This window comes from Scatophagus argus, chromosome 9, assembly GCF_020382885.2.
Source record: "Scatophagus argus isolate fScaArg1 chromosome 9, fScaArg1.pri, whole genome shotgun sequence".
Lineage (NCBI taxonomy): Eukaryota > Metazoa > Chordata > Actinopteri > Scatophagidae > Scatophagus > Scatophagus argus.
The window spans coordinates 9,895,365-10,000,000 of record NC_058501.1 but is presented as its reverse complement, the minus strand read 5'-3'; the positions used below and the strand labels follow the sequence as shown (position 1 = coordinate 10,000,000).

General features: G+C 39.5%; 3 protein-coding genes and 1 non-coding gene across 6 annotated transcripts; 3 read left to right on the top strand and 1 right to left on the bottom strand.

The window, feature by feature from the left end:
- Nucleotides 1-8,504: 8,504 nt before the first annotated feature.
- On the top strand, nucleotides 8,505-59,009 carry LOC124065338 (A disintegrin and metalloproteinase with thrombospondin motifs 16). The gene is made up of 24 exons (XM_046400627.1): nucleotides 8,505-9,094; nucleotides 9,232-9,322; nucleotides 12,049-12,404; nucleotides 21,587-22,034; nucleotides 24,602-24,804; nucleotides 26,573-26,656; nucleotides 27,379-27,538; nucleotides 29,293-29,398; nucleotides 30,510-30,647; nucleotides 33,237-33,390; nucleotides 35,834-35,929; nucleotides 38,807-38,955; nucleotides 40,467-40,639; nucleotides 41,056-41,186; nucleotides 41,421-41,544; nucleotides 41,787-42,031; nucleotides 42,187-42,322; nucleotides 43,771-43,897; nucleotides 55,292-55,496; nucleotides 56,358-56,552; nucleotides 56,698-56,754; nucleotides 56,996-57,211; nucleotides 57,365-57,512; nucleotides 57,622-59,009. The coding sequence occupies exons 1-24, from the start codon at nucleotides 9,011-9,013 to the stop codon at nucleotides 57,735-57,737; spliced, it is 3,942 nt and encodes a 1,313-aa protein (XP_046256583.1). The 5' UTR covers nucleotides 8,505-9,010; the 3' UTR covers nucleotides 57,738-59,009.
- A 3,625-nt stretch (nucleotides 59,010-62,634) lies between these two features.
- On the bottom strand, nucleotides 62,635-62,706 carry trnae-cuc. Its single transcript has one exon. It is a non-coding gene; the product is annotated as a tRNA-Glu (tRNA).
- Nucleotides 62,707-63,070: 364 nt separating this feature from the next.
- Nucleotides 63,071-73,326, top strand: ice1 (KIAA0947-like (H. sapiens)). 2 transcript variants are annotated; one of them, XM_046400153.1, is made up of 20 exons: nucleotides 63,071-63,398; nucleotides 63,575-63,633; nucleotides 64,409-64,520; nucleotides 64,660-64,736; nucleotides 64,835-64,872; nucleotides 64,968-65,050; nucleotides 65,190-65,266; nucleotides 65,463-65,500; nucleotides 65,584-65,666; nucleotides 65,762-65,798; nucleotides 65,974-66,030; nucleotides 66,156-66,233; nucleotides 66,381-66,751; nucleotides 67,158-69,653; nucleotides 70,113-70,281; nucleotides 70,592-70,752; nucleotides 71,069-71,259; nucleotides 71,420-71,520; nucleotides 71,631-71,729; nucleotides 72,498-73,326. In XM_046400153.1, exons 1-20 carry the CDS (start codon nucleotides 63,309-63,311, stop codon nucleotides 72,677-72,679), a joined length of 4,599 nt encoding a protein of 1,532 aa, XP_046256109.1. In that variant the 5' UTR covers nucleotides 63,071-63,308; the 3' UTR covers nucleotides 72,680-73,326. The 2 variants fall into 2 exon arrangements, with proteins under 2 accessions (XP_046256109.1, XP_046256110.1); XM_046400154.1 differs by lacking the exons at nucleotides 63,071-63,398; nucleotides 63,575-63,633 and adding an exon at nucleotides 63,640-63,789.
- Nucleotides 73,327-74,261: 935 nt separating this feature from the next.
- LOC124065020 (terminal nucleotidyltransferase 4A-like) lies at nucleotides 74,262-84,927 on the top strand. 2 transcript variants are annotated; one of them, XM_046400023.1, is made up of 12 exons: nucleotides 74,262-75,203; nucleotides 75,681-75,804; nucleotides 77,400-77,446; nucleotides 78,774-78,894; nucleotides 79,003-79,110; nucleotides 79,193-79,321; nucleotides 79,658-79,871; nucleotides 81,133-81,259; nucleotides 81,370-81,494; nucleotides 81,626-81,807; nucleotides 81,993-82,130; nucleotides 82,338-84,927. In XM_046400023.1, exons 1-12 carry the CDS (start codon nucleotides 74,506-74,508, stop codon nucleotides 82,782-82,784), a joined length of 2,460 nt encoding a protein of 819 aa, XP_046255979.1. In that variant the 5' UTR covers nucleotides 74,262-74,505; the 3' UTR covers nucleotides 82,785-84,927. The 2 variants fall into 2 exon arrangements, with proteins under 2 accessions (XP_046255979.1, XP_046255980.1); XM_046400024.1 differs by having other exon boundaries at nucleotides 74,263-75,203; nucleotides 81,370-81,473.
- The last annotated feature ends 19,709 nt before the right edge of the window (nucleotides 84,928-104,636 follow it).

The following is a 104,636-nucleotide window of genomic DNA, read 5'->3' as shown; positions in this document are numbered from 1 at the left end:
GAGTCAAAGCGGCACACTTTTAAATTAATGTGGTGATTGTGCTCTAAAATTAACAGCCAGCATTATCAGTGTCTTTAACCTTTCCATTACTGTCAATCTAATCCAACAAGAAAACCAACAAGAAAATAACTAGTTCAAAGAACTAAACATCAAAAGTCAGTGCAGTAAATTACTTGACATCTGTGTGTCGTAATATGTGGTTAAATTTTATAGTAGTTTTTGTCTCAGCCCTTAAAAATGCAGTGATTGAGTATAAAATCTGTCTCACTTGTCATCATAAGATCTCTGTCATGTTTTATCTCTGACCCAGATCGAAGGCAGGAATGTAGTTTGTAAAAGTGGAGACACAGATATGTAAACTCCCTGCACTGTGGGGTCAGAGGGCATGTCACATTTTAAAGGAAGCCCTTTCTGAAGTCATAATAGTGACAGCAGAAAATATATTATATAGACAATTTATTGACAATAGTTGATAGTTTCATTGTCCATTATTATACTGAAAACTCAACTGTTTATGAGTAATTCCAAAAGAGTGACTTCTCAATAGTTTAGTCTGTGCTGAAACAAAACAAACTAACGAATTCAATCATTTTCAAGTGTTTATGAGGTTTGGTGGTTTGGCGTTCGTGGGGGAGTGGAGATATACAGAGTTATGATGTGCACCCTGCTGATTTTAGAAGAAAAAAACAGCAGAGGTTTGAATTTCAAGTAAATGAATTCAGTGCTGCTAATTTAAACTTGGCTGTGAGGAACAAATGACTCAAGCCACACCACCCTTTGATCTGTCCACTAAGCTGAGATGTTTCCAGTTCTGTTCATTCTCCAGCCATAGCTTTCACCTATGGATTTCTCTCAGTTTTTGATGCTTCCGAACAAATATTTTCAGGTTGACTGACAGAGCCACTCAGACAGCCATGACAGCTTCTGTCAACTTGCATCTCAGGACCTTTGAACCTCACAACCAAAATAAAGCTTTGCTCCTGCTACAGATGGTCACCTACTCTGTCACTGACGGGGACACATACTGACAGAGGTGGTGACCTGTGATCGTTGTCTGTTTCATAGAGAATGTTATTGGTGCTGTTGTTAAGAGACTGGCTGATCCACCAACTTAGTGTGTCTTTTCCCATGTTATGTGAATGTGACCAAGTGCACACACGCATTTTTTAATCTGTAGAAAACCAGAGTATGCTCTCTTTTACATACAATCACACTTGGAAGCCATGCAGTGCAGCAGGTGGGGTTAAGTACCTCAGTCAAGAGCACCTTCACTTTTCCTGCCCAAATCTATGGTGCCAGTTTGAGAATCAAACCACTGACCTTCTGGCCATAGAATAGTGAAACCCATGTGAGGCCACTGACCACTCGACAGACGAGTCAGCATCTGCAGACTCAACTAATCCCAGCTTCTGCATCCAAATGAACCTTGTTTCACTGCGCCACTAGCATGTATGTAGTGACAACGTAAGTTCTGTCAGTGGAGCTTTGCTCGAGTTTGTATTTTAGTGACAAACACCCAGTCTGTGTTCACATTTAAAATTACACTGGTAAATGCTCATTTTGAATTCTAAATATTTATACTTCAATCAAATGACAGTGTAGGCCCTAACTGTAATTTAAATTCTACAAAATACATGCACTAAAATCTAAGTTTATCTGCTTGCTAAAGCATTTTCTCATGTTTTAGAGAGCAGTATCAGTAGCAGGGAATTGTATCACCTCTCCTGATATTTAATTTATTTGGACTTCTCTAAAACCCTAATGATCCTTCTTCATGGCCTCATACCTCACTTGCTGGATCTCTTACAGACTCATTCATGGGCACTAATTTATTGCTGTGAGTAAACCTTAGCTTGAATGCCCATTAGTATAATGTTGTTCAGCTTGTCTGCACTTTGAAGAAGCTCAGCATTACTAAAACAACCAAGCAGGCTCTTCATAGGGGAAGGTGGAGAGTTACTGCAACCACACAAAGCATTCCCTTCAATCATGGTGTGGATGGGAGTTCAAAAATATAGGCTTAGCATTCAGATGCAGGATAATTTCATTGTCAATTAGGCCTTTGTGCCACCCACGTATGTGCATGTATAGTGTGTGTGCATGTGTAAAAGTGTGATGAAACTGCCATATTCTCCATCATTACTCTGATATTTTAGTTCTGAGCTTTGGCTTATTGCACGGGAGTTTGTGGAAAAATACAACTTCACATTCAATAGAGCAATCTGCTTCTGTACCCATGCAGCCCCCGTGTATGTGTGTGTGCGTGTGTGTGTGTGTGTGTATTCGTGGGTGGTCTGTGAGATTTCTTTACTCTGATTATCCTGGGGGGTGAGGAGGGTTGTTGGTTTGGTGACTGGTGCTGAATTAAAGTTTGTCAGCATTACGAGCCAATGAAGGAAATTTTAATCCATATCACCAAGTTCATTTGGTGTAGCTTTGAAAAATAATGCTGTGATTGCAACTCATTTGATGTGATTTATAGATCAGTTTCAGGACCCCTCATGCGAAACCAACATCTGCAGCAGTTGAGTAGCTACACTCACTAAATCCTAAAGTGGAGTAGGTGTTTTCTATCAAATGTTTCCCAATTAATGTAAAAGATCATGATTTTCTGCGCTATAGTGACCTACTGTTTCATTTAAAACTTAGTCCTTGGCCCTTTCCATGGTTTGGCTGACCTACACTGGTACCTGGAAATTCCAAGGGTTCTGAGGAAGTTACTGTGGTAGCAACTGCAAGCCCACACACTCTCCATGTCCTCTGTATTACAGTATTTCAGCATAATTTCACTGGGAGGTAAATCACCCGTGAAGCAGTAGTAGAAGTGCACTAAATGTCTGTCAAGTATGTAGAAAGATGGTTATCTGATGCTTATTTGGTTCTTGTGGAGAATCTCTGTTCATTTATCACTCAGAGGGTAGAGTTTGGAGGTCAGTGTCTTGTTTAATGTCTTTATTCTAAGTATAAAATCTTTATGTTGAAAACATAAAGCCCTTTTAATACATTTCATCACATTACAGTACTGAAACTGGTGCATTGACTCTGTTTTTTGTTTGTTTGTTTTATTCTGTGTGATTGAGCAAGAATTTTGTATTATGAGCATTCACAGGGAGACTGCTGCTCTTTTACTCATCTTCCTGTGAGCAGGTCCAGTTCCACACCACACTATGGACACTGTTGAGTTGTGTGGGTAATACACTTGGCCACATCTGTTTCCCACAGAGTGAAACCCACCAGTTTGCAGACGTGCAAATGTTTGAGTGCCCAAAGAGAAACACTTTCCTATGGGTCTGGCAGTGGAAAATAGTGCTACTGTACAGAGCAGTAGGTAAGACTGGCAGTGCCACTGAGACTGGACTGGATGCAAGATTCAAGTTTTTGCACATGACTGAGCCACATTTACTGGACATTTTGCACATTGACATAAAGTTTTTGTTATATCCAGCCATAATTTAAAAATCATTCAAATAGGCTAGTCTTCATCTGGCATCTCTGATAAAAGTTTTACAGGCTTTTGCCAGGCTGAGATGAAGGCAGTTATTAAAACAGGGCTGCTTACTCAACACAGAGGTGGTGAACTTTAGCAGGCTCTCACCCCTGCAGAGTGTCATAAGACTAGCCACTTTGTTTTTAGGTTTCACCCCTCCAGAGATGCTCTTTCTGCCCCAATGATCACATACAGCTGACTCCCAATAATTACTGCAATTCTTCAGCCCTTCATTTTCATCTTTGGCTCTCAAACCCAGAGAGAGAGGAGCTGCCTGTTTAACTTTAATGTAAAGAGAGCACATTTTGCCAAAGAAAGAAAGTGCAAACGAAGAATCTATGTATTGAAGTGGCAGTTATGGGTTTCAGGGGTTTAGCTCTTAAATATAAAGGTAAAATGCAACAAAATTAACTTAATTCCTCACAAAAAAGAACCTGTGACCCAAACCATTAACTATGCCATTGTTAATTAAAGAACTTCATGCACTGAAAGCGTAACTCGTGTTTTGATAGGACACTTGTTTCCGAAAATAACATACAACTGATTGGATTAATAGCCTACACCATTACTTGGACAGCAAAATACAGATCAACATTATGATTACCACTATAAATCACATTAATCAGGAATAAGTCAGCTTCATCCAGTGTCGTGTCCCAGTGTGAACTATCACCGCTCACATGATCAAACAGGGTCAGAACAAGACCTCCCACACTGCACCACTTCTCGAGATGGCTGATGTTGAGCACTGACTTCAGCACAATAACTTCACTAATCAGTGGTTATTATGAAGAATAATGCTTGGGTCGCTCAGACATGTCCAATATATTACCTGGTTCAGTGGAAAAGAGTGCAGCAACATATTCCAAGTTTAACTTTCCATGAGATTGCCAGTGAACCTACAGAACCAACAATCTGCTGTTTTGTGCCAAATAACTGAAACTACCAAGCCTCTGTGATTTTACTGAGCGCTGTTGAAACCCACAAATAGAACTGGCCTAATTTCTAAAATATATTGTTGTAGGGTAACACATCTATACCGATATTGTTTCAGAGGACTTACAATCAACTTTTTTAGGACTTAGAATGGCAGACGATAGGATGAGGCAGACTTTTTTGTATCTCTGCTGAGTCAAAGTTTTAATCACCATTTACAGGCTAATAAATTAACCTCAACAGTATTTTTAGAGTCAGGAAACTTTGTTGCTGACCTGGCACTCCCTGGACACAACCTGTCCCAACTCCTCCTCTCTAGTAGGTGCTGCAGAGGACTGTAACAACCAGACACAAAAACACTTTCTTTTCACCTGCCATCACTCCGATAAACAGCTCAATCAGGCTGCGTTTTTAACCTGTGAATATCATCATCATTGTCAAATATAAACTGAAACATTCTGTATACAGACATTTATCTATGCATAAACTGTACGTCTATCTACTTTACATAGATCATTACATAGTCATGCATTACATTAATTACATTCAGTATTTAGTCCAGCACTCTTTGTTATCCTATCTATACAGATCTATGATTTCACCTTTTTCTTTTTCCCAAACAACATGTATTCTAAGGTTACATTACTTGTAGTCCAAGATGAAAGGAAATAAAATAAATATGAGTCCTCTAAAATATTAAGTAAGATAGATAAATAGATGTGCAAATAATTCGGCAGTGGCTAAAGGCCAGGCTTCAGCATCATCTGCAAATATTTAGGGGAAACAGTTGTTTCACTCTGAGCTGATACATTCAAGGTGTAAGCGATAAGGTCAAGACCATAACAGTAAAGGCATCAGTATTCTTTGACAGCAGTTCAGAATTTCTGCAAAGCCTGACTGAACCTTCAATCATCAAACTGGCTGGCAACCACCTTATCCCCCTGCTACACATTCACCTTCATCTTCCTCTCCCACCTCCCTTCACTCTTGCTCCCTGTCAGCTCCCATCAGCCTCCCCTCTGTGATGCTCAGAGAGGAATTTTACAGCTGCTGTCAGCTTGCTATTCACACACACACACACACACACACACAAAATGACCAAAACACACGTGCATGTACAGCTTCACAATAACGCATGCACATAAATCGCATAAGAGAATATGAACACAAGCAGCCATATGCTTACCACAAGCATACACTCTCATGTATTCTCACACACATGTTGCCTTGATGAATGTTATTGGGAGCTAATTAAATGAAACCATGGAGTGAAAACTACCTGGAGAGACGAAAGCAAAGTGACTTTAACACTGAGACCCTCGCTGTGAGACTTAAAGGAATAGTTCAACATTTCAATCATGCCCTTTCTCTTTCCCGCTGAAAAGTAGTTGAGAGGATTGGTACCACTCTCATATCTTTATGAATTATGAATTATGAATTATGAAGCCACCTTCAGCAGGCAGGTAGCTTTGCTGAACATAAAGATCAGAAACGGCTATCCTGTCTTTCTCGGAGGGTCACAAAATCCACCTCAACAGCACCTCCATAGCTCACTAATTAATATTGGGCATCTTGGTGTGTTCAATCAATAGAAAACTGAATAGTAAACAACATTTTGCCATTTTATGGAGGGGTTGTATGTCAAACTATTTTTTGGCCGAGAGTTGCCAGTTGCCAGGCAGCCAGACTGACTCTGAGAGTTGTCAACAGAGTCAGCTTAGCTGTTTCCCCTGTTTCCAGTCTTTTCTGCTAGACTAAGTTAGCCTGCTGCTGGGTAGGTAAGCATCATATTTCAATCTTGTCATGTAATTCTCAGCCAGAAAACAAACTTTTCCTTTAAAATTCCCTTCTTCTTAGAGCAGCAGGCGGAAACAGCACAGAGATTTGAATTGTTGCAGTTTTCTGTGATAGCTTGCAAATCAAACTCCTCCTGTGAGTGAACAGTATGAATGTTTGCAACTTGTCTAATGTAAAGTGATGCACTGTGTGTGTGTGTGGAAGTGCATGAGAAGGAATGAGCTCTCTTTATGTGCCAGCTCTTTGTCTGTGTACATCCACAGATGATATTGAAGACAAGCAATCAGGCAAATAGCGGGAGCTAAAAGAGAGACAGGCAGGGAGACAAACAAGCAGTCAGACGGGCAGGCAGACTGAGAGGCAATGAGGACCTCAGAGGTTCAGAGGTCAACTCACTCACAGCAGCCAGCTCAGTTTGGACCACAGGAGATTTCTTTATGCTCAACTTCTTCAAACCATACAGTGTTATTTCCCAATCCGCTGTACCTGCCTCCCCCTGACTGCTTTATGGCCAGACAACACAACAATACGAGACTGTTTCAAAGTTTGAAGTCCTGGAAGTTTTCCTATCAGCTGTGTACATTTGCATTTCCTCAACAAATGTAAAGGTTTGACTCATGCAAATATATGTGAGTAGTATGTTCTCATTTGTATGATGACAATGACGTAGGAGCAGAGTGGCTATTATACTGCAAGATGTATGCACACATGCGTGCGACGAAGGAGTGTGTGTGTGTATTAATACAGAGGGAGGAGGAGCAGTAAAACTTGAGCAGCAGCTGACACTGTAAGGATTTCCTGAGTCTCCAAACATGTGGTAAGAATTGTCTTCATGATGGCATTTTATCACTGATTAAATCCAGAACTAGCAAACTTAGGCTTAAATCTGGAAGTAAGTTTTGTATATGTAGCAGTTTTATAGGCTTACAGCATATTACTCTCAGGATGTTCTTACATTTACTTTTGCCCACTTCTTATCTGTGAGGAGTTGCACTTAGGCGAAAGATGGTCACTTGGATTTGATGCTGCAGTCTCATTTATTTCCTTCCTGTCAGAATAAATTAATCCTTCAAGTATGACACTATCGCCAACATGACTCAGACCCTTTGGAAGATGCATCAAATACTTACACCAAACCCAAAGGACAAAGTGCCATTGAGCTGAAGTAATTTTCCGCTTTTAGGAGGAGCCTTTGTTCCAAAAGCATCCATTGTTCAGTGTAGTTTATCATAGAAGGCTTCTTTCTCTAAAATGCTGAAATATGATACTGACCCAGCATTATCTCAAGCTAAATGGCTATCAATTACCAAGTTGAATACCTGGACACAAAACATGATGAACTTTTTGATTAATGTTCAGTCAGTATAGATAAAAAAAGAGGTTACATTTAATTCCATTTAACTTAAGACATAACATTAAAGACATAAAACCCTTGTCTTCTGCCTGCTTCAGGTTTGAAGAACTAAAGGAAGCCAGTGATAAAATATAAATTGCAAACTGACACTTGTGGAGCAGAGACTATATTTTAAAAGAGAGGGTGGAACTTCATTGACCAGCTTGCTTACAATCACCTCTGATTCCTTTCACACTGATATCCTAACTTGGTGCCAAAAAGATCACACCGTAAACCGTGACACATTTATTTCTCCTGCAGCACAGCCGAAAACTCATCTGGTTTTCTTTTGGGGAGGATGAAATGCTCCAGAATATGAAACAAGCGATCCCAATCCTTTGGCTCCCACTCTCCAAGTACTTCCATGAATGATTGTGGGGAGTTTAGAAATGTTGGCATGCTGCCTATCAGTGCAGCTGCGGAATACGGGATGGGAGAATGACAGGCGGATTAAACAGGGTCAGAGGTTAAATTTCAAACCGTAATCCATCACAAATTACTGATTACCTGCTTCAGGCTGTTATCTCAAGATGCCATTTGAGCTGTAAAATGGATTCAAAAACATTTTCCTTCCTACATGAAATGCATCATCATTTAAAAATGACCTGATCTGGAACAAACATAACAAACTAGTGTAATTGCAGTCTTCTTAGAATGCATGTAAGAAGGAAGTGTAATTACTTCATTACCCTGCAAGCATACAGAGCATTTACCTGTTTTCCTCAGTTTGCAACACATGATCTGTTCTACTCACATACATCTTCCTGCAACCTGAGAAAAGGATTCAAAATCTCTTCGCACCGGTGTCAGGTGTGATTGGCTACAGGCTGCACTTACCACCACCCCGCACCCACACCCCCACCTCAAAACACACATACACAGACGCACGCACACACAGTCCTCGGCAGTCTTGTGTTGAGTGCTCCCTCGGCAGGCTCCCGGGGGGGAGACAGACTTGGGCTCAGTGTGACTTTCATGGAAAGCTTTGCTTTGCCAAGACGAGACCGCGGACTATTTAAGACAATCATATGATTTCACTGGGAGTCAAAATGGTCCGCGGGGTTCTCTGGGTAGAGAGAGAGACAGAGTGAGTGTGTGTGCGAGAGAGAGAGAGACGTTGGATACTGGTCGGACTGTCTGAGTGGAATAAGGGAAAATGACTTGCCCGGGAGACAGGACTTGAGTTCAAGCGAGTTATTGCGCCCGCCACTGCGCTTTAAAATGAATGGAAACCAAAGTGGCACAAGTGAAGAAGCCTGAGTCTGAGATCCGTTGATGCTTCATTCACCATAAGTCCTGCAGACTCCTGCTGGACTGGTCTACCGGAGCGCTTGGGAGTGCTGGCAAGTGTCCGTGTGATCGAGTCTTCAGCCTTTGCGTCAAGGTGTCCTTCAGAGATGGCTTTCTTACTGATTTGTGCAGAGCGGAGAAGCAGGACGTTGCTCCTTTTCCACCTCTTTTGCGTTTTCACACTGAGCAAAGTAAGTCAGTTGTATTATCTCCGCCGCGCCTGTACGCACATGCATGAAGTGCTCGTAAAGTTGAAGTTAAACACTTCACGTTATTTTCCATGATATTGCAGGAAACATAAACCAAGTGTACATTTCCTTCCTCGCAGAGCGTGCTTTTGAATTACGCTGTTGACAGAGCAGAATCTTATCAAGAAGCGTCGGCCCTGCTTCGATCTCTCAATTTACCTCAGCATACAGGTATGTTAAGAGTTCCACAAAGAGGTTTTGCAGATTTCATCAGCGATTCTGCCATTGTTGGACATTTTTAGTGCCGGAGAGTCATATTACGCCAGGCATTTTTTTCTGTTTCCGTATAACAGCATTACATATAAAGCCATCTACATTTTCCTCCAAACGTGCAGCATCAAACAGCGCTCACCTGCGCCGTGTGCTGCCTCTCTTCACCGCTTGGGGGAGACCTGCACCCTGACACAGAGCCATCAGTGTGTGCTGCAGCAGTGGAGCTCAAATTAGGTTCCGCAGAAAAATACATGAACCGTTTCTTTTTGCAATAGCTTATTCCACAAGTTACTCTAAATGAATGATTTGTGGAGCCCCGAACAGTAAGCAGATTTGAGAAAGGTGTCTTTATGTGACGATGAAGTGATTCTCTCATGTTTGTACAATACAGTAATTGTGGAGTCACAAAAGTCTCAAGTGAAAGATAGACTGATTCGTGCTATAGCTTCTTTGTCAGCAATTAGTGCAAGCAGTAAGTGCCAGACTTTCATCTGTTCTTTGTTTTGAGGATCTAACCCCATGTGGTGTGCTGAGTCAGCAACTGCTTTGGCTGTGCATTCTCCTTCAGATCCTTAGATTTTTTTGATCATTTTCTTTATAGTTACCAAGTAAAGCGGACTCATAAACGAATAAACAAACATCAAGACTCCTTTCTCTGGACGCATGTGGAGAGGATCTGAAACAGGAGTGAAGGGAAGCCCTTACTTCTATTTCAGATCAGATCTTCTATTTCAACTACTGCTCCTCAGTGTTAATGTGTTTAACATTCATACAGCTATTTTGGACTTGGTGAGGAAACAGTTCACATGTTCAGTCTTTTGTTAAATTTAAGCCAAGGCGTCTATTGTTTAGACCCTGTATCAGCACTAATGGCACTCAGGAGCCACTAAACCAACAAACTACCCACCTCAGGATCTCGTCTCAGTCCATCAGACAAGATATGTGTGTGTGTGTGTGTGTGTGCACTCTGTTCCCGCAGACTCTTTGTTTGTATACTGTCAGACATGGGTCACTGCAGCTGGTTTTTGAGTTAAGGCGGAACAAACACAGTTGACTGGTTGTAACTGTGTGTGTTGGGGGTAGGTGGACAAAATGACAAAGATAGAGAAGACCATTTTCTGCTTCTGCCAAGTGTCTGCACAGAAGAGGCTTGAGACTTGATATATGTGTTTGCCCTTTGCGGTCCTGTAAGTCTGTGGGTTGGTCTCAGTTGTATCACTTCAAGCGTCGGAGGTTTGCTGTGACCACTCGAGCCAAAACATATGCAGTCATAGTAAATCGAGATGCTGTAAATAAATGCATCCACTAATACATATATGTCATGTTGTGGGTAGAAGCTATTAGTCTGCCTCAAGATGCACCAAATAGCAAGTTCAAACCTCAGGTATTCACGCAGCCAATGATGACACACTGTCTGTCGCCCTGCATGTTTCCCCTACTGCCAAAACATGTCTCTGTGCTATATTTACATATTATTTGGACTTGCTAAAGCAGGTCATACTGTACAGTAACTGAGACTGGCTCTTGTTGACTGTAAGTTCAAGGTTACTGTTATTTCTGTGCACTTTAAGCTGATAAAGTGACCACGTATCAGTTTCCCATTGCAACACTGAACGCATTTGCACTGAAGTTAGAGTATACAACGCTGTCACAAAATCAACAATGACACAGTTTTATTTGTTTGCTTGGTGGCTGCTCATACACCCAAAGTCTATCTAATGCATAATGTTTAATGTTGTGTGATGGCTTACAGTACCGGGCTCCCTCTATAATCATAAGATTCCACCAGTAACTATAGTTCAAGAATCAAGAATTTTAATACAGTTTTTGCATCTTTTTGCATACTTTTTATGCATTCAAGAGGCACGGTCTTCAAAACCCTGCAGTGGATTCAAAGCCTTCAGGACAGTGACACATTGCATACTTATACAGGATGCCCTCTTTTAGAAGGTCAGCCCATTCTTACACTGGACAAGAATGGTCTCTACTGTCATGATTTCCTCTGGAAAACCAATTTCAGCGCAGCTCAAGGAGTCAGATAATGTTTTGATATGACCTTTGGAGGAAAGCCCATTACTCCCTGTGACCACAGCACCATTAGACATTTAACTGATCTAGGAGGCCATGCCTGTGACCTGCCACCATCTCCCTTTATGACCTGCCATTATCCAGCCCGAGTTGTAATAAAAACTGTAGTAAAACACTAGGTCAAACATGATTCACTCTCCACTGAAGGGTTTGTTTTGGAATTGTCTAAAACTCTTCCTCTTCTTGTAAGTCTCGATCCTACCAGCAAAAGTATATGAGGGAAGTGAAGGAAAATTTACAGAGGAAGGGAAATGGCTGTAGTTTTTATTCGGTATGTGACACAGCATGCGCTATATCACAGTAAATGGTGTTGACAGATCAAATTAGTAAGGACTGACCACAGTGACCACAAGGACAATGTGTTAAATGTTTGCCAATATAGTCCATGACATCTAGCGTCATCTAGCTGTCTCTTAGCAATCTCTCCTTCTGTTTGATCCCATGATATCTCTACTTATTTTCAATATTCATATCAGAAGAGTAGGTTTTGCCTTTGATTTTCTATCTGTTCCCATTGCAATCAAGTTCAGTGTTACACCCAAAATCTAATTTTCTCTCTCTTCTTCCGTTCCTCTCTTCTTTCAACTTTATTCCAGAATATGAGATTGTATCTCCCTATGAGGTCAACCATCAAGGTGTTTACATCTCTCATGAAGTAGCCCACCATCAGCGCAGAAGACGCAGATCCCTGAGCCCAGATGCAGGCTCATTAAACGCTGACAGCAGCAGTGAAACAGTCCACTTCCGACTGAGTGGCTTGGGGCAGGATTTCCACATGGAGCTGAGGGAGGCCTCAGAGAGCCTGATTGCACCTGGCTTCACCATCCAGGTCCTGGGAAAGAATGGCACCAAAAGCCTGAGGGCCTACCACCAGGACGACCTCTGCTTTTACCAGGGGTCGCTGAGGTCAAAGGTCAACTCCTCTGTGGCACTGTCCACATGTATGGGGATGGTGAGTCTGAACATGCACACAGTCAGAACAGACGGAGGGACTAGACAAGTCAGCTATGGGATGGTGCATTTTTACATTGATGAAAAGTGATTTGAGGGTCAATTTAAAGGCATGTAATTTGGACATTTTTATTCTATATCAATTTTAGTAGCATTTAGCTTAATCTGCCAAGGAAGTACTGTAATTGCACACAGTGACCTAGATAAAATCGTGAGCCTGGGAGCCAGAGTTAAGAAATTTGTCTCATCCTGTGACCCCTGAAAATATAAACACAGTATTAGTGTTCTTGTTATACTAAATCCGATGAGAATGAGAGAAAGGGAGAGGTCCATGACCCATTTTGGATCTCAACTCAGGGTTCAGAAAACATGAAATTAAGGGAAGAAATTAGTGCAGTAGAAGTAAATGACTGAAAGTATAAACACTTGAGATGTGCAGTAATTTTGTGTTAAAATATGTAAGGCAGCAGATGCCAAACAGACAATGAGCTAAAGATAAAGCAAAGAGTGAGAGGGGAACAAAGTATCAAAGGAGGACAAAAAATCAGATTACGGGCAGCCAGTAAATCTTGATAAAACCACACTTTTTCACTGTTAGACACTGCCCTTTTCTTTGACACATACACAGTGATCAAGCAGTCCTTTCAGTATGCTACTGAAGTTCCTTTCACACAGTACTTGAGTCAGTGGATTGTCTGTTTGGTCTGGTCAGAACATTGACTTGTACTTGACTTAAGTTGACTTCAAAACCCACTGGATAAGTTGGCAAGTCATGCACAAGATGTTTGACCAATTAGCCTGGAAAATCCCCAAAACACATGCATGCCAAAACAATGCTTTTGTGGTATTTCATCTTCCTATTCAGTATACCGTTTGGCCAGCTTTCATGAACAACACATAAAGGATATACATATTTATTTAATATTTCTTAACCTCGACTGACGTCTTTTGCATGGATTTTATTAGATTTTCAATTAATATTTGCAAATCCAACACAGTTGGCACCATGAGTAGAGAGCTGACTGTGCGCAAATTACAAAGTAGAGTATATAGGAAATTTTATTGAACTGAATTGTCTTATTAGGAAGGGCGGAGTGCAACTGGGAGCAAACCAGCTTGCAAGTAATGTTCATATTAGCATGACATACAGCATGCTAGAAACTATACAACTTATACACAGATATCTAAATAAAAAACTGAGCAGATTTATTCATGTTAAAATAATCAGTTAATAACAAAAATTCGTGATAGGTTGGGTGGAAGTGTGGGAACCAAAGCCTAGCCCCTTGCTTGTTCTCGTTGTGTTTTGGGGGCAATTTTAGCTTTGTTTCTTTTTTCATGTTCTAAATCCAACCTGTCTCGGATTAAAGTCATTATCTGAAGAGTTAATAGTAATAAGTGTAAAAAATGTGCCCCTGAACTTGTTTGTGTTCCGTGGAGAACGTTGGCTGAAGTTCAGTTTTTGTCTTGGTGGTCCTCCTCTTCTGCATGAGTATAAAGAAAACATTACTGTAAGAATGACATTAAGTAAGCCTAAGTGAAGCAGTTCCACCCCAGTAAGACCCCAAGTGTTGTACTAGCCTTCTAAGCAGACTGGACTAGAGATCTAGTCTAGACAAAGGATTTCATGAACACACACTAATCCTCTCAGTTTGAACTCACATACACAGATATTCATTTAGAACTCAGCAATCACTGGAGTACAATTGTGCATGTAAGTTCTGCATCTTGAGGACATTACCACATTTCACTTCAGCATGACTTTTCATTGTTTTTAATCATAATAAATTACAGGCTTCTCTTTGCTGGTTTTCTGTTTATGTTTTTTGTGCAGAGGACTACTGCTGTGTCTGAGAATTGCCCTCTTAAACTACAGACAGAGAATGGTACATCTCCAGGGATGCTTCTTCTTTCTGTGCGTGTGAGTGTGTGTGTGGTGTGTGTGTGGTGTGTGTGTGTGCGTGCATGTCTGCATTTCAGACCAGATCCCAATAAAAGATTCAGCCAAAAGGTCCTGGGTTGCAGAGACTGTAAATGTGGTTCTCACGACTGAGGCTGGCTAGGATGGACTGGGTCAGTGCATCAATGAGAATTTAACTTTTTCTGATGTGAAATAGGGAACTGCAAATTTAAATTAGCAGACAAAGGTATTTAGACTCCAGGGGAAAACTAAAAATAGTTTTCAAAAAAATGCCAAAATGTCTTATGATGTACTGAGCTGCATATTTTTACCCTTCTATACATTTCCACAATGTGACCTAAATAACAACTATAAGATGTGTTTTCTATATATTCATGTGTGTCGCACACATGCACTCAAGTGCTCATTCTTGGTTTTGTGTGTTCATGTTCCAGACTTTATGCCTGGTCAGAACTTAATAACAAAGTTGACTAGACCTCCTGAGTGCTCATAAGAGACCTTGTACTTTGGTCTGGTTCTTATTTGGCAGGAGACAGGTAAATATTGACCAGGGAGACCCCGATCAATAGCTGTACCACTGAAAGCAAATGGCTTCAACTGCGGTGACTTATTTGATGGAAATAAACCTCATATTCAGAATTTTACCTGACTGATATATAGCTGAATCTGACAGCCCCTTTCAGCTTATTGTTATGATAACTATGGCCTCATACAAATATTGGAGAGAAAAGTTAATGCAACAACAATGTAATGATTCAAATAGAAAGTCTGAAAAGTTTTCATTTTGGTAATATATATTTTTTGTACATTTGACAAGCGGTTGATTGCTTTCATGTTGTAATGAGAGAATTCTTTTTCTCAGCACTGTGAGTCATACATTACCTTCAACTTCATTGGTTGCTGAAAACATGGTAGTTAAAAATGTTTTCATTTGCATATTTTAGTGTAAAGACTGAAATATTTCTACTCATCCCCACTGTGAAGGATTAATCATAATATTGATCTGCTTTTAGACTTATTCAGCCTATTTTTGTGTTTTCTCTGTCTGGATGGTGAAGTTAAAGAGAAAGATCAAAGAAAGATCAGAGTGTAAGCGAGAGAGAGACACAGACAGAAAAGAAGGCTATAAGTATCATTGCTGCCTTTCTGGCAGCCTGAAGTGTTGAAACCCCCTTGTAAGGAGTGTTGCGTTGTAAAACTTGTGTATAAGTTGCCTTTTCAACTCTCCTCCTCTGACAGGCCATATAGTGGTTCGCCCCACTTTGATGACAGTAGGGCGTTCAACCATAAAAATCTCATACTTACAAGCAGGAATTGGTGGAACACGAGAAGCAGGCCAATCCCTGACTGTGTTCACCTGCCAAATGGTTTTAGAATCTGCACGGTGACACACATGGAAGAGGAGACCGTAAAGCAGGTCCTTCTCTATTGACTTTATGCTGCAGCTTAATCCTCTGTGCTCTGGCTTTCATGGGGGTGAGAGAGTTGAGGGGTGAGCAAAATGCTGTGCAGCCACTATTTTTTTCCTCAAATGTATGAGATCTTGTGTGATTTTTAGCCATAGGGCTCGATAGATAGCCTTGTCTGTCCGCTGGTTTAGTCCAGACTGAACTATCTCAGAATCTATTGGATGATCTGGCACATGAAGATGAAGTCTTCTGACTGTGGTGATGCCTTAACTTCTCAATTACTGCAATAAGTTGGTCAAAATTTCAATTTGTCCAGTTGTGTCCATACTAAGGTGGGGAATTTGGAAATTGTATACCTTCTTGACTTCAGCATGTTAGCACTGCCAGAGTGAGTATGTCGATGTCAGCATTGAGCTCAAAAAATTTTCACATAGTCACACAAAGCCATGTGCAAGGCTCTAGATTCTTAATCTTGCTAGCTTGGAGAATAGTCTGTCATGCTACCACAAACTGACAGAACTTTTTTTTCTGTATGACAGAACAGAATGCAGTAACAACCTTGTCCTATATAGCTTAATTGACTTTCCCAAAGGACACCGTCACTGTCAGATTATTTTTAATTTTTGTGCATTGTTCTCATAAAACTGCTTCTGTAAATATTACATAACCACGATCACACTATAATCTAATAAGGATTAAAAAGGGGCCGATTGTAGCTTTGTCACTGTCTTTTCACCTCTAAATGTACTTCACTATCTCTGAGCTTCACATCAATTAGTCATCTGTTTGTCTAATCTAATTTTACTCAGACTTCTAATGCACACCTTTCTTTTGAACCAAAGGGAAACACTAAATGTCCTCCCACTACAAATCACTTGGAGGTCATGTGTTTCCTCTTGTAAAAAGAATGGTGTGTTTCTTGCCTCAGGCCTTGTAGTAGTAGTAATAATAGAATGCTGCACACACGTCCCACCTCTGGGATTTCCAAGCGTGAGTTTCAGGGATGGGTCTATTGATGTGATGAAGCTTTGAAATGGAGGCAGTGTGGTCTGGACATGTTGCTATCATCAACTTTCATCAATCAAATCATCTTAAAGAATTTTTTTTACTAGATTTATCGTTTGCTAACATCACTCATGGTGTTCTCAGAACAGGTTCTGTTGCATGTTCATATGTGAAGTCACTTTGGAACATTTGTTGTTTCCAAATTGATAAACCTCCAGTTGGTGTAATGTGTTCTGGACAACTAGCCAACAGATGACTAAGGTACAGCTTGAAGTGAAATTGCTAATTGATTAACAATGGTGTTTAGGGGTGAAGCACAATATCAGATTATAACCAAAGTTTGAATCCTACTAGAAATGTATCCATCATGAAACAGTTTGCATGGACCGAATAATGTTAAGAATTTGTGATGTCCTTTGGTCTATCAAAAAAAAAAAAAAAAAAGAAAAAGAAAATCAGCAGCTAAAATATAATGCAAGATTGAACCTAAAATCTGAACTCTAAGTAACCATAGCAGTCATTTTTAGTTTCTCTTGGTTTCTAACTTACAAAGAGCTGGACAGAAGGATAGAACAAAGTACTGAACACAGTCAGGTGCACCTTGCAATGTAGTGAACTCTTCCCCTCTCAGTTCCGTTTTTCTATCTTTTTTTCCTGCCCCCTCCCTCCTTCCTGTCGCTGCTTGTCTGGATGCGTCTGACTCCACAGAGTCCAGCTGTTTGCGCCCTCCCAAGTAGTGTTTCAGCATTTTATGACTACTATTTGCACCTCGTAGAGTGCAGTGTGTAATCTGATGACTTTGGCTATTTAGAAGAGGCAGTAGCTGACCTAATCTCCAAACATAGTGGCTTGCATACACACATACACTGAAGAAATAGCTGATGCATTTTTTTTTTATACAAGGCCATGCTTAAACTTAAAGAATGTGCAGAGTTTACAGACTAAAGACATCAAAATAAAATTATCTGTGTGGTTGGCTCTTATTCTAAGGGGAAACAAAGATGATGCACGTTGCTTCGTTTAAGACAAAAACATTTTGAATTCATTACTGTTATTACATATGGTTTTATATACAAGTTCTAGGCTAGTTTATGCCTATAAATGCTTAATCTGCAGACTATATATAATAATTAGCATGCTCTTGAATCTACCACCAGAAGTTAAATAATAAAACATCAACATCTGGAGTGGATATCTTGAGCAAAGGCCAAAAAAAAAAAAACAAACACAAAGACTGTATTCATTAAACAATAAGGGGCATTGATCTATCTTGAGGAGAAACTGTCCAGTCAGTCCAGTGTGACAGCAGACATAGACAAGAAGAAACAAGAGGATGTGTGGAGTGGAGTGACTTGTGCGTCTTATTAAGACAGAGCCTCATACACAAGGACTCAGATTTCATTGCAGTGCACCCTTATGTACATTATGTACTTATGTATGCATTGAGGGACATAGGAATTTTAGACCCGTGAAGATCTCCAGAACCCTACTTAGGGATGACATACGGTATAATAGAGCCAGTCAATCTAGTTTTGCACCAAACGTGATGATGGCAAAAAGCCCAAAAACCTCAGCATCAGTGTTTAAAAGACAGAACAAACTGGATATAGAAACTGTGGAATGTAACGAATGCATGCAGTAAAACAGAAAAGATGGAAGTGACAGAGAGCGAACACTGTCACCATGGCATAATTCATAGCTATCATGATGTTCATGCTTGTTGAGATACCTCAAGTGGAAATGTTAAAAGGGCGAAGGTTGCCCCAGTTTTAAAAGGACTAACTCCGTGTATTTCTACTTTAAAATGTTTTCTGTATGCATGCATAAATATCTGCTCCTCTGAACAGTGAGGTGTCATATGCAGTTACAAACAACGGCGAAAGCAAAGTCACATTTGGAAACTTCTTACTACAAACATTAGATGGAGTTTGCTGTATAAAGAGCTCACTTTAAGTAATACAGCTTTGCATATAGTAAAGTACTAGTAGTAAAGTAGTATTTTTAACACTGAACGTCAGTCAGATGACCATGTCCACTCCAGACCACTCTATACATATCTGAGCATGTCAGTTTCTATAACAACTCTTCGATAAACAGTCCAGTCCTCAAAGCTGCAGGTGTCAGTCCTATGATTGTATCTTTCCATCATGGATTTCCTCCTCTTCATCTCTCCCATCTCTCTTGCCATTGGAATGAGCTGACCAAAAACAACCACCAATGACAAAAACAACCTTAAAAAAGAAATCTCCTTTTTTTTCGGAAAGCTTCAACTCTTTGCTGTTAGGATGCAGATATAAATCAACAGAAACCTTTTTGTTTAAGTTTTACATGGCACCCACTTTCCTCACAGAGTTGCTTTAGCTAATGCTAAAACACCCAGACAGACAGAATAAGAACTTAGCATGAAAGATTTTCAAGGCTGACAGTAGCGCAGTTCAGGTCAGAGGCCTCACCGTGACTAGGAACCAAATTATGGCAATCGCCTGTGATTACACAGCGTCGAGGCGGATGCCATGTGGATGACAGGATCATGCACCGGTTGTCACATGTGATTGTAGCCCATGATCCTGGCTGGGGCTCCCGGCAAGGATTATTTCTTGACCTTTGGAAGGCAATCTACAGTACAAAGGAAGGTGGTAATGCACTAGCAAGCCTCTGTCTCTCTCCTCTATCTTTTTTTCTCTCAATAATTGATCCTCCACCCTTTCCTTCTTTATCCCCCAAAGAAACTGGTGTGTATGTCAGGGTCAGTTGTTAATAGTCAGTCCAACGTTGTCATAAATGGTGAGGAAAACCACCAGCTGTGCTTTTTGGGAGTTTTAACACAGAATTGGAATGACAGTGGTGGTGAGGTGCAGATGCAGATGCAACAAACCATTTGCACTGTCTGAGACTTGTGGACGTAATTATGAAGCATACATTGTTTTTCGTTTGTTTTTTAAGGGGGCCTAAAAGATTGTAATCATCTCAATAAGTACTGGGTCGAACAGTGTGTTTCCGCCTGTAAATATGTCTCCAAATATATTTCTGCGTGGCTGTTTGTGGTTATCTTTTGTCTGTTCAAACACCACTTACTGTACGGTGGGAAATGACCATTATCCAACGCAGAAACACCTGTAAACAAACAACTGCTCTCCGCTGTCTTGTGGTAAGGGCATAAAAGTTAACAGTGGCGTGTGAACAAGAGTTCCCTTACATTTGACAGTAAACTGCAATGAAATCCTTACACTTCAGCAGCCATATAGAAATATTCAGTGTTTAGATGCCTTTGTTCTGTTTTGCTGTTAGATTCTGCAAAGTTTGAGCATTTCTATTTTTGGAACATTTGAGAGACTAAGCCAGTTGGGCTGCTGTCAAGCCAATAATTCACAAATGCAGTATGAAGGCATGATAACTTTCTTTTGCAGCACTGCGTGATGAAAGCTGTAAACTGTACAGTCATTGTGGTCACTGCTTGCACATCTGTGCTGGCTTGTATTCTCAGAGTTCATCATTTTGAAATTCAGTGCTTAATACAGTCACAGTATTTTCCAAGGACTCTGTTTCACTCGTTTCCTGATTTGTGGTTGATAGACTGGCCAAGGCAGAGGCCCAGTTTAGTAAGTGATGATGAAATGGGGAACATCGGTCGGGTTCATCATAGCATCAGACTAATACATAGTAAAAGAGGTCCGCTTCTGCAAGTTGATTAATTACACAATTAACTGAGTGCACACAAATCTGTACACATTCACGCAAGCAGACATTCAGTTTTAAATCAATTGTACTGTGCTCAGATTGTCATACATACTTGCCCCGGGCCAGCCATGGTCGCTCACTACCACTGTGTCAGTCTGTCAGCCAGCAGGTTGGCTACAGTGACACAGGACCTCCGGCTTCACTCTTAGTTAAACCTCAATCAATTAAGTGTATTTTAGGAAAACCACTATTTCTGCCAAGAACAGTTACACTCCAAACACGTGCCAGTTGACTGTCAGCACAGATGTGTTGCGTGTTTGGAGAGACTGAGACAGACAGAGAGTAAAAAGAACGTATTCTCCAAGTGTCTGAATCAGCTGTGTGGATAGATGTTTATTGAAAATGGAGCAAGAAAATTGAAAATGTCTCTGTCACTTTGGGAAAGAGGCAGAAACAGACTGAGATAAAGAGAAAATAAGGTCAACTAAAGAAAAGCTATGCTGAACCTTTAGAGATTCATTATGGGCTTTTCCATAATTTATGGGCTAGAAATCAAAGCATAATACACTAGTGTTGGCTCTAGATCCCTAATGCATGTGAATCTTAAACTAAGGAATGCCTAAAACTTCAGAACGGTAAGCCTATACAGCATTGACATGAGAGATGCCACCTCCTTCCATCCTCACAGCAGTCATTTTGTTTGAAACTCTTTCCATCTGACCGAGACTTAGATAGATTTTGCTGAGATAACGTCTGACCCTGAACAGTGAAACAGATGTTGAACATGAAGAAACACGGCCGGTAACTCAGACACACAAAGGTTTAGGGGGGTCAGGTTCACAATGACCCAAGAGTCAAATTTTGACTAATTGCTGACAGAGACAGATGTGGAACCTAAACGAAAAGCTTTTGCGGTTTTATTTGTTCTTAATATATGACTGTAGTCCTTTAGGCTACATCTTGAGGTGTTAGACATCGACAGCTTCTACTCTAGAGGTCTTTTTTGAATGTTTTATGACACAAGTGTAACTATGTGAAGAAAGGTTGGGCAAGTAGATGGCAAGTAGAAAAATTCAAAGTTAAACTTTACACATTTACAAAATACAATATTGATATTGATTGAAGAGATACTGCTGTGAAGCTAATAAAGACTTGCTGTTTTGCCTCTAGTCAGGTTTGATCAGAACACCGGGTGGAGATTACTTCCTGAGACCTGTGTCCCGCAGTCTCGCTCAGAGAGAGAACTTTACAGCGCCCTCCAGTCACCAGCCGCACATCCTCTACAAGAGTGAGGGGTACCCCCGGACGGAGCATAGACACCACCATCCTCGGGTGCTTCAGAAAAGATCTACAGATTCAGCCCATCACACATCACACAGACACTTTGTCACAGAGAGATCCACAAACTCTAACCAGAACACATTTAGTGAAGATCAACGCAGAGGGCAGAAAAAACAGCCAAGTGACACCTATGGACATCACCATGGCAACAATAAGAACAACAGCCATGGTGACCAGATGGAGCATCATGGCAGTGGCCATCACCGCAACAGCCATCACAGTGACTACAGACATGGGGAGAAGCAGAGGCAACACTTCTGCGGGAGACGGAAGAAATGTATGTAAGGGCATTTTCTCATTCTAATCCACATAAAGCGTTTAGACAGTCTTGTATACCCCCTCTTCAAGTTTACATTATGAAATCCTGCAACTGCTTCTCATGCAACTAAATGGGGGGACAGAGTGCAAGTAACAAACCATTCTTTAGTTTTCTCTTTAAATTCTACAAATCAAAGTAAGAAGCCGGAGGGAAGTAAAAAGAGAAAAACGCTGCATGAACCTTTTCTGCACTGATGATGCAAGATGTGTTTTTAGATATCAAACGCACAACTATATTCTCTCACCTAAAGGTTATTTGCCTTTGGATCTTTTTTTCCTCTCTTTACTTTAGCTCATAAAATTAGATTATGTGACGTGTTTTGTTTCGAAAAGTGTCATGTAGTCGTTTTTGCCCTTTTCAAACCCTCAAATGAAAATATTTAGCCTTTGACCCTTTAATGAGTGTAATGAGCACTGATACATATGTCTCACATTGCACATTTCAGGCACTGTGATAATTTGTTACGTCTCCAGACAAAACTAAATTAATGGTTTGAACTTATGGAAGTTAAACCACATTTTGAGGAATTATCACACTCCAACAAAGGAAATAATAATTCTGTTTGTTGACTCTGTTAGTGGGCAGCCTCCAAAAGTTGTGGTCAGTGTAAGAGGAACAACGAGACACTATCATTAATATGTCCCCATAGTGATGTTATTGCAATTATATATTTACTAAGAGCTGCAAAGTGCTCACATTATTCATGTAGTAAGAACAACACATGGTGCATCCTTTTGTGACAGTACATGGAAAGTAACGCGTTCTGGCTAATATGTGCTTTTGTTGACACATTGTTAGCGTCTCTTGAGTTAAAACAAAATAAGATATGTGTTTTTACAGACTTAACCACAGGGTAATTTAAAGATGTACTCAGACATGCAGCTGTTTTAGAGCTGACAGCATCTTTGACTTCTCAGCTAGTTTTTAACTGGGAAGATGTTGTAACCTTTGAGCACTATAGCAAAAAGACATGTTTGATAAATTTTCTTGAAAAATTATCCTCACAGTAAGAGGTTTTCAGAAGAGGTTTTCATTTGTACTTCACGTGATGACAAATGTTTCCTCTGAAGAATATCATATGAATTTATGTTGACATTTTTGGTGATATTAGTGACATGGCCTTTTCAAAGGTTAACGGAAATGTTTTATATTCACTTTACACCGTGACAAATGTTTGTTTCGCAAGAAATTACCACAAGATCAGTTAACATTGCTGGTGTCACAGGGGTCATTTAAAGGAGACCAGGCAGGGATTGGACTGGTACCACCACCATTACCCTGCAGAACTCCAGCTGTCTATCCCTTGTGAAAACAAACTGATGTTTACATTCCCATAGGATGACATCACTGAACACCTGTGCCATGTTTTAGTCAAAAAGGCACTTTAGTGGCTCACCTGTTGCCCACCTATGTAAGCAAACTTTCTAGCCTTTATAGATTATCGCAGCCAGGCAGTGATGGGTGAACGCTTTGATAACCTGAAAACATAGTGAAGTGAAGATCTGAGGTGATAGTGTCACAAGGTACAACAGTTTTAGGCTGTGCTTTGCTTTGGCTTATATGCACTACTGACCTCATGTCATAATGTAGAAGTGAGTATGGATGTTTGACGTTTTTGCCAACGGTGACCCTACTTCAAAAGGAGAGTTAAGAACAGGGCAGGCATTTGATGTTAAGATTAAGTCTGTGTTTGTCTCAGTTAACAATGCACTGATAGGGTTTCAAAATAAGCTTGTATTGTGAATTCATTGCACTTTACGTCATTGTTTTTATAATACAGCTTTCTCTGAGGGAAGAAAGCTTATCTTATCGATGACACACTCACAGAATTTTGGTCACCATTCAAAATTACCTTCATTAACAAAGTTTGCTACGTGAAATAGCCACTGGTCCATCATTATCAAACACAGCGTTATGTCAGTGGAGTATGAAATGATTCAGGGATTTCTTTGATGACTGCACTGACAGCAAAACAGATTTTCTTTAAGGGTGGAAAGCTTTCATGTTAACTGTTGCATATAGAAAAAATTTGACTTGTTGTTGCTGCTGCTAATGTACAACCTTATACTGCAGTTTCACACTTTATTTAATGGTAGGATAACACCGAGACTGCCAGAGTCAACAACAGAAACGAAAAAGCTCAGTCTGCAGTTTATCCATGACATCAGGTCATGAAAGTAGGAGTAGGAGTTAATCATCCACAATGCTTGTCAGCCACTTGCCAGAATCACTGGTTAACGTTCACAGACGAAGGCTAGTGGCTATAAGTTCATTTTAAATGTTGTGCAACATAATTAGTAATGAGAAGGAAGGGTTGTATATTTTGGGTCAACGTCATAACTGCTATTAAACTGCTATTATATGCACAATTGTTTTTTCTTTCATCAATCACTTATAACCCACTTTACTGTACCACAGTTTCCAGTATGCTTCAGAAAGTTTCTACTTTTGTAGTACAGTTAATTTTTTCCACAGAACAAACATTAGTTACTAAATTTTCATTCCCTTTATCTTTGTTTATTCAGACATGCCCAAACCTCCAGAAGGGGATATCTTTATCCTTCCAGATGAGTACAAGTTCATCCCCAGGAACAAAAGAGCCGTGCTAATGAAGAACCAGCACAATCAGAAGCTCAACGTGGAGATGCTGGTGGTGGTGGACAGGAAGATGATGGACAACCATGGCCATGAGAACATTACCACATATGTTCTTACTGTACTTAATATGGTGAGGGAACTTAATTAAGTATAGTGTAAAATATTGTGCAAGCTAAAATAAAAACAAAAACAGATTGGTGCAGACTTTCACGCCCCCCTCAAGATCAATTGCGGTCACTTTGGGGATGCTTCAACTTTACCTCTAGCGCCACAATCAGATCAAAATTTAGATGTTTCCAGTACATGATTTCATGACAAAATATTTGCAAGATCAGGTACCAGCTGTACTCTGTGTCTGACGTTAATTAGAAAAAATTAGCTCGCTAACACTCAAAACTAAGAAAATTGGAAGTCAAGTACAACTTTAGAGGGAGACATCTTACCAAGTGGATTCAACAACATTAGGCTACAACTAAGCACCGTGTTAGTCAGTACTCATTTTGGCACATTATACACACCTTAGACCTTAAACTGATTTTAAGTTTGCCATAACGTTAGTGACTTGACCCTCCTGTCTTCTTTTCTGACTTATCAGACAGCACATCTTTAAAAATGAAACTGATATCTGGCTGAGATCGCAGTGTCCGTTCTGTCCCTATCAGCTGATCTGCAAGCAAATTCCATCACACTCATTTTGCTACTTAATGACTGACTGACAAATCCACAGACAATCCATCTATTATCAAAACACGGTCCTGTTGAGTAGAAACCAAGTTGGAGCAGTCACAGCCAGCCTTAGAGGACTCACCTAAATAGAGTATGGGGTTGCATAGAAAACAACCAACCCCTTACCCCACCTGCTAGCTCTCATGTGCCTTAGAAAGGTTATTTAGAATTTTCGAAAATTAAATGTGATATGCCATTCCAGCATTTGTGTGGATTTATGTTTTCTTTGCAGCAGAGTGGAAAGACTTCAAAAACGTTTTGTAATTACTGATTTGAAAAAAACACACTCCGCATTATGTATCGCAAACACTGAAGCTCTATGGAAACTGGTGATTGTTTCCTTTATGAGAAAGTGAACACAGTGATTCATTTATCTGTTTAACTGTGCAAAGCTGCCAATTCTGTCAAGCACTGTTGTTCCAGGAGATCTTAGTTTAAGTAAGTTCTTTTGATTGCTTCTTTGACCTCAAAATTTTTGCGCAAATTTGGTAACAAACCACAGCCATGTGTCTTTTTGTGAGTCAGTGCAGAGGAAGACCAAACACCAGGAACATAAGGATTGAATAAGAGTGTTCCTGAAAGGGAAAAAAAAGTCTTAGTGAGTACCTGAGGTATTCACAGGGCCCAAGAGAAAGACAAAGAGTGAACAAGAGCAAAAGTTTAGGAGCCCACTTTCAAAGCCTAAGCTGTTATGATTGATAGTCAGATAGCCCTGTGAGTACAAGATGCTGAATTAGAAACAGCAGCTGTGACTGTTATACCTCACTGATACCATCAACATGGGCATGTATGTTAGTTCTATTGGAATGTCAAGGTGTGTTATCTCATATGTTCGACTCAGATCTCTCTATTGTAAGTGTCTGTAGATCAGAGTATTAATATCAAGGCTTAATGTAGTGCTAGTAAGCTTGCCCCATAGATTAAAATACAATTATCTCATGATTTCACTTTCATATTTACTTTTATATTTATCCAGCAGACACAGAGAAATGGAATTTATTCTTAGGATCATTTATTTAGATCTTCGTATCGAATGAAGGGGCCGATTTGTTTGGAAACAGTGATGAGCTGTTATATTATAAAGGAGTACCTGGGAACTTCTTTGGGACAGTAAGCTTCATGTTTTTTCAAATTCAGAATAAGTACTGTAATAACATTTGTGTGTCCTCTAGGTCTCCAGTCTTTTCAAAGATGGTACGATAGGAGGGAACATCAACATAGTGATAGTGGGCCTCGTGCTTTTGGATGAAGAGCAGGTGAGCACCTCAAAGTCAGAACACACAGTGATTGATGGCTGCACTGCAAAGTGGGAGTGTGAGGTTGCACACAAAACACTTTGTTTGTTTGTTTGTTTTTATGCCTGAAGGTCCTTACCTTTTAGGTTTCTCCGAGCGTTTCCCGGGCCAACCTAACTATTAAGCACTTTTACAGTAGTTAATTATAGGGTATACGTTTCCTCAGATCTTGGCCAGATTTAGAGGATGAGGGGGTGGGGGTTCTGGTCGAGTGCAGGAGATCGAAGGACAGCTTGAGCAGAAGAAAAAAGAGAGAGTGCGATAGAAGCAAAGAGAAACAGGTGGAGTGGGATTCTAGTTCCCATTCCACCTGTGATGTTTGTAGATTTCAGTCTTTCTTAAGAGGCAATTATCAGCAGGAGGAATGCCAGAAATGTCCCAGATGTTTTTTTTCTTCTCAAGAGCAACACTATTTTATTAGTATCCCCTCTCATATCTTCATGTTGCCTTTAAGGTACATATGCCATGTCTGTAATAGATTGTAAAGACCAATCAAAGATTTAGCAATAAATGTAATAGCATTGCCTTTTCTCAGTCCATGAAGTTATGAGGTGGCTTTATTAATATTTGTCTAAGTAACAGGAAGAGGACAGCTTATATCATTTAATTTGAATGAGATGTTTTTTCTTTAAATCCATGACACTTTGTTCTCACAGCTTTCTTTTATCTGCTTTATCTCACAGGATGGCTTGGTGATCAACCACCATGCAGACCACACACTGAACAGCTTCTGCCACTGGCAGTCTACCCTGGGAGGCAGGGAGGGCCGACACCACGACCACGCCATCCTCCTCACGGGACTTGACATCTGCTCTTGGAAGAATGAACCCTGTGACACTCTTGGTACACGTTCAATATTAAGACTCATATATAAAATGCCTAAAAGGGTAATGTAGAACAATATCAGCATCCAAGTACAAAAAGAAATACTGATCCAGAATCCATTCATGACACTAATTCAGTCACATGGATGCGATCTATCACAGTCCGGTGTCCTTGATAGAAATGTGTAATTCTCTTTTGCTATCTCTTCTCTCTCTGGGAAGGTGTCCCTCTCCTCTGTCACACGATGGGACCAAGGGTCACATCGGACAAACCAGATGTTGGAGAAATTTGTAGCTTTCAGATCCCTTTAGCCCCACAGTATCAGACACTATTGTATAGTAATGTGGAAAAGTATGAAATTTACCAGCAGATGAAAAGAAAAAAAAAAATAAAACATTGAGGAAATCAGCATGCAAAACAATTATTAGAAAGGAAAATCTGAAACATATGCATACCTGTGCATAAAATATAGAGCTACAGAAATTAGCACACATTATTGCAAGCTCCAGGAGAACATTAGCGATATAAACTGAGAAAATTAAAAATGTTAATCATGTTTTCACTTTAATTACAGAGAATTTTTAAAAAGTACAGAGCAAGCTTAGCTACGCTACACACACACACACACTCATCATGAGTGTACACCATCTAACAAACTAACAACAGCTTGTTTGTGGTAATGACCATGCCAACATAATGTTGTCTTCCATGCTGTGAGAAAAAACTTCCATTTTGTGTCCCAGAGAAACACACAGTGATGCACACTCAAACACACACACACACACACACACACACACACACACACACACACATGAACAAACACAAACTGTCTTCAAACCCCAGACTTAAATTTTGACTTCAAAGTGTTGAGGCCAGCATTAGCACTAATCGTTGCTATGAAAGCTCAGTTCAAAGGCTTCTGTGTGTGTGTGTGTGTATCTGTGTGTCCACAGTCAAAAAAGTGTTAGTTCTGACTAAGTCCCAAAGGCACAAGCCAAAATGACCAAAAGGGCTACCAGTCAGTATTTAACACAGTTTATTTGCAGTACTGTGAGAGCCATGTCCCTTGTGTTTCCTGCCATATTTCAAAACTAGTAGATAATATAAATTATCCACCTCTTTGCTGACACACAAAAGGAACTAAAATGGCAGTTCTCACAATTAATCTGCCTGCTTATGTTTAATATCATTATTCACATTAGTTATGTACATAAGAACATTACTTTTGGGATTTTTTTACTCCATGGCAAATGACTTAGATCTGTAAAATAACAAAACATAAGGCAAGTTCTCCCTGAGACACTGACACAAAAACATTGAGGGAGGCCCCTGTGGGTATTATCCTTTATGATTCAGAGCCAGTGTGTGCGCAGTGCATAGTAAAAGGGAGTTTAATAGAGAATGAGAGATATGAGAATGAAGTGAAGACAGAGAAAGAATGTTTTAAAGTGAAGGGAGAGGTAGCAGGAGGATCGAGAAATGTTCCCACAGAATCCCATACTTTAACATATGGAGGAGGTTTCACCCAGTTATGGCATGTTTGATGTTTCTTATGCATACAGTCCACAACTAGCTCAGACTAGGGTTTCCTTGTTCCCAACTGGGGCAATCCCCTTGTTTTTGTATTGCAAGTAAAAGGACCAAGGATGAATAAACACAGAGTGATACTGGTTATTTTAACCAATTAATTACAGTTTATGTTGGAACTGACTGAGTTACAACCTATGATATAATTGAACTGAAATGTAAAAAATGCATCACTGAATTTGCAGGTTTTGCTCCAATTAGTGGGATGTGCAGCAAGTACCGAAGCTGTACCATTAATGAGGACACAGGACTGGGTCTGGCATTCACCATTGCCCATGAATCCGGACACAAGTAAGGGCTTCCACACAAACAAGTGATGAAAATCATATGAGGTGGGGGAGTGAAGGCGTCAGCCATTCCCAGTTCATGGCTGTCAAGAGGTCTTTGTTGTTTGTCTATCCCAGTTTCTCTTCTCATTTTGTTGGCTACCCATCAAAAGCATAAAATGTGCTTAAAAAGGAATACAAGAATGTGTTGAGAAATGTATGATATGTTTAGTATGTGCCATAATAAATATTGAACAGAATAACAAAGGCTACATTCTTCCAATCCATATTTGATGTGAGATGTGTGACACGTGGACAACAAAAGATTTTTTCAAGTGTTCTTTATTAACGAAGATAAATAAATACAGATGAGACAGTTAAAATAAGACTAAAAGGGCATGAACAGAGGCAGTAAAGATAATAAAAATGTTCAAACAATTAGGAATTAAAACAGGGATAAAAGCAAAGCAAACATTTCCAAAAGCTTTCACAAAGAGTAAGGTTTTTAGAAGAGATATATAAGGAAGTTAGGAGTTAGTGTCCCTGAGTTCAGTAGGCAGAAAGTTCCAAAGTGTGGGGGGCTCTAACAGCAAAAGCTCTTTCACCTTTTGTCACAAACTGTAGCCTGGAGGTAATCTGCAGAGCTTAACAGTTGAGAGAGCACATACCATGTTAATAAATCTGGAATGCATTTCAGGGATAGGTCATTTAAGGCCTTAAAAATGAGCAGTAAAAGTTTAAAATCAATTCCAAATCTAACAGAGAGCCAGTGTAGGGAGGCAAGCACAGGGATGACGTGCTCAGTGTGTCTTAGTCCCAGCACTAAGTCAGGCAGCAGCATTTTTTTACCAGATAGACACAGTGGAGGAGATCCTGATTAATATTTGAGTAAAATGCATGACAAGAATCAAGTTGAGAATGGATAAAAGCACAGGCATCTTTTTCTGATCAATAATTGATATTACTCAGTTATCTTGAGCTGAAGGAACACGCCTGAACAATATTTTTGACTTGATCATCAACACTGATGTTGGCATCAAATACCCCTGATTCCTAGCAGCATCCTTTACCTTCTAAGCCTGCTTTCTCACCCTTGCTACAAACACATGTGCATGATTCCTTCTTTCATTCCCCAGTTTTGGAATGGTCCATGATGGTGAAGGGAATGTTTGCAAGAAGTCAGAGGGCAACATCATGTCTCCCACATTAGCTGGTCACAATGGTATCTTCTCCTGGTCTGCCTGCAGCCGCCAGTACCTCAGCCGCTTCCTCAAGTAAGCAGCCATATTCACTGCTATGCTTTTGTTGTGGTGAACAATGCAAAAAGACTGAAATGATTTACGAAGCTTTTACTGTTGATAATGACATTTATGGGTATCACTGCTTGAAGTCTTATTAAGTTTTCAGAACATAAGAGCACATCCATATGGCATATTGTTGAATAATGAGCATCCTCATGCCAGCTTTGGCAAAGTGATCATGCAACAAAAACATGAAACACTGTATTATTTTATAAAACAGAATGATTATAGTAAGAGTCTCCCTGGCAATGGCCACTTTTAACATGCATTGTGTTTATATTATTCAACATGTGTTACTGATAGACGAACATGTGTTGTAGAAAAGGCATGTCAGCAGCAGATATATCAGTTACAAATGCTGCTGTGATCCAAAGAGTGCCTTATGTTTTAACTATTACTGGGCTTGCCTTATTTTGCAAAAGCAAGGCCTACTGTATGTACGTGTGTGTGATAGGCTGAAATATATAGCTGACACAACAACTAAATTAAGTGATATGTGGGGTTGGTGTTGTTTTACAGACTGCATACTGCATGTATTATGTATCCAGGTACATGTGAGTTAAAGTGTGCGAGGAAGATGTGTGTGTGTGTGTTTGTGCAACAGTTGCAGTTTCATGCATACATCCTTCTCAACCAAGCAAAGAAAACAAGCATCACAGACATAGCGTCTATGTGTCTGGCTGTGTTATTATGTGTCTGTGCATTTGTGTGTGCCTGAAACCAGATCACCCAGAGCCAGTACCCTCCACTAAATTTACCAGTGTGTTAACTGAACTGTCAGGTCTCCCTTCTCAGAGTGGTGGAGACAGACAGTGTATTTCTTCGCTAAGTTATTAGAGCTGGGGTGACCTCAGCCTTGTTAGGCCTGTCAGCCTTATATTAAACTCCCATCACCTCCTGAGGCCATGTGGAGGGGATCTCTGCACCACTAAAACAAGCAGGGGTCGTCTTCCTGTATAATCACAGAATAATCAAAATGCTGTACGTTGTCCTAATTGCAATCAGCATAACGCTATGGCGTTTAAATGCCTTTACCTTAATCTGCTCTGGAGGGGGGTGTTGTGTCAGCCAGCATAGTACAGTATAACATCACACTCGCTCTAAATCTGTCTCTCCTCAGTCAGCTGTGACAGAGAGGTCTGTGCCAGCACTGCATGTATAGTCAGATGCTTTATCTGAGCCATGCCCAAAATGGATGGGCAACTTTCATGGCAGGAGAAGCAAAATTCTCTTGTTTGAAGTTGCTTTTATTTGTATGAGCGTTGGTGAAACCCATGAAAAGGTCAGTGATCCATGAAAGTTACAAGATTCTCTTTAGATTCCACTTCAGTCAGACATGCCTCAAAGGATGCAGTTTGACTTTGACTTTGACTTGTTGGTCACGTTACAGCCTCGGTGTATAGGTGAGGATACATCTCTGTTTCCCTTGTAGAAGTGCTTGTGTGTGATATTTAAGGAAATAGTCATGTCAGATGAGTAAGTATGCAGCTAGAATGAGCAGTGGATTAGCTTAGCTTAGCATGAAGGCTGGAAACAGGGGAAACAACTGGCCTTAAGACAATAACAAGTAGAAAGTTTCCTAGCTAGTTGCCATTAAGTTACTGGGTCGGGCCAGGAAATAGTTTGGCACATAGATGTCTTTGTGCTTGATGTACTAACTAACTTTGGGGAAAGCATTTTGTGCTCTGGCACTGCAAACCTCTTACAGTGTCATCTGTGAATACAGAAGGCTGCTCTGTCCCAAGAACCTGCATATTAGGTACATTGGGCTTGTAATATTATGTGTGAGAGACTGCCTGCGTGGGTGTATGCTTGCCCACAGGCCTTACTTGTATGCCTGCTGATACATGTACACTGTAAATGTGATGTATTTTTCAGAAACCTTAATATGTGAATAATGTAGAGTATCAGAGCATTGCACTTGCAGAACAGTTCTCTGCAGACACATAGGACCTATAGAGCAACAGAAAATTTCTCTCTCTCTCTCACACACACACACACACGCACATACTCTGCTAAAGCAATCAGGACCACTCACTAGCACGACGAAGCCTTCCAACATATTTCGGCCTTTCATGCGCTTTCCACCATATTTTTGTATTCATTCCCCCGACTGCAGTGTATAACCTGTAAAACATCTCTGTATAGTAACCAGTGATATCAGTTAACATTGGAAACCCCCTACTGGTGTTAGTATATGAGCGATATGGGCTAAGGATTTTTTTTATGTCTGTTATAACTGAGTGTCTGATGCATTAAAACCATTACTCTCAGGGTTTGAGTTTGGCAGCTTGTTATGTCTCCACAGCAACACTTTAAGGTACTCCAAAGTTGCAACAATGGAACATCGAGGACTGATGTTCACTGTGCGCACAGCGTGGAGCCTTATATACCAGCTACCTTATATTTAAAAAGCCGCATGTGCGTTGGAGTGTTAATGTTTGCACGCATGTTGTATATCACCAATATTGTTGAAAGATTAATGATTAAATCTGCTTCCCTTTGCTCTCTTTTATTCACCTCCACTCTTCTGTCCTGCTCTGCTCTTCTCCTTTCCTGCAGTTCTGCCCAGGCTCTGTGCTTATCAGATGAACCGAGAGCAATCAAGGAGTATCGGTATCCTGAGCAGCTGCCCGGTGAGCTGTATGATGCAGACACACAGTGTAAATGGCAATTTGGAGAGAAGGCCAAACTCTGCACCCTCGACTTTAAGAAGGTAAACTGACTTGAGGCCTTACCATGCAAATTTAAAAAAAGAAATAAAAATCCCATGCCATATAGTATAGTTGTCAGGGATTTTCTCAGCACACTCACTCAAACCTGTCAGTTTTAAACTATCTGGTGGCAATTGTTTGTGGGGGGTGGATGAGGTAGAGGAAAAAAGGAAGAAGAAAGGAAAAAGGAAAAAAGAATATGCCCTCATGTGCATACACACGCTCATGCACAGTTTCTTTCTCACGCACATGCACGCATGCACACACACAACACACACACACACAAAATAAACAGTGAGAGTTATAACACAGCCCATAGAATACTCACTGGGATGGATGACTAAATATGCACTGGAGTGGTGCCAGTGGGAATCTCTCCATGTTGCTCTCCCATTGTGTCATTAGTGCTGATGTTACTGTTTGAGATATCCTTCTGGAGTCCAGATAGGATTTAGATTACTTTAGTGTTTAATAATGACACTGCAAAGGTCTTTCATATCAGTGGCATGCTCTCATCTGGACTAGAGATTGTCACTGGTCCAAAAGTGGTACCTCGCCTCACCTGAAGATTCACCTCTCCATCCAAAGCAAGGAGTCAGTGGACATTTATGTGTTTTTCCTGAAAATGTGGCATTTAATATAATTTATATAATATACTCTGAACTCCACAAAGTGAGCTTTGTCTCACACAGTGGCAATGCTGGGATTGGCTACAGCCCCCTCGAACCCTGAAGGATAAATGAGTATAGTTTATGAATGATTTTCTGCTGTGTAGAACCCTTATGGGAATTTGAGTTACCACTGACTGTGATCAAGTGATCTGTCTCCCAGGGATTTATTCTACTCTTCAGTTTCTTATGCAGTTCACATTATGCATTCTAACAGTGGTCTAACCAGCCTGGTCCCTGTAGCACCTGAAAGAAATACATTGGCCAGCTTTTTCTGTGTGATGACACTCTTGATCTTGAAACTGCTGAATGTAAGATTCTGCAATGGCAAAAAACTTGTTCTATATGATAAAGAAAGAGAGGAAATGTAAAGGTAAAAAAGACACAAGCAGAAGACAAAACTACACAAACTACAAAATCAGGAAACCAACTAAAATCCAAACCATGACACTTTTGCCTCAGGTAAATATCAAACATTATTTCAGCAATGAGATATTAGAGAATTGCTCCTTCGTGGTTTTGTTTGCAAGTTGCTCGTGCACCTGGCAGCAAGGTGCACAGGACCTAAAAATTCCCCAAGCAGCCTCCGTGCTCACTGTCTTTCCAGACTCTTGTTATTCATAAAAACACTACAAGACTCATACAGCAATGCAATTCATCATGTAATGAATTCATTTTCCATGAAAGGTTTCGGCAGGTCTTGTGAAGACAAAGTCCTGCTGGAGTAGCCAAATGATACTCTCTGTGCTGCATGTGGTTAGGCAGAGCTGGACTACCCCAGCAAGAAGTAAAACAATATGTATGGGTGTTTTTTCTCTTTAACTCAGTCGCTATCACACTCTGTCCATCATCTCCCTCTCGCTCTATGTCTTTTCCTTCCATCACTCACACATTTCCCTCTCTCACTCTGTCTCTCTCTCTCTGCCATTTTTACTGCAACAAAAGCTCGGAACAAGCAAAACAGCTGGACAAAGAGGCCTTGGGATGAATTCCATGGTGGCTTTTGGAAGCAGTGAGCTGAAGGCCGAGGTGCCTGTCAGCATCTGCACTGAGTTGTCAAAATCTGATATAGTCATTTAGATAGTAATAGAGTGGACATGTTAAAAAGTAGCAGGCTGTGTTTCTCAGGCAATGCGAGCGGGGAAACCACCCGGTTGTCCCCTCTGAATATTTCAGACCATTGCTTAGAAACACAGCCATGACATCATGTAACTTTGGTGAGGCGCTCGTGCCCTTTTAATGCTTTTATATATTGCTGTACAGCATTATTTCTTTGTTTTCATGTTTATATCCTGTGTTTTTCTGATCATATGATATACTGTATGTTAGGCAAAGAAAGTTTATGAAAATACTTATTACAGCTTTCATCATTTAATTCTCTTGTCAGAGACAATAAGTGTGGGTTTTATTATCATTGATGCACTGCATTTCCTGTGTGATCATGCCTTGCAACATTTGATCAAACTGCATGTGTATTTTTCTTTTTCAGAAAGGAAAATGCTGTTATCCTAGTTACTGAATCATAAACGTTTTAGAGATACAAGACTGCTGCACACTGATAGCTTGCCGGATGCTAATTATTCAGGCAATCTCAAGTTTCAATCAGCTTATCCTAATGGTAGTAAAAGAACAATGCAATCATAATTTATTGCCCTTCCCATCACTAACTTTGTTTAGAACTATTGTGAGAGAGATATTAATCATCCCACTTTTGATCACAAAATATGTTAGCAGCACCATGTAACTCACTCTTTGCTTTTCTCTCATGTTGTACCAGGACATCTGCAAGGCTCTGTGGTGCCACCGTGTTGGGAGGAAGTGTGAGACCAAGTTCATGCCAGCTGCTGAAGGCTCTGCCTGCGGCCCTAATATGGTGACTTAACAAGTGTGTGTGTGTCTGTATGAGTGTGTGTGTGTGTGATGGAATGGGGTGGGTGATATGCTCACAAGCTTTGTCACCTCAAGAGTGGTATCACATGACTGGCATGAGAACCTATTCACTTCTGTTGGATTTTTTTCCCCCATTGCCTTTAAGGCAATTGAAGTGGTCATACCAAAGAGATTGCTAGCTCAGACATGGAGCTAGATACCTCTGTCTGTCATGTCTTTCCAAAAATAAATAAATAAGGAAGCACAGAGTTCCTTTAACTATCCTATCACTGAGATAACCTTTATTCCTTTTTAGCCAAAGGATATGATCCTTTGAGAAAACTTTGTGTTGTTTTGTCAAATGAGGACAGCATGTGTTTTGTCTTTTTGTTCCTGCTTGACTGTTGCTAATACACTCCATGGCAACATCTTACTAAATAAATCCACAAATGAAAGGTACCAAGCAAGAACCTCTCACAGACGTTTCTTTGCAATTATGGTAAAATTAATTAAATAATTAATAATAATGTCCTCTAACAGAACAACATAATTCAAACAAGAACACCGGAATTGACAACTCAGATTACCTGCACAGTATTAACAGACCGGACCGCACAAGACCAATGAAATAAGTCCATTTCAGAGTGGTTTTTCCCTTTAAGGCATCAGTTGGTGATTCTTTTTTTCAGTGTGTGGCTTAGTATTATCAACTGTGTGACATTTAGTACAAAAGAGGTCGAGCTTGTGAAGAGATGTCTCACACACAGACTCACAGACGCTCGTAGATTCCTCCTCCAAGGGATACCACAGACCTCTGAGTCAGTACATTGCACTAGACAAAGAGTGATAGTATTTTATAAGGTGACAGGCTAAACTGATGGAGAAACGGAACATTTATAGAGTAATTTAGTAGTAAATAGTGCTGATACTCCCATTCAGTTTTGCAATTTCAAGACAAAAGTCCTTGAACTGGGTGACACTGTGCTTTTAACGACGCCTTTTTACACACCAGTGTGTCCCAGTGGAGACCAATAAATTAACTTGTGAGCAAAGCGTTTGTACTGACTTCATTGTGTTGTAGATTTGGGTTCATTTGAGTGCAGTGTCAATAAAATGTCTCTTTGATAGAGGTACCACATTCTCCCTCCATTATTTTACCTCAGGGAGCAGCTGCAATTGGTTTGTTGCTGACGTGGCAAAAATATGCCATTGGGGTTCGGGCCAAAAAGCAATCTGTGCTCTTTATTTATTCTTTGTTTCTTTCCTTACTTCTTTCAAGATGATTGTCCCCCGAGGCTTGCTCGCTCTTATCCTCACTCCCCTGACAGCCTCTCATGGACAATTGCTTCTCAATATATTGAACTTGATGGTTTAACCCCGCCCTCTCCCTCCACGGGACAATTAACTGAACACAAACAATGACAGGCTCACTTAGGAATCTGTGGCACTCAGCCGCAGGGGGAAAACTGAGGGGAAATCAGCTGTTCTAGGTCTTAGTCAAGGACCACGAGATCAGTTGGAGGGGTGTGTGTATGTGTGTGCATGTGTGCGCGTGTGCAGTCATGAACACATAGTGAGAACGAGAACAGCTGAACATACGTCCCCCCTTAATACTAATGCATGAGCAGGTTGTGTGTGCACAGTGTGTATGCTTGAAGCACTCCAAGGCAAGCAGGTGAGTATATTGTGGCTGATTCACATGTACAAATTCAATTCGGTCTTGTGCCAGGAAACATTATGTGACATAATGTTGCTTTAAGTAAGTCTAGATTTTGAAAAAAGTATTCTCACATTACATTCAGGGATTTTTGAGTGACGAGCTTCTCATTTCGGAGCACATGATTTTGGTAATGACTCAGCTTTTTTTGATGCAGTTACACTAAATAACTTGATTCAGAAATATGAGGCACACATGTGTCCTGTAGCGTATCCACCATCTCATGCAGTCCACTCTGCAGAGAAAATGTATGAACATAGTTTTCCATTTAGTTTAATATTCCTCTTGTGTTTCGCCTCATGGAACGCATTTGGAAATGTTCATGGGTGGAAAGCCCCTTGGACATGGTGACCCCAGAGCTGTGGGGGTATCTGACAAGGTAATTGCCAACCTTAATGAAGCTCCTCCTTATAGGATAAAAAGGAGCAGCTGTTGACTGAATGTGTGTACATGGCTCTCTGCACACACCTCCAGTAAAATTATGGAAAATGCGTAGTAAAAATCTGTCCGATGGGGTGTAATGAACACTCTGACACAAAGGTTTACTCCCCACTAATAGCTTATAGTTTTTTTTTGTTTTTTTTTTTCAGAAGCGAAAATACATTAGTTTATTGATTTGTGCATTGTTGGCAATGGTATCTCAACTTGTTTCATATTTTATGGTTAATTGTCTTACTGTTTCTCTATTTAAAAATGAAATAAAGCAAAAGTTAAACACAGTGTAGGGCCACATGAAATGCAAATATGTGCAAAACAATGGTGAGTGTAGGAAAACATCCGTGACAGGTATGAGACAGTTTTTCCACATTTCAGTTGTGTTTGGCTTAGCTCTGTTAATTCTAGCTGATGACAGCTCAAGGTAGAGACTGTCCAAAAAGCAGCCCAACTGGAGTTTCACTAATAGATTGTGAGTATGTAACCATGGAAATAGACCACGACCTTTTTGACAGCAGTTAAACCTAAAAGCCATATCTTACAGGCCTCTTCTGTGGTTTGACAGACAGTCATCATAAAGAAGATAAAGGGCAGGGCCCATTGGAAAGTCTGTATGTTTTTGACACTTTTATGACATTTTGCTCTTTGCTTGTGTGCTCCTCTGTTCCCCTGCCTCCCCCTCTCCCTCTCATAATTCCTCTCTCTCTCTCTCTCTCTCTCTCTCTCCAGTGGTGTCGTAGGGGCCAGTGTGTGAAACAGGGTGATGAGGGCCCGAGGCCCACGCATGGCCAGTGGTCAGAGTGGTCGTCTTGGTCTGCATGCTCACGAAGCTGTGAGAGCGGAGTCACATATCGAGAGAGGCAGTGCAACAGCCCCAGGTATCCACAATAACACTCCGTAATGAACAAGTACAGGAGCACAGTGTTAGCAAATATGTAAGTAAGTATCCTGCTTATGTTTTGTCTCTCAGACCACTTAAATTAAACTTAAATTCTAAATATATCAAATGTTTGTTCACTGAACTTGTATTAGCTTAGCTTAGCCTAAGTTCTCTAATGATCACAGTGTGTCTTTTTTATTTCTACACAAACAGAAATATAAAAACTACAAGTTGTATTTCAGGGAGTAACATTGTATCTTAGCAACAAATTCATTTTTGTTCATTGTTCATTTTTGTTTATGTCACTTAGTAGACTTTAGTGGTGCTGGTAGGGAAAATGTCTGTATTGCAGTGACATTTTGCAGATGTATATTTCTCCAAACACCTAGCATTTCAAATTCTTAGATGTTTCAATAAATCATGCAAAGAGCTCTAAAATCCTCACCAAAAACTAATTGTTTATTATGCCATTGTTGCCTGCTAGACCAAGTATTTGAATCACATCAAAGATATTAACTGTAATTTAATATAGTGCATTTACACAAGATTTATTATGTGAGCATGCTTTGGAACAGAGGTGGTCAGTACTGTGTGTGTTTGCTTGAATCAAGGCCAAGAGTTTATTAAGACACATTATTAAAATAGTGAAGATCACTCACATGGGTCTGTTGCTTCATCACTTATCTGCTCACTTAGTCCCCTACTCATCAGTCACTCAGGATTATTTGTGCTGCCAGTCACAAAGGGGGCCCTATACAATACGCCGGGGCCTCCACTTCATCATTCCATGCCAAGATTCTGACAAGTGGCGGGTTAAATTAGACAGAGAGTGGGCAGGGAGGAAAGGTGGTGGTGTTGGTTAAGAGAGCCAAGGACAGGCAGGGGGTACGGGGGCAGGGGATGACAAGATGACAGAGACGGTATTTACAAGGCGAAAGATGAAAGGAAAGATGCCTTGAAAATGTGTTACTAAATGCATTTTTATAGAACTTCAGTGCCAAATGTGACACATTAGTAAATAGCACAGGTGAAAATTAATAGAGTGCAACAACAAAGATTTACTCAAAGTAAGTGTTACTCAGGACTTCATAAGGGTGAAAGCAACAGAATGTGAAAAGTTCACTAAAACATCATAACTAATGAATAAAGCAGGCAATTATTACTGACCTCTGTACAGTCTCATTTCACATGAGGGAGAATTGGACACAGCTAAAATTGATGCTTAAATATTGCTTGGCTCACAGTATGGATAATAAGGAGTTAGAGCCAACTGGCACAGTCCATTTTCTTCCTAATTACCAGGGCTATTGATGTGTTAATTGACCGTGACATAGATTGGTTCATGTGCAGGCTTTCACTTAAAACAGTGAGCAAGATGCCAGCATTGCAATGGAGCAGAGACTTAAAACATACATATTTGAGAAGATGTCAGGACTTTACCAAGAAAATACAAGTGAAATACTGACTTAGCTCTGTTTTGATGACATATTTTTCAATCCTTCTCTGCAGACCTGCATATGGAGGGAAGTTCTGTGAGGGCTCCTCCAGGTCGTACAAACTTTGTAACACAGAGGACTGTCCCTCCAACACCACTGACTACAGAGCACAGCAGTGTGCAGAGTTCAACAGCAAACAGTTCAGAGGATGGTACTACACCTGGAGGCCATACACTAGAGTTGATGGTAAGTATCCATCAGAGCATAATGCAGTGCTTGCTGCCCTAAGGTTTGATTTGACCGGACAGCTGTTTCTAGTGAAATAATATAATAATATTTATGTGAGGTAAAAATGCTGTTTATGTACTGTATATGTAGGATGCCTGATTATTAATTATTGTTCATAAACTAAGAACGGTAGGCAGAGTGACACTTTGCACAAGAGGTCAGTTAACTGAGGGAACTTGGGATCCATGTATCATTTTTCATCTTAACAACAATGCAATGGGCGTTTGCTTTTGCCCCACGACCCTCCGTTAAGTTTCAGTTTTGGATCTCCAAGGGAAAAAAATCTGGGCACTGCTGAACTGGAGAAACTGTATTTATTTATTTTTTTCATTGCAATAAACATTTTGCACTGCAGTTATTTTCTTTCCTTCCAGATCAAGATGTATGTAAGCTGTACTGCTTTGCCGAAGGCTATGATTTCTTCTTTGCCCTGGCCAGCAAAGTTAAGGATGGGACACTCTGCTCACAGGGCAGTTCTAATGTCTGTATTGATGGGCTGTGTGAGGTAATGCTTTTACATGTCAAGCAGTGAGACAGTACTGTGGTTTAGATTTTTATTGAATATGATATTATATTTGAAGCCTTTGAAGTTATAATTTTACTTTACTTTATTTTAAAGGTCATGACAAAGAAAACGATGATTATAGCTTTCAACTGTTGTAATTTATCTCATTGAAATGTTACATTTTATTTTTACAAACAACTTTGTGTCAAAAGCAGTGATGTTTTTCTCCCGCAGAGAGTGGGGTGTGACCGTGTTTTGGGCTCCACAGCTGTCCCTGATGCTTGTGGGGTGTGTAAAGGAGACAACTCCACCTGCAAAATTTACAAAGGACAGTACACCAAGCAGCATTATACTAACCGTAAGTTGGATTATTTCCCTTTTTCAGTGTATTGCTTTTGATGATCTTATTTTGAGACATTTTACTAGAATTGTGTCTTTATCTCTTACAGTGAAACAGCATTTTCCTCTGTTTTCACATTTAGTAGCTCATACACAGCTACAAAATGTGTGTGACTTGGTATCATAGTTCACATTTTTGAAACTCTGTCTTGTCTTAATCATGAGTGTGGTTTTAACTCAAAGTTTTACACTAATTCTCAGAGTACTATGGGGTGGTGACCATCCCAGCAGGAGCTCGGAGTATCCGTGTGATGGAAATGAATGCATCCAGCTCATACCTGGCTGTCAGGGACACACAGAGACACTACTACCTGAACGGACACTGGACCGTGGACTGGCCAGGCAGACACCCCATCGCTGGAGCCATTTTTGAGTACAAGAGACCCTACAACAGACCAGAGAGCCTCATATCAACTGGTCCTACCAATGAGACGCTGGTCATAGAGGTAAGGCATCTGGGGACATAAGTTAGGAATATATTTGGCTTTCATACATACATATATATATATATATATGATTTTGCTTTCCTGTCTCTCATTCCTCTGTGAGGCAATAAAAAATACTCTGCCTCAGAGTTATTAACCTATTCTTTCTCCTGTAGGTGCTGTTGCAGGGCTGGAACCCAGGTGTTCATTGGGAATACACTCTGAAGAAAGCTGATGAGAAGAGGAATCACATCAAACATAATTATACATGGGCCATCATACGTTCCCAGTGCTCAGCTACTTGTGCAGGAGGTGAGTGCAGACATGAACGACAAAAAAGATTTTTTAGTTGCATTATCATACTGCAGTCAAATCAGGTATTGGACTAGCTTTGTTTCCAAACAGATGTATAGTCCATTTGTTCCTCTTAGTCACAATATCCTACAGTTCTGGAAATTTAAAAACTTTTCTTTTTTTCCCCAAAGATATCATTTTGAAATTATTTAGGTCTAGTACGTTGATGAAAAAGGACAGGACACCTTTAGATCTTCATTCTGGACCACCAGCTAAAGCTCAGTCTGACCTCTGTGATCTATAATAAGGCTTTTAGCTGCAGGTTAAATGGAGAGGAGCGTTCCCATTATTACTGAGGGAACATTAGAAGCTCTTGTTTGGGACTGGTAGGACGTCTTCTTGTTCTGTGGGAGACCAAGGGACCTGCCATTACATGCACACAGACACACTCACACACACACACACACACACACACACACTGATAGATATGTGAAAACAAGCACACACATGCATGGCTTTGGCCACTGGCCTTTGTCCCACCAGAGGCCTAGTATTAAACCAGCACACATACACACACATACCTCTTGGGCAGACCCTACTATGGTGATTTTATGTTGGGGGTTTTTGGATAAATTGTATATGTGTGCATGAGTGTGTGTATGTAAGTGGTCATTTGTGTATACTCATACACATTTCTCTTTCTAAGGGCTTGTGCATGTGCATGAACAAAGCCCACAGTGTAGAGTTTCTGTTGATTGACAGTGCAGGCTAAAGTTCCCCACCTCGGTCTGTTGTGGTCCACCCTAACCACCTCCACCTCTTTGTGTCCTGATTGTAGGCCACAATGGGTTGGGGGGTCATTTGCTTTATTAAAGAGTGTGACTGACTAACTGACCTGAATGAGTATAGATGTGTAGACTGACCATGCCAGAGGCCAAATACCAACCAGGAGACCTATGAAGCCGAGATTCAAGGTTCACATGAACCAAACAACACCACCAGATGTGCGTTTGTGACAGGACTCAGACGTCAGGGTATTTCAGGGCAGATGTTTATTAGCCTCTGAGAAAGTGAATATTTATATTATATTTAGTTTATATGAATCAAGAAGAATCAAGAGTCTTTATTGTCATTATGTGAGAATAACAAAATTTTGTAAAGATTAAAGACACGAATAAATAGCACAAAAAATTTAAAATGAACAAAAAAAAATATAAAAAATATAAAACACAAAGTAAAGTAAGTAAAGTGCACTTAGTGCCAGTCTATGGTATGCATTGGACGTTTGATTGTGTGTGTGTGTGTGTGAGAAGTAATACTGTATGTACAGAAACAAACAAAAAAATGTCTTTGCTGATCACACATGCGAATGGCAGTGGGATGAAAAGGTACATGTTTAAAAAAAGCCATCAGCATACATATTTAATGATTGTGTGCCTGATTTTATTGATATTTAACCCACACAGGTCAGATGAACACAAAGTCGGCATGCTACAAAGACTTGAGAGTGCAAGTGAATACATCCTACTGTAATCCCAAATCAAGACCAGCTACTGGCCTGATGCCCTGCAACACCCAGCCTTGTCCTCCCAGGTCAGACCCTCTACTCTTTCATTTGTCAGTGATGGTTAATGATGCCAGTGCAATAACTCACTAACTGTAGTTTTGGATAATAAGGTTCTCCATTGCCACTGGATCTGTTTTTAGTGTCTCCCATCAGCCTCAGCTGTGCTCTTTGTTAATCAGCAAATGTTGGCTTGTCTATACACTAAACTAAGACACTGAACTTGGTAAACATTATACCTGCTTAACATCAATATGTTAGTACTGTCATTGTGAGCATGCCAACATGCTGGCAATTTATCTCAAGAATCATTCTGCTAAAGTACAGCTTCACAGAGCTGCTCATGTGGCAGTAGACCCTCCTTCATGAGATTAGAGTTGTGTGTGATCTAAATATCACAACTCATTCAACTCAAACCTTTGTAATGTCAGTGATAATCTGTGATTTCAAACATTTGTAAATGACCTCATCAGTATATCTGCACTCAATCTGGACATCATTAAAAATAGTATTTGAACATGCAGGCTTTTCCTCATATTTTCCGATTTCATGGTGTCAGTTATTCAGTCATTCAATTGACATACCCTGGAAGGACTCTTTACTGTATTGTAGGTTATGTGACAGCCAAAAACATTGCTGACAGCAACAGCTCGGGGTTGATTCGAGCCCATCACGTCATTGTGAAGAGTCTTGAGGACTTAATATTCTTATCTCTGTGTTTCTGTATCTCTCACCCTACTTCTCCATTCAGGGTTTAATCCTTTGTCCTCCTACCTCCTGTCCTTTTTACCTTCCTCCTCCCTCACACCTCCTCTTGACTGTCATATGTTACTGGTCTACATCACCCACACATCTGTTCTGTAATTTCTTGACATGCAGTGTCAGAAAGAGCTGTTTATTGGTTGAGTCAACTCTTCCAAGCTTTCCACACTATCTCCTCATAATAAAGTGAATGAAGGGTGTTAGGCAGCACCGGCTATATTCTCCACCCTTTCTCAGTCCAGTAAAACACCTGCTCTATAATGATGATAGTTTCCTCCCATGTAATGAAAAATAACTTACATTGTGGCCAAACCATGTGTGTGAGACAAGGTGAAGTTCCACTGGATATTCTGTTCATGTCTTCATCCAGTTCGGCAAGGTAGCTTACCAACTGTCAGCAATGGTTAGCTTCTGTCTTTGTTTAATACAGCAGGCCAAGGACTTGTAAACCTTTTCACATGCAGCATCACTGTGGGATCCAAGCCTCCAGCCTTATCAAGGCCATCCAGAGATATTTGAATATGTAGTTTACGAAACACTAATTCTTGGTGCATACATACAGGTCAAGGATACAGGACAAAGTTTTCTCCCACAAGTGTGCACCAGAAATAAGCTTGAGATTAATTTGCTGTTGGGCACCAAAGTATGAAATGTTATCATACACTGAAGTTCACTTCCAGATTGCTGTTGCCAATAAGACTTTTCTTGATGTCTTATAATGTCACTGCTGTCACTTAGACTGGCACTAAGAAATTTCCTATGATGCATGATGATATACCAGTTAGAAAGAGAGTGAGAGCAAGACCCGCTAATGGTTCTGTGGTTTCAGGGTGTAGCTCTGTGGGATATTGGCTCAGCTCTGTTGGTTTGGTCACTGTACCCTTGACACACGAGGCCAAGGCAGAGGATCAAAGATCAGTCAACATGGTTCAGTGTTGTGGACATCATAGGGAGTGGGACGTCTGTTGACAGGCAGGACATGTACAAACACACACACACATAAAGACACACACTCAGGGGAAATGTCCCTCCCCTGTCTGCGCTGCTCTGGACAGTGTCATGATGAGTAAAACCCTGGCCAGAAAACAAATCAGTGAAAGACATTTGTGGAATAACATTGGTTTTCATGACTGGGAAGCTTGAGATTTGGTGGAAGAAAAATGTTTTTAAGTCAAACCACCAACACAACAGTATAAAAGAGATAAATTACATGTTGGACATGTTTTTGAGTAAAGATGCTGCATTTATAACAGGTTATTGGCTACTAAATACCAATCAAAACTATGCAGGGAGATGCAGAATAAGATCTGAGAAATTAACTACCCTGAGTGCATTTTCTGTATGTGTAGTAATAATAATAATAATAATTTCTAAGATATCACCCAGACACCCAGACAGGTCAACGAGTCATCATGCTCACCATTTGACAATATATGTAGAAGACATGGAAAGGATCAGCCCCGTGTTTTCAGTGTGGCGAAGAGTTACTCAGTACTAACATTATAAATGTGATAAGGAAAATTATATCAGACTGTCATGTCACTGTAACACGACCCTCGTTGGTTGCTTAACTTTATTGCTTGCATAAACAAGTCAGAGGTGAGATCTTTGCTTTATTTTTTTGCATCAATGTGTTTCACTTATTGCATTTCAACAGCAGAAGTCTTTAAAATGAGTACTAACCAATGTGTTTGGCAGTGGTAATGCTATCAGGGATAATAAAGCTTGGCTGAGATAGCTGTAGTGTGTCCCCAAATGTAATAAAAAGTGAAACAGAGCTGCTAAGGTTAGCCCACATTTCACACAGTGAGATTCGTGAATGGGGCTTTTCGACACAGGCTGGAACCACACCAAATAGTCATATAAAATGCTTCTAGTAGAAAACGCTCCTTAAGTGACACTGTGTACAGTTACTACCATAGCTAGTATGCGACTTAGCAAGACATGCTAATGTTTGCAGCAGAGGAAAGAGATACCACCTTCCAAATTTTTTTATATATGGAGTGTCTTTCTTACTATGGCCCCATGCAAACCACTTCAACATGTGGAGAGATCCAAAGCGTGACTGGCCTTCCTTGCCGTCACAGTTGCTATAAATGGACATGTCCCGGGGGGTGGAGTTTATCATACACTTTGAAAAAATACATTACTTTGCACTGTCACCTCACAGCAAGAGGATTCCAGGTTCGAATCCAGGTCTGGGCCCTTCTATGCAGAGTTCGCATGTTTTCCCTGTGCCTGCATGGGTTTTCTGCGGGTGCACTGGCTTCCTCCCACAGGCGTGAGAGTGTGTGATTGTCTGCGTTTGTCTATTCACCCTGCAATTGACTGGCGACCAGTCTAGGGTATACCCTGCCTCTCGCCCACCGTTAGCTGTTAGCTGGATTGATGGACGGATGGATATTACCTCTGGTAATTGCTTACAGAGTAACTTCCTCTGTGCTTGTGCTAGTGGATTGTCTGCAATCATTAGCTAAGCACAAAACATAGTACAACCTATGGGTATCCATCTTTGCTGCAGAGTACATGTAGAACTGAGGACTATCCTTGCGCAGATAAAGCAGGACAGTTACGGTACAGTAGAGGCCTGTGTCCCAAGGAAGAGCAAGAGCATTCATCTGGAGACTTTTGACAGCTGCTGTTGAGGCGTCAATTCCTCTGTGCCTCTATTCTGAGTATTCCCATGTACACTCTTAGCAATGGTCTGAAATATCAGCCAAATTCTTGCAAATGAAGTGGACACTGCTGACAAGTTGTGCTTTGATTTATGAGCAGAGAGGGGTTTAGCTGAGACTCTGACCTCATCTTAGTCAGTGTTGTCCAGAAAAGTTTTGTTGTTGAATGTCCAAATGTGACTTTGTATCCTGCATGTAAAAAGTGTTTTGTTATGCTATGGCCAAGCCAAGCTTTTTAAAATAGAACACTCATTATTTCTCGACATTAGAAGGCCTTGCTCGAGACAGGCCTTGTTATATCTCTGTTCCTAGACTGCAGTGCCTCTAATGAGTGAGTGTGAGTCACTTTCTGTTTGAGTGCTTGCTAATTGCTTGAAATATAATTAGGATTGTCTTATTCTATGGTGAAAGTTCTGTTGTATTTGCAACACTGTATTTGTCTGTGCTAATTTGCATATACAGTATACAGAGAATCACATATACAGGATACATGCAGTTATTGTGTGTGATGTTATTGTTGCTGCTATCAGCTGCTATTTGGTATACACACACAAAACACACACACACACACACACACACACACACACACACACAGAGGAAGAAGACAGGACTGGGTGGGAGAGGAACAGTGGTGGTGTCTGATTACTATTAGGCTCGCTCCCACCCAAACTCTCTGACACTCTCATCAAGACTCCCAAGAAAAAATTTTAAGTGTCTCTTCTACGCCCCATCTAATGAACACTGCAAGTTTAAAACTGCTGTCTGTTACTGTAACACTTATTCACAGATTTACAGAAGTATTTTCATATACACTCTCTGTCTTTGATTGTCTTCTTCTGAGTGCTTTTCTGTGAAATCTCGTCTCTTGCTTATGATGTCATCCCTTTCTTAATCTGTGTCCCAGCACCTGCTGAAAAATCCCACTGTTTCTGAAAGATTTTCTCAGGGGTTCAGTATTATACAGGGCACCAATATGTGGTCATCACTGAAATCATGGAATCCTGCTTGCCATGTATCTCATGTTTTATTGTAACCAACAGCTGTTCTAAAGGGGATTTTTCCTCTCCATAGCAGTGTGTGTGCCTTAACATTTCCTTCTTGCACACTTTGAGTATGCCCCCCTGTTTTGGAGCAGCTATCCTAGGAAAATTCCTCGTGGTGACCACAGAGTTGTCTCATATTCACTGACACAAACTAGTGACTATGTTGACAGAAAAAAAATATATATATATATATATATATATATATATATATATATAAAGTCATCAGAAAAGGGAGCCATGTCCTCCAGAACTTTGTTAGGTCAGACATTTTAAGTAATAATGACATGCTTGTGGTTCATGGTGTCATCATGTGTGGTGATGTCCAGTACACTGCATTGTGTAGTCCTTCTTAATCTGTTTTCATTGTTGTATTCAAGTCAAACTGGTACTGTTGATCACAGTGCTCTACTGCCAGCTTTACAGATTACCCCCACCCAACTTCTACACTCAACAAGTTGTGACTCCACCAGATGTTATGTTAGGATGGCTACCATTGTACTCCACCTATATTATGAACTATATAACTGTATGGGGCAATTATTGTCACCAAGATCTGTAAAGAAAACACACGCTTTGCTGCACGTGCAGAAGGCTAATAAAAAAGCCTCAGTACAATGTCCACCTTACTTGTCATTTACGAGGCTTTCAACCCCATCTTGTGGCCTGCCTCAGCAGAGGGAGTTTGTCAGTGAGAGAGTTTAGTTATTTTCACATGATGTAATTATTAACAGGTAACTAAATAACAACAAAGACACAGAATAAAAGCACGAATATGCATTAAACAGACCTTTTTGACAATAGACATTTTGACTACAGGCTTTTAATTGCTGCATCGCATTGATGGCCAACAGAGCTGTTGTTAATGCTATTAGTACTGCACTTTTACTGTTATGACAAGCCAGTTTGGATGCTGTCGGTAAGGTTTCAGCAGGCAACAAAGAAACAACAGAAAGAGTATCAAGATTCAAGTGGGCAAGACTTAATTCAGAAAGTAAAACAACACATAAAGTGGACAAGGAAGGAAGGACCGTTGGCATGACTTTTTGAGTGAGTTTATCTAAGCGCATAGGTTAACTTATGTTTTTAATTTTTACTCAACAGAAGACACACACATGTTCCTCATACTGGTATTTCAGTCCAATTTAACTTGACTCTTTTTGGTAATAGATTCACCAGTGTTGTCACAGATTGATAATTATGCAATCCATTTAGCGGTCAATGGGGAGAGTGACATTTTTTCTGCTTCCAAAGGTGTCATGAAACAAAAAAACTGGAGTGTAGTAAATTCAATAAACTTTGTGGCTTCCTGTAGGAATAAATTGCAACCCTGGTAAGATAAATAAATGAATTAAAACTAACATTTCACTGTGAAAGACAGATCACGTAGAGCTTTAATATCTCAATTAATGTGCTCCAACGTTTGTTAAAATCAGATACAGAAAAGGGATATATGACTGTGTACATTTATGCACATGAACCAGATTTATATTGCATATTATGTTTCTGTGCTGAAAGTTTTTGTGCATGAGGGAAGAGGGCATACACCAAGGAGGGCATGAGGAAAATCTTGCTCAGTGTTGGTGGATTTATGCTGACACACTATTATTATCTGGAAGCCAGAGACAGTGACTGTTTCACTTCCAGCTTTCAGTCAGTACTTAACTGCTTACTCATACCTTAGGATACTGTAGGTATAACAGATGCTTCATTTTCATCTCAGTCTCTACACACACACACACACACACAGAATTTGTCTGCAAGTGCGAGGGCATGGCCTCTGTCTGTCTCACTGTCTCACTACCCTCTGTCTCTCTCTCACACACACACGCACACACACACACAGGCATAGGTCTTTGAGGTCAGTTGTGAGACTTTTCTGTCCTACCACTCGCCTGTCCACACACACACACACACACACACACACACACACGCACACATTGCACAGAGCAACAGCGGGCTTGATTGTAGGACCTCCACTGCAGTGTCCATTACCTGGGTGGCTTCTGGCTGAGCTGTAAACATAACCCTCATGGCCTGGACACTTTGATGTGACGTCTTTTTTCTGTCTGACCCATCAAACCCTGGACTACCACATATACACTCGTGCACATGCACACCCACACACACGCACACCCACACACTGATACCACCAAGTAGCCAGCCAAGGATAGCTGTCATTCAAACTTTGTTGTGCTCGAACAGCACTTCCAATCTTTCAGCAGGGATTTGTGGGTCTGTGACTTTATGACAAACATGCTCTGTCTGCTTGTTGTCTGTCTCACTGTCTGTATCTTTTAAAAGTCATTTCTAATTATGTTCATGTACACATTCTCTCTCTCTCTCTCTCTCTCTGTCTCTCTCATGTACACCAACACAGCTACTCCCTTGCTCCCTCATGGTTACCTTAGATGTTAATGTCTTCCCATTTGCCTTTCTTTTCTCCCTGTCTCTCTCTATCTTACTTTCTCTCACTCTCTCACATTCCACCGCTTACGAAGTTACACACACCGCCCCTATCAGCATTTACTCACTAATGGATTTGTGCGTTTACTCTGGATTGATGAAGCAGTGATAATAGAGGCTGTAAAGTAATCTCGCAACTGTTTACCCTCTTCTCATGACCTTATCTCCTTCATTATCTACAGCTTTGGCTGCTTAAGTGTACCTATGTTTATGTGTGTGTGTGTGTGTGTTCACCCATGTATTCGTGCATGTGTGTGTATGTGTGTTCGGAAGCATGGGAAGAACCAGGTATTGGATCACACTTGCAACAACACTACTTTGCTGTCTACATGTTTTGTATTTCATAATATGTGACAGATTTCAACTCAGAATCAGAATCAGAATCAGAATTCCTTTATTAATCCCTGGAGGGAAATTCTTGTTTTTACAGACATTGCACATGCAGTATTCCCGACCAAGAAAGGAGAAAAGTGCAGAGTATAAAAAAATAGGATAAACTTAATAAAGATAGGATAAACAAAACTAAAATCTCAAAGTACAGGTATTTACAAAAAACTGTATTCAAATTTTTAAGAAAATTTAAAATACAGGTATGTGCATGTGTAAAAAGCCAATATGTACATTGTCTATATACAGTGAGTGTGTCCATCACAGTGCTGATTGTGAACATCATATATTTCAGTGGAGTTTCTTGGGAACTGATAATCAGATAGTTTGTTAATTATTAAAATCCAACTAGGGTCCATCTCTTACTTATCTAGAAATCATAGTGCCGTGAAGGAACTTTTAGGTAAAGTAATTTTTCTCCATTTTAATGTGATTTTGACTGAGGATGCAACATTTGTTGCACATTGAGTGCTCATCATTTAAAAGTTAATTGCAACTCTTTTGAATAAATAATCAATATCCCTATATTTATGATATTATTTTCTTTGGTAGAGAAACATTTTATGACCGTTACCAGCACTTTTCCATTCTTAGTGGGTTTATGACCCATCAAGCTTTGAATCAAGTTAGTTTGTCAGACTTCAAATTAGGGCCCGACTGATACTGGATTTTGACATGATGTGTGTAGTTTATGAAACCACCACATATACCAACATGTCTGTGATAGGCCTCAGCAGGTACTTTTGGTCCGCCAGTGTATCAGTTGGACTTTACCCCACACAACAGTTCATGTAACAGCATCAAATTTGCCCAATAATAATAATAATAAGTTATGTACCTTTTCCTATTGGTTACAGTCAAAAGCTCCAGGCTGCATTTCCATGCTTTTATACAGTTATTTAAAGTCTTGTGCTGTGATGTATACAGTCTCTCAGATTTCATATTTAGCGTTCATGACATGCATATAATATAGTTAGTGTTGCTGTAGTGTTTGGGTTCCTGATGATCACATAATTTGATTCAGTTTTAGGGTTAAATCAACCAGAACCGGTTTCAGTTGTACCTTTGTTCAGTGTCTGGTATCATGTAGAATATTTTTGTTGAACTGAACTGAAACATATTGCCCTAGTACATGCATAATGTTTTAATGTTTTAGGTATTTTTTTTTTTTGGAGGTTGGGGGGTTCTAAGCAACTGGACAACTTTTTCAAAGTGTTTGTGGGCCGCCTACATGCTAATGAAACATGTGCTGACTAACCAAAACATGCATGCTAGACTAGACAAGCTGGCTGTGGTCATCAGTCCAGCTTTGCTATTCTGAGGCTCTGCAGTTATTTTATTTTGCAGTGTCTGCACCCAGTGTGTTGGACTGGACAGGCATTACATCATGGAAAAATGTGTCTGATGCCCATTCACATTTAGAACATGATATCATTCTGTTTCACCGTATGGACATACACTGATACAAGCAGAGAAACACCCACACGCTGACATATACACGTGAGACGCTCAAATACAGTGGCACAGCTATAAACACTGGTCAGAGGTTATTTAGTACGACTGGTGAGCATTTCAACAGCGTCATGTAGATCTCAGAGACCTGACACTCTGTCCACAGCATACCTGATCCCCTGTGCCTCTCGCCACAAAGAATGATGCTTACTCATCGTCCAATAACATTTCCAAAGAACAGCCCAAGCAAAGATCAGAAGGTGGTCAATAACTTGATATGGCATTAATCAAGATATTATGCCCAGGGCCATGCCAGTGGGGTCACTAAGGTGATACATTCATGGTTTCAGTATTAATTAAGGCTCTAATATGTTACACACATTAAAGCTTTTTTCCCACTGCAGGTTAGGTGACTATATTTTACTTTCCAGTGAAGAAACTGATATCTGAGATGTGCCAGAGTGATATAAGAGACCCAGAATAAGAATTCATGTATGCCAGTATGATGTCATGTTAGAGCAAGTTGGTAAATGTTATTACATAATAAATCCAGAGGATCAGTTAACCACTACAAGCTTGGACAGGATTACTATGATGTAACATAGTAATCCTGTACAGTTGAAATATTGAAGGAGAAATACAAATTAAGATGCAGTGAATATCTTCTCTCTTGAAACCAGTAGTGCAAGCACAATATGTCCAAATATATCTCAGCTCTTGAAAGACTTGATGTGGCTGTAAAAATTGTTTTAGTTGATCTGCTAGCATCTATTTATGTGTTAAATGACACCATGAGGTCTTATTTCCTATTTCTGCACCAAGGGCCAGTAAATATCACGTCAGCATGTTAAATACACTATACAGACAAAAGTATTGGGACACGTGACCATTACAGCAACAGCAACTTCAATAACCTCATATTCTAAATACATAGACAGCTTTGAAGCTACAACAGCTCTTCTGGGAAGGCTTTTCACAGGATTTTGGAGCATTTCTGTGGGAATGTCATTCATGCAGTAGAGCATTTGTGAGGTCAGACAGTGATGTTGGTGATAAGGCCTTACTCGCAACCTACGCTCCAGTTCATCCTAAAGGTGTTTCATGGGTTTTGAGGTCAGGGCTCTGTGTGGACCAGTCAAGTTCTTCCACACCAAACTCATCCAACCACGTCTTTATGGACTTTGCTTTGTGCACTGGGGCACAGTCATGCTGGAATAGAAATGGACCTTCCCCAAACTGTTGTCACAAAGTTGGAAGCATAGCATTGTCCAAAATGTGTTGGTATGCTGAAGCATTAAGATTTCCCCTCAGTGGAAGTAAGGGGCCCAACCCCTGAAAAAGAGCCCCATCCCAATACTTTTGTCTATAAAGTGTACATTACACTGTTCAGTTTGATTCATTCAGTTAGATTTTAAACTTACCAGCTGAGTAGATATCTTCATCTCTGCATTGCCTTCATCATCCCTCACATCATCCTTTGATGATACAACAGTGTATATCTTCCTCCTGACAAGCTATAACACATTTAAGAACAGATGGAATCTCTCTGTTCGTATTTATTTAGATTCTCTCATGAATGTATGGTGTCCTTCAGAGCTATACTTGTCTAATCCTTCTTATACAACATTCCAAGTAAGTGATGCACCAAATTATTACAAATAAAGTTTAGACTGTTAATATATACAAGTCCATGTGCTAAAAGCAATGTTTTGGGGTTGTTTGGGGTAGATCTTAGGAGGCTGGGCGAGTACATCGGGGTGAGGTTTGGGAGACGATGACAGAGTGTGCGATGAGCGATTGAGCTGCCTGCACTTTGAGTTTTGGGTCACTTGGGATAGATGCAAAGAAGTTTTGAGTAAGAGAGCAGGAATAGGCGGCTCTGGGATTAGGTGACTTAGACTTGAGATGAAGTGCTGAAAAAAATGCACTAGAGATAACATAAACTCCACTGTCCCGAACTGAGCACTCATTAGGGTGAGGAGACTGTGCTCATTTTATATGTTCAAACATATAACATATTTTTTGCAATTGACAACACACATGAAGACGTGCGGTACAAATGGAGGTAATTATGGATGAAATATGTGTTGATGTTTAGTTTTAGTGCTGAAGAGGGCCTGAGTTTGGAGGTGGGGGACATAAAACTGTACAGTGAGGTTTAAGTTACAGTTTAAAAGCCTAGTGTTTTGACTGTTCTGACTTGCTCTGAAACCAGTCAGGCATGAACAAATGTCTTAACACCCTATAGAGTTAGGCCTGCAACAGTCTGAGTTCAATGATATATGAAGACTGGAGTTTGGTCAGAGATAAATATTCCTATTTATATTGCTTTATTTATCACTCGCATTGTTATTGTTTGCCAATGAGTCCTCTGTGTAAAGATGCTACAGAGAAGAGAAGAGTTAAGAGTTACTTAAGCTTTTGTTATACATACAGTACATCCTTGTTTTTTAGTCTTTTGAAGTGTTTGAAGAAGAATAAACTCCTGATGCCACTGGAGAAGAGAAGTGATACGACACGGTCTACAAACACTATCATTGTACGGTTATTGTGTCATTTGTGAATTCCCACAGGCCTGTCTGAATAAGTGATTGAGGAGCTGTGTGTGTTGACTCAGCGGGCTTGTGTTGTGTTGTCCCAGCTGGTCTGTAGGAGCATGGGGGTTGTGCAGCCGGAGCTGTGGAGGAGGGGAGCAGACTCGGCAGGTCCAGTGTGTCCAGAGAACCAGCCAGACTAATGTAGACGACCTGGCTGACTCTCGCTGTGCTCAGCCCACCCCGGCCAGGAGGCAAGCCTGCGGCACACACAGCTGTCCACCAGTCTGGACCACTGGGCCGTGGTCACAGGTAAGCAGGTGTGAAAGTGATCTGCCATGTGAGAAAGAGAACTTTCAGTGCATTTACACACAAGGAAGTTAGTGCATACTGCTGCAGTAGTATGGCAGGAATAAAAACACTTCAAAGTTGCACGCTCGCCATTCAGCCTTAAGAGCTTTACACACTGTGTTGTTAAGTGAACCTTAGCATTGATGTCTTCACCACATTTTATGGCAGTGATCTCAGTGGCTTTAAACTATGAATGTGCCCATTGAGACCTCATGGTTTGTTCTCTGTCCAGTTCCTATACATTGTGCGAGGTGACTTGTCCCACTTTTAAACTTTTTTAACAGCCATTTTACCCCAGATGTCCTTAACTACTGGCCACAAACGGTGTCCAGTTTACTTCCTCTCTGGCACTCTGTGGCACAGTGTAGTGCGTCACAACCCCCCAGTTGTCTTGGATATAGGGCAACACTTTCAAGATTTTGATTTAGGCTGTGCCATAAGGTGTTTGCATAGGATCAGAATGAATACTAGAGGAATTGTTGGACTACTACAAAGGATTCATAAAGGAACTAAAGCAGAAAAAAGTCACTGTAGAGACTGTGTGTGTCTGGTAGACATGCTGAAATGCTCTCTGTGCCGAGTGGAATTTTAAGCTCTTAAGCATTTTTTTTCTATGCTGAAGCCAGTTAAAAGCTACATTATTCCAAATCCTGGGTTAGTTTTTACAAATCTTTACCTTCAGTAGTAAGAAGATGGATTGGCTGCCTGTTTACCAACACTGTATTCTCGTTGTTGCATCCTAATCAGATGATTTACCAGTCATAAAGATGCAGTTTAAAACATTCAAGGACATGTAGAGTTACATTTTTGTTTATTTGGCAGTGTTCTCGTAAGTGTGGCAATGGCTTGAGGAAGAGGACGGTGCTGTGTGTGAGCACCAACCCAGGTGCCCAGACACAAACGCTACTAGACAGCTTGTGTGAAGGCCTACCGAAGCCCGCCAGTCAAGAGCCGTGTTTTATCAAACGCTGCCAGAAGCAGCGCAAGATCCAGTGGTTTGTCTCCACGTGGCAAGAGGTAATTCAAGAGAGGTTAAAAAGACTGAGCAGAAAAACAATAAGTACAAATCCATGCACTGGTAATAATACACTATTTAAAATATTTTTTTAGCTCTTGGAAAATAACTTCTCTCTGTTTCTTCTGTGTTTCTTTGGTCATCCAGTGCTCAGTGACTTGTGGTCGTGGCTATCAGACACGCTTCATCAAGTGTGCAGAAAAGGTGTGTATTATATGTCCTGTGTTTACTCAAACACATGTCCATTCCTAATTTTTAAAATAATAATTTTAAACAAGAATTGAATCTCTCTAAATCCCTATTTGTTATGATTTAAGTTTCCTTTTTTTCTTGCACTGCTGTGTCTATAAAATATTCCAAATGAATGTGTTATACAGTGACACTGTATAAGGAAACATGGACACACACAAAGGAAACATGAATATTTTTGGTTTCCATCATACAGGACACTGCAGGAAAATACAGAGAGCTTGCTGCCAAAAAGTGCCACCATGTACCAAAGCCCACAGTGGAGCTCCAGAGACCCTGCATCCTTGCTGAATGCCCCATCCGCACTACCCCACCAGTCCACCGATGGAGCACTTATCATCACACCTATCCACCTCCACGCTTCCCTCAACCTCCGCCTCGAGCAGAATGGCGCTCATCGCCTTGGTCTCAGGTATGTCAGTTAGCTTAGATCAGAAATATACAGCTGAATCATGCAGGGAACATTGCACTGCATTTGACTGACAAGAGAGGGAGACGGTGTTATATGTGGTTCATAACATTCATAGTGTCCATTATCAAGGTATTGTTTGTTTATACTCTACAGTGTACAGTCACATGTGGAGGAGGAGTGCAGGCCAGGACGGTCCAATGTCTGGTCCAGGGGAAGCCCTCTGCTGGCTGCGCCCTCCATCTTAAACCCTCAATGTCCCAGGCCTGCAATACCAATTTCTGTCCTCAACCTGAGAAGAAAGGTACTGAATCTCTTCTTTTAATCTGTAGCCTGAAGAGACTTTTCTTAAAATATGCTGTTAGAATTGAAACATGTTCATATGTTGTTGTTTTTTTCCTTTTCTCCTACAGACCTTGCATGTAGGGATTACTTCAACTGGTGCTACCTGGTCCCCCAGCATGGAGTCTGCAACCACAAGTTTTATGGCAAGCAGTGCTGCCAGTCCTGTTCAAACTCAAACCTTTAATCATACAGAGTGACTCTGTCTGTGACACGAGCAGTTAAGTAGTTACATAGAAAAGAGACTATATTTGACGTCCATGCTTGAAGAGACAGTGTTTTTGCTTTCAGCGTGTGGCGAGCACTGAGAAACAAATGACATTTCAGTGGAAGCGTGAGAGAGTTGCAGTGCCATTTCTTCTTGCTGTGATGCCGGACATCTGGATACAAGAGCTTGATGCTGACAGCACTACACAGGAATGTGATCAGGACAGTACAAATAAAGGAGGACTATGGATTATTAGGAGGAACTAGCTTGATTAAAGTGAATGGTACTGACATGTCCAAAAGAAACCGAAAACCTGAAAACTTCCAGCTTTGTTTATATAAAGTATGCAACTGAACAGATCCGTACCCAGGACGTCCAACATCTCCCATTCAACCACAGGCCAGTGATGGCAGGCCAACAGAGAAAAAAATGTTGCCAAGTTTCAGGCACTGCCACGCAGCAACATGTGTTACGCCCAGGTCTGGATTACAATCCTTGATCAATTAGAAATCTGGGGTCTGATAATGAAAAGGATGTTTCAAAAAAACAAGTAAGAAAACACAATTTTACTCGAAGGCTTGACAAAAACCAGACTGGGAATAATCAAAGAAGGCCTCCTTGATAGCTGGAAAATAGCAGGGAACTTTGTGCTGTAAAAAGCAATACAAGGAAAAAACCTTGCATCAACTATTCTGATGATGGGTCAACGCTGTGTAAAGTGACTTCATACTCTGTGGTGCTACAATGTCACCAAATCAATGTGAAATCCAGCAAAGAACAAATGAATTGTGTGACCCATGTACAGTATTGTTTGTTTTATTTATTAGCTTTACAATGCAGCTTTGCTGGAGGACTGTATTAATAAGCAGTATAAATGTGTTCATTTATTAGTCTACCCTTAGCCCATCACCTTTATATTTTGTATTATGTTTCATAAGATTTCATGCTGACAAATTGTACCTTTTTTATTCATTATTCGTTTATTTTATTTTTGGAAAAAAAAAATCTGGTTTAAAAAGGCCAATTTAGTAATGTCAACGATGACTGATGATCATTTACAGCAGCTGCTGAGTTGATTCCTCCATTTTTCCATTACATTGTCCAACATTATTACACAAGTCATGTACTGCATGGACTGATATGGCATAAAAAGCAATGCATTACATATTAGTTATGGTTTAAAAGCAATGACAGATGATGGCTGACGTTATTTCAATGTGATTTTCACAGTGTAAATGAATTAACAATAAAAAAAACGTGTGTCATGTCAGCATCTCAGCAGTGGCACGAGTCCTTGTTTCATTCCTTTCAGCTGTCAGTTTGAATGAATTTGGTCTTAAATGTCTAAATGTACTCTTGAAAAGGGACGGGTAACTTGACCCCGACAGTGTTCAAGTGGCATGATATATCATCATGTCCTGACAAAGTGCAAACTGCAAACAACAAAGTGTGAGCAAGGGATCTAACAGTTACAGATCATCTGCAGCCTTTGAAGTCATGTTTGTGGCCAGCAGATAAATGTAAATGAAATATTCACTCGCCTTTGAGCTCTGTTTTTGGGCTTCACCAGCTAATACTAGAAATATCTTGCTCTTTGGCATCTAAGTGCTCTATTATGTTTAACTAGCTAGTTGCTAACTTTGTCTTGAACACAGACATACAGTTGCTGATGACAATGAGGGGAACTACAGAGTGTGAGTTCTGTAGGGTTTAGTCTATCATTGACATCTTTCACTTCAATGAAAAACTATTTATTTAGTGCAGCCCTTCCTTGTCTATGATCTTCCAATATGGTTTTCTGCCATGGCTGCTATTTTTAGTATGTAACTTCCATGAAGGCATTATAGGCAAATGTGATATTGAGGTATTCAAGTAAACTATATTGTCTAATTTCCTGGACTGAGCCATCTGTAGGATCAATGTGTGGCTGGTGCAGCACCACCACACTAATGATGAGCAATATGTTGTATCTTAACATGAATATGTTTATGATGCACGGTATATATATAAATATTGTATATGTATATAAGTTAATTCTACGTTCTATTCCTCACTTTGCAATGTGCAGCACATAAGCCGCACGCTGGCAAAAGAGTAATACCAATGTGGTATTAGCCATTTCAACACCTATGACATATTGTGTCTGGGCTCTGCTCTTCAGTCATTTCTCAACAAGTCAAGCAGACACAGATTCCCAAAACAAAATCCCCATTGTTATAATCCCCCGGGCAGAGCGCTAAGGCCTTCAGAGGAAGGGTAAGGGAGGAGAGAAGAAGCGTGTGAGGAAACAGAGGGAAATAAAGTAGAAAGAAAAAAGGGGAGGAGTGAGGACATCTATGTATTTGGTGCTGTCATGGAAAAATGCAGTGAGAAAAAGAGGGACTGAGCCAGCGGGAGAGGTGGGTACAGAGAGAAAAGGGGTTTTCCTGTGTGTCAGCCACCTCTCTGAAGTTGATTTATAGCTGGTCAGCTGTGGTCACTCTGCTACTCTGTGTGTGTGTGTGTGTGTGTGTGAATTTATTAGTGAATAAATGTTGGCCAGGGTCGTAGTGATTTTTTTTCTTGCTTTTTTCACATGGAAATGTCTACAAGATGTGAAAACTGTCTTATTAATTAATTTTAATTTGCTTACAAAAGCAGCACCACACTCACGCACTCACACACACAGTCAGATTACTCTTACCACCCACAAGTTTGTGGAATTTACTGTCATCAGCCACTCTGCACCCGCGTCATGTCAAAACTCAATCTCTTTTAGCAGAGAACAGAAGCACAAACGTACAAAAAAATGTTATCTCTTCACAATATTTCAGTGGTGAAACAAAAGCGTGAAGATGATCACTGGATTTCACCACTATGTCAACATTAAATATTAACTATATCAGTAGTGTGGCATGATATATTACAAACATTTCTAAATAAAACTATATAATGTCTAAATATGATACTGTAGTACATGACTATCTGTGTCATATTATGTCTGAAGCCACCATCTGTCTGCCTGGGGTTCATCCCACTGTTCAAAGATACGCAGTACAGTCCAGGTGCATTAGAGACTCTAAATTACTGTTAACTGTGATTGCAAACTCAAAAACAAGTAATTTATTGCTTTATTGACTTACATTTTGACTTATATTTTGATTGTGAGAGTGCTTATTTTTATTTATTATACTGCCTGTTTGCACCATGGGTGAGAGGACTGAAATTTCATCTGTGCTGTCTGTCATGCATGTATAGCATATTTGACAATAAAGTTGACTTGACTTGACTTGACTTTCATTAGACAGCAAATATATTTCTACCTCACTCAATCTGGTGAAAATCCAACCACACAAGAAGAAAGGGACTAAAAGGATGGCACACTTTTGTTGATACAAAGATAGTGATCAGACAAAGTCTTCCTGCAGATGACAAAGGTGACTGAGATAAATGTGGCAGCATTTAAAGTGTCGCATAACCCATGTCAGGTAACAGAAGAGATTATCTGTCAGAGAGAGACAGGAAGACAGAAAGCATGCCCTTTCCACTTTAAAGAAACTATGTTATCTCTGAGTGCATCTGCTTGGAGAAAGCTGGTTCTTTAGCCTTGAGGCCACACTAAGAAGGTTCATCTGAAGTTACAGGGTTATTATCTTTCCATCGGGATGCACAGACAGCAATCTTCCAACACCTTTGATTGCTTTCTCTTAGCTATTTGAATCACCTAGCTGGAGATGACCTGCTGCCATAGTAATAAGGAAAAAATCAAACCCAAATAAAAATAATCCTTGGAGAAACTCTTCAAAGAAATATCCATTCAGTTCCTTATTTATTTGCAAATGGTTTTCAAAATCAGATATAATGACCTCCAAAATGTCAATCTGAAAACTACTGTAATAATTGTGCTTTGTGTGTGTGTGTGTGTGTGTGTGTGTGTGTGTGGTGTGCAGAAAGAGGGAGAGAAAGAGTGATGGAGAGAGGGAGAGAGAGGATATATAACTCATACAGTAAATTAGTAACACTGTTCACTGTACAACAGTACCCTCTGCTGACAATAGGCTATGTGTATGTAGAAAGAACACACCATGTGCCCAATAAAACAAAGAAAATGTGAACCGCTTGGTACGAATCCACTTAAGGTCGCTTTTCATCTCCTTTTCCCTCCTGTGCGTCCAGTGTATTGCATTGGTGACATCTAGTGGTGATATTGCAGATTGCAGCCAAGTGAACACCTTCCCCTTTGATCGACTTCTTTCCCTCATCTTTGTTTAATAAAAGAAAGGTTTATAAGATAGTCAACCTTTCTGTTCTGCATAGAACATTCACTTCCTGGAATTTGCTGACACACGTTGGCGTCTCTCTGTACATTGTGTATAAAACGCTGTTCAGATCTTTTTATTTATTTATTTATACATAAGACTGTGTGCTCAGATATGTGAAGCGGAGTGTGTCAGACATTTAGTAAGTAAAGGCTGATCACTGCTAAAGCCTGGTTGCCTGCTGTTACTGACAACATTCCTGAGGGATGCAAAACTACATTACTAAGGTTTTTTAAGCCAAGCCAGACTGCATAGTGCTTTAAATACACTAATACCAATGCTTTAAGTGCTTTAAATACACTAATACCAATGCCAATATCAAGTTTTATCTTCAATGGGACAACACTGCAGTCTTAGGTTCTTACTCTTTAAACTCAGTACGACATATTTTAGCATTATAAGCCTACTCAAGAATTGCATTTAGGTCTGATACAGTGTCTTCATAAATGTATGGATGATTTGCTGTGTAAGAAGTTTTCTTCATATCGAGAAAGAATCTCAGGGTTTTCATCAAACATGCCTTCCGAAACAAGACTCTATGATTAAGAAATTTGCCTTTGCCGTGTTGGAAAAGTAAGTTCCCTGACCGGGAATCGAACCCGGGCCGCGGCGGTGAGAGCGCCGAATCCTAACCACTAGACCACCAGGGAGACACGTAATAACCTGACTTTCTCATAATTATAAGTATAGTTTTGAGTATTCCCAACTGACTCAGACTATTTCCAACTAACTTGTAGTGTTAAGTGCAAACCACAAAGTGAATATTGTATAAGAAGAAGAATCTTCTTATTCTTATTCTTATACGCTTGACGATCGACGATTGAGGTAACACCATAAGTGACTACGCTACCCCTACTGGCCAGTAGGCGCTGTAGTATCATGTCGCGTTAAAATGACTTGCATTAGTAACGCCCCCATATATATCATAATGAAATGCCTGAAGCAAAATCTGAATGACTGGATTGTCGTTCTTTGACCAACAATAAAATCAAATATATGTGACTGGAAACATGTTTTATTCTAATCGGCATAAGTTCATTGTGCTTATATCGCAGAAAGAAATATTTAATTTTGGTTTAACCGGCATTTCAGGAAGCTCCTATTGTGGGGTCCTGGTTTGGGTCCTCGGTCAACGTGGGAGACGCGAAAATGTGAAGTTGTTTTGAACCTGTGTCGTATTTGTTTCACCTCGTTATGATTGTTATTATCTGATATAAAATAACGGCTATCGAGTTTCGGAATCTGTTTTACCATGATGCCGGGAGACAGTCAATCCAGAACGGTAGCGATCGCTGCAGACGCAACGGTTGGAAACTGTCAGAACTGTTCTGTTTTGCACCAGGTCAGATCATCTTTCCATGCCAGCAAAGTCGTTTAAAAGTTTTCTTTTATTTTAGTAGAATCCACATAACAAGTCTGCGGTGTTTGAGACACTATTCGTCAGTTTTGTGTCAAATGAAAGTGTTGAAAATTAGTAATTGTCCTGTTTGTTTTGTTTTTCTGCGCCTCTTATTCCAGAGCCTGAACGAATATGTGTCGTCTTTTTTGGCACTTAAACAGAAGATAACGGTTTCAGAGTAAGTGTTGCCTTTTCTGTTCATAGCCATGGTGTCACGTCTCGAAATTGAGAAATTACAGTTAGCTAGCTATGACGTTAAGTTAGACATTTTATAATAACAACAACGGCCATTTTTCAGGAAAGACATTTTACTGAGATTTCTGTTCAACCCACGGTACGTGATGTTCTTAGCTAAGTTTAATAACGTGCATATAATTTTTACGTATTAATTATTCATTTGTTCCCAAACATTTCTTAAGGTAGCAGTATGTGTTGTCAGTGGGAAGTTTTTTTGAGTAGTGTAACGTTTGAGCCATGTAATGTTGAATTCTTTCACTAAATGCAGTCACGCATAATGACAACACTATTAAGTGCTAACTGCAATCAAAATGTTGACAACATTGCAATCCCCAAACTATAAGTCACTGTTTCTCCAAATGGATAACAGTAACTTAGTACATAACGTTTGTTTCAGAATGCTCTGGTACTGTTTTCCTTGACAGCTCCAAAAGCACCAAAACCAGAATAAAGTTTTTCCTACTCTCTGCATATGTTTTTATCACAACATCAACGAAAACCAGTTTGTCCATCTGGTTTCTGAATGATTGAAAATGTCTCAAAGAGAATGTTTCACAAAGGAAATGGGCTCACTAATGAACCTCACTATTTATCTTCACCTTTGATGAAAAGTTTGAGTTTGAATGTAAATGAATTGTTGAATGATGAAACATGATTTAGCTCACCGATGATATGTTACCTTTAATACAGTCATCTTCCTAACATGTTTTATGCAGTGACTCAGTTAGGCTTCAGCAACAGCTGGAACAGCTGCAGATCAGATTGGTTACTCTGGAGAAAAAGACAGCAGATTATGAATCTGTGCAAGCAGAACTGGAAGAAAAAAAGGTATGCTATTTCTTTGTGGAATCCCTTGCAAAGGATATTGCTTCTCATGATAGTATTGTATCGGTCACATAAAACTGGTGCCAGAGCATACAGTTACTATCTCTGAATGAGTTTTGCCAAACGTTTTTATCTTTTGTAGGATGCTCTTAAAGCTTATGGACAGATTTTTGAAGAGATGGAAAAACTGAAGCAGCAAAACAGCAAGTCAACGGCAGAGTAAGAGTTAAAAATATCATGTTGTGTTTTATTATGACAGGGCAGATAAATTATATTTTTGTGGTGAAATATTAACCTGTATTTTTAACATCTCTCAGGAAAAATAAGCTTGAAGACCAGCTGAAGGATGTGAAAGGTAATGTGCAATCGCATGCTCTACTTTTGCCGGTGAAAAGTTGAATAATATTAAAAAAAAATTTGATTGCATTAATTTGTCTTTCAAACTCTTAGAACTGGAAGAAACACAGACGCTTGAAAATGCACGTCTAAAGAGGGAAAAAGCAGAGGTAGAAAATGATTTGCTGAAAACGCAGGTAAGCAAAAAAGTACTCTTCAGATACACTTGAGTCATTTGAATAAGCTGTGATCTCACAATTGACAACGAATAGGCGATGTTCTATCTATATCTAGCTCCGTAAACTTCAACATCTTTGTAAATTTTCACCTTTTCAGGCAGCCTTGAAGAAATCTCAGGCCCAAGCAGATGAAGTTGAAAAACTAATGGAGGAGAAAGCCAAGATGTCAAGCATGTAAGATCCTACACTTTAAAGTCACAGTGTGTGTCTTGGTTTGGTGTGTGTTTTTGTGTTATTTGTTATTAGAGTTTAATTAACTATGTGTTTCATTATGGTTAGTAATGATTTGTTGTTTGTCTTCTTTTGTTTATGAGAACATTATTTAAAACAAATTATGTTGAAAGGCTCCATGTTGTTTTCTCATCAACAGAAAGGACAAACTTGAAAATAAAATTAGACTGCTTGAAGGTTGGTACCGAAAATTAGATTTCACACAATACTAAAAAATATTTCATGTTCCACAACAGTGACTCTTTGGTGGTTTATTTCAGACTCAGTTTGCCAACAGAATCATCAAATATCCAAGCTGACCAAAGAAAAGATCCTTCTAGAGAGAAATATTGATGATCTCCAGGTGCAGTAATGATGTTTATAAATGGCAAATTGGTGGTGGTTGTTTTGTTGTAATGCTATTTAATTTTGTATACGGTAATTTCATTTTATTTGCAGGTCAGGTTGATGAAACTTGAAAGAGAAAGGACAAAAGGTAGGCAAGAAACAACTTCATTTACAAATACGGCGTTCAAATGAGTTTTTCCAAATGACCGCAGTTTTCTTTCTTTTTTAATTTTGTATTATTACAGATAATAGCAGCATTATTTTCTGACTTAAAATTACATTTAAATTCAAATTGAAACAATAGCGGATTTATTTCTTACCAGACTACAGGAGCACATCAACTCAAGCAAGTGCATGTGAGGAGCATAAAGTTGACAAAGGTATGCACTTGGCATTATTTTTTTATTAATTACTTTAATTTGACAAGCTAATTACATGCATCACTACTAAAAGCAGATTGTTGTCATTTTCACATTTGCATTATGTGATTGTGCATGTTTTTCAGAAAAGTTCCGGACACTTCTCCAAAGTCTTTGGGCGTGTGTTGAACCTCAGCACTCAGCTAACCTGTTAGACTTACCTGGTGAGGCATCATCGTCATCATCGTCCCTCTTGTATATCTGTGTAGTATTACTGACATAACTAGTGTCCTCACTCTCAAATAACACCAATGACTTCTTGTTTATAGTTCCTTTAACATGCTCGCAATCCTCTCTTTTTTTTCCTCCAGAGTCCAGTTCAGAGTCCAAGCAGTTTCCACCCTGTTCTCCACAAAGCCGACTGCGCTCTCAAAGGAGTAACGCATGCCAGTCTGTTTCTCACAAGACCAGTGAACCCCACAGTTACCCCATACAGGCAGCTGCCATTTGTACACAGTCAAAGCCTTCTCTTCATGAGCTGACAGCCATCAAACATCAAACACCTCTGCAGTCAAGAAGTCCCAAGAAACAAACGTATACTCCCAAAAAGAACAAGAGATTGTCAGTGGAACGCAAATCTGAGGAGTCTACCTCGGACTTGAGCAGCTCCGACTTATCTTTTGAGGAGATATTGACGTTGTTCAAACCTATGCCTCTCTGCATATCACCACTACCAAATCTGGTGAGAACTCAGTTATGTTATTGTATGTATCATGAAAGTGCTTTTTAATAGTCAGCATGCTCTGTTTTTATTTATGGTGTATGCCATCCCCTTATTACATTATGTATATGATACAAGAATTCTTATTCTAACAATGAATGAATAAGCATTTTATTTAATGATTCAAGACACTGGTGGTTAGTTTACACTAAAATATTTTACAACTTAATTTGATAGTATTTTCTAATTCATAATTGAACAAAATGGTGCTCGGATAGTGTGAATTTAAATATTATGATTTGAGACCCTAAAAGAACAGATTTTTCTTGTGTGTCTCAAACATGTTAATTATGTTTGTGAACATACAGTTTGTCACAACAAAGCTATCTTATTGCAAATAATATCCTTTTTCTCCTCTTTTTATCAGGAAACAGAGATGGAATCTATGGAAACAGATGTTGCCAAACAGGAAAACCATCTCAAACTCTCCAATGACTCTGTCCCTCCTCAACAAGAAGAGTCCTTATTCATCAGAACATCAGTGTCAAGCCACAGCCCAACATCTTCTGCAGTACCAATGGAGGAGAATGTGGACTTGTCAGTCATCACAACTCAGGAAGTAGAACACATTTTCAGTGGAAATTGCTCTAAAGACCTAGGACTAAATGAGTCAATTGGCATTAGTGAAATGAAAGACCGAAGCAGTACAGGTGGCAAAGAAATGCATCTTGAGAAAGACATGCAGACTGAGAAGTTGTCAGCAACTGTGCATTTAGTATCAGCATCATCATCACCACCATCGTATTCTTCCACCTCAAAGCCATCCTGCAGTGTTAATGAAATTAAAAACGCTTCAGAAAAGGTCATGGAAAATCAGTCAGAGACTGTTATAAAGAAGGATGTAGTCGCAAGCCCTGGTGGTGGTGATAGTACCAAAATAGTCACTCCTGATGCTAGAGAGTCAGAGAGAAGAAATGATACGACTATAATCTCTGAGGAGGTCAAAGATGTGCAGGTAGTTACTGCTCCTGTTACTTTCACAACATTTGTTGACTTTGCCAGCGACACTAATACTACAAATGCAGAAAACTGTTCAGAAATGGGAAAAATTCATCAGGACTCTCATGGTTTGGGACAGCGCAGTCAAGATGCCACAGCCTTGAGACCTTGGGAAAATAAAAGGTGTCTTGGCACAGATACAAGTGTGTCAGAGGCCTCAAACAGCAGTGAAATCGTCAGTAATGTCTCAAATGAAAATGTTGAAGGGAGGCTTGAAAATGATGCATCCGTAAAACTTCTTGGTGAGGAAGATGGGAATGGAGCACAAGAAACCGGAGGGGCGGATGTCACAACTTCTCCCTCTGTGTCAAATGGTGATAATAAACCTCCAGTTCCTCATAAGTCTCCACTGTTGAAGACGAAAGATGCCAAGTCGCATGCTGACCAGGAACCTGGTCAAGGAGCCCCATCAAAAGAGAATGTTGACATAGAAACATCAAACAGTGTAAATCCAGCAGTCGATGGACCTTCCCCTTCTGACTCTCAAGAGACAAAAACTCTTAACTGTGAATGTTTGAAAGAAAATACACATTCTCTCTGCAGGAAGTTGAGTCCTTTGTGCCTGTTTCCCACTGTAAAATTACAGGCTTTGGAAACTCACCCAAACCCAGAAAAATTGAATGTCTGCTTTAACACTGAACTCACTTCAACGAACAAAAAAACTCTACGGCCTGCAACCAATTTAAAGGAAGAAGGTATCACTGAAGTGGCTGTTGTCAAAGACTTGTCTCAGAATAGCATAGGAGCAAGGAACCATAAAGTGAGCAAATGTAAACTAGGCACTGTTAGTCCAACTACCTCATTAAAGCAGAGTGCTGCTGCCACAAGTGGACAAAATAAATGTTTGGAACCACATACAAACTTGCTTGAAAAACAAAGCCCACATGTGATCAGAGAGAAAGAACTTAGCCCAGTGGAGGGTTCATCTGCAACTCAGTCAGAATGCATAGGCCAGGTTCGCTATGAAATGGGCCCTCCACTTCCTCGTCTCCTAACCCCAGTCAGTACCCCTCCAAAGGTGTGCAAATCAATCAATCCCAGGCAGGCTATTGGAAAACTGTCATTTGCTTCACCCATGGATATAATGGCCTCGCCTACCGCTCCTGTACAGGCCCATTTGACACCCAACAGTCACCAGCTGAGTTCCTCATCTCTGAACAGTCCACTCCCTTCAAACGGAGTCCCCTCATCACCACTTCAGTTTGGCTGTGCCACTCCAAAACATGCTGTGCCAGTCCCAGGTCGCCTGCCCTCAACAGCCATGAATTCTTCCCCATCGTCTTCCTCCTCTCCATCTCAGGAAAACTCAGTGAGGATTCTCGACACCATGTACCCAGAGCTCTCAGCACATGCACGAACTCTGAACATTCTGAGAGGGAATGTGAGTCTTAGCATTTGTTCATCAGGGAATGGAACGTTACCCACAACAGCCATCAGTCAGGTGTCTGGCTTTAAAACTATTAACTCCACTTCAACGGCCTTCACCAAGACTGAGATGAGAGGAGAAAAAAGACACTCCATAAGTTTGCCTGAACCTAAAAAAAGCAAATGTCTCAGGCTAGATAACTGCACCCCTGATGTCAGTCGCAAGCAGGTGCCTTCCTCTTCCTCAAACAGTGGAGAGGATACCACATCACCCCAGGCTCTGGGGCTCAGACAGCCCACAAATGAACCAACTTCTCCATCCCTGGAAGCTGGAGAACCTGCAGAGCTGATAGTTAATGCTTTAAAGAAGATTGAAAACCAGTGTTTTGATCTGTTGCCTGTGATCCAGAGCCACCTGTATGTTGGTAACCTGCCCAAAAAGCCTGTTTTGAGAAATGAGGAGAAGGAGGTTATTTCTGAGATTTGCCAAAGCAACTTTGTGAGTATTCTGGTTTATTTGTATATTAATTTTTTTTTCACTCTCGCCATTTTCATCTGCTGAGAAAATATGTTTAACTCTATACATGTTTATTGCTACAACATTTTTCTGTGTATTCTTATCGACAGAATTGGCTCTTTCCCTCAGTACTTTAGTTGTTGTAAAAGTGAATACCACCCCCACACCCCTTGTTTAATAACTTACTTATAGCTGGATAAGAAAATAAGAGACCTTATACCAGTAAGCATAGTCTTTATGGGAAGGAAGTAAATATGTGACTGTAACAACAGCATCGGTGTTACAGTTCAAATCAAGAAAGCAAGTGGTTTTTGTGTAGCCTTCTGATGATAAAGTATCCCTGCCAGCACCTCATGGGATGAATTGTGTCGTTTTCAAAAGTCTGTGTCCATGTGAAATGAATTTAGTTTGCTTTTTTTTTTTTATCACTTTTCTCTTCAGCATAAGGCAGATGATATGATTTTCGCCATCCTGAACAAACTAAAAGCGGAGAAAAGAGATCTTAGCAGAAACTATATGCAGGCCCTCTGCAGAGTCTACACGGGGATCTGCAGACAGAAGAGGGACTGGGAGAAGGCTCACATCCTGGCCTACAGCATTCTCACAGAAGGTTTGCGATTTGTGTCATACTGTATTTCTTAAAGCCCTCACACCCACACTGATACTCCCACATGGGTATTTTTACCCACTGTTACTGTTTACTAATTAACTGTCTTTTATCTGCATGCACATAGATGTTCATTCTACCCCTCTGTACTCTCATTGCAAGTCAAGTTCAGTTGTTTATATTGTGTGTTTGACTTTTTTTTTTTACCAGAAACTAAAGAAGACTCTAAATACTGTACTCTTTGCTACCCCAAGTGCCACTGAGGCTCAAATTTGATTAACACTTCTTCTTTCTTGTGTCTTTGATACTACAGATTTCCCAGACTCTGCTAAGCTGATTTTGTTCATGGTGACCACATGGCCCAGTGTTCTCTCACACAGTAGTTTTCTGTGTCAGGCAATGCATACTGTCACCAAACTGAAAGCACAAGAAAACCTCCTCAGCTCCCTTTCAGCATTCCTTGGTTGGGAAAAGGTAAAATATTTGTAGAGCTGTGGTTCTACATTTCTCGTGTTGCATATTTTATTTTACTCAAATTGAACTTGTCCGTCATATATCCTGGGATCAGTAAAAAAAAGGTTTCCATTTTGTTAATTTCCCGCAAACTTTTGACACGTTTAAGGGCATTTTTGTTTTATTGCCTGTTTGATTTCTAACCTGTGTGACCTCAGTTTACAGTCATGTAATTCTCTTTATCACATCATCTCATCTCTACATGCTTGCCCATCCGTATTGTCTCAAATTAAGTAGAATGAGCCATCTAAGACCTAATCTTCTTGTATCTCTGCAGAGTCCTCCCTGTGGCATTGATGAGCTGATCTCCAAAACACTCTCTGGTCTAAGGTCAGGGGTAAACCTGTCTTTCACGAAACACAGCCGGCACGGGGATGACCTAGGAACTGAGGCTTGGGAACATATCTACACATTATACCTCCTTTGTACACACAAGAAGTGGAAGTGGACCTATGACAATATATTGGGGTGTGTTCTTTTTTTCTGGCTTGAACTTGTAGTGCTTAATGGTGTAATTTAACTCCCAGTAGATTTGCAGACAAAGCATAAATACCGTAATAATATCCATCCATTATCCTTTTTTAAGCAAGCACCCTGTGTGTATGTATCTGTTCCTTTGCTTTGACAGCAAGGAGCTGTGGCCGTTAATGAACACTTGGGTGACACAGCCCAGAAGTCAACAAGCACCAATCTCTGATGTGGTCGTCGCCACTGTACTCCGACTCATAGGTCAGTCGTTTTCTTAACGTACTTGGGAAATAACTATGATTTGGATGATGTGTAATTTAATAATCACTGGAGGACAGTTGAGAATTTTATTGTCTTTTTATTTTAAATAGGACGCCTCGGTCAGCTGGGAATCAAAGAGAAGTGTGTTTCCTCTGTGGTTACTGTTGCCAACATCATCAACACTTTTGGCAGGCACGGACCTACTGAAGGTATGAAATATGAGAGCTGTGGCTGTTGATTACAGCATAATTCAGTTTAGCTGTAACTAATACTTATGTGTTTTGCCACCGATCTCACCCACACCTAATAATGAGAATAAGAAGAAGAACTTTATTTATATAGCACCTTTTCAGAACAGAGTGTTTTGACGAAAACAAAAGCAGTATACAAAACACAAAAGGCAAAAATAGGGAACAAAATATCAATAATCATAATAAATACAAAAAAGAATAAAGATATTGTCTTTATTCTTTTGCGTGAAAGCAAATCAATCCAAATAAGAGTCGACATCAAATGAGAGGAAATAAATCAAGATAATAAAGCAATAAAAAGAATTTCAGAAAGAGTAAAAAGATGACATCACATAAAAGCAAGACTTTGAGAATTAGTTTGAAGAAGTCACAGATTGTGCAAACCTTTAGCTTTAAAGCTTTAGCTTTAGCAGCAGTCAGAATGGCCCCACCTGGAGATGTAAGGCTGCAAACTGGCTCGTATTATCATTATTATTCTCATATGTTTTCTGTTAGGTAACAATATTCTGATGTTTATCTTTTTCATGTGTGAGCCCACAATTGCTAACCTTTGTGTATTTAAGCAGATTCCAGAATTTACATCTCATCCTGGCATGTTTAACTACATTAGTTTGTGTTTTTCAGAATTGTACCAAAATATAAAGTTCCCATGTGTAATAAAAAAAACCCATCCAGCAAATATATTTGCGTTAACAATTCCATTCTTATCATGTCTTTTCTCCCTAGGTGTCCCATGGGAGGTTCAGTTAGCAGCCATCTACTGCATCTATGACCTGTCTCCCTGCAACCCCAAACAAGCCCTGGATGCCCTGGCAGGGTGGAGGGGAGAGACATCTCAAAGCGTCCCTCCTGCTGTTACCAGCTACATTAACCAGTTAGCCTCTGTCTGCAGACAGGTCAAGAGTTAAGAGAGACACACATGCTGCACAAATCCACCTGGACATGCATATCAGTCTGTACCTGTTGGAAAGACAGGGTGACTAAATATCCCACCGTGCACCTCATGAAAGTTCATTTAGCTTGCTGACTGGCTGTGATAGAGATGTTTACCACTTGGCTTCTAGATTGGTCACAGATTGATCTGTTCTTTTCCTAATGCAGGGTATCGGAAGGGTCATTGTAACTCTGAAATGTTGACATGTATTGTCAAAGACAGTTTGTTTTTCTGATTTGTTTTGTATGTGCACTTCTACTTCAAAATGAACATGTCTGACTTTGTAGCAAATGTTTCAGTTTTTTATGTTAGATGTGTAAATTTTGGTTGTCAAAATTTTTTTAACTATCCACACCCTATAATAAACACACTAGCATTATCCCCTGCCTTTTGCTATACTCAGGTCATGCTCGAAAATGTACGTGTAAAACATGTACGTGTTTGCTCTTGTTTACCGGTGGCACTGCTGTAAATGTTTCTTTCATTTAAGTGTAAATATTTGTAATACTGAAAATTAAGATTTCACAGTAAATGTTTTGTACAGTTTAGACTTTCACAGGTTATTTAATTTTTCAAATTAAAATTTCTACCTATTGAACCAAATCATGTCTGTTTTGGCACTTTAATTGTCTCCTTACCTTCTTCAGTGCAAAATATTGTAAAGCCATGACATTGCATTTTGACCCAAGGTGCATTTACATCAATATATGCACCTGTGAGAACAATTATGGAAAATCAAAAATCTCAGTTTCTCAAAAAAGACATCTGTTTATACCTAATGGCTCACAACATTAACAAAATAATCAAAATAGGTCAAAAAAAAAAAAAAAAGAGACTAATGATCAACCAAATTACTACAACTATCACGTTTTGATCCTGCGCGGTCTGCTCTGTGTGGTGAAACGCACAAAAGCTTCCGGAAGCAGTCTTCAAATTAAAAGCCCACCTTATGTCAAGAAAATCTTTTTTTCATTATTATAATTATTATTATTACTGAAATATAAAATTACATAAAAAATAAGAAGGAAAATTTTAGACAGACTATATAAAAAATAAATAAATAAAACCCATACCATCAATAAATGATGAAGTAAATAATTTTTGTTACTGAGTTATGGAGGTGGAAAGAACTTCTTGAATTGCTTCTCAGTTATCTTTTATTCAACTGTGATTCTGCAAGATATTTTAAAGAGATATTTGTACATATGATACAGCAGCCATTCCAATCTAAAATTCCACAATGTCTTTGTTATTAGTCAATGTGAAGATACTGAGGGCATATGCTTCTTTCTATGCCAACAGCTTTAAAATGGACATGGTAATACTCAAAGGGAAAAATACGCGAGACTTGGAAACAAACAAAAATACTGATACTTCTGTATAAAACATATTGTATAAATGTGATATTCTGCAATTCTGCCTTTGATGTGTGGTTTAATATGATATTTCAGCGGGGGAAAAAAATGAAATTGTTTAGCTTCCGGGTTTTCCAGCCTGTATGTGTCGGACTTGACGCATCGCTCAGTCCCGAGGGGTGTGTTCAAAGCAGATTTAAATCCCTCAGACATGCGTAGATGCTGATCCGTGCTGCTGGGTGCGCCATATTGGCTGGTTTGCATGGGGAGTGGAGTTGGGCGAACCGCTTGAAAAACCAAACCAATTTCTAGACATGAAGCACTTCGAGGATAACAAGTAAATCAACGCGGTAGGATTTATTTGTTTCCTTGAGTGCAGAGTGTTTTATTTGCCAAATTGCTCGCCATTTTCCCGAGAAGAGGCTCTCGGTAAAACTCGAATCCAATGGATCCTGGGACCGCTTGGATCCAACTGGAGCAGAAAGGACCTGCCAATTCCCTGTGGATGCACATTTGGGAAACCTCTCAGAGATTTGGAGCGAACTCCGGCATCGACAACCGCTTTCACCACCAACGCAACTTTGCAACGCAAAATGCTAACTCCACGGACTCAAACGGCGAGTACTGCAAAAATGTAGCTCCGCCGCCGGGGGTTGTATTTGGAAAACTGCCCGAGCGAGACGGCGGTGGAGAGAGGGGAAGTGTCCGGAGGAAGGGCTCGCTGTCGCCGTCCTCCTCCTCTCTGGATTCGGAGGCCGAAAGCTCCTCGCCCTCCGGCTCTTCTCTGCAAATCGACAATTTGAACGTCGCCGAAGAGGCAAGCCGGTTTTTACACTACGGTGAGCACGAGTTGAACGAGAACAATCTCAGGCGGCAACAACCCCCTCCGCCTTTCCACACTGTTCAGCAACACTGTCGCAGCATGCAACAATCCTTCGGCCACACCCCCACTGGGATGAAAAATCAGCATGGGAACAAGCACCACCACCATCGGTCACATTCATCCGGCCGCAGGAGGCATCTGAACAGAGCCAACACTTTCCACGGCATCAACCCACTCCTGTCCTACGGCTGCAATGGACACTATGTAGATTCTTCCTGTAGCCTGTGGAAAACCAGGCGGTACAGCCCGGGCATCAATGGGTGAGGACATGGGGGAGGGGGATAAACACTATTATTATTTTTAGTATTATTACAGTCGTTAAAGGGTTGTCAGAGTGGGGTTTATAGTTCTTAAGAAATAGGCCAGTTCGCTCAAAATTAGCAATGGTTAATGGAATATTAATGAAAAATATTGACAGTTCCATTTTGTCCCCTCCACGTTGCAGTAAAAATGTACATCCAGTCAAATAAAACCAATAAACAAAACTCCAGCAAAAAGTATGGGTTTATTTAAAAAGCATGTCAGTTAGATGTTGCTTTATTTATTTAAAAAAAAAAAACATTTTCCAAAGTGCTTGCTTTTTAATGAGCACAGATGTGTTGAAAAAAAACAGATGCACAAATCTGTTTTTTGTTGTTGCTGTTTTGTTTGTTTGTTTGTCTCCCCCCCCCCCATGCTTTAAACATTTTTCCTCTTTTGTAACAGTCCATGATTCTAGGTGTCCTCTTTCCTTTCAGCCTTCATGAAGAGATAGTGGACTTTTTCAACTTTATCTCACCGCGACCAGAGGAGGAGGCCATGAGAAGAGATGTTGTGAACAGGATAGAAAGTGTCATCAAGGACTTGTGGCCCACAGCACGGGTGAGTGTCAGTGGGCTATACAGATGAGCCTGTCCCTGTGCACAGGCTCGGGGCTGTAACTCAACCTGTGAGCCCCGTCTGTGTGTAGTCTACACAGCATGTAAGACATGGAAAGAGAAGAATGACTTGGGCACTTTCAGAGCAGACAATCTCATAAGCTAATCAGTTTAGCTATATCTTTGATACAGTGTTAGAGAAGAGATGATAATCTGTATCATCTCTGGTCACTTTTAAAATGGAGGGAAATGCATTTTAGAATATATTTGTACATTGGAGTTTGGATTTGATTTGCAGGTTTTATTTTAAATAAGATGTTTTATTTCTTGCACTGGCCTTTTTATTGCACTTTTCAAAGCAGTCATGCACTGTGTAAATCACTATTACTGTCTTTTAAACTCAGTAGTAAGTGTGTCTGGAAGTTCACAGCACTCTGCGTATCTTGTTTGCCACAATGTAGGCAATCAACAACCTAGTTTACACTGGACTTCCAAAGTTGGCCAGATGTCCTCACTGTTAATGTCACTTGCATTCCCAAAGTAACATTAGTGAATTATTTTCCATCGTGTTTTGCCAACAAAATGTTAGACGGTGAACTTTCTAATAAATAGCATTTCTTGGTTAACATTATAAACATTTTGAGCTAATCATAACCCAGAAAGGTCCCACTGGGCCTGGCTGTAGTTTTCTCTCTTTTCTTAAGACCATTTTGTCTTGCTATTCCAAGCTGTAGAAATATGGATATTCATCTGCTTTTGGGCTATGGTCCCTGACCAGGCAGAAAATAAAGTTATTCAGCCTTTAAGTACACATTAGACCACAGTTGGTAATAATATCTAATGCCACTCTACAGAGAATAATACTTCCTATGTTCTACAGAGATCGCTGTCATATGTAAACTAACATTAGGCTTTTTATAGTATTTGGGAGCCTAAACTAACATGTACAGAATTAAACTCTACAGAAAACAAGCTAAACTGTGATTAACTTTGGCAGAGTCAGTTTTCAGTATGATATGAAATATAGAATTCATATTCTTTAATGTTAAGCCCTCTTGTAGCCATATTTTCTAATTTGGGTTCAGTTGGTAATGTGTCACTGGCCTACTTAATCTATTTGCATATTGCTAGCAAGTGAGGAAGTTCTGTTATTTTTGGGATTAATCAGAAGGGAGAACTTTTACACATGTTTTAATAATGTGAATATCAGCTTTTCTTTCATGTCAAGTTTATCTGTACAGGTCGTAGGTATGGTTGGGATACAAGCTTCACAAGAGCCATCTGCTGAACTCCCAAATATTTGTTAAGCTATTTTATATTGCCTCCTGACCTGTTGAAAACAGGGAACATGTGGTGACATTTTCAGTTTGATCACACTGTCTTTTTTTTATTTACTTTAGCCAGAATGAGCATAAGGGATGGAAGAATGTTCAGAAGTGGGACAGTACAGTAAATCTCAACCCTGTTTCTCTTAACCGTCCAAACTGCCAACATACATGAATGTCAGACAAGCCGAAACACGAGATATAATAACGAGATATTCCAATAGTGTGTTAGGACTTGAATCAAGCCTGTTTTTGTTTCTCTTACATTCTGCAGGTGGAGATATTTGGCAGCTTCAGCACGGGACTTTATCTTCCAACAAGGTAACATGTTTGTCAGAGGTGGTCCTGCAATATCGTAGTATTGTGCTTTTTCAGCATTTTGCAACATGCTCAGTATTGTGATACCATACTGTGATTTTATTACTTTTTCAATTGCAAATTATGTCCCCAAAGGAAAACTTTGTCATTATTGTCATGTTGTTGCAAAATTTGTCAAGCATCATCACTTATCAACACAGTCACAAAGTCCTGTTATACGTGTTGCACACACTCTCCTCTGGGAACAAGAACAACATCACTTCTGTACTGGCAGAACTTTTCCTAAGATCAAAGACTGATTTCTTTTATTTATTTATTTATTTTTTAACATGGATGGTGCATTTCTGTTTTCTTTTCTTGGATGTTTCTACTTTTGTTTTTTTCAACTTCCTACCAATCCTCCTGACTGCTGACATCATCAGAAAAAGTCAGTACCATCTAAGGAAATGAAAACGTGATTGATTATATTATTCTATTACCACAAAAATTGTTTGCACTCGCACATCATTAATTGATTTTATAATAGATCAGCACTTAGCATCTGTGTCAATACCACCATATTAGATGCAAAATACTGTGATGCATTTGTGTCTCTTTCTTGTACAATCTGATCTTTAGATGACCCTCTTTTGAAATGTCTCATTAACATGCTGGCTTTTAGGAAGTGGGAGCAATATTTCTGTCAACGGCTTCAGTCATATACCATACAGAAGTCAGTAACATAGCTACCGTTGCATCACATTTTAAATACTTTTTAAATAATAATTAAGTTATCAAATTAAATTTGTCATGCTATCTGGTATTTGTGTATATAACGTGTTGCTTGAGGTCCAGTTGTTGTGAAGATGACAGAGCAATATCTGAAAAAGTTGACATTTAAACATATTTGGCATGCATATGAGCAGTAAGAGATTGATTTCAACATTTTCCTTTGGAAATAATTTGTCAGTTTAGCAGAAATAACAATGCGTTTTAGAGTGGGGCATACAATAGCTTTTTAATGCTGTGATCATTCCAATATCATTCCAATCTAGTCACGAACCTCTGATCAAAAACGTATAGATTATGAATTGGGACCACATCTCAAAGATCATGAACTAAATTACTGAATGAGTTCCTTGCTACACAATCTTTTAGAAGACACTCTGCATTAGGAGTAGGTCAAGAACCTTTTGTCGAACCAGTGGATTGGCCTCTGAGCATACACTACAGACCTGCACAATTTTTCAAAAGCCACAATTAGTTTAACAACAGAAGATCGGGGTATAATATGTTCGTTGATTGACAGAATATTTGAGAAATAAACCTTATAATGTGCTTTGGTTCTTAGTGACATTGACCTGGTGGTGTTTGGAAAGTGGGACCATCCCCCACTGCAGGAACTTGAACAGGCCCTGAAAAAACACAATGTGGCTGGCCCATATCCCATCAAGGTCCTCGACAAAGCTACAGTAAGTCACCAGAAGTAGAGAGAGTCTTTTTACCTTGGTGACCTGCAGAGATATATTTAGAAGTAAAAATTTTATACGAAATGTTTACTCTTTTTGACCTGTCTTGAGGTGCCAATCATCAAGCTCACTGACCATGAAACTGAGGTGAAAGTCGACATCAGCTTCAATGTAGAGACTGCTGTTAAAGCAGCACAGTTCATCAAAAGCTATCTTAAGGTAAGCCTTTTAACACTTGACATTTATGACACAAACGTGACCTGTTATAGTCATTTTTAATGTTTGTCTTTCTGTTTTGTAGAAGTACACTGTTCTGCCACCCCTGATCTTTGTCCTGAAGCAGTTTCTACTACAGAGGGACCTGAATGAAGTCTTCACTGGGGGAATCAGCTCTTACAGCCTTATATTAATGGCCATCAGTTTTTTGCAGGTACACAAAGAAATACAAGCTACATCTACCATTAATGTCTTTTTATCCTATTCTAAAACACTGCAGATGTTGTAATCTCAAACTTTTCATGCGTTTATAATTCAAGTTTAGGCAGTATGCAGTCTAACTGCTCAATTTCTGATTCAATTACAATGGCTGTTATTCATAGCAACTTTCAGTTGCTCAGGTCAGTGAGTTCAGTGGCACAGTACTAATTCATGTTTAGCAAAACTGAATGTTTTCCTGCTATGCAGTCCATAAGAGAATTCATTCAGGCTGAAAGAATTTGGTTACACGGTGTAATGAGTAACGTTGTTCTTGTGCTACTAATCAAAGTTACACCCTCGGATTGACACGCGGCGGACCAATATCAACCTGGGCTTCCTGCTGATTGAGTTCTTTGAGCTGTATGGCCGTGGTTTTAACTACATGAAGACAGGCATCAGGGTGAAGAATGGAGGGGCTTACCTGCCCAAGGAGGAAATGCTCAAAGCCATGGGGATAGGAAACCGGCCATCCATGCTCTGCATCGAAGATCCAATACAGCCAGGTCAGATTGGGATTTGAATTGACAAATAAATGGGAGAGTCCACATCAGTTCACCCATCTGTATCAGTGGTATGGATATGACATCAGTGTAATAGGAAACGTTTTGCATCTGCTATCAGTGCAATCACATGGGGTTGGTGTTAAAATGGCAAAGAGCATCTGTGCAATTACTGGCAAAACAAATTCAGACATAATAAATGTGGATAAAAGAAAAAGGGATTCAAATCGACCGCTGTAATTCAGTGAGACAGTCGGTGCTCTGGTTTCAAAAAACAGTTGACACTGTGTCAAATATGCTACATTTTTACTAGAATTATAAATATTTGTCAGGCCTTCCAGTCACATCATCTTGACTGATATTTAAGTGTACTGTGTAAGACTTAAGTCCTTGTGATTTGTGATGCGATGGAAAAATTCAGCTTTACAACAGGATAGGTCAGGCTCTTTTAGTGCTACAGTGATTGCAAACAAGCTGTGTTTACCAACAATGGTTTTACAAAGTGTTCCTGTGCCTGTGTAGTTATATCCTTTATACAGTTCTGTGTTGCACAATGTGGGGAACATCTCTCCAGAGACACTCCAAGATACAAAAAACATCTAAAACAGAAGAACGAAATACCAGTAATGTCCAGTTACTGGGAATGCCACAGTAGTGTGGTAATTAAAGAATTGTTGCAAGGAGGATATTGTAAAGAGGGATAGAGGTGAGATCAGTAATTCAGCCGATGTGTGTTTGTTTAACCGTGTTCAGTTGTAGGCTGTGGTGAGGGGATGGAGGCAAGTGGGTGCTGTGTATTCAGCTTCAGTTGAGGTGAAAACTGTTCTTCAACTGGGTCACATAGGGCTTTGTAGGAAAGGGAAGAGATCCTTGCTTATGAAAGACTGAGCCTTTTCGAAGATGCCCCTTTTTGGCATTACACATTGACTGGTTTAGCTGTGGAGTGTGTCTGGTGTTTTTTGAGTATTCATCAACTTTTTTTTTTTTTTTTTTTTTCCTTCTTCTGTTGGCCCTGTTCCAACTTGTTTGAAGTGTGTTTCTGGCATCAAATTCTGAATAAGAATATATTAACAAAAATGAATCAAGTTGATAAGGTAAAACATTGAATTTGTTGTCTTTGTACTCTTTTTGAGTATATGTTTTAAAGGATTGTGAAATTATTATTTTTCTTACACACAGCATTTTTTGGAATTAGGGTTATAGTAAACATTGCAGTGCACACAGCTATTTGTGATGTCCTTATTTTATTTTGTTACCTTCACAGGGAACGACGTGGGCAGAAGTTCATATGGCATTCTGCAAGTCAAGCAGGTGTTTGACTTTGCTTACATGGTGCTGAGTCATGGTGTGTCTCCTCTTGCATGCGCTTACCCCAACAAAGAGTATCACAGGTTGCCTTCTTCATTAATTAAAAGTTTTTTTGACTATTTGTAACACGTTTCTCAACACACGGCACGAATTTGTCTTGATACTATGGACTATACCACTGCCTGTGTTACAGCACTTTAGGACGCATCATCAAAGTCAGCCCAGAGGTGTTGGCCTACAGGGACTGGACCATCAAGAAGTGGGGAGCCAAACAATATGCCAAGCTGGAGAACCATGGTAACTTTGTTGCAGCCTCAGGTTTGCATCTACTTTCAGTAACATTTGGTCTGGGGCTGTATTTTGTGATGATTCTAGAAAATGGTGAAATTTTTTCCCCATCTCAATAGTCAAATAGTTGAACATACCAGATATATTCTGTTTGGGCCCAGATGTAGAGACCTGTGAGCAGGACCTTGCCAAGTTGATGCTGGTTTCTGTGGAGGATCGGACGGACACTTCCTCCCCACTGAGTACTGACTCCCCCTCACCTTCTCCAGTCTTTCTCCCAAGCCCTCAACACCATTCATCATCATCCTCCGCATGCTCGCTCTCCTCCTCCGGAAGTGACATAGTAAGACCAAAGGATATTTGTCTACCCAAGAATTTACTTAGTCAGTGAATCATTAATTCTCAGTGGTTTGCAACCACTTTAGAGACACTTAGACTTAAGCCATTACCTGTGAATTCAATTTTTAATGTTAACAAAAACCATTGTCAGAATGATGTAATCATAGTGAAAATTACTTGTATTTGCAGGAATCTGATTCTCCGCCGAGCAGTAATGCTGCAATCCAACTCCACCCCCTCACCTTGGCTTCAGTCCATTCAGTAATCCAGATGGCTGCGGACCTGAGGGCCACACATCCGACGGGCTTTATCCACACCACGCCTCAGGTCGGTCTGTCCGTCTGTCTGTTTATCATGTTGCAGAAAAAACATGAACCTTGGCTAATATTTTCTTAATTCTGACAGTGATCAGTGTTTTCCTTTGTGTTCTAAAATAAAAAAGTCAAGCAAACATAATTTTGACATGTATAATTTTTAATTGAAACGTTACCTCAAGAACTCAATCTCTGATTTCATATTCTTCTATTTTGCTAGGTCCCGATGTCTCTCCCAGAAAACCTATCCATCCCCACCCTCTCTGATTACCAGTTCTACCATGAGAATACACCTTCAATCAATGTTGTACACAGAAACATGGCACAAGCTACGCAAGTCTCCCAGCACACTAACTCCACAAGCCCTCTTCCCAGCCCCTTTCACCAGCTCCACCATCCTCAGGTAGGAAGGCAACAGAGCCACACCTACACAATGAGAGCCAGTTCCCACAGCTCACTTGAGCCGCACAAAGTTGGCTTCAAGCACAACCAAGGGGGAAGCGTCCAAGGTCAAAACCCCTCTCAAGGTAACTTCAGTCCCCAGCGGCGGTTTGTTCCACAGGGTCATAACATGGCACCAGGTTTCAGGAACCAGCAGCAGTACAACCGTAACACCTGGCGACGTAGAAAGAGGGAAAGCCTTCCTGCTCTTAACCAGAGCAGATGAAAGACTGAAGGTGCATGTCTCAATTTGACAGGCACTGGTTTTTGAAGGCCTCGCTTAGCCCATCATGTTTATCAGTGTTGAGAAGCTGTGAATGATTTGCAATACACCTGTTTTTTTGGTTTTGTTTTTTTTTTTTTCCCGCTGGAGGCTTTCAAAAACGCATCTATTTCATCCTAGAATTCTCTAGTCAATCGAAGTAGTCTGCTGAGGCGTCTAATGATCAGTCTGTGCTAGCATTGTGTAACCACCAAGTGATGCTACAATGCTTTTGCAGATGAGACCTACAGTCTCGTCAGTCATTTTGTTACAGTGGCCTGATGGTCATCAGAAGCTCTTCCTCTGAATTTGATGCACACCAGCACAGACTTGGAGTCGACCGAAGAATTAGTCATTCCCAGACTGGGTCTTCTCAAAAGTGTCACTTTCCAGCTGCTAAAAACTCTGGCTGGTTAGCTAAAGAGTTCAGTCAAGTATTGAATTTCCATGCAACTCGATTATCTTTAAAAAGCAACATCATGTGCCATGGCATTGAACTGGTTTATCAAACCTGACCTGTCTTGAAGTTTTGACTCTTATTGGGCCTTTTTGATCAGGTTTTAGGCTCATTTTGGTCTTTTGAATGCAAAACCCTATTGGCTCTGCTCTTAATTGAGAACTCTTTCAGCTTGGACTATCACCTACAAATTGTACTCTGGACTGAAGTGAAGCACTACCTTTCTACCTATGCAGCGGAACGCTGTCTCGATGTTTTTTGATGCGACTGCACAAAACGGACCTCGTCTCAAGTGCTTAAACTGTGATGACTTGTTTGAATGTACCAAGTGTTTGTTTTTCTGTTAGTCATTATTTTTTGTTGTTTTTGTCACAGAGGGGTTTTTTTTTTTTGCTCACATTGCCACTATTCTGTTTTGTTTTTGTAAACTGTTGTAAACATTACCACCTTATTTTATGTTTGTTGCGTTTATGTGCAATAATGACTTGCTTTTATTTAATTTATTTCACATTTTAGTTTTATTTTAGGGGTTCTCCCCACTATAAGTTTGCTTTTCCTTATCTCTGGACTACACTGATCTGTGCAATAGATGGATTTAAGGGCCTTTTGAAGGAATGTGTTTGTTTGTATGTACTCCCAGCAGAAGGGGGAGCTTTGGTATTGAAACAAGAGAAATGTGCCAAAAATCCCACAATGCCAACATTTTATTCATGTTTAGTTTAGCTTTGAATTATGATCACTTGAATTTTTGCCAACTGCCTGTCCAAATGTTTTCCACCACTAGTTCTCATTTTAAACATATCACTCTATTCAGTAGTTTGACTTTTATTTGTGTGTATTTCCTCTTGTAGGCTGTAATGGGGGAAATGCACCTTTAGAAATGTTCCTAAGTGTCATTTCAAAAATAGTTGGTGCTACTTATTACCAGCAAAATGCTTATTTTATGCCTTATATCTCCTTTTGATTTCTGTTACAGCAACAGTTTAACTGCCTTCTTTAATGACCAAATCTGCCCTTTCTCCTGTATGTAGCCAGCTGTCTGTATTATCTATTTGTTTCTAAAAGCACTGCCAGATTTACTGGGCTTCATTTTTACATGCAGCTCATAGGTTGATGCTCCAGTAGTAGATTCCTACTGCACTCTACAATAGCATTAGCATCATTTCACTTTTTATTTTTTATTTTCAAAGGTGATCATTACAAACCGGTTGTGTAAGAGATTTTCCTCTCACATATTTAAAGACAGTATTTCTAAGACAAGGTTTCAAAGCTACATAATCTACGCAACAATCCATAAGTGAACTTGAGCTTGGGATGTCACAGATTCACCATTACAGGTCTTTTAGTAGGGCCATTAACCAAACCAAATCTATCATAAGTTTCAAAAGTCTGTGATTACTGGACTACCATGCATGCCTCTGATGGACTCAACATGATACTGGTAGCATTATCCTCTTTTCAGTGGGCTTTCATTATTAAGCCATCTAGAGGAAATTGATGGGTTGTCGCATAACATTGTCACAAACCAAATCCCCAGCTCATATTGTGTGTAATTAAGGATGGATTGTGTGCAAATTACTGTCATATAGATGTAAACCTTGTTTTTTTTATGTAAGTCTTTCTATTTTTTTAATAAACATTTTAAAACTCCTTTTCCAGTTTTGTGTAAATTGTGTTTGCATTGTGCTAAAGAATATTTTTATATAGCTCAACACAAAATTTTATTGAGAGGAGAACATTTTCTACTTTTGATTTTTAATTATGTGGTTTTCAGTTGGTTGTGTCATCTTGTGTCATGACAACAGTTTTTATAGTTCTTTTATAGTTCTACTTCACACTGTGTTATGATACTTACTTTTTATGCCATTCCACATTTTCTCTGATGGTGGCACTGGTGGATCATTGCTTGGCTTAGATGTATTCAGTTGTAATCCATTACCTTACAGATTGTCTGCAGCAGAGGAGAGGGTTTAAACAAAGTCACTTTTCCAGAAGATTCAGTCATCTGAGAATTGGTGTCTAGAATCATCGTCATTTTATTCCTTCTAAAACCAAGGGGGGAAAGGTTCTCACTGAAGCCCCCCGTTACCCCCTCTTGTTTTGAACTAGCTGACTAAAGGAAATTAGATCATGCCTCCTTGTCATCATCCACTTTCTTGAATATGTCTTTATTGAAGATTAAATAGTGGTGATACTTTGGCACAGGCTAGAGTTCATAATATTGTTAAAAGCTAGCTCTTTGTTCCCGAGGGATATATTAACCAGATTAGTTGGGCAGGGCTGTATTGATCCTGTAATGACATTTTGCAGACGCAAATGCACATGTGACATGCACGCACAGAGTCTCATCAGTGTTCAGATGAAAAATCCAGTTTCCAATGCATGCAGCAGTTGTCTTGACAATCTTTAATGTAGCAACAGGGTGTGTGTATATTTAAAAGCGTGTCCATTCCCTGCTCAGGGGGAAAAAAGAAGCGGCAACCAACCAGAAGCTTCTTGCTGAGATCTGCAGTTTGGAAAGCAGGCATTTCTCTGTAAAATAGAACACTTACGAAGGTTTGAACTACACAGGCACACAAAATCACAATCAAATACTTGCTTTTAAGCAGGGAAAATTATACAAAGTGTTATAAAGTATGCCCTCCTAAACAACTGAGGGAATCTGATCTGCAGGTCACTCTTCTCCTCAGCCGAGCCGGGGAGTGAACAAATATGAAACTTTCATAACTTTCCATGCAAATAAACCCAAGTATGAAAAATCCGGACAAATAAACAGAGACCTTCCATCCAAATCCCACTGGCATTGAATAAAGTTCTCCTAAGAAAAGGTCAGTAGCTATGCCTTCAGGCTGTTTGTAGCTGTCAGTGTCTCGACAGTAGAAAATTTGCATCTCCACATGTTCAAGTCCCACGCACAGGCCCTCCACAGTGTGATGCAAATCGGTATGTGGATGTAATTAGTGTTTGCAAACAACATTGTTCAAATGACAGTTGGTGAATGCCAGGATAACAGAGATGTCAGCTGAGCCTCAAGTGTTAGTTGTTAGGAAACTCCATTAATGTATTCAGACAGATACTCATGAAAATAAATGTCATTTTCCAGTGTTCTGTTACTTCCTCAGGCCTGACAGGATCCAGTATTTTCTCTGCAATCATTTAATACTCTGGTACCTCTCAAGTATAACTAATCTTGTCAAAATATCAAAACTCCAGCAAACAGGAGACAGTTCATGTTTGCCTAACTCACAGTACATCCAGGTGCACAGGATTTTCATAATTTCTTTATGTGAACATTTTTGCATAAGTTGGATATTGTGGAAAGCGGGACGCCTTCTGATTTCACACATTGCACTTAAATTAAAACAGTTTTTAACAACAGGAAAAGCTCGAGACAACAAGCCTTAGGTTTTGACTCAGCCCCCAAACTCCCCAGATCCCAGTCCGATTGAGCATCTATGGGATGCAACAGAACAAATCCTACCCACAGGACCCAAAGGATCCATTACCAACATTCCAGTGCCAGACACCACAGGACACCCCTAGAGTTCCCGTGTCTATGCACCACTGGGTCAGAGCTGTTTTGGCAGCACAAGGGAGACCTATTAGGCAGGTGGTCTTAATGTCATGGCTGATCTGTGTATGTGTGTAATCATTTGATCCATAGGTAATATAAAATTATTAATTGGAGTAGATTTAATGGGTTTTTTTTTTGTTTTTTTTTAAAAAAACCATTTGTCAGTTATAAATCCACTATATATACACACACACATATATATATATATATATATGTGTATATATATATATTTTTTTTTTTACTTCTGTGGTTCTTTGAACCAATAGCATGAAGTTCAGTTGTTTCTTACATCCCAGTGGTATCATCTGATGAGCTGTCCAGTGAACTAATTGAATGGATGAAAGCTGACCTCTCTTAAGCAAATAGCAGCTCTCACAGGAAGAACTTATGCTGCCATGAGGGTACTAACTGTGTGGCGAAATCAAAATATATTGTGAAGAACTATTTGAACACATATAATATTAGCTATGAAAGACTATTTACCATAGATCATTATGATTTAAAGTTTAGTTTGTTGTTTTACTGCACATTTGCTATATGGATTCTGTGTGATATTTCTTTCCCCTTGAGTGTCACCATCAAGCAACTCGGGGCAGATTTAGCAAAGTTTTTTTTTCTTGTCTTTCTGCCAATTAGTCTTCATGTCTGCCGGTCTCTCTTGCTTCCCCCTTGTATCTTCCTCAGATACAGAGAAAGAAAGACGTGATCAAAGGCTCTGCCTTAACTACTGACAGGTTCTGTTTGTTGTGCTCTCAGGATGTATGGAAAACACATTTCTATTATTACACTATTTACAGAATGGAGCCACCTAGAGACACACGATGAGGAGATCATGAAGTGAACCAAATGGAGGTGATAATGGCATTTATGCTTTTGTTCCAATAGAATGAGGAGATGATTTGAAAGAAATGACAGCCAAGAAAAGGAAGAAAAAGTCTTATTTTACACTGTGATTCTAGTGTCATGGACTTGTATTTTCCATCTGTATTATCATACATTGTTTGTGATGTGTTCATCATTATAACACCTATACTCATAACTGATAGACAATCATGTCCCCCCTACAATTCTCTGATACAAATACAGTACAGCTATTAAATTGTACCTCTGGAAAATAATGAAGGCATTTGCATCATCTGTCACACTTATTATTCAGTCTTTTATTTTTTTTTGCTGCTTTATAAGAATGTGCCTGTTACACTAATTACAGCAAATATCTGAACTCATGCTTAGTGTGGACACAAAAATCAAAAGTGAGATACCCACACGATCTCTGATTTGCTCTATCTCCATGAGTCTACAGTACAACTTGAGGAGTCCACTCTTCAGGGGACAGCGACATTTTCCCGCATTTCTGACACAGATAAATGGGAAATTTCAATTATAACAAGTATTCTTCAGTTGGTGTTTTTGCTTTGTAGCATGAATGTCATTAGATATAGGTTATGTTGCTACATTTTTGTACACTTTCACATCTGATTTTCGTTATGGTGTTTCTAGTGTAAGCCTGCCTTTTATTTTGGTTTAGTGTAGTGCAGAACATAATGATGACCCTCCTTGATATGCCAACCACCCTTCTTTCCTCTGAAATCAAACATACAGGCCCACGAAAATCAAAGCTTTATGTGTCCTTATGTAACGATGTTCATGTTTCATTCATATTGCATTTATTTTGAAGCTTATCTCTTATTTGCTTCTAGTTAAAGCATATCACTATGTTAGATAGAATTCATAGCCTCTTGGCCGAGATATCTTCACTTACCTTGATTTCATGCTCATTCACACTTCGATCCACAGTGTGCTCATTTGAGATATGCTTTCTTCTTGCGCCTGATAAATTCTGTATTTTGTATTCTGCCTGGTAAAATAGCTCCATTCAGCCTCTCTCCAGTATAAAGATCACAGCTGACCCACAGACATCTGTATTCAGGTGCTTCACACAAAACCTATTTTTCTCCAAATAATGGACCCTCTTTTTCTGTGGCTTTAAGAAACATATTTTGCCTCTAAAGACCCTCGCAGCAGAGCAGAGCAGATGCTGGTTACATCTGTAATTGCAGTTCATTCCATTTTTCGCACAAGACCAGTAGCTTGGTCTTGAGCAGTGGTCATTTTTCTTCTTTTTTTTTTCTTTTTTACAGGGAAAATATGAATGTCATGAGTGTCAACAAACATTGCCGGCACCACTGAGGCATGGCCTTTATCAGCCAGCAACAAGCTAAGCCTGCTTGTTGACAGATGTCAATCAAGAATTTTTGCAGGGTCTTAGAAACAGGCTTCCTTCATATAATTCATAACTTCAGCCTCATCTCTATCCATTAGATATCATTTTGCTAGCACAGATCTGGTTGGACTTGATTTTCAAGGAAAAGATCTGTGATTGCTTTGCTGAACTCTCAATGAATAAAAGACTCACCTCCTTCCAACAGTATAATGCAGTAAAACGACTTGCGCTATTGTCATTATACTGTATATTTCTGGGTATTCAACATGCACATAGGAACATTTTATGTTATGACTGTTGCATATTGCATTAGTTTATGTTTTGGTTACTCGGGACAATGGAACAAGCTGCAAACACACCGTCAGCTTAAAAACACAAGCTAGTCGCTACCTTTTGTCTGTTTGTCCCTTGGTGCTGGTAGAGTAATTTGTGAGTGAACTAGGTTGTAAAAAACGAAAACCAGTATCTACTAAAACCTCAGGATGACCGCTGAAAGACTTGCTTGCAAATATTTATTGAATCTTCTGATGCTTTCCTTGTAAGACATGTTAATTTTTCCATTCTATGTGTTTTAGTCAGTTGGTGAATATTTTTAAATATCATCTCTCCTCATGATAGCTTTTTCTATATTCCTTTAGAAGCTGTATTTTTCCATTGTATTTGATTTTTCTGTCATTAATATGCATGATGTTAGCTACTGGTAAGGCCAACATATTACATGTAAGCATGCATATGTAATAACATGTACATGTGCCATTTATTTCAGTGAGTCTTTGTATGCTCACAATTCACATATTGTCAATGCTGCACAACAGTCCCTGATGCCTGATAGAACAAATAACTTTTAAAAATATAGATTTTTTTTTATTCACACAAAAAATGTGTTTTTCCCAAAAGTTGAGCTATTTGAAAGTTAATATTAAAAATAAATTTGGTGAACAAGTGGCTGTTTCAGGCAACATTAAATGGTGACAAGTGCATCCTTGGTGTATTTTCCATTCCTCAGGTTGTCCAAAAACAGCAGTTCAGATTACAACCGCAGTGCCCTCCATCAGTCTCTGTTCATTTTAGTTTGTGCCCTGCTTTAAGAGCAGCACTGCACTATAGTGTTGTTCATTTTTCAAAATTGTAATCTGATCATCCAGATTAAGCCAGCCTGGACAGAAGATGGAATCGACACTTCTCTCTGATGCCCTCATTTGTCTGGTAATTAATACCAAAGGTAAAAATTTTTTCCAGCTTGGGTGTTCTGCTCTTCACAGTTCTCTCTACCTTTTTGTCTGAATGAAATATCCTACATAAATAAAGCTGAGAAAAAACTCATCCTGTGTTCACAGAACCATGATTGTAACATCCTAACAAGTGCAGATGTGCACAAATCCATGAAACTGAGCTTTTTTTCTTTTTCTTTTTTCTTTCAGACATGCTAAAATTGGCTGGCATCTGTCAAGTGACAGCCTACACTGACAACAAATGGCAGATACTGTTATCTCGAGTGCTTTAACATGCTGCTCATTATTCATGATTAAAACAACTAAGCCCTCAGATCAGCTGAAGATCTGATTTGGCATCAATCAAGTCATGCTGTGTCAAGCTGGCCACAAGAGGTACTACAGAGAGTTGTCAACATTCACACGGTAACAAGCTGCAAGTGATGCTCTGGAACAGACTTCCATTGACACTCCACTTGTCAGTGTCCAATTGCAGTCAAACAAACCGAGACAGAAGTCACTCTGAAAGCCATCAGTATGAGCACTTTAAAGCAAAGTGAGAAGTTTAGCAGGAGATAAATATACTGGTTTCTTTTGGCAAAGACGGCATAAACGTCATACTGTTATTTAATTGCGTTTATTCACTGATAATAGCATTATTAAAACAACTCATTTTGGTTTCACAACCCATTACCGTTCTGATTCACCCTTGCTTTCTCATCAGCATCATTTTCAGCAAGACTAGACAGTTGTTTTCAACATTAAAACAAAAGCTTTAAAACAATACTGCTCAGAATGGTACACCAAATTAGCAGCAAGCTGATAAACACAAGGGCGCACTGAGCAGCTAAAGAGATTTTCTTTTAAAGTGGAGACCAAAACAAAGCTAATAGTAACACAAATACCAGACTCCAAACGAATGCTAAAGTCACTGTTTGGTAACAGAGCAAATCAGCTTATAAGATATATATTATAGCTTATTGCCCTGCATTCAACCTGCAAAAAAAAATCAGTTAATGCAGATTTGAATGAGATTTTCCCAAACGCTCACTGCACAGTGCACATCAAAGGAGTGCTGCTTTGTGTTCATTCCATGGCAGAGAAGTAATCAGGATTCCCTTACATTAAGGGAGGATATATTCTATAGCCACAGTATTTATTATTACAAGTGTTGGGGTTTGGCGGGCTTATACCAGTGTTGTACACATCAGCATTAAGCAGTAGAGTTAGATTTGTTTGTTGAAGCAGCTCTGACCTCATCTAAATGCAAGGTCTTAGATGAGATTGAAGGCATCATGGTGTGAAATAGAAGTAGTTCAGAGACAACATTTCAGTTTGACAACTGGGTTGAATAATGCCTGCAGTGCTGGGATACTCGAGGAGAGTGACAGGTAAATTGACTACCGGATGATTAATTTTCCCTGGCAAATATCCAGATCTTCTTTAAGTGTCACTGGAAAGAAGTTTTTCTGACAGCAGTGGATGACTTTTAATTACTTAATTTTCATCTCCGCCTCGCCCACTACAAGGCAACAGATTAAACGATAAAATAAATAAATGGAAATGCTCATCAAACCACCAACAGTGGATGATAAGAGAGGGCAGCTTTTTTAGGGCATAGCATGAAAAAAGTCATGAGGAGATTGTATGTTTGTAACTGCTGGCACAAAGCTTCACATTCATGCTCTAATTTTGCAAGGACCGAGTGTGTCACATACTGTAGACCAGGTTAACTCCCGAACTAAATGTATTTTATATTACCTGTAATTTTTTTTAAATTACAAATTAATAAATAAATAACATATTTTAAAACAAATACAATTTACTAAAATAAAGAACAAAACTGAAACAAAACATAAACACAGTTGTCTCATTCAATTGTTTAATTGGATGGATGCATGAAATGTTGGATAAACAGGTAACACCGGTCTTTCCTAAACTCAACTTCCTTCTTAAGGCTAAAGGTTGGAAGCTGTTTCTGCACACATGCATAACATACCAGTCTGGTTGTCACATCAATCCCCATAACCCAAGCTCTATGATGATAGTCCTTTAATTACAGATCTTGTTCATTATGAATCTAGCCAGTAAGCTGTGTGCAGTATTTGTCACAGTCTCTTGATGGGTATGATCCTTGTTGCATGGGCAGGTAAGCTGTTTGCAGTGATAACCCTCTTTCAGAAAAGTAGAAGTGTGCCTTCCTCTGCTGAACTTTTATTTTCTTTATTCAATATATTGCTCTTCTGCACTACAGCTGCACAGAAAGTGTAACTTTTATGGCTTTGTATGCATTCAAGGTCTCATACATTTTATTCAATTTTAAGTTTCCCTTTTAATTTCTTCTTAAAGTTGCATTAATGGACTGTTGTGCATTCCATAATTACATTTTAATGCAGTCTGAAAAGTGCTAAATGAAACTTGCGTTGCATGCCTGCGGTTTTTTTCATCGATCTGCTGCTGTGACAGAGTCACAGCAGTCCATAATAATAATTTCCATAATGATAATAGCCTTTACTTCTAAATCAGTGCTAACATGTGGTTAAATACTGATTCCACAATCCTTTTCCCCATTCTATAGTAAATGTCTTCAATATGTGTGAGTTGATTTGGACTAATAACTATAATATGACTTACAAAACTTGAATTCCGACTTTAATGAAACTTTCCTGTGTCTGAATGTATGATGACGCATTCATTGTCTTTACCCTTTCCTGGAAATATCAGCAGTGTGCAACAGAACATTCTATAGCTCATTTATTGCACTGTTTAATACATGCACCGAGTGTTTCTTGAGCATGAAAGCAAAGAAAAGCTCACAGTATGGCACTAGTTCATGTCATTCATATTCATGAGGTCAGATTAGTTGAGTAACTTGCATGAATTGTGTCCTACGGAAGTCAGAAACAACAGTGTATTTTTATTGTTATTTCTAACGCCATTATCTTGAGATGACACATTGATTATTACGTTATCTGGAGATAACAAAGTTAATTTTCCCATGAGAACAGCAACAATTTCTCGAGATATCAAGACAATTTATCATGGAAAAACAACTTCATACTATTCTGATTAGACACTGTGCAGAATGGATGACTATTTTTTTAGCTGCTCACTTTATGTATCAAATCTGTCAGCTGACAGCTTCATGTGGCGTCTACTTGGCAAAAACGCAGTAGCCAGCTATTCCTCCCTAAAAGATCTGTCAGTCGAAACAGCCTCCACATAACAATACTACTGCTGCACCCATCCTTTACAGTAATTAGCCATAACGTAAATACATACAAATTATTGGACCTATAGCTGTTTTTGGCTTCTGTAATGTCCGCCTACAGAGGGCTCATAAGAATAAAATCTAGCACAAAGAGATGTGAGCCCTGTATGAAACTGAATGGAGCTAAGCCGCTATTTATATCATTCAAGTTTATTATCCATGCAAAGGACATCTGGACAATGAAGCTTGGAGGCTTAGATTACTGTACCAACTTTGGTCTTTTGTGGGTTTGAGTCTAGTTAATCTGTCATTTTGGAGGTCATCCACGATATACTTTATTAATGCTGGAATGACAAAAGATGTTTCATAAAGGTCCTTGCTCAATTGTGTTTGGTGTAGCAAATATAAAATGGTTTGCCGCTGAGACATAATGTCACAACTGTCAAACTAACGCCTTGAGAAAGACGCTCTAAGCTTATGGTGGGAAAACAGAGATGTCAGAAAATGATGTTGCCATAGCGCATCAACAGTCGAATTCTCTTTCATTGTTGATTGTTTGTTTTCTTTTCATTATTCAATACAATACAGTAACTGTAGCATTTCTGGGAAAGGTGAGAATGTGAATAAATTTTGGTAGCATACAGACTTGGCAAAGGCCTATGGCTACAGCAGGTGGTACAAAAATGGAGATCTTCTAATTATATGGTAATATTTATTAAAATGCACTACTAATGGATCAGATGACTTCACTGCAATGTGGAAGAGGCCATTTGCAGTGTGTAATTCACAGATAATTACCTGACTCTGCTGCTCTCATCAGCTCTGGACCTTAATGTCTTGCGGCTCTTTGCTTTGGTTTTACAGTTCGAGTTTTGGTTTTGCTCATTGCTCTCATCGACCTGGTTTTTGCTGCAGCAATGAACCTACAGGAGATACACGAAGTTAGTTAAACTAGCCAACAGGGGAACATATAGTGCAACATTTAATAGTTAAACAGCCAGCCGCTCTTCTCAAAAACATGGCTAAAACAAATATTGGATTTACAATCACCAGGTGGCCAAAAATATGACTATGAACATATTAATGAGCAGCTGTTTGGTAACAAGTTGGCCATATCTACTTAATGAGATGATGGACATGTTATTGTTGAATTTATAGCTTGGTACACTTCTCCCAAGTGGCTAAGAAATCAACCAATCAGTGCAGGTTTAAAGATAAAAAAAATAAATAGTTGTAAGGATTCTGATTTCTTTGAAAAGAGAGATGTGAGGAGAAAGTTTAACACAGTTAGTTTGTGACTTCCAGACCAGGCCTCCTAAATGCTTTTGCATTTTCTTCAGATTTAATGTGGAAAATATTGCTAATGGAAGACTGTTTGATTTGCATTTTCCTAATTTCCACTCTAAAAGTTTTGCGTCTTGAATGAGTATATTAACACTGAACAACACTGGAATTCTTAAAGTCAGTGGAAGATACAAAAGGCTGGGTGGAAACGAGAGGATCTGTAACATTGGTAATGACAGTCTTTTCAGAGAAGAGTATCATATCATGCATGTATTTTTTGTAAACTAAGAATGGGCTTTCTTCGTTATAGTAACATGTGTTGTCCTTGCTGTTGTTTCATTATTGCATGTCGTGTTTGTGCTCCATTCAACATGATCGAGATGTTGAGTAACATAAATGAAATGAAACTGAAATTGTGTTAAACTGTTTTACAGTTCACAACTGATTATAATGTAACTTAGTGAAGGACCTCAGAATATTCTGTAGATCAGTTGTACATTGAAAAAGACCCAAACAGGCAACAGATTCTTCCAGAAAAACTAAAGCACATGTATTATTCCTGGTTAGTTCTGCCTTACAAATGTTGAAAAAACAACGCTTAGCATTCAGGTCTCTCTCCATCAAGACCAAGTGCAACTTACACTGAACAGAGAAGATAGTATACAGACACAGGTGTATTTAATCGAGTCACTGCTACAAAGGCATATATGCTCTGTAAAATCAGCTGTACCTGTAGCCCTACGATCCTGTTGGAAGATCCTTTCTACATTTACCCTGCTCAAACAATCATATTTGTTTTTCATTTTAATTTTCATTATGAAAAGTGGGGTAGAGATTCAAAGCCTTTTTAATCTCTACATTTCCAAATTTTCCATCTCCTTGTGTGCAGCATCTCATGTGTGCAGGCAGTTGGAAATTTTGGTACATTGGTTAAAACTTGAATTTTGAGTGGATTAATGAAAGACAACTCGATATCAAAGATAATGACAATTTGACACTTCCAAAAAGGCACATATGTCATTTTAACACATTCTGGACCTGATGTGACTGATGAATGTTTCTTTCAAAAATCTGATTTTGATGATGATTGGATTCTCACCATGTTTTGCTTTTTATCCAAATGTTCCTCCTGTAGGGTCTTCAGTTATTTTCACTGACTATGCTTGGATTTGAACAAGAACACCTTACATTTGATTTCAGACTCCTGGTTGACACATGTTTCTTGCCCTAAAAGATTTTCATGTTGCTCCAAACAAAACTATAAATAAATGTTGCCAAGGTAACTATCGGGGTGAGAGGTACAGTATTGTATGTGTGCACTGAAAAGCATCTTACAATGCCTTTAGAGAAAGGAACCACACACAAACACTGGCATTTGGTTTGGGCTCATTGTTTTGCATTTTTTGCATTTTTTAAAAGAATTTGACACCCCAAAGAAGAAACAAGCAGTCGGTGGGTTTTTCCTGTTAATTAATCAATAATTATCAAGCCCTCAATCCCAATATGTGTTTCCAGTCTACAGAGTCATTATGGATTTTGGTACTCATGCATATAAAAAACCGGCAGGTGTATTGCATATCACAAGTGACTACAACATTTGTGGTGTAACCCTTTCCAACCTGGTTTCAGCAGGCTGTATTGCCAATCAAATCTGCCACTGAATTTGCTCCCTGTGGAACTCATTTTCAGGCAGCAAGGTAGATCCACCTAAACTCCCAGCAGCCTGTGACCAAAGGGGGTTACATTAGTGAAAATCAGAAATCAGAATCAGAATTCCTTTATTTATCCCTGAAGGGAAATTCTTATTCTTATTCTTATTAAAGGGAGAAGGACAGAGAAGACTAATGTCATGGGTAAGAGGACAGATACTAGAAGTGAAAGAGCAGTTAGCAATGAGAGAATGAGAAGAAGAGAGACGTAATACAAAATAGAGGTTTATCTGTAAAATACTATAAAGGGCAGCAGCTGATTGCTTCTCCCTTTGTGTAATGCAATGCCGTAAAAAGAAGAGGGGAGGGAAAAAGAAAGAGAAGTCCCATGACCACACTCCAGCTGTTCTCATTCTGTCAAATCACACACACACACACACACACAGAGTGAGAGAGAGAGGGAGAGAGAAGGTGCTTCAAGCTGTAACACTACCATCTTCCCATTTCAGAGACTGACAAAGATGATGAAGCAGTACATTCTCACATTCCAGCATTTTATCTTTTTCTATTTTGTGTGTTAAGATTAATGTCAGTGCTAAGGTGTAATTAGCCACAATGGTAATGTAATCAATTCTTGGGGGTGAGGATGAGTGGGAGTGTTAACTGCAAAAAACCGGGCCCTTGATTAGTTGTTAAGGCTAAATTAGGGAATAAAAGGCGGCTCAAGGTTATGACAGAATGTGTCACACTTTCTGAACTGTGAATGAAGATCTTTCTTCCCCCTCTGACGCCATGGAGAAGCTGTGAATAATTGAAGTCATTTTCAAAGAGAAGCAGTGAGCAAATTATGGCAGCAGGGAAAAAATTCCACTCCTAATGTGAAGTTTTGTTTTTATTATTCTTCCTTCCTCCTGCTCTGAATATAACCACCTTGCAGCACCTTGCATATCTTTACCATAGAAAAAGAGATATAATTTAGATGTTACATACAAATTGGTGGTCGTCTCATCTCTTTCGTCTCATCCGCTTTTCTCTCATTCAGGAACCTTGAGACCTTCACTGATGCGAAAAAACAAGTGACTTAATTGGTTTGATACTATTGGGAAATGTGGTAAAATCAGAGTCCCTTGTTAAGTTTTTGGCTTTTGCTGCTCCTGATGCACAAATTCAGTACAAACACTTTGTCAGGTCCTCGCTTCTTCAAAGAGCTCTTTGGAGGTTAAGACTTGGTTTCAGGATTAGATTACAGTTAAAGAAAGGTTTAGGCATGTAGTTGTGATAACTGGAAAGTGTATTAAATAAGCTGGTCAGGAGGGTCAGCTCTGTCCTTGGCTGCCCGCTGGACTCCGTGGAGGAGGTGGGTGAGAGGAGGATGTTAGCCAAGCTGACATCCATCATGGACAACACCTCTCACCCTCTGCATCAGACAGTGGAGGCTCTGAGCAGCTCCTTCAGCGGCAGACTGCTACACCCTCAGTGTAGGAAGGAGCTACAGCAGGTCCTTCATTCCCACTGCTGTTAGACTACATAATTCAATGGTCTAGTCCTCTTTTACTCCCTTATGAGGACTTATGTATAGCTGTATATTGTACTGTGTTTACTGTACTTGTAAATTGTTAATTTATTTATATTATATATTATATTATATATATTATATATATATATTTATATTATTATATATTTTTTTGTAATGGTTTTTGCACACTCTTTGCTTTTTACACTCTTTTTCTGTTCTTGTGAGCTGCCATGACAAGTGAATTTCCCCACCGTCGGATCAATAAAGTTCATCTTATCTTATTACATAAATAACTATGCAGTGAAATGCATATAAGTGTATTCACAGGGCACTGCAGAACAAAGATTTGTGCCCAGAGGAAAAATTCTCTTGCTGTGCAACTGGCACATTCTGTAAACACACTTTGAGGAAGTTTAGTTAACCTGAATCCCAATGTCCAGTTATTACAAATTTTCAATAAAAGTATTTTTTTAATAACTCCAGTATGCATTGTACCCTTTTACTCTTTCATCTTTTGTAGGTATTCATATTTTCTCATTCATTCTTTGTAAAGAATGAATTATGCATTAAAAATTAAACTAAAATACAGTAATCAATTTCATTTCTCCCCAGAGATGTTTGGTTGGTATACTTCTATGCACAGATAGTGCAGGGTTAAAATTATACACTGTAGTGACTGAATGTATCCAAGTCTATCTTAAGATCTAGGTTATGCCAGATGAGAATTGGAGACTCCAGAAAGAGAAGTAGATACACCTAAGGCTATGTAGACCACAGTATGTTGTGGAACACAAATTAGATATATTAAATTGATTACATTAAATTATTATGGAAACAGAATAAAATGTTCCAAAATCTCTTTTTTATGTTATATCACTATTTAAGGCAATATCCGCTTGTGTAAGTTGTGAAAATGTGTATAATGCAGAGAACAGGATAGAAAAATTTGCTTTATATAATTTGAGTGTGATGCATCCTGGCAATGATATGAACCAACAGTGCCACGTGTCTAAGTGATCGCTAAGGGCGATCCACAACAGTCTGGGCTGTGGCCTTCTCACCCATTAGGTCAGCTGGCGTCTGACTGGATACACGCGCGTCCTCTGTCGGACCGCTCCATTGACTAGAACAAATGGCAAGGTGTCTTCAAAAGTTGTTTTTAAAGTTTGGCTTTACACGGCTCAGTGTACATTCACTTGTCTCACGGAAAGAAAGCTTATTGCTAAGTTTTCAAAACAACAGTTTTGGTGCATATCAAGTATTGGCTGGAAAAAAGGTAAACTGCCATTACTGCCGTTAGCACAGCGGTAAGCTACTTAATCTAGCTAGCTGCATTTTCGTGCTTTTAGCTGGTGTTGCAGTGTGACTCTGGAGAGAGGAAGCCCACCGTAGTAATGAGGACCATAAAAGCCACACGGGTGACGAGGTCGACTTTGACATCCCCTGTCATTAAGGTAAGATATTTACATCTTAAATGAAATAACGTTAAGTCATTAACTTTCGTGCGTAGCGAACAGCCCAAGGTGTGCGATTTTGAATTGACATCAAGTTAATATTTTATGTTCGACCCCAGTTGCTTAGACTTATACAGTATGTTGGCGAATATTTTTTGTGATGGGCTGTGAAAAGACAGCGTGCTAAATGTTATGCTGCAGGAATATCCCGGTGTAAGTGAATATTGATTCAGAACTTGAGATTTCGAGAACTGAAGATGAACAGAACGGTTTTAATGTCGAGGGAAAGAAAGATGATGATGTGATTTTGATGTGTACCAGTGTGTGGCTTGAGGATGCCTTGTCTACTAACAAGGAAATACTTTACATGTACATTAAGTTATGAGTAGTGTATATGTATATATATTCTTTCGAATGTAGCACTGATAGATTCAGGGGTCTCCAACCTCCTTATTAGTTTAAAGTGAGTAGCTTACTACAGGCGATGACAGTGTGGGTGACTGTGTCAGTGCCTGTACAAAACACTGCAGACATCAGTGAACTGCCCACATGCTAATGGTGTTGGTCTCATGTTTGTTTTATGTTCATTTGATTTTAGATTAACTTGTGATACAACGTTTTGACACCTTAAAGAAGCAGAAATGGGACAGATGAACCGTTTAATTAAATCTGGTAAAATCACAGAATAAAGCAGTTTCACTTTTCACAGTTATCACTTTCTCTCTGACATTTCTCTGCAGATACAACATAATATGCAGATATATTATATCTGCAGGTGAGGCCCAGAACAGTCAAAACAGTCAATGGCTCTAGAGAGGGCCTTTCATGTTCCTGAGTCGTGTTCAGTTGGTAGCAATCTGTCATCACTCTGATAGATATGACAAAATTCTCTACACTGGACATTTAAAGCTGTTTATGGGGCAACAATAATATGTCACTCTAAACTAGTGCAAGAAACTGTGTGTTCCATGTAAAGGAGTTGAAACGCATCTACCAGCTGTTATTGTAGCCAGCACTTAAATATGTTTAGGTCATTTAAATCAGGTATGAAAGCCATGTGATCGACTGTACCCAGTTGTCCATAAACAACTGTTCATGTGGAAAGTTTTGGTTGGGGAAGTGCACTCCTTGGCTTCTTGGCAACAAGAACTATTAAACATTTTCATATGATGTTGGAGAAGGGGGTTCCTTGAAATGGAAAGTCTCCTTCAGAGAATACAGAATTGTTCTCAGAGTGAAGGAGATAACTGCTAAAGAGAGCAATACAGTGACTGTGCCCACTGTCCTCCTCCTGCCTTTATCCTGAATGTGTCTGCAATGCCAAGCCCGCTTTAGTCTTTTCCAAATTTTGGCAAGGGAGAGTGATGCGAACAAGTGGTGCACACATGGCCAAAGTTGACTTAACAAGTGGGAATTAAATTATGGCCACATTTGTGATAGCAGCTGAACTTTTTGCATCCATCCATGCTCCCATTAGCTTACCTTACCTTCTGGTTTTTTACAGTATAGTGGGGGGATGCTGATCAGCTTTGGATAATGTATTGATAACCAGAAGCTGTTTGGAAATAAATCAGGAGCAGTGATTGCAAGTGTGACTGAAACGTATATGTGTGTGCATGTGTACATGTGTGGGAGGAACACATAAAAACACACAGGCTCTCTATGGAAAGACAAAGTGTGTCTGTTTTGCTGACCTCCACTTAACCCTGAGTAGGTCAATATCTGCCAACTGCTTCACTACCTCATGTGATTGTGTTTGTATTCATCTCACTGCCTTCTGCCTCCCGCGCAGTCTATTTTGGATGCTGTTCTTGCCACCTTAGCTCAGAAATGAACAAACAACCCCTCATACTTTTATCTTAATATCACGCTCCACAAAGTAATAAGTATTCAGTGATCATGAGCGACAGATGTAATGTCAAAAACGCATGTTTTGTGCAAATGCAATCCGTCTATCTAGTCTGATGATCCTCTCACAATTGAATTAATTAAAACTGCAGCTGCTGTGATTTGACAATTGAAGTTTTTCAAATTATGATTTACAAAAAAAAATATGGGCTTGTCTAAGCACAAATCTGGCCAATAAATCTTATGAGTTATCATATTATCAGTTATTTTGACCAAACCAGATTTGGTGATCATTGGAAAAGTGGAAAGACTGTCCCAGGTGGTTTTAGTCAGTTTAATTTTGTTTTTATGTCAACTTTAAATGAAGTGATTAAGAAACAGTAGCTGTGTATTCCAGTTATTACACAATGTCACAATCAGCACCAGTGCCAGTTTAGTTGTACCACTGGTATCATTTAATATCTACAGAAAAAAAAAAGAAAATTCAAAGTCATTTAAAAAAATGCTGTTGTTAGTTTAGATGCTGTTTAATTTTCTCTATATTATGTTGGATTACTATACTGTATGGCTTGATACCCACAGACATTAGTGATTATTTTTCTTTTTCAATGCATGGAATGAGGTCTTTAGTAAATATTCAGAAATATGCCTTTATGCTAAGATTTGACAAGATGTTCGGCATGACTGCATTTTTCCACAAAGAGAAATAATTGGAGCATTGTTTTGCAACTTATGCTTTCCTCATAACCACTACCAACATTATCACTTCAAACCTTATCAACAATAATGTGGCATAGGAGAGACGATAAGAGAAAGAAGAGAAAACCTGTATAAAATAGAGTAAAGGTAGTTAGGCAGGTAGGTAGGTAGGTAGGTAGGTAGGTAGAGCAAAGGAGTAGGAAATAGGTCGAGAGAGAATGAGCTTTCCATTACGGTGGATGAGAGGTTGGTGTGGGGTGAGAAGATGAGAGGAGGGCAGTGATGGGAACATGGAAGGCACATGAAAAAGAAACCCGATGGCCTGAGCTGAAAAATGTTGTAAGGTGAAAATATTGGATGAGGTAAGACATACAATAGCTAAGGTTGAAGAATTGCAGGCAGATGTTGAAGGCCTGAATTTTGGAGAAGGAAGAAGATTAAGAAGATTTTCAGGTAGAGAAAGCAAAGGGTTGGTGTTTAGGGAGTAAGGACCAGTTGGGGAAGATAAGGATGGTAGTGCAAAAGCAGAGGAAGGATACTGGTAGAAAATGACAGTCAGGATGAAATCAAAGGTGACTGTGGAGGAGAGAGGTGAGAGAGAGGAGGTGAAAGAAATGGCACAAATGGCAGTTAGTGATGAATGTTTGAAGAGAGAAAACAACGTGGTGCGGGAAGAAGCAGTTAGATTTCTCTCTCTTTTTTTTTTTAATGCATTTGTGATAAAGCCATTATTGTCACTTGTTATCTCTAACATTAGCTGCATTTAGAAAGAATACATGTAATGTTTTAAAACCTATTTGCTGAGTCATGCTTTGATGTTTGCTTTCAGTTCTAAATTGGTAATAAATTTTAAAAAATAGATGCCCGTACTCTTGAGCTATTTAGTCAGATTAGATGAAGCTGTAAATGCTCCCTGTGGGAAAATTGGGTCTTTGTAGGAGCAGAGAAGAGGACATCGATAAGACCAGAGCCAATGCAGAGTATTGCAGATAACAAAATAATTACCGCACAATGCACTCAGAAAACAATTAATTGATTGAACACAATAAGCCCCAGTTTTAGTTGTGTTAGACTAGCATATCACATTTCTCTGTTTTTCTTTATGTTTGAGTGGGTCCTTTTTTCAGTTTTATTGCTAGTGGACTTTGGCCATCACCCCAGTCAACAAGACATTTTGATGTTCTATTCATTTCTCGTAACCTTGGGAAATGACTCAGAAATGAAACAAGTGGGCAGACACTGTCTTGTGGTGTAAGTTAGTTAAACCTTGTCACTATCGTATAAAAGTATCGCTGATTCACCAAGGATTAAGTGCCTTTTAGAACTGCAGGAACTCAAAGGCAAGTCAAGCGAATTCAAAACATGTCACACAACTCTTGTCTCTCTATTACCAAATGTTTTAGGTCGATTTACAAGACTGTCTGACAGTGTTTTGTGCTTTTGACCAAAAACTAATCTGAAGACAACGCCTACATTTTTTTAGAATACTTGAATTTCCCTCAGGATCAATAAAGTATCTATCTATCTATCTAGAATTTTGTTTAATAATGTATTTGGAAGTAGTTATACTATTCTTCTATTATAAGAAGAATTATAAGAAAACTGACTTTCCATTCTGTGCTCAAAATACAGGTGTGTTTATCTATATTTGCATATGTACATTTGCATATATGAATTATCTATTCAGATTTTTCATAATTCTTGGGACTGTATTCAAAAGTAAGAAAATACTGTATGTGATTAGGTGAAATTTATTATTTGAGAATTTATTGCAAACACAGTTGATGGATCAGTGATTGGCAGCTTATAAGTGACTGTCCACCCACTTCAGGGAAAACATACTGGCCCACCAGGAACTGTCACTTTCTAACAAGCCTTAGATATAACTATTACTGTATTGATTTGAGCAGTAATAGTTTGCAGTGTTTGCAGTGAATTCTTTAGGAGGTACAATGGTTTGTGGGAATGGAACTTTACCCAATTAAATATAATATTACAGAACACTGGAACCTCAACAAGCAAAGCCATCTCCTCTATTGAAAACTCTACTGAAAACTGTGTTTCTCCACCTGTACACGATGCCCTTCGGCTAGTTTTGAGACAGATTACCTGTGTTTCCGTCCTCATGGACAAAAGACTTGTTTCAGCTGTGGCAGAAAACCATTGTTGGCATCAACTGTAGTGAGGTGAAACCAAACTTTTGACCATTTAGTTTCTTTGCTGTGTGCATGTGTGTTGGCACATGTGAGTAAAAACTGCTCCTCACACCAAGGCTCCTACAGAGCGATATCTCTTTTTGGTTTGGGAGTACCTAAAATGCTTCATAGAAAAATATCTTCATCGGAAATGGACTTGATGATATGAATGTGTATCAATAAAAAATATGAACTGTATTTTATTAATTTCTCAAGCACTGCAATATAGTATTTCAGTATCTATCCCTAAAAGGGGCATCTTTGAAGGGGTAGTTATTCACAAGCAAAGATGAGGCGAGATTCACCACTTTGTGAAACATGATAATATAAAAGATATTACTACATGGGCTCAGTAACTCTTCAGAAAACTGGTTGGCAAACACAGTTAATTTGCAAATGATTGCATTCTGTTTTTTTACATTTTACACAGTGTCCCAACTTAAACAAAAACTTTTTTAAATGAAGCGAGGCACAACAACTTTAAAACCATATTT

What these genes read in the sequence shown, in the direction of transcription:
- ice1 (XM_046400153.1), top strand. Translation starts at nt 63,309, where the DNA reads ATGATGCCGGGAGACAGTCAATCCAGAACGGTAGCGATCGCTGCAGAC. An exon ending in CAGAAGATAACGGTTTCAGA is followed by an intron (nt 63,634 to 64,408) that starts GTAAGTGTTGCC and finishes TGTTTTATGCAG; the next exon opens with TGACTCAGTTAGGCTTCAGC. An exon ending in GGAGCATAAAGTTGACAAAG is followed by an intron (nt 66,031 to 66,155) that starts GTATGCACTTGG and finishes CATGTTTTTCAG; the next exon opens with AAAAGTTCCGGACACTTCTC.
- LOC124065338 (XM_046400627.1), top strand. Translation starts at nt 9,011, where the DNA reads ATGGCTTTCTTACTGATTTGTGCAGAGCGGAGAAGCAGGACGTTGCTC. An exon ending in CAAGCAGCATTATACTAACC is followed by an intron (nt 41,545 to 41,786) that starts GTAAGTTGGATT and finishes ACTAATTCTCAG; the next exon opens with AGTACTATGGGGTGGTGACC. An exon ending in CCACTGGGCCGTGGTCACAG is followed by an intron (nt 55,497 to 56,357) that starts GTAAGCAGGTGT and finishes TTTATTTGGCAG; the next exon opens with TGTTCTCGTAAGTGTGGCAA.
- LOC124065020 (XM_046400023.1), top strand. Translation starts at nt 74,506, where the DNA reads ATGGATCCTGGGACCGCTTGGATCCAACTGGAGCAGAAAGGACCTGCC. An exon ending in CCCAACAAAGAGTATCACAG is followed by an intron (nt 81,260 to 81,369) that starts GTTGCCTTCTTC and finishes CCTGTGTTACAG; the next exon opens with CACTTTAGGACGCATCATCA. An exon ending in TAACTTTGTTGCAGCCTCAG is followed by an intron (nt 81,495 to 81,625) that starts GTTTGCATCTAC and finishes GTTTGGGCCCAG; the next exon opens with ATGTAGAGACCTGTGAGCAG.